At 41.4% G+C, this 101,242-nt stretch overlaps 2 protein-coding genes across 4 annotated transcripts; both read left to right on the top strand.

Moving 5' to 3' along the window:
• The first annotated feature begins 1,031 nt into the window (after window positions 1-1,031).
• Window positions 1,032-81,166, top strand: NR2C1 (nuclear receptor subfamily 2 group C member 1). 3 transcript variants are annotated; one of them, XM_060245196.1, is made up of 17 exons: window positions 1,032-1,230; window positions 23,291-23,347; window positions 24,685-24,726; window positions 39,543-39,618; window positions 40,449-40,556; window positions 41,622-41,852; window positions 48,479-48,560; window positions 52,824-53,003; window positions 57,117-57,282; window positions 57,365-57,455; window positions 66,022-66,206; window positions 68,033-68,198; window positions 70,339-70,460; window positions 73,218-73,357; window positions 75,200-75,337; window positions 77,452-77,557; window positions 78,914-81,166. In XM_060245196.1, exons 4-17 carry the CDS (start codon window positions 39,565-39,567, stop codon window positions 79,086-79,088), a joined length of 1,944 nt encoding a protein of 647 aa, XP_060101179.1. In that variant the 5' UTR covers window positions 1,032-1,230; window positions 23,291-23,347; window positions 24,685-24,726; window positions 39,543-39,564; the 3' UTR covers window positions 79,089-81,166. The 3 variants fall into 3 exon arrangements, with proteins under 3 accessions (XP_060101179.1, XP_060101180.1, XP_060101178.1); XM_060245197.1 differs by lacking the exon at window positions 24,685-24,726 and having other exon boundaries at window positions 57,135-57,282; XM_060245195.1 differs by lacking the exon at window positions 24,685-24,726.
• A 5,333-nt stretch (window positions 81,167-86,499) lies between these two features.
• On the top strand, window positions 86,500-99,043 carry NDUFA12 (NADH:ubiquinone oxidoreductase subunit A12). Its single transcript, XM_060245194.1, has 4 exons — window positions 86,500-86,975; window positions 87,850-87,932; window positions 89,287-89,374; window positions 98,774-99,043. The coding sequence occupies exons 1-4, from the start codon at window positions 86,887-86,889 to the stop codon at window positions 98,952-98,954; spliced, it is 441 nt and encodes a 146-aa protein (XP_060101177.1). The 5' UTR covers window positions 86,500-86,886; the 3' UTR covers window positions 98,955-99,043.
• The last annotated feature ends 2,199 nt before the right edge of the window (window positions 99,044-101,242 follow it).

Here is a 101,242-nt window from a genome sequence, read left to right as displayed (position 1 = left end):
TGTTATCTGCTTGCTTTGCCAGGCGTCATCAATTAAGCTACAGAGCAAAGGTTCTATTTTCTCCATTGGCTGACTAGCACACGAAACAATTTATGTACATAAGCTTGCAATGCCCAGGCATTTCATATTTTTTTCTCTGAGCCCTAGGCTCAAAGCATTTATCATGAGATTTCTGTAATGAATGCCAGTAAATCAAAAGTAGGTAACTTGCAGATACACACCTGAGCAGCATACTTAAGATGACTACAGGACAGACATTGTCTCCAGATTTTGATGCAATAATTCAGAGCAAGAGGTGTCAGTTATCAGAGATAAAAAGAATATTACAAGAGTGCTAATATTTTAAGCATGTTTTAAGTTGGTTTTTTTTAAAAAAAAAATTGTGCTTGTCTGTGTCATTTATAAAGTTTATCTCTCTGCTACCTGGTATTGCATCTTATGACACACATGGCCCAGCCTGACAAGTTCTAAGTTATGTTAGATCCAGTCGTCTTTACAAATTAGTTCGACACCCCTGGTTTAGAGGGTTGTCTGTTCTCTCTAAGCTGCAGTCTTGTGAGCAAAAATTCTACTTTGTAAGCTACTGGCATTAAAGTTGTGAGCTACTGCATAAATTATTCTGCTCTGGGGTCATCCTTCCTGAGCTAAGACAAAAATCTGTGAGCTGGAGGCTAAAAATCTGTGAGCCAGCAGCTCATGCTAACTCAGCTTGGACTGGTTGCATTGTATCCCGCTGGGGTCCTTCCGCTCCCTCAAATTCCATCCTCCTCAGGTTCTATTCCCCGCTTCAGTCTCCAGCAATTCAGTCTGAAAACAGCCTGAGCTTAGTTCAACAGACGAACGCCACCTCTCGCCCCGGCCCTTTTAAACGCCGTTTCGAGCGGGCGTTCTTGGGACCTTCCTCGGCTACGTGCAAAACAAGTTTTCCTCTCCCGCCCCGGAAGGTTGAATGGCTTTGTCGCTTCTGTTCCTCCCCTCCTTTACCCGTCTTGCACGAAGGTGACATTCGCTCCGCCTCCACTATGATGGACTCACTTTGCGCAAGCGCAACCGTGGCGGTAGCGGCGGCGGCGACTGCGGAGGAAAGGGGAGGGGGGAGGCGAACGCCACGCGAGACGGGACAGCACCGAACGTAAGGGGCGGGGGTCACGAACTCTGACCCCCCCCCCAGATCCAGAGCCGCCGCTGACAAACAACCCCCTCCCCTGCAAAAGCTGTTGCGCCTGTCAGGTAGGAGAACTGGAAGGAGGAGGTGATGGGGGGCGGTGGTCGAAGTACTTCTTGCCTGGCTTCGTACGAGGCCTTGCGGGCTACTACAGCCTCGGTTGGTGGTGCCTTCATATCCCACCTCTCATAGGCGTGTTCCGTGTTCTTGTGGAGGACGAGGGGCAACATTCCCCCATGTGGCGGCAGCCACGGCTCCTCCTGCCGCCGCCCCCCTGACCTTTCACCCACAGGAAAGGCTTGTCTCTCCCCTCCCCGGATCCTGGCCGCGCCCCCAGGCCTGCTTCTCTTTGCAGGCCTCGCCCTCGCTGTAGCGTGGATGTGTGATGGCGGGGCAGTGGAAGCCGCGTCGCCCGGCCCTCAGGCCTTATTCGCGTTGCTTTGGGGCGGGCGGAGGCTTCGTAGCCTGGCTCTCGGCAGCCGCAGCAGCCATTTTGTGTGAGCAACTGACAGCGGACTTGTTGGGCCGCGCTCTGCGGTGACGACGCGACCCGGCCCTTGCTTAAATATAGACTTCTGGCAGCTGATGAAGTAGCCTGTGGCTGTTTGGTCATCTCGAGTGGGAGCGCTCAAGATCTGAATATTCCACTGTTAGCCCTGAGGAGAGTTCCCCGAAAATCTAATATTTTACGCGTAGAAGTGGGAAGTCTAATGTCTCCTCCTACTAGCTTTCTTGGAATAACTTCTGGTGAAGGGGTGTTCCGCCATGCGAGCCGTCTACTCTTGAATCAACTTGTATTTTAATTATTTTTTTTACTTGCGAGTATAGTAACCACCTATTATCTCCTGTGATTTGGTGGGATAGATTCTCCCCTGCCTCCCTTCTTCCTATACATTTGTATTTGTATTTAATGTTGACTGAAGTTCATGTTATTTGGATCTGCCTTCTGTGGTATAAAAGAGTGTGCTCTAGTATGTGCTGTCTGGCTACCACCTTCTGTTTGACAGATCAGGGAAAGCTAGTCCTGTCTGGTGATATATTCTGCTAGATAGTGAAAGCAAAGGGTATGCTTTTTATCTGTCTTTAAAGGAATGTGACTTTTTTTTTCTTACGTTCACTGTGTGTATTTTTAGGTTATGCAGTTAATTAACTGACAGATCAAATTTTGTTCACAACTTGCTATTAAATATAGTTCATGGGACTGTGCTTCTTCTCTCAGCTGTAGAATATTCTGGGGGAATATTCTCCATGCTAAGGAGTAACTAATTAAGGACACTCCTTAGAGGCTTGGGTAATGGGTTTGTTATGATTGCTTGGGACCATTGCTTCTTAGGGAATGGAAGCAGGCCATATAGGTTTCTAAATAGACTTCTCCCTTCCCAAATATTTATCTGACATAGTGCTTTGGCTACCTGTGTACTTTATTACTTCCATCTCTGATACAGGCTCTAATAAAAGTTTATCCATATTTGACAGACACATTTCCTTTCTCCCTCTATTCTCACAGATAGAGGAGCTGTACACCCTGCTGTTTTATGACTTTCCTAACCTCCAGATGGAATTTGTCTGGAGAACCAGGTTGCTACTAAGGTTTAAGGTACATGCCTTAAAATAAAATTAGGATTGCCAGCTGCCTGGAGGAAAACTGTTATTGTTTGTAGGTGTAATGAAATGTTATTTATCTCTGCCATGAAAAGTTTCACCTGCCCATTTCCACGCGTTCTCTATTAAAGGGACAAAGTTTCCTTCTCCAACAATGATGGCAACCCTACAGTGAAACAGAAATGAAAGTACTGTATCCTGCAGTGTGTTGCAAGTAGTATAATTCTACAGGTCATGCATACATTGTTCTTCCAATTTCAGGTGTCTTTTATTACTTACAAGCTGCAGAAAGCCTACAAAGAGATTATTCGGATTTTTTACTGTGCTTTCCATATCAGCAGTAACAAGTAGTACAGAGTCCTATTTAACTACTAGAAGAGGAGAGGTTAGGAGAATGAGCAGCTATGGTAGGTCAGGAAATGCCTGGGTTGCAGTATCTGGAAGCTCCCACAGTTCCGCAGGGCCTGTAAAACAGCACTCTTCCACTAGGCCCATAAACCAGAACTTAACATCATTCTGGACTTCCTGCCATGCTGTGGCGATTTGGGGTCCCTTTGGAACATCTAATATTGATGATCCAGTTATACTGCTACCATTGAAATTTAACTGCATCACGAATCATTGTATTAGCATCTATTATATTGTTTTTAACTGATATTTTAAAATTGTTTTTATGTCTTATGTATTATCGATGTTTTATCTTGTTTGATCATTTTTTGTCCCTAACCTATGAGCTGCCCTGAGCCTGCCTTAGGCGGGGAGGGTGGGATATAAATTAAATACATTTTAAAAAATATTAAAAATTAATTAATTAAATGGGGACCATATGCATGGAGGTAGCTAAAATAAATCAGCCAGCCATCATTTTCCTGTGTCTGCAGTGACTTGCTCTACTGTTCATGTCACATGGATGCAAAGTAATCTGAAAGTATTTCTAACAGTAAAGCAAAATGAGTCTAGATTTGGCATGAGAGCCTTAAGGAGAAATCAACTGGCAGGCATCTGTCCTGCTCTGAACTCATAGTTAAGCAGGGCAATCAGTGGACTATGACTCTTTAAGGGCCCAGAAAATAACTCCATAATCTAGACAGGACCTTTTTTCATAGCAAATAAATGGTGTTACTTTGAAACTACACATTGGTAGCTAAATTATTTGTTAAACAATAATTATATAGGAATGTATTCTGGCAAACAAAGCCACTCTTCTGATGAAATAAAAATACTCTGTATGTCATTATAAAATCACCAATCTTTGTAGAAGAGTTTTACAAAGCTTCATTGAGGAGTGGATCATTTGAACATGAAGCACTCTGACCTAGAAGGCCAGAAGCTAGATTGAGCTTCTTTTTCCTCACAAGAGAAGACTGAGGGAAAGTGGGAATTTAGCAGTTCTGCCCTCTCTTCATCACCTGTTACAATTTTACTTTTCTGTCCCTGAAATTGACCTACCGTGTCCTTGCTGTTTTTCTTACTTTGTACATACGAAAAGAACTTTTTTTGTTATTGTTTTTAGTGTATCTCACTAGCCTAAGCTCATACTGAGCTTTAGCTTTCCTAACTTTCTCTCTACAAGAACTGGTTATTCGTTAAATTCATCCTTGGTTATAAGGCCCTTCTTCCATTTCCCAAATTAGCCTTTATTATTTCTCAAGTTCTCAAGAGCAGTTTATGGCACCATCTTGGCTTCTTTGGGCTCCTCCCATTTTCCCTTTTCATATGAATTGCTTGTGATTATGCCTTCAATATTTCAATTTTAACAAATTCCCACCCCTCTTGAACTCCCTTCTCCTTAAGTACTTCTGGCCATGGGATTCTATGCAGCATAACTTTAAGTCTACCAAAATTTGCTTTCTGGAAGCACAACCTATATGCCTCATTACATGCAGCTTTTTCCTTCCCCAAGACTGTAAATTCCAAAATCACATGGTCACTACAACTCAGGGTGCCCACTACTTTCATATCATCAACCAGTTCTTCCCTGTTGGTGAGAATCAGATCCAAGATAGCAGGTCCCCTTGTTCCCTTCTCCACTTTCTGGAAAATCAAGTTATCAGCAAGACAAGTCAGAAATTAATTTGACCTTTTGTTTTTAGTAGAATTAGACTTCCAACAGATATCTGGGTAATTGAAATCTCCCATGATCTGTTCTGTCTCTTTGAGAACTTAGTAATCTATTCTAGGAGTGTGTTGTGGGTCAGCAGCTGATGCCTGGCCAGCTGAGTCTGTTACCACCCCTATCAGAGTGACTCTGATGTGACAGAAGTGGGCCCTCAGGCACCAATTGCTGAAGTTACTAAGGACATTGAGGACCCTGGCCCCATGGGCACTGAAACCACAGAGGAGGGAACCCCGACAGGCAGTGAGCCAGTGACCCAGGATTCAGGGAAGGCTGCCTCATCTCCCCTTTCCCCAGAGTCAGGGGAACGCAGGAGATAATGGGCATGCTTGGAGCACCTCGAGAGGAGACAAAGTGTGCACCTCGCAGCCCAGTGTTTACCAAGTCAGGAGAAGCATGTGGGGCTAATGCTCCCTTGCAAGTTCAACAAGACCTAACTGTGAGCTACCCATAAAACATGGCACTTCTGACAGCCCAAGCATGGGAGCATCTAGTCAGCATTCCAGAGATGCCGCGACCACAACACATGACCCTGATACCTCTTGTGATTTCAAAACATAACATAAGAGAAGCCATTTTTTATCAGGCCAGTGGCTCATCCAGTCCAACACTCTGTGTCACACAGTGGCCAAAAATCCAAGTGCCATCAAGAGGTCCACCAGTAGGGCTAGAAGCCCTTCCACTGTGTCCCCCCCAAGCACAAGAATACAGAGCATCACTGCCCCAGACAGAGAGTTCCAACAATAAACTGTGGCTAACAGCCACTGATGGATCTCTGCTCCATATGCTTATCCATTCCTCTCTCGAAGCTGTCTATGCTTGTAGCCGCCACCTCCTCTGGCAATGAATTCCACATGTTGATCACCCTTTTGGTGAAGAAGTACTTCCTTTTATCCATTCTAACCCGACTGCTCAGGAATTTTATTAAATGCCCACGAGTTCTTGTATTGTGAGAAAGGGAGAAAAGTACTTCTTTCTCTACCTTCTCTATCCCATGCATAATCTTGTAAACCTCTATCATGTCACCCCGCAGTCGATGTTCCTCCAAGCTAAAGAGCCCCAAAAGTTTTTAACCTTTCTCCATAGGGAAAGTGTTCCAACCCTTTAATCATTCTATTTGCCCTTTTCTGCACTTTTTTCAATGCTATAATATCTTTCTTGAGGTGCGGTGACCAGAATTGTACACAGTACTCCAAATGAGGCCACACCATCGATTTATACAGGGCCATTGTGATATTGGCTGATTTGTTTTCAGCTTCCTTCCTTATAATTCCCAACATGACATTGGCCTTTTTTATTGCAATCGTACACTGTCTTGACATTTTCAGTGAGTTATCTACCACGACCCCAAGATTTCTCTTGGTCAGTCTCTGCCAGTTCACACTCCATCAGCTTGTATTTATAGCTAGGATTTTTGGCCCCAATGTGCATTACTTTGCACTTGGCCACATTGAACCGCATCTGCCACGTTGACGCCCACTCACCCAGCCTCAACATCCCTTTGGAGTGCCTCACAATCCTCTCTGGTTTTCATCACCCTGAACAATTTAGTGTCATCTGCAAACTTAGCCACTTCACTGCTTACTCCCAACTCCAAATCATTAATGAACTACTGGCTTTGACCCACAGACCTGCTTGTATCTTGTCCCCTGGATTCTTGGCTGGCCTCCCTTGTGTGACTTTTGACTGACTTTTTGGCTACTTGAACTTGGTTAGTGTCTGTCCCTGGTTTGTCACCCTTAGTTTCTACTGCCTGAGTGCTCTGCTCCGGGACAGAGTACCTCATCCAAGTCCTCTGCCTGGCCTGATTGTCAGTAACAGACCCCCACCATACTATCACTGTTATTTCTTACATCATTTATTTTTACCCAGAAACTCTCAACTAAACTGTCATGTTCAGATTCATGTATTTCCTTACAAGTATATACCTCCTTTCTGTGTAATGCTATGCCTCCTTATTTGTCCCTTTTAAATACGTTGTACCCCTCAATCCTAATATTCCAACTGTGAGTGTCATCCCACCAAGTTTCAGTAATGCCTATTAGGTCACAGTCCCCTTCCAGTATTCGGACTTCCAGTTCCTCTTGCTTGTTTTCCTTACCCTTTGCGTTAGAGTAGAGACATCAGAATCCATGTTTTATGCACTCTGAGGTTTTCGTTTCCTTATGTACTTGCGAGTTAATGTTACCTAGCCTATGTACCGCTCCCTGAAATTTTTTAGCATTCTTATCTCCATTTATTCGCAACATACTAGGCTTTGAACTATTGTCTCAATCCCGCATACAATTTAGTTTAAGCCCTTTGTATTAGGTTAGGAGGCTCTTATCAAACACCTTTTCCCCTACTTTTGTGAGGTGCGAACCATCTCTCGATAGAAGAGCTTCAGCTTGAAAACATAAGCCATGTTCCAAAAATCCAAACCTTTCCTGATGACGCCATTTATTTGCAATATTCTTCTTTCCCATCTTAAGCCATGGGCAGGAAGAACTGACGAAAACACACTCCCACCTCCTTCACCTTCTAACCCAGAGCCCCATAGTCTCGTTTAGTCTCTGAGAGCCAGTTTGGTGTAGTGGTTAAGTGTGCAGACTCTTATCTGGGAGAACCGGGTTTGTTTCTCCACTCCTCCACTTGCAGCTGCTAGAATGGCCTTGGGTCAGCCATAGCTATCTCAGAGTTGTTTTTGAAAGGGTAACTTCTGTAAGAGCCCTCTCAGCCCCACCTACCTCACAGGGTGTCTGTTGTTGGGGGGAGGTAAAGGAGATTGTGACCGCTCTGAGACTCAGAGTATAGGGTGGGATATAAATCCAATATCTTCTTCTTTAATATGTTTCAGGCTGTGCTGGTTAGTATCATTTGTTCCCACATGAATCAGCAAGAAAGAATAATAATCCGTGGGCTTGATGAGTCTTCCTACCCTTTCTGTCACTTCCTGCATGCATGCACCCGTAGACAGCATTCCTCTCGAGACAAGTCCCGTTGACACTCTTTGGACTCTATCCCTCTGAGTAGGGAATCTCCAATTACCAGTGCATGCCTTCTCCTATATTTGGAAGCAGAAGCTCAAGTTCTTTCATGTATGGAGGCCTGAGAAATCTCCTTCAAGCTTTTTGGGGGTTGAGAAAGTTGCCCTTGGTCCAGAATTCAATATCTGTGGGGAGATCTTGGAGCCAATTGCTTAGCAACAGAGTCCTCCTTTTGCTCTCTTAAGAGCACTTTATGGGTTCTATTCAAGAAATCTTTACCTTCCATTATAAACTGGAGCGCAGAAAATGTGCCTCAGTTCCCTGTATCTTCTCCTCCAGTAGGGCTACCAGGGCTTTTTTTCATAGAAAAAGCCCAACAGGATCTCATTTGCATATTAGGCCACACTTCCTGATATCACCATTGTTTCACACAGCGCCTTTTCTACAAAAAGCCAAGCAGGAACTCATTTCCATATTAGGCCAGATTCCCTGCTGCCAAGCCAGCCAGAACTGTATTCCTGTGTGTTCCAACTCTAAAAAAGCCCTAAGGGCTACCAACTTACACTTGCTGCAACTACAATCGTTGTTACTCTCAGGTAAGAATACGAACATGTCCCAGCTCCTTTCCCCAGCATAGCTGATTTGAGATTAAGAACTCTTTAAAGGTGGAGGGAATTTCCTCACCTTCTTTACCGAGGAGATCCCACAACGGGCATGCTGTACCCTTATTCCCATATGTGGTTGCACTGCACAACAACAGTCTTTTTCTGTATACACCAACCTTCTGGCAGGATCTCTTCCATGACAGCCTCCTTAGGGTGATGCCTAATCTTAGTTTCAAGTGCCAGGTTAAATTGGTTTTAGTATTCCCCTGTTTCACTATTCCACAGGTACTAGCTGATTTTATAAAACTTTTACTGCTTTACATTGTTGTAATTCTTGATTTGATTTCCAGTTTGTTTTGAAATGTTTATTATTGTTGTTGACTTTGGTCGCTAATAGGCAGCATTTCAATCTTTTTACAGCTATTCATTTAGCCCACACTATTTATATAATTTGTTAGATGAAATCCTGCCTATAAAGATTCAGTCCCTTCAATATTTCCTGATCAGTGAACAGAAATTCCAAAATGTCAGGAAACATATTTGTGTGTCCTTTTGGCAGATGAAATTTGAACATCTGATATACCTGGGTTATCTGGAACATGGACATGTGAGGGGGCAGCATTTTGATTAGTGGATACCACCAGCCCTACACAGTAGGCTAAAATACTGCAAACTCAGTGAAAATTTAGAACTTGATAGGAAGTATTGTGCATAGAAAAATGTTTGTCATGGAGAATTGCTTCACGTCTGAGATGTTTTTATTTCTAGGTGTATGTAATGCATAAAGACTTTCTTTCCACCCCTGTGCACAGCAGAATCCTTTGCAAGGCTGAGTGCTTGAAGCAGCTGTTTCCCTCCATGAGTATCTTCTCCTATGAGCCACAGATTGCTGGACTGGTGTATTGTTATACCTGATCTAGTGTGGAATAGTGGTTACACTGTCACTCCAGTTTGGGAGACCCATTCTGATGTTAAAGCTTGTTAAGTAAGTGGGACCTCTGTGTCAGTGTAATCTACCTCTTGAGTTGTCATAAGAATAAAATGGGGGAGAGGGGAAATGATGTATTTATTTATATTTCACATTTCTATCTCACCATTCAAGAAACGGGCTCAGGGTGGGATGGATAGATGAAAGGGCGGAAGAGGAAAAGGAAAGAAAGAAAGAATCCTGACTGACTTTTCAACACCCAGCCCAAAATCCTGGACCTAGAAACTCAAAATTCAGGGAGTGCGTTCCTTCCATGACATCAGCACCCACTAAGAAGTAATTTTTAGAAATTGCACTCCTAAGAGGACGAAAAGGGGTAAAATGCGTTTTTACATGGGAGTAAAGCTGTGCTGAGGAGCCCTGTGCTGCAGAGTGGTAAGCTGCAGTACTGTAGTCCAAGCTCTGCTCAGAACCTGAGTTCAATCCTGGTGGAAGCTGGGTTCAGGTAGCCAGCTCAAGGTTTGACTAAGCCTTCCATCCTTCCAAGGTCAGTAAAACAAGTACCCAGCTTGCTGGGGGTAAAGTGTAGATGACTGGGGAGGCAATGGCAAATCACCCCGTAACAAAAAGTCTGCCATGAAAACGTGATGCGATGTCACCCCAGAGTTGGAAACGACTGGTGCTTGCACAGTGGACTACCTTTCTAAAGCTGTGCTGTGTTGCTGACAGGTTGCTGCTAGCTTACACACCACTTGCTTTGATTGATCAGCTGTGGAGCTCTGTGTTCTGATTAAAAAATCAGTTAAAAGAGACTGCAGACAGGACATTGGGTTGCCAACTCCACATTGGGGACCTCAGGCAGATACTATGTCAGATTCCACCCTCTAAACCAGCCACTTCCTCTTGGGGAATCATTGTTGCCACTCTCCAGATGAGGGCTGGAGATGACTCAGAATTACAGCTATTCTACAGAACATTGTTACTGCTGCTGGGAAGGAGATAGGTTGAGAAATTCCTGGAGATTTGAGGAGTGGAGCATGGAGAGGGTGGGGTTTGAGGAGGGGTGGGACCTCAGAAAGATACAGTGCCATAGACTCCACCCTCCAATCCAGCCACTTCATCCTGGGGAATCATTGTTGCCACTCTCCAGGTGAGGGCTGGAGATCACTCAGAATTACAGCTGCTCTCTAGATGGCATAGATCTGCTCCCCTGGAGAAAATGGCTGCTTTGCAGGCTGGACTTTGTGTCATTATACCCTGCTGTTGCTTCCCTCTGGGTTTGGTCCACGCTGTGATTTTAGACCACTCACAGACTTTCAGCCTAACCTACCTCACACAGTTGTTGTGCAGACCAAAAGGGGAAGTCAGCTTGAAACCAGAATAGGCATTTTTTTAAATAACAGTGAGTATGGTGATTGAGTTTATAAATCTTCCAAAAATAAAACACCCTACCTACCTAAAACAAATTTTTTTTAAGGTAACCAGTTGCCTTAGCGAAGCACAGGTTTAAGGCTAGTCACGAATAAAACAATTACATAACTTCTAAAACAACTAGCTAAAAGATAAAACCAGACAGATCAATTTACTAATTAAAAAGTTCAGGTGGCGATTATTTCAAAACCTAGCCCCTGGGTGAGCAAATAGACAGATGATAATAGTCAAAATTAGTCACTACTCCAAATAGGGCTTACAAATGGGCCAGTATACTGTATGTCAGGGACACCATATTGATATACAGTGATGTAAGCTGTTTTGAATCCCAACTGGAGAGAAAGGTGAGGTATAAATTTTGGTCTGAGCAGGAGGAATGTGATCTCAGGGTAGGGGAATTGACAGTGGTTCCTTTGTCATTGACAGATCAGTACCTGCCTTGGTTTACAGACTTACAGGGATACTAAGACTGCAGGGGTAGGAGAGATAGTAAGATTATCTGCCCCTGGAGCCAGATGGATCCAAATGACTTTCTGATAGCCCTAGGAGATTTTCCTGTTATTATGATTGGTGCTTCTGTTGATGTCCTGGTTGACCTCTGAAATGAGGAAATGATCCAGGCAGTTCATATAATCACTCTCAGGCACCCTCTCTCAGGAGTTAGTGCCCAAGTAGCTCTTTGGTGTTTTGAGGGGCTGCAAGTGATGAAAAGACAAAGGAGACAGTTACAGTGATGGTGGAGGGAGACTTTGGCTATGTCTGATAGGATGCAGGTGAAAACTCATTTAAAAGTATACTCAGTAGTAGTGATGGCGGTAAAGAAACAACAATTTCCCACCACTTAGGTATGCACAGTGTAGGCCAGGAGAGCTGTTTTGGGTGGTCAGAGGCCTGTTGAAATTTGGCCTGCAGAAGGAGGTGGCCAACTCAGTGGCCCGCTGTGACTGTTTGCTCAGCACTTTGCAGATAAAATTTACATTGGACTTCATATTGGACTTTACATTAGCATGGCGCAGAGTGTTAAAGCTGCAATACTGCAGTCCCAAGCATTTAACAAAGGCCTCTAAATTTTGTAACATGTTTCAAGAAGCGCTCTAAAGAAGAAGGGAAGCTTCCAGTGCAATTCAGACATTACGTGCTGTCAGCAAGCAGTTCACAACAGGAATGAGCCATCAGTGGGAAACTGGTTGCTTTGCTCTGATTGGATGCATTTAACAGAGGCCTCTAAATTTTGTAACATGTTTCAAGAAGAGCTATAAAGAAGAAGGGAAGATTCAAACAAGATCACACTAGTGCTTCTGATTTAACCCACCTAATGCACTAAAAGTGGACTGGAAAGTCAAGATGGCGGCCGGCATGGAGTGCTGGTGCTGGGCTCCTGCCGACTAAAACCTTATTGCCGCCACACCCCTGCTGTTCTGCTCTGAAAAAGGAGTAAAGTGGGTGCTATTGTGGGCAGCCTGCGGTGACCACCATTACCGTGAGCAAGACAGAGAATAATCAGAAAAGAGACACCTACTACTGCTTCAGTCGGCCCGGCAGCATGGAGACGAGCCTCGGACTGGAGTGAGTGGCTGCCGGGCAGCGGAGAGGCGGCGCTGGCCTGAGCAGGGAGCCGAGCAGGGAGGAGTGGAGCTGTGAGTGGCGGGAAGCTGAGTGAGGAGTGGAGCGCTGAGTGGCGGAGCCGATGGTGCTAGCTGTGACTTGTGGAGTGTCCGCGGTGACCGGGAGGGGCTTCCAATCCCCCTTCCCCCCACTCTTCAGCCGACGAGGAATCACCCTTGATTCTGCAGCTGCCCCAACTTGCTCCCCCAGCTTGTCTGAGCCGTGTCTGGCACGTCCTGGATCCTGTCTGCTGTGGCAGCAATTTTCTCCTGGGACATTTGATACATCTGAATCCCGGCTGCGGCATTGGCCTATATCAGCTTGGATTGGCGTGGTGGTGGACTGGCAGCTGGTGGCCCCAGAAGCGTCGTCTGGCGGCAGCCGTGGCTCCTGGACAGGGACAGTTTGGGCAAGGCTGATTTGGAGCTGTGGTGTGTGCTCCTGTCAAGGGGACCTCAGCGCCTGGGGAGCACGGAAGGGATCTCTCTCCACTTCGTGCTCACTGGGGCTGCTGATTAGTAGAACGGACTTAGCCCAGCTCTGAAGAAGGGTCTATATATAGACTGCACGCAGGCATACACTGTAGCACTTTAACTATAAGCACTTTACTCCTAGTACTATTCAACACTACTGCCTTATTGCTGATAATGAGTTATTTATTATCTATTTTATGGTTAGCTGCTAAATTTAATGGAACCTAATTTATTAGTGGTTGATTGATGTGGGATGAATAAAATTGGGGGATGTATTAATCTAGGGGGAATCAAATTTGGGTATAATTTTTAACATTGAATTAATTAGTTATTAGGAAATTGATTTATTGGCTGATAGAGTTAGGAGTATAATTGGAAGTAAAGAGATTTACTAGCTAACTAGCTAAGAGGTAACTAGCTTAAGGGACAATTATTAGCTAATTGATTAATGGACTAGATTAAGGGTTTTAGAATTAATCGGCCATTTAGGGGAAGTTAAATTGGCAGGGTTGATGAAGTGATTGGGGGAGGGGCTCTTAGTTAGCAACGGCAGTGGTGACAGTGGAAGAACTAGAATAGGATTACTGCAGGTCATCTGATATTGGTTGGAGGTGATTGTGGAGACCAGTGGGGGGATGACCGGCCTGGGGATTTCAGTACTCCTGGGAAGGGGAAGATATGACGGTGGGAACAGACAGAAATGTAACAAAAGGCGGTGGAGACGTGTGGGTGCTCAGCCCCCTTCCAATCTGTGTCCCATCCCAATGGTGACGGGGTGGAGACAGGTTGAACTACCCACCTCCGTCACTGGTGTTATGCAATGCCAGGTCGATAAATAATAAGACCTCAATCCTTCGGGACTTCCTGTATGAACAGGATATGGACCTGGCATGCATGACTGAGACCTGGGTACGCAATGGGGAGATGGTAGCCCTCTCCCAGGTAGCTCTCCTAGGATACTCAGTCTTTCACCAGTTATGGACTAGTGGGCGGGGGGGAGGAGTGGCACTATTCATATGGGAGGCTTACTCCTTCCGGGCGCTACCAATGCCAGAGATCGACAGCATTGAATGTGCGGGTCTGAAGTGGGATGTGGGAGAGGGTTTGGCGATCTGGCTGGTGTACCGATCGCCTAACACACCGGCCAGCGCCTTACCGTCCCTGATGGAGGCCGCAGCAAGCTGGCCGTTGGAACACCCAAGGCGGGGGGGAGGAGTGGGTGATTTCAGCGTCCATGCCGATGACGCGAACTCCAATCGGGCGACGGACCTAGTGACATCCATGGCTATGCTAGGACTCTCTGAATTTGTTGCTACACCCACACATCAGGCCAGATACATGCTGGATCTGATCTTTGCTTTGGGGGTTACAGTGACCCGAATTACTGCAGATGCAGTGCCATGGTCAGACCACTATGTCCTGAAGACCGGTATGGATGTTCCACCCCAACCCTGTTTAGGCAACGAGCGTATTTTAGCTCGCCCAAGGAACCTAATGGACCCAATAAGGTTCCAGAGGGCACTTCGGGATCACTGGCCCCCTGGCGACTCGCTTGATGACATGGTTGAGTTACGGCAAAATCGGCTCACCATGGCCATTGATGAGATCGCTCCTGGGTGCCCTCTCCGCCTTCGTGGAAAGATGGCACCGTGTTATAATGCGGATTTGCGATCAATGAAACGGAGGCTCAGACAACTAGAGAGGCAATGGCGACAAGCTCACGACGAAGCAACGAGAACATCTTATAGAGAGTATATGAGATCCTATGAGATGGCAGTCAAGGCCACAAAGAAAGTTTACTTTGTGGCCAAGATTGCATCTGCGAATTCACGCCTGGCACAATTATTTAGTATTATTCGGACTCTTACAACTCTGCCACAAGGCAGACCAAACCATAGGGAATTGGAAATAGGCTGTGAGGCTTTTGCAACATTTTTCACGGATAAAGTCTCATTGCTCTGCCATGATCTCCCTACCACAATTGAAACAGTAAGTGAACTCGAGGCTCCATGGCTGTTTTCGTTATCGGCTTTACAACACTCAGCTTGGAGGACGTCGACAGAATCCTCACAACTGTATGCCCAACAATATGCGATTTGGGCCCTTGCCCATCCTAGCTGATTAAAGCTTGCCAGATGGAGCATCAATATCCTGTACGGGTTATTGTAAATAGGTCCCTCTCGGATGGGCTGTTTCCAACACTTCTTAAAGAGGCGATAGCCCATCCCCTCTTGAAAAAACCAACATTAGACCCGGGCGAATTGGCACGCTATCGGCCGGTCTCAAACTTACCCTTTTTGGGTAAAATTATCGAGAGGGCGGTAGCGCTACAGTTGCAGAGCTTTTTGGAGGACGCTTCTGTCCTTGACCCACACCAGTCCGGCTTTCGCCCGGGCCATGGGACGGAGACGGTGCTGGTCGCCTTAGTAGATGATCTCCAGCGACAACTGGATCAAGGCGGGTCAGTAGTACTGTTGTTGTTGGATCTGTCAGCAGCATTCGACATGGTCGACCATCAGTTGTTGGTTCACCGCCTCGCTGATGAGGGGATTCAGGGTTTGACTTTACAATGGCTTTCCTCCTTTCTCTGTGATCGTCCCAGAGGCATCTGCTTAATTGTGGGGTGCCTCAGGGGGCGGTGCTTTCCCCGATGTTGTTTAATATCTATATGCACCCCCTTGCCCCGATTGTCAGGAGATTTGTCATCAGTACACAGATGACACCAGATCTATCTGCTGATTGATGGCCTGCCCGCCTCCACCCCAGAAAAATTGGCCCCGGCGTTACAAGCCATGGTGGAGTGGCTCAGGCTGAGTCGTCTGAAGCTGAATCCAATGAAAACAGAAGTCCTTTGTCTAAGTCGCGGTGGCCTGGGAAGGGAAATCCCTCTACCAGCCTTTGATGGGGCTCCACTGATATCGGTGCCTAAAGTCAAGAGCTTGGGGGTGCTACTGGAGCCCACATTGGCTATGGAGGCCCAGATAGCAGCCACAGCGAGATCCGCTTTTTTCCATCTTAGGCGAGCACGACAGTTGGCACCCTTCCTGGAGCACAGAGACTTAGCAACAGTGATTCATGCTACGGTCACCTCGAGACTAGACTACTGTAATGCCCTCTACATGGGACTGCCCATGTCTCGAATCCGGAAGCTGCAGCTGGTGCAGAATGCTGCAGCCAGGCTGCTACTGGGTCTCTCTAATCGGGACCATGTGCAGCCAGGGCTGCAGAGACTGCATTGGCTGCCAACAGTGTTCCAGATTCGCTACAAGGTGCTGGTTATTACCTTTAAAGCCTCTATGGCCAAAGACCTGTCTACCTTAGGGACCGTCTCTCCCCATATATTCCCCAGAGGGTACTTAGATCTGGATCACAAAACCTGTTATAAATCCCCGGGCCGAGGAAGGCGAGATTGAAGGCTACCAGGGAACGAGCCTTCTCCATTGCGGCCCCCCACTGGTGGAACCAGCTCCCAGATGATGTTAGAGCCTTGCGGGATCTAGCCCAATTCTGCAAGGCTTGCAAAACAACATTATTTCGAATGGCCTTCAACCAAAGTATATAGTATATAGTTTAAGATCCTAGTATGGAACTAGCACCAAAACTGTTGTTTTAAAATTGTATTAATAATTTAAATTGCAAATTGTTTAATTTTAACTGATTATTGTAACTGTTTTTATTGTTTTATGGTTTTATTGTTCTATTGTTGATTTTCAATGTTGTTAGCCACTCTGAGCCTGCTTTGGCGGGGAGGGCGGAATATAAATGCGAAATAAATAAATAAATTAAGCTCTGCTCACGACTGTCATGAGCCCTGACGAGGAGGAGCTGGAAGGGTTAACAGACCTGGAAGAGTTGCCAGCCAGTTCCTCAGCTGAAAAACAGCAGCTGGCCCATCAATCACTCTCCAGGTGCCAGTGTCAGCTGTTGATGATCAATCTCCTCCAAGCTCTCCTCCTTCCATCTTAGTTCAAAGCAGGCTCCGGAAAGAACTTTCTGAGTGAAGATATGAGGCACACCAATGCTTCAGATCTCTCAGCCCTGAGTTCTAGCAGAGTCACTGCCACCCAGGGAGCAGGCTGATTGAGACTCCCATATAGCTCCCACCCAGGACCTGATAACTTTGTGGAAGCAACAAGTCTATTCTCTGCCTTGCATCCATGCTCCTTCCTGATCCTGACCTACTTGATTTCCTTGGCACCCTGACCTTTTGGCTTTTGGACATTGACTTCTGATTCCGGTTTGTGATTCTGCATTGGTGACCTGGCTCCTGCTTGACTTCCTGGACTTTGTTTTTGGACTGGCTTTGGACTCCTGCCTGCCTGCATGCTGAGAATGTGACAGATTGCTTCCACCCCATACTCCACAAGATGGATGAGGAGGCAAGCAAAGGCTTTGGGCAGCTAGCAGCCTTTCTCACTCAGGTACAGCACCTCACTCAGATGGTGACTCACCAGCAACAGCAGCAGCAAGCCACTGTCGCTGCCCCACCCAAGTGCTGAACTGCTCGCACTGTCCTCCTCCTGCTTCAGTGAGCTTTCTGGCTTTTGCCCCTCCTCACTCTCTAGAGACAGTTGCAGTTTATTTTCTTTAGGCATTTCATTGGCATGAATCTTAGACCAATTATCATCCTCGCAAAATGAGGCAGACCTACTCAGCTTAATCAAGTCATTACTGTCCACAAATCTCCAGGACTTCATGCCGTTTTGGTACCCTACAAACACAAGTTTTTTGCTTTTGGGACCTCCCTTCCTCCTCTTATCAAGAGGAATGTTGACCCAAGCCTTTGAACCAAATATTCTTAGGTGATCCAGGGATGGCTTTCTCCCATACAGGACCCTGTAGGGTATGTCGTTTATAGCCTCCGTCCACAAACGATTGGAAATATAACAGGACGCTTTCAAGGCTTCACCCCAGTATGCCTGCTTTAGACCACTATCTTCTAACAAAGCATGGCAGATACCCTGGAGTACACCACCTCTCCGTTCCACAATCCCGTTCTCCCACGGAGAGGAAACATTGGCAACTCTATGCTCTATGCCCTCTTGCCTCAAATAGTTGGCAAACTCTTTGTTCAGAAACTCACCTCCCTGGTCAGTCTGAATTGAGGCAATTTTGGCATTTAACTTGTTTTTTCACTCTTCTAGCCCAGTACTTGAAGGTGGCACAGACATCACTTTTGTGCTTAATAGCACACACCCATGCAAACCTGCTGTGGTCATCGACCAGAATCAACCCAAACCTGTTTTTAGAAACACTGGGTGCATACGGCCCCACCAGGTCAGCATGTATTAATTGGAGCGGTCTCTCAGACACACGTTCACTCCGTTTGGTCGATGGAACTGCCCTTGATTTGGCTTCTTTGCAAACATTGCAATCTAGGAAGGTATTGCATTTGTCAACCTTCACTCCCTCTAATATTTCCAGAGTTTTATTTATTGTGTTGTAGCTGGCGTGGCCCAGCTTCTATGCAGCCTGTGAATGCACCTGCTGTGTGGCTGTCTATTCCACACAGTCTGTGCCTTCCCCACATTTTGCATAAGCTCATACACATTAGCTCTCAGAGTGCCTTTAGCCAGCTGTTTACCCTGTTTCAAAATTTCACAGCCCTGCTTATCAAATATTACAGTAAACCCAGCTCTTGCCAGAACGGAGACACTTAACAAGTTAGTTTCCAACTCTGGCACACATAATACATTCTCAAACCTGTGATTAAGTCCAGGAAAATAGACCATGCCTTGGCAAAGCATGCTCGCTTGTCTCCCATCAGCCAAGCTCACAGTTTTCTGCTCAGCTGGCCTGCAGTCTTGCAGCTCTTCTTCTCGGCAGCAAAATATATGGGTAGCCCCAGAATCTACAACCCAGGGCAGACTCTGCAGTCCCGGACCAGTCCTTACCAGAGTCACCTGGGGTGTCTTTGAAGACTGCTGCCGGCTCTTTCTCTGCTGCTGCTGAGGACAAAATCTTTGCAAATGTCCGAGTTGTTTACACAGATAACAGCGCTTCCTCCGCACCTGCAAGGCTTTTTCTTCCTCTTTAGCTTGCCAGCTGGAACCAGCCCCAACAGACCTCGGCTTATCTTCTTGCTTGGGTCGAGTCTGCTCTCTCTTGCTCTCCAGCTGCCTCTGCTCTTCTGCCAGGAGTTTGCCAGTCACATAAGGCAAAATTAGCTTGGCGGCATCCTGCCCTTCAAATGTTATCACCAGCATGTCATATCTCTCGTCCAGAGAGCTCAATAATATGTACACCTTATCTTCCTCAGCCACAGCTTTCCCTCTTGCTTCTAGCTCTTGGAAACAATTAGACATACCGTCGAGGTGGTCCCTCATCGACTCCCCGGCCAGCATATGTTTCCTGTAGAGCCTCCTACACAGGGATATCAGCGAACCGGCTGACTTCTGTACATACACAGCCTTGAGAGCTTCCCAAGCCTCCTTTGCTGTCTGGTGCCCACGGACATGCACCAGCTGGTCGTCTGAAACACTTAGAATGATTGTGGCTAGAGCCTTTTGATCCTGAACGGCCTCTGCCGCCGTGGGATTAGCTGGAGGAGCTGATACACAGTCCCAAAGCCCCTCTTTCTTCAGGAAATGCTCTAACCTCAGCGACCAGGTGTTGTAGTTGGTAGTGGTGAGCTTCTCCACCAGCACGGTAGCTGCTGCTGTAGCCATCCTGCACAGACTCCCTTCAGCCACTGCTGGTCTCGCCTCCTAGGCAGCCTCTGGAGCAAGTCAGCGTCCTTTCTTTACCACCTTTCTCAGGTCTTCTAGGCGCAGCAGAAGCGTGCTGGGCCCATAACCCTGTCGATGCGCTTAGAGACCAAGAGGGTGATTCTTAGTGATGCAAGAATGAAGGCTGTACACAGTAGCTGTAAAACCACTATATACATTTATTTACAACACCACTCACTCTCCTGACTGACAATATGCTCCGCTGCACTCCAACTCCATTAACCCACAATCACCACAGTTACTCTGTACATTTATACATTGGACAGCCAATCAGCAACTTGCTGTGTCATGCTGACTCTGCTGGCTGATGCAAGACTTCTGGCAGCCAGCCACCTGCTGTCATGTAGATCATCTAAGCCTCTAGATCTATTTTCTGTTCTGCAGTACATGCTATAAGCTGTCTCTTTACATATAATAGTGACAGTCTGAACCAGAGCTAGCAGCCCTGCGGGACTTCCTCGCCAAAAACCTGGGACTGGGTTTCATCCAGCCATCCACATCCCCGCTGTCCGCCCCTGTTCTCTTTGTCAAGAGCAGGCTGATTGAGACTCCCATATAGCTCCCACCCAGGACCTGGTAACCTTGTGAAAGCAACAAGTCTTTTCTCTGACTTGCATCCATGCTCCTTCCTGATCCTGACCTGCTTGATTTCCTTGGCACCCTGACCTTTTGACTTTTGGACATTGACTTCTGATTCCAGTTTGTGATTCTGCATTGGTGACTTGGCTCCTGCTTGACTTCCTGGACTTTGACCTTGAACTGACTTTGGACTCCTGCCTGCCTGCACCCTGAGAACGTGACAATGACCTGAGTTTAATCCCCGGTGGAAGCTGGGTTTTCAGGTAGCCGGCTTGAAGACTTCTCAGCCTTCCATCCTTCCGAGGACGGTAAAATGAGTACCCAGCTTGCTAGGGGGAAAGCGTAGATGACTGTGGAAGGCAATGGCAAACTACCCCGAAAAAAAGGCTGCTGTGAAAATGTTGTGAAAGTAACGTCACCCCAGAGTTGGAAACAACTGGTGTTTGCACAGGGGAACTTTCCTTTTTCGTATATTAGCAGTGATAGGGTTAGATGGTTCCATGGTGCTGTCTTTCCAATTGTTGGGATACTTTTTAGTTTATTCAGTCTGAGAATGTGGACAGGATCTTTGGAAGATTGAGGGCTACCACCTGCTTGCATGACCCTTGTCCTTCCTCGTTACTTAAATCTTCTGGTAGGGCTCATTGGGTTCAAGAAGGAGTTAGTGCTTCAATAAAAAAGGGGCTGGTTGCCCTAGCCTTGAAACAGGCTGTGATGTTTCCACTTCTAAAGAAGCCTACCCTTTATCCAGGAGACCTCAGTTATCAGTCACTCAAATGTTCCATTCTTGAGCAGAGTGATTGAACAGGTGGTCACTGGACAACTCCAAGCTTTCCTGGATGAGGCAAATTGTTTGGACCCCTTTCAGTCAAGGTTTAGACTTGGATGCTCTGGTGGATGACTTGTGCCAGGAGATGGGCAGAGGGAATGCAACTATTATGTTTTCTCCTGAACCTCTCAACAGCTTTTGATACAATCGATCATGATATCCTTCTGTGCAGCCTATCTGGACTGGGATTGGGAGGCACATTCTGTAGTGGTTCTGGTCCTACGTGGAGGGTAGGTTTCAGAAGGCGATGCTGGGGGACCACTGTTCAACCCCTTGGACTTTGGCCTATAAGGGTTCTGTGAAGTTCCATCTTGTCCCCTGGGCTCTTTAACATGTACATGAAGCTGTTGGATGAAGTCATTTTGAGATTTGGGCTGGGTTGTCACCAGAATGCAGATGACACTCAAGTCTGTCCTGCAGTTCCAGCTGATCTCAAGCAGGGTGCAGAAATCCTGAGCCAGCAGCTGGAGGCAGTTTTTGAGTGGATGCAGGCTAATAAACTGAAAGTTAATGCTGACAAGGCAGAACTGTGGAAGGCCTGACTTGGTATTTAAGAGGTCACCTGTTTGAGTGGGTTTCAGTCCCCTAAAGGAGCAGGATTTATTAGCCAGCTTCAGCCTTTCCTGGACAGAAAAGATCTGGTCACTGTGGTACATGCCCTAGTTACATGTAGTTTTGATTATCGTGATGTGTTCTACATGGGACTGCCCTTGAATAGTGTTCAGAAACTTCAGTTGGTACAGAATGCTGACTGGAATAGAGACTAGGGGTATGCACAAAAAAAATTGGTATTTTTCAGGTTCAGGTAAACCAGACCTGAAAAATACTGGTATATATTGATATTTCTGAATCCCAATATCTGTTATGATTTAGGAAATAATCTGTATAGCCGAATTTATTATGCCCTATCAGGACCTTCCCCATAGGGTACAATGGATACTCTATTCCTTCCCTTCTTGAGGTGTGCTGCAGTAGCAGCATGGTTCAGCAAGTGAAGGGAAGGTATTTCAGGTATGGGAAGGTAGCCGCATGCCTCAGTGAGTGAAGGGAAGGCATTTAAAGAGACCATATCTTCCCTTCACTTGCTGAGGTGTGCCACAACTGGTTGCAACTCAGAGGGAAGGGAAGATATTTAAATGTTTGAATTGCAGTTGCTCTGCTGTGGTGGCACAACTCTGCAAGAGGTACACATGACCTGGAAGGGGGTGAACTCGCACCACTTTGCCAAGTGAAGCTGAGCCTGAATAAAGGCCAAATATTGTTTTTTATTTGGGCTCAGTTAGATCAGTAGCTGAATCAAATTGGCTGAATAAATGCCCAAAAATACCAATAAGATATTTTCCAGGTATTTATTTGGCTCAGTAAATACTGATTGCACATCCCTAGTAGAAAACATATCACTCCAGTCTCAGCCTATCTGCACTATGTTTGTTTCTGGGCACAATTCAGGCTGCTGGTTTTGACCTTCAAAGCCATATGTGGTTTGGGACCAACATACCTGAACAACCGCCTAATCCCTTTTGAATCCACCTGACCATCATCTTTGGAGGCCCGTCCTTTGGTGTTGCCAACTTCTGAGATCAGGTGGGTGGCAACCAGGAAAAGGATCTTGTCAGTAATGGCACCAAAGCTCTGGAACTCTTTTAGTCCTTTAAATTTGTTTAATGATGTATGTTTGGGTGGGCAATTGATTTTTAATGGTTTCATAATGTAATTTTATCTTTTGTTTTTTAAATTGTTAGCCGTCTTGGCAGCCCTTGTAGGATAAGCAGGCTATAAATGTTGTAAATAAGAAATTGTAAATAAAAATTGTATGGTTAGGCTATGAAATCCATTGACACTGGGTACAATGAAGGTCAAAAGTTCAATATAATGTGAAGGGGTTTGATTCATTCTTGAACTGTATGGTCATATGTCAGAATACAGTGTCTCATATTGGACTTGCTACTGAAGTATACAGGCAGTAGCTGGTTAATGTCTACACTAAACCAAAATTTCAAGAATGTATATCTTTTCAGTATATGTTAGATGTATTTATTGCTTGTACAGATGTGTTCTTTTATTTAAAAGAACAGTATAAATATTTATGAATTAATAATAGTAATTTGTGTAAAGGCAGCCACTAAGCATTAAATATTCTGTAAATCTTTATAATTATATGCTATTAATTTTTCAGGAATGGAAAATTGCAAATTTATATTCATGGTATATTTTTTTACAATAAAATACTTGAAATTAAAATTATCTTTATATTTTATCACAGGCACATTCAGAAAATAATTATGCATGCAAGAAATGGAATGTAACACCAACAATTTGGGTAAGCAGAATGTTTACAAAGATATGAACTTAACCAGATTAGGATTTCTTAAAAATATAAAGTTGCACCCTTAAGCAACTCTTGAATGGCTCCTTGTTTGCCATAGAACAGCTAGTGGTTCCACTTTATTTAAAATTAATAGCTTTGTAGATAGCGGCATTTAGTACTCTGAGTATATGGTACTCCACACCTTCCATGCATTTTGACTGTAGGGCATTTTACTAGCAGTCTGCAAGCTGGGCAAAAGTGACAAGGTCACTTTCCCTTCCCATGTGCCCATCAAATGTTCAGTTTTGTAAGATTTTCTTGTTTTGAATAGTCTCTAAATCTCACTTTATACTAGGCTTTGAAGAAGCAGCATGAGGCTATTTTCTACTTTTCCCCTGCTCATATATCTAGTGAGAAATGAACAAAAATATTTATTTCCTGTGATTTCAGAAAGAAAGAAACCCAGCACAAAGAGACAGACTAACCTTGAGGTGTTTGTTTGCCAAAGGACATGAGGGAAGGTTGAAGGTGATAAATGGCTTGGATCAAGCAATGTATCAGTGGAAGTGCTGACAGACATTGATCTTCCCCACTTTCCCCTCTTCCCTGGGGTTGCAGAGCAGTGGGCTGCAATGATCCGGGGAAGAAGGCAATCGCTTCCTCCTTCTGTCTGTGCAGCTCCAATGAGAGAAGAGGAGGCATTTTGCCCCCTTTTCTTTTGTTCCTGTAGCTTACTAACCCTGTGGCTGTTACTTCATGTGGGTTCCACATTCCCAAGTATCAAGTTTACCAAAGTCAGAAAGGACTGCTGGGGATAAGGAAAAGTGGTAGAAGTCCACAGTCCTTGAACAAGTAGATCTAACCCAGTGATTGCCTAATAAGTTATACCAAAATGTGTGGGCTCTTGGTCTTGACTCTATCTCATGGTCTTCAGAGTTTTGTGGAATATTTCTGTGAGTGTTCAGTTCACCTTATTTCTTTGGAGATACTGTGGTTTCTATACCTCCACATGTTTCTCACTTGTAGAGACATGCACTAGATCTTAAAACATACTAAACCTTTTAGCTGTGCCTAGGTAGCAGTGGGGATTACTGTCTAGGAAAGAATGTCACTAAGACCACAATGCTAAAAACACTTTGCAGAAATAAGTTGAAGTAAAGTAGAACAATCCTAATACTAGCATTGCCTATTAAAATCTGGGTACATAGTATGCATTGTGTATTGGTCTGGTGGGGCCTGGGTAGTCAAAAATACTTTGGTGCTTAGCTCAAGCTTCTGTCCTTTATTGTATCTATCCAGAGTTATGCTGTTTCCTTCCCCCCCTCCCCATGCTGGTAGTTCTTTTTCAGCACAACTGACTTGTTTAGTGTAGAGACAGAGTGATTTACAAGGTAATAACAACCTTCCGGATTGCAACATCATTGCTAAACTTGTCTGCAAAGAACAATAAGTTCTGTGTGAACTTTTAATGGTACATTTAGAGAGTACTAGAGAGTACTCCTAGTTCCTTTTCATTTATTGTGAAATTTTCATTTTCATTCCACTTGTGGGAAGGGCGGGGTATAAATCTTTCATTTTCATTCCACTTGTGGGAAGGGCGGGGTATAAATCTTAAATAAATAAAAATAAATAAATAAATAAATTTACTTGATTTATAGTCCACTTTTCTCTCTGAGACTCAACATGGATTACTAATAAGTTTGCCAGCCCCCATAGAGTTTTGCCACAAAACCAGAGCATCATATGTGACATTTCTGATGTGATGACATCACTTCCAAATGACATCATCATGTTGGGGGCCACACATGCAACTCCCACCCACCTCTGGAATGCCCCCCAATCTCCCCGTTGTGATGGGACCTGGCAACCCAAATAAACATTATATTGGCAATAGGAACAGTATAAAACATAATAAACATTGTAAGGAGAGTAGATTACACAATGCAATGTTAACAGTATAATATGTAATTTAAGAAATCCAAAAACTGGATTACAGAAATTAGAAAACATTGGCTAAAATAAGACATACATTCAATAAACAGTGTCATAAACTACAAATTACTTTTGTAAAAGTGTCCTCCTGAACAGTTCTGTGTTACACATTCTGCAGAATGAAACAAGGTTTGAGTCTTCCTGAACTCACTCAGGCCATTCCACAAAATGAGAACCAAAGTTGAGAATGCTTGGGTAGTAGCAGCTGTTACTGTTACCCTGTTGCAGGGTGATCCCTTCAGCAGACTTCACATGAACACAGCTGCCACACTGGTCATAGCTTGAATGCAGTCTTTTTGATATAAGGGTCCTAGGTTATAAAGGTCTTTGTAAGTAATAGTCAGGACCTTGAATTGAAACTAATTGATAACTAATTGATAACCAATTAAATCACTGTAGAACAGGTGTAATATGCAATACTTTGTCTAGTTCTCAATAATTGAGCTGTGGCATTTGTACCAGGTGGCATTTCCAGGTTGCATTTGAAGCTAGACCAGGGGTCGCCAAACTTTGACCCGGCTTGGAGAAGGCATTTGTCTCTTTAAATCCCTTGTCCAAGCCAGATGGCAACTTGGAAAATGTATTTTAAGTTGCTTTCTTTCCACCTCTCTTTCCCCCATCTATTTTCTTTCTTTCAACCTTTCTCTCTTTTTCTCATTTGTTTCCAATTGAGGGAGCTAAAGAATGCTTGCCAAAATATATCGATTTCATGAATTTTTTTAGGAAACAAGTAGTTCAGTTTATTACCATGAAAGATCAGTTAAAATTGAAATAAGATGTACCAGTGGCACAAAGCTGCTTTTATTCTTGTCTGAAGCACCGTATGTGTAATAATATATAATTGTGCCATATGTGTAATAGTATATGCGCTGTATGTGTAATAATATATAATTGTGCAGTGAAACAGGTGGGGCATGTTTGGTGTCTTGTGAGCCAGTGGGCCAGAGCAGTTCTGTCCGTGTTAATGTCTTGTGGCTCTCAAACATAGAATAGCCTCAAGATTATTGTCACATGGATTCACATGCCCAGATCAGCCTGGTCAAGGAAGAAAGCCATCTTCTGGGCTAAATGAAGATAGTTGGAGAAATTGTTTGCTGCTGAATTAACTCATTTCACCAACAATAATACTGGCTTCAATATGTCCCTTAGACTCTTAACTGAGGGTGATTCTGCATTAGCCTTTGCTCCAGCCTCAGTGCTTTGTTTCCCTTGGGGCAGATGTTGGTTTCCACATCTCTTGACCCGGAGCGGCAGTTTGACCCGCCTCTAAAGCGGTGTCACCCCGCATCTTGGAGATCATCGTTTTGCGAGAAGTTTATTTTTGATGCGGTTTCGGGGCTCGAAATTTATGTGCGGAACTCACGCCAATGCACTGTCAAACTTCTCACATCAGTAGAACACACCCACATAACTCCACGCCCATGATTCCGCCCAGTTATTTCATCATACTTTTTACTCCCTTTGAAAATTATCCAATTTTCCTGAAATAAAGTAATTTTTTTCAACAAATCACGTTTTGTGTAACCGCCCTGAGCCCGCTTCGGCGGGGAGGGCGGGATATAAATAAAAGGTATTATTATTATTATTATTATTATTATTACAACGCGAAAAATATATAAAGATGTAACACAATTTTCTTTTACTGAATACATCCCTTGCTTCCACCCGCCCCCATTCTTTATGGTATTCCACGTGATTTTGATAATGTATAATTTCATTGTGATTACTTTCTTCCCCCCTCCAATTGAAATCACTCCTATTATAATTTTTTTTTCAAATAAGATCATTACAATGCAACTAAATAAATAGCGAAGTTACACTAACTACTTTAAAGATGCGCAATTGCCTCCTTTATCGATCCCCCCTCCCCCGTATGGCCTCAAACGGAAACGGGAATTTGATTATGTTTATGGGTTTATCTTAAATCTTCGTTCGCGAAGCCAAGCCGAGAGAGAGAGATGGGTTTATATTTTTGATAGGTTGGGGAAACTTTCTCCCTTAACCCCTCTGCATAAATCTTCCCCCCCAGACACACCTTCATGCATCTGTTTGTAATTTGTTATAGCTTTTAATGGAAAATTGTGTGCTTAACATTCAGCGTGTGTGGATAAAAATGGTGGATCACCGACTCAAATTTTCCAGGACTTAGATAACCTGCCAATGGCAGGGCGAAAGGAAAACACATGACTTTGCCAGTATTATGCCCCTGGCATTACGTTGTAACACAAAGACGATCGCGTTGTAACGCGAACACGCATACGTGTTTTTTAAAAAAGGGAAACATATGAGGGAGGGGGAAATTGCTATGATTGTGGGGGAAACTCTGGGAGCAGCAGTAATGCGGAATCTGAACACACGGAACAGATTGGGAATTGAATCTTGGAGAAATCCTCTAGTGTGGAATCGGGAAATCACACTCGCATGGAACAACCCTGGAGCGAAAGGGAGGCAAACGGCAAATGCAGAATCAGCCTGAGTCTGAAAAGGTCAGCTGAACCCCATCAAACATGGGAAGTGTAATACCCTCCAAGACCTTAGCCTTCCAACCAGATTCGCCTCTGTTGTGTTAGGATTCAGAATCAGCTTGTTCACGTTTAAACCAAGCCTTGACAAATTTTCTGTGGTTGTAGGAACAACCTCAAAAATTTAGGAGTCAGACCTTCAGGTTTATATTTTAATGACCATACTTTCTCATTGTTGCTGTCACAAAACTTAATTCTAAACAGGGTGGATTTGATTTAAAGCAAATCACAATTTAAATCACAATTTAAATCACTAGTCAGTAAGACTTGATTTAAATAATAGTTTTCTACATAAAGACTCATTTTTGCTGGTATAACCTTAATATTCACAATTTTTAGAATTACAACTGTTCATATTAGTTTTACAGTTATATCAAAATTGATTTTTAATACTATTAGAAACATATTATAGATAGATAATTATGAAATTATTGTGAGGTGAATTATCTCCAGTTTAATAGATTAATCATTCATATGTGGCAGCTTTTCTGCTGTACTTTATTGGAAAGAGAAAAATAATCATTACCTTAATAACAATAATTTAAATCGTTTTATTCAACTAAAACAATAACATAGCATATGTTTGCTTAAACATCCATATTTGTTAACTGATGTAGTTAAACAAAATATATATATTTAAAAAACTTAAACTGTTAGCCCAGCCTACACATGAAAAACTTAAATACTGTCCTCTTTAGCTCACTCGTCATCTTCATCTTCTTTGTTCATAATCTGGAAAAGAAAAACAAGCTTTCCTGCTTTGTCAGGTCCCAAACGATTTCTCAATTTAGAATGAATGAGTCCAAAGGAAGAGCATATTCTTTCTACGCCTGCAGAAGAACCTATTGTTGTTAAAAGTGAAATCATTATTTGAATAGTCTCTAAATCCAAGTGCTTAAGTGACTTCCACCAGTTCTTTGGTGTGACTTTCTTTAAAACATCTTCAGCAAACATATATTTTTTGAATGGTTCCCCCTTAGCTCTGAAGTTTATTAAAGTTGGCATTACAGATGGATGATTACTGGATACCCATGTCATAGGTAACTCCTCTTCCTCAGCACTTAAGTTTTGACCCTGATACCAGATATTGACAATATTTGCCAGAAAATGAGCTGGAGACAGTGCTTGTCCTATTTGTTTTTTTAATGCTAGTAATTTAATTCTGTCAATGTGTAGTTCTGTTTTTAAATGGTCACTCAGTTCCTTCCAAATTTCAACAGCATCAACAATAAAATATCTATTTTTCTATATTTTGTTTAAAGCTTCAGAAATGGGTTTTAGGATGCTCAGCATATGTTCAATATTTTTCTTAAGCCTAATGTTGCGGATTTTGGCCGTGACACTGCCATCTGTTTTATCTCGATTTGTTCACAAATTGACATCAGAATAGGCCAGTTCTTGATATACTGCTCAAAACAGTCCACCACAGAGTTCCGTCTAACATCTTGTGAGAGCATTAGCTTGGTTCCACCCATTCTTTTCAGAGCTGCTGCAGCAAAATGATTGTTACAGAAGTATTTAGCAATATCAACAACATTAGTCTTTATTTCTGGAACACTGAAGTCTTTGGCTTGGAGGTGGAGCAAATGAGCAATGGAACTACGTTATTAGCTTTGTATTCCCTTCCTGCTCTTCTAAATTTCTTCTCATCTTGGATACAGCATTGTCTATAACCAAACTGCATACTAGACATTTGAATTTTTGTTCACATGTTATTATAGCTTTTGCTGCCATGTCTTGTAAGTATTCTGCTGTGTGTGCATTTCCTGACGTATCAATTGTTTGTGCAAGGAAGACTTTCCCTTCTTCTGTTGTTATACAAGCACATACAACTGGATCATTGTGGACATTACTCCACCCATCAAGACTTAGGTTAACAGTTTTACCCTCCAGAGCTGTTGCACATTGCTCCATTTCTCTATCATACACTTTATCCAGCAGTTTCCCTGCAACATCTGCTCTGCTGGGTGGACTGTATCCTGGTCTCAGTGATTGAACCAAATTAATGAAGTGTGGGTTCTCAGTCAGGCAGAAAGAAGAGTTTGATGCATAAACAAACTGGGCAGTTTTTTCGTCAATTAACTTTTTTTTAATCTGCTGGTTTTTATCAAAAGCTTGTCTATGGTGGTTCCAGGAGGGAAGGGTTTTTTTCTTTCTTTTAGGTGATATACTGCGGGTGTCTGATGATGATGTATATGGTGCAACTGAAACACTATCCTCCTGGATAGATAACTCTGAAACTGTAGAACAGGAGGGTGGTGATCTTGAAGGTGGATAGTTTCCAGAATCCTTAGTGTTGATGATGAATTCCCCTAAACAAAACAAAAAATCAATGCTGTTATTTTATTATTTATACAATTTCTGCTTATTGTATTCATTGCCATGCAGCACTGCCCAAAAAGGAATATTTGCTTTTCTTCTTAACTGTATCAAAATGACAGTAACATGCAGTAATAATAAGAAATATAATTTTGCTCAAACATGACAATTCAAGGCACTCTTTAAGAAATATGGTTAAATAAAAATGTTTACCAACCTGAAGATCCTGCCTGTTCAAACATGTTTCTGTTGTCATCTTCATCATAGCACTTCTCATGATGTTTCCTCATTTGGACTACCAGGCCTTGCATTTCTTTGTTACCGTGTTTGCATTTTGCACACATGCATGCCTTACCAACAGGTAGAGGAACTTCATTAAAATATTCCCAAACTGGGGGGGCGGAGCGTTGCTGAACAATGGTGGACGCATTTTAGAGCAGCTCCTCCACTTTATAAACTTATAAGAAGTTGCGATTGATATATGAGGTAAAATTAATTCAATATTTAATGGCTATAAAATTAATGAATTTGACTACTGATGGTATTAAGAATCTATTATAGGTTAATGGAAAAATCTTAAATCTTAAAATTTATTGGTTTATTGATTAGAACATTAATGAATTTGAACACTGTTGGTAATAAGGTCGGCTTTGATGGTTAAAAACTGATACATATATATATTGTTAATATATAAGAATTTATTGGTAGTTGTTGAAATTCCATATATAAGATTTGAAGAATGGTTAATAAGGAAACTAAAGTTAAAGGAAAACTTATACAAACAATTAAGTGCTCCTATGTTATGTTAAGTATTTTATAGTGAAATTTGGTTGAGCACTCAGGAATATTTTCTGACTCAAGACTTTAAGACTGCGTGTCTAAGGAACTTACTTGTGATTAAGGAAAATCCCTTTTTATTTGTTGTAATGTTTATTATGCTAGGTATTAATGCCTTAGCTCTAAATTGTTAAGGAATTTGTTATATGATAATGCATTACTATTAAAACTATTTTCCTTAATCAACCATGGATATAACCTACTTATACATATGGGATAGGATTGAATATGTTGGAAAACCTAGGTAACTGAAAGTTAAAATTCATTTTATTTTTAAGGTAGTATATAAACTGCTTAAACTTCTCAGAGTGGGGAGGAGGGGATGGTTTATTTCGTGTTTTAGTTTTAATTGAAAGATATCTAATTTTCTTGATTTAACAGGAAAACGTCTCTTTTTGGGTAGGAAAAGAGCTTTGTGACTCCAGATAAGTGACCATATGAACAACGCCCCCCAGAGGCTGTTTAGTAAGAGAGTAATCTAATCTTTTCAGACAAGAAGGCACTGCAATAGCTTTCTTTTTTCTCTCTCTTTCCTTTATAAGGGGAGGGGACTCTGAAAAGCTTCCTTAGTTAAGGGAATTGTGTTTAGGGTTCATTGTTGTTGTTTTTAGTTTGTTAAGTGGTGTTGTGTTTTGACACCATCGATATTTTTTAACTACCTTAAAAGATGGCACATTCATATAAGCTTCTTAGCTGGAACTGTAGAGGCCTTAACAACATTGTAAAATGCAAACGGCTTCTCAACACTATGCAGAGAGATAGAGCGGATATAGTATGTCTTCAGGAGACACATCTAAAGAATATGAATGGAAAATTGTTATCTTCAAATTGGTTTACCCAAAGTTATTTGGCGGCAGGGACATCAAAATCCAGGGGTGTTGCAATTTTAATTCAAAATCAGTACCTTTTCATTGCCAAAAAATAAAAGCTGACCCTAGAGGTCATTACATTTTCGTTAGAGGAGAGTTAGACAGCCAGCCACTGACAATGGCATCTTTATATGCCCCAAATGTAAATCAGAAAGACTTTATTAGGACAACGCTGCAATTATTAGCAGATTTTTAGGTGGGGGAGACCATAATTGGTGCAGATCTAAATTATATAATGGACCCCAAATTAAACAGAACACAGAAACCAGGAAAAAAGGTAGCAAAATCTACAGATTTATTAAAAATAATAGATTCATTTAATTTAGTAGACATTTGGCGTTCACTAAACCCTGCAGTAAAACAATACACTTACTATTCTAATGTACACCAAATTCATACAAGAATTGATTATCTCCTAGTAAGTAAAAAGATAGCTAATCAAATACAAGAAGCAGATATAGGGCCACGTATAATATCTGATCATTCATGGGTTACAGGGACACTTTCTACTCAAAATGATGACAACCAGGGATACCATTGGAAATTAAACAAACTATTGCTACAGGATGAATTGATATGTAAGAAAATAACAGCAGCAATACAGGAGTACTTTAAATTTAACTCTATTAAAGATGTATCACAGGAAACGTTGTGGGACGCATTTAAAGCGGTCATAAGAGGGCAGCTAATAGCAATGGCGTCCACCTATAAAAAGGAAAGGCAATTATTATTACTAGAACTCACAAGTAGAATTAAACACCTAGAACTGCAGTATAAAAAAGGTGGGAAAAAACTATTAAGGACATTAGAACAGGAACGTAAAAAATTAGATTTGTTAGAAACCTCCCAAATACAAAAAAATTTAACGACACTTAATAAAAAATACTTTACTAAAACTCCAAAATCGATAAAGTTACTTAAGCAAAGGACCATACAAAGAAAGGTATCGCACCTTATCCATAACATGCGGAACCATCAGGGATCCCTGGTTACTAAATCTAGTGAGATAACCCAAATATTCCATAATTTTTACCAACAACTTTATAAATCAGAGAATCCGGACCGAAATAAAATTAAAGAATATCTCACCTCTATAAACTATAATATAAAAATATCTCCTGAACACATCTCTTACCTAGAACAAGACATAACACAAGTTGAAATATCTGAAACCCTAAAACATATCAAAAACAATAAAGCCCCAGGTAGGGATGGTATCCCCATCGAATTTTATAAGAAATTTGAATCTGTGTTAATAACCCCCTTGGTAAAAACATGTAACTCAGTTATGGTTAAGGGAGTAATGCCTACTACATGGTCAGAAACCAGAATCACAGTAATACCCAAACCTGGAAAAGACAAACAATACCCTGCATCTTATAGACCAATATCAGTTTTAAATAATGATTTTAAAATCTTCTCAGCTTTAATGGCCAACAGACTGAACAAAATCATTGCAAACTATGTACATAGCGACCAGTCGGGGTTTATTCCCACAAGAACTCTTACAGATAACATCCGTAAAACTTTGGATTTAATCTTTTGGGGAAAACAAAAAAAGTGGAATCAATTCTTTTGGCTATTGACGCGGAGAAGGCCTTTGATAGGGTGGAGGTCCCTTATTTACTTACTTTATTACAGCATATGGGCTTTGGTCCAAAATTCTTAACCTCCATTGAATCTTTATATGCCAAGCCAAAAGCACAAATTTATGTAAATAACTATAGATCAAATGACTTTAACTTACATAGGGGTACAAGGCAAGGGTATCCCTTGTCACCCATTTTATTTGCACTTTCCATAGAACCATTGGCCTTTGCTGTACGAAATGAGAAATCAATAAGTGGTATTCCAATAGGAAAAGAAGAATACAAATTAAGCCTGTTCGCAGATGATGCTGTATTTTATTTCACTAATCCCTCCCAGTCGGTTACCTCATTACTTCATCATATCAAAAAATTTAGCGCGGTATCTGGCTTTACTATTAATTATACAAAATCTGAACTGTACCCTATTTATTTATCCTCAACTTCCAAATTAGAATTATTAAATGCTTTTCCTTTCAAATGGGTTCAAAAATCTATTCGACACTTGGGTATCCAAATACCATTGAACCTGCAGGATCTTCACGCAGTTAACTATAAACTACTAGATGACTCTATTAAAACACATTTAGAACAATGGAATAAACTCAATTTAACCTTGTTAGAAAAAATTGACATGATTAAAACCTTTGTTATGCCTAGTTATTTGTTTTTATTTTATAATTTACCGTGCTATATTTCGCCCAAAGAATTCAGAGACAGACAAAACCTCTTCTCCAAATTTTTATGGTCACATAAAAGACCAAGATTTCAGTTTAAATTAATGACTAGACCAACATAACGGGGGAGATTGAGCTTGCCTAACTTAGAGGCTTACTACTTAGCTGCTAACTTAAAAAATATCCTATGGTACGCAGTGAAAGACTGTGACAAAGCCTGGGTAAAAATTGAAGCATCTTATTTAGTAAGGGACCACCTATGGGAGGCTATTTGGAATACACCGAATGATAGACACTTTATTGAAGATGACAATCCTTATTTATCCTTAACTCTAAAAATCTGGGATAAATATAAAAAAACTCTAATACCATCCATCTCACCGATGGCAAGTTTCTTGGGACAAGCATGGTTTAAACCAGGCCGTGAAACTAAGAACTTTAAAGTCTGGAGAGATGCTGGTATATACCAATTTCAAAACATTATTAAAAATAAACAAATGTTAACTAAAACACAATTGGAAACTCAGTACAAAATATTGATCCCATGGTTCCAATACCAACAACTGCATTATATCTTACATAATCCTAGAATTACAGATGTAATTGATAGGCCATTAACAACATTTGAAAATCTGTTGAGAAGGAATCCAACGCAAGCTAAAGCTTTAACATCCACTATTTATAACCTCCTTAATACCAAAGATTGGTCCGAAACCACAAGCCAGCAGAAAGCATGGGAGAAAGATTGTGGCAGACCATTTGGGAATCTCCACTTTATAACACATATTCATTAAATTTGAAACTCCAAAACTATAAACTTTTTTCCAGGTGGTATTTGACACCTAAAAAACTCTTTTTTATCACGTATAAAGCCTACCCCTGAGTGCTGGAAGAAATGTAAGCAGGAAGGGTCATTTTTACATTGTTGGTGGCTATGCCCAGAAGTCAACAAATTCTGGAAAGAAATTAAACCCATAATAGATAACATTATTGAGGGTGCTATTCCTTTTACTCCAGAATCCTTTCTTTTAAATTATTGGCCCAATATAAAACTTTCTCCATTGAAAAAAGAACTGGCAACTCTTCTTTTGATGGCGGCCAAACTTTTGATTGCCCAATATTGGAAACAAGATGTGTCTCCCAACAAACTGCAATGGATGTCCAAAGTATGGGAAGTAGCAGCTTTAGACAAATTAGCCATACAAATAAGGGTATTTGATATACAACAGAAGAACAATAATTTTGTTGAGAAATGGTTCCCCTTTTTTAATTATATAAACTCAGATGAAGACTTTGAAAAGCATATTCCAAAGAAATATATTACTTTCTCATACTATTGAAGAATTTTTTCCCAAATCCTATGTTATATAATGAATGATAATGTATTAGAAATATGGATGACATGTGCAACACTGTGAAAGGATAGAAAACTGTAGTGGTGCTTTGCTTAGATTCAATAGTACTTATGCCATGAAGATAAGCTATATGCTTTATTGTAATTGTTTTGTTGTTTAGAGTGTATTAAGGTTGTTGGTTATAGTTGAAAAATTAATAAAAAATTTAAAGTTTAAAAAAAAATATTCCCAAACTGAGTCTCTTTTACAGCCTGCTGCCATTATAGGTTTTTTCCCTCCAGGGAATGAATAATGTGATAAACCTCGAGCTATACACACAAAAGATCCAAAGTCTTGTGGAGTATTCTGCTCAAAAACTTTCCCTTTCATTTTTACTGCTTGCTCCTCCCTCCTCACAATTAAGTTTCTTTTTGTGCAGATCTATTCCACTCCAAGCAATCTTTTTCTCTTCATTGAACTTTTTGAAACTTAGCACTTAAGGGGTTGATTCTGTGTGTATAGGTTTATAGAACAATGAGATTAAGGTCTTTTTCTCAACTCAACTCATTTTATAACATTTTTGCTATGTAGAAGAGGCATGTGATCTCTGCAGACACACATTACAGTCTGTGTTCTGTGATAATATCTTGTGGACAGAGAAACTGCTCAGTAATCTTACAGAAACCTCTGGAAGAGCATGACATTGTGAATGGATTAACAGAATTTATTACCAAAAAAATTGAACATTGCATGAATATACAGCCTTATGCTTCAGAATTAAAAACTAATCGTTATTTCATGATGGAATAACCTTTGGATGATAATATATTTTCTTCAAAAAGCATTTTACTTTAAAAATCTGATTTAAATTTTAAAAAATTCGATTTAAATTTTAAAAATCTGTTTTTTTTATTTTTTAATCATTGATCCTAATCATTGATTTTTAGCCACCCTTCCGTTTCTTGTCATTTTTGAAGCTATAAGAAGAGCATTGTAGTGTATAAATAAATTTGGGATGATCCTTATTGTCATCACAATAGAAAGCTAACTTCTGTCTCTTACCTAAATAAGCATTGTACTTAGAATCACCAAGAGGCATTTACAATAAAGAACTGACAAAAATGGTACCACAGTGAAATTTCTGGCCACCATGATTCCCTAGTACCTGGGATTTGTTGAGCCCTTGTTTTTAATCACTGAACCGCAGCAGCCAGGTGATGTCTTATTACCTCTACAGCAGTACTGAGTGGTTTGGATGGGGAAATAGAGAGCTGGGTGTCATCAGCATATTAATGTCACCCAACTCCAAAACCATGAATGATTTCTTTCTCCTAAAGACTTTGCATAGAGATAAAATAGCATAGGTAATAAGACTGGACCACAAGACAAGTCTCACACTGATAAAGAAGAGAAAGGGTAAAACAATTGAATATATTAAATTTTGGGATATATTCAAACCTTCATTGTCCAGTTAATTTAATATCCTTGGATAAATAAACCACAGAGAAAATTCAGAGTATAAGATTTTATATATAAACATATGAAATTAGATTTAATGTAGCAGAAATAGGTTAAGGATGCAAAGTGTATCTATTTTAATATGAAAGGCTAGCAAATTTTATTGTAGCATAAGCTTTCGAGGAAAACAGCTCTCTTCATCATATGCAGTTTTTAAAATTTCTAAATTATCATTTTTACTGAAGAACTGAATTACAAATGTGAAACAGATGCAGTTTTAAAACTGTGATTGATGAACAAAAATGGTTAAATTTCAGCCTGGTGGAATCATCTCCCTGAGGCGATTTGGGCTCTACCAGATTTACTTCCGTTTCGTAGGGCCTGTAAGATGGAGCTGTTTCACCAGGCCTTTGGTTGAGGCAGGCAGACGTCCCTTCATTCTACTGCTTATACCATCTATTTCCCTTCCCCACAATGGGCTATAAAATTACGAGCCAGAATATTTGTTTTACCTGAAATATGTGCCTGCCCGCCTATGTATATTTTTTGTAGCTTTGTTTTATTGGTATTTTATTGGTAAGCGGCCCTGTGGCGCAGAGTGGTAAAGCAGCAGTACTGCAGTACTGTGGTCTGAACTCTCTGTTCACGACCTGAGTTTGATTCTGGCAGAAGCTGGATTCAGGTAGCCAGCCCAAAGTTGACTCAGCCTTCCATCCTTCCGAGGTCGGTAAAATGAGTATCCAGCTTGCTGGGGGGAAAGTGTAAAAGACTGGGGAAGGCAATGGCAAACCACCCCTTAAAAAGTCTGCTGTGAAAACATCATGATGCGACGTCACCCCAGAGTCAGAACCGACTGGTGCTTGCACAGGGGACCTTTCCTTTCCTTTATTGGTATATTATTGAGTCATTACTGTATTTTAATTGTTTTATTACGACTGTGATCCGCCCTGAGCCCGTATGGGAAAGGGAAGAATATAAATTGACCAAATAAATAAATTTCAATTTTCAGCAAAATTAAAAATAGTTACATACTTTTGTGTGTATGAAATGCTAATGTTGAGGTTAACTGTAACAGATAATAAATATTTCTGTCATGATTTGTAAGTATTCTTGTCTGTTAAAGCATGAATTGATTACCCTATTCAGAAAGCAGTAGAAGATTATATCTGCTGAATTGGCTATTAAATATGAATTACGCAATGATTGTTATCGTGAGACTCTTCTATGGAAATAATTGCAGTCATAACCTGTCAGAAGAATAATTGCTGGCTATCTTGGAAAAGTGTGTAGAAAGAGTGCTGATTGTGAAGTATAAAGGTTATCCGCAGGAAAATTTATGAGCATTTGTTTCACTTATAATTGATAAGTAAATGTTGCTTATAAACTCATAGTTTTTATTAGATAAAGCTTGGGAAATTTGTCATCATTTGTTTTGGAGGTCATTTAAAACTTGATGGGTTCAAAAGAAAGTGTCAAATATGTAGTTTCTCTGTAGTCATCGTTCAAAGCATACACAAATAGCATTCACAATGGAGCGTTTGCCTTCCTGTGATATTGCCCCACAAACAGCAATGAATGAGTGATGAATAAGCAGGCAAGATCTTATACATGAAATTGTTTTCTATGACACCAAGAAATTTATTTATTTATTTATTTTATATCCTGCCCTCCCCGCTGAAGCAGGCTCAGGACGGCTCACAACATAAAATCCCACAAACAGTTAAATTAATTATTAAAATTGCACATTCGGTAATAAAATAGATTTACAATGATTAAAACAGTTAAAACATTTTGCTCCATTACATGAATTACACAATGCTCCATAGCCTTACATAAGCCTTAATATTGCTCCATAGTCTTACATAATCAGTCAGTCTGTCCATCTGTCTCTCTCTCTCTCCATCATTATAAAGAGGTGGCAGACTATCTCCAGGGGCTGGTGGTAAATCATATTGGCCACTACTGCCCCATAGACACACCTGGGGTTGGCAACCCGTGTGTCATAAGATAGCACCTAGGAGCTGCTATCTTCTGATTAATACACATTGAAAGGGGCTGAGTGTATGTAATCATTGGCTCGTAAAGAAAATACTTTCCCCCTTGCAGCTGTAAAAAGAGCTATACAGTGACTGGATTTCTTACTTTTTGCCTGTAGCAAATTAGGTAACAAACAAAAATATTTTTGATGAATAGCTGGAAAAAGAAGAGAAGGTTCATTGTGTCAGTGGAAATCTTAACTATGTAAAAGAGAATAACACATTAAGATGTTAGGAAGTTATGAATGATCTAAAACATGATTCCACAGTAAGGACGTCATATTTATTTGCTCTTTGTGTATCTGGCTGTAGTGAGATTACTAGGTCTATTGATACTGTGGAAATATTTTCTAAAATAAAAAGGTTTCAGTTAATCCTAAAAATGTTTATAATTATTTGCTCCAGTAGCCATCATGCCACCTTGGCTGTAACATGGTGTGGCTACTTGTGAATGGATTTACTGTAGTTTTTAAGGTTTGTGTTTGAGTGCTTTTGTCAGAGAAACTATTATTATTTTTGCTCTGATTTTCTTTCTGTAGACATATAGAATTTAAAAATATCTACCTTTCTTTAACAGGAAATATTAATAACTGAAGATCATGGCAACCATTGAGGAACTGGCCCATCAGATTATTGAGCAGCAAATGGGAGAGGTAGTTATTTTGGGGACATCTTATAAATAAATAATAAGTGATACAAAAATCTCTAGTAATTCTTTGCCTGTAGTTTTGAATATACAAACTGTGTTTTTCACATACTTAGTTCATTATCATGCAAATCTAAGGTTTTCTACAAGGATACCCAAGAACTCAAATGATAAATATAGAATTGGGTAGAAAGTAAGAAGAAACCAATAAGACACATTGTATGTTCTTTTCAGTATTGGGAAGTAGGAGCATGAGTTGTTACTTGCAAATTCTAAATTTAATGTGTAAGTTGTGTTCTGAAGGTTTGAGAAGCTCTAGTACATAATTTTTTATTTTACGGTGATCAGGTATGAGGAAGATAACAGCTTTCTTCTTCAGGCAGAGTCAAATTTAGTTCTTTCCAAGGAAAGAAGTAACTCCTGTGTCTGGATACTGTGGACACAATGAACAGTTCTTGATTTTTTACAGTCATCTTGTCTATTTCCAAGCAATAACTTGTATTTTTTAGATATCCAGACACAGGAATCACTTGTGAGGAAGGGTGGGATACTGGAAAGTAGTATGTTAGTCTTAATATTGATTTGTTATCAAATCAGTGAATCTGTTCTAGGGGGCATGGAAATTGTGTCATCAGAATTATCTAGAATGAATGTGTAATGCTTATAGTTCCTTCTAAGGAGAAATTATTTGTTAGATGCTGAGCCCTCCCCCTTTAGCCGATTAGTTTATTCTGTAGAACAAAGATACAGCTGAATTTGGTCAGTTCAGTTAAACAGTTAGTATGGTTTGGGTGTTTTTGGTTTTTTAACCATTTTTTAACTTTCCCCCCCTTCTAGATAGCACATTCCCAAGGATCTGTCACACAAACACTAATGGATGGGTCAGCGCAAAGAATTCAGATTGTCCCTTCAGATACAGGTCTCACCTTACCCCAGCGCATACAGGTACATAGGATCCAAAGTATTTTGACAATTTAAGTATTTTGCAGAAAAGAACATCTTGATACTTGTAGGATGTGCGATAATTTTTTAGTCTATTCAACAGCAAATGGAGTAGTTCTTTCTGAGGCACTCCTTTCCATAACGCTTCTACTGCCCAAGAGAAGTGTTGTAATAGCTTGGCTATAGTGCAGATTTCATTTTCCCATGCATTCAATGGATTACTGTAAAAATAATGAGTTTGATAATTTAATTTAAACAATATCAGGCACACTGAATACCATAAAACTATATGTTAAACATTTATTATGAAAGGGTATATACCACTCAAGCTTTCATGCTATGGTTCAGAGCAAGTTATGAAACTTTTATTTTGAGATCTGACTGTGCTACCAAGAAAAGAGAGAGCTCAGCATCCTGGAACCAACACAGTTGTTCCTTTGCCTTCATTTATTCTTGGATGTCAGCATCAATTAGCAGCAGATCTAGCTCTAAGTTATGCCTTGTTAGTACTGCATGGAAATAATAGTTCTCACTTCCTTCTGTGTTCCTAACCCCAGCATGACAGCAAGGCTGTTTCATGTAGTTGTGCCCACTGATATTATGGATGAGTTTGCCAGGTCTCAGACTGTGGGAGCCAAAGTTTCTTTGTATATATACAGTCTTAACCCTCAGATTCTGGCTTGTTACCATGACAATTAATTCCATTTCCTGGAGACCCTTAGAAGGAAGCTAAAACCCAGAAACTTCAAGTGAACTTTGAGACCTGGGAAATCTAACTGTGGATTATTTTGTGCATATTCAGCAAAATCCTGAAGCAGATAAAACCTTACTAAATTATTCTTAATAGAAATAATGTTTCAGGCCTGTTTCTTGCCACAGCTGGAGGAATCCCACCCATATACCTGAAGTTTCTGTAAACACATTGCATGTACTTTTAAAAAAACACTCTATAAATAAATATCAAATTGCTTTTTAAAAGGTGAAATGTGTTGTATATCAAGTTTGTTTCTTAATAGCTGACTGTTTTGTACCCTTAACTTGTAATAACTTGAGATATAATGTTACCAGATTGTCACAGATCAGCAGACTGGGCAGAAGATTCAGATTATTACAGCGCTTGATCAGACAATGACAGGCAAACAGTTCATTTTAACAAATCATGGTGGTTCTACCCCAAGCAAAGTGATCCTTGCCAGGCAAGATGCTACTCCAGGAAAAGTTTTCCTAGCAACTCCAGATGCTGCAGGAGTCAACCAGCTTTTTTTTACGTCTCCAGATATAACTGCACAACACAGTCAGGTATGTTGACTTCTGTTATTAAAACCTTTTAACATGACTTAAGATAATAATAATAATAATAATAATTTTTTATTTCTATCCCGCCCTCCCCACCGGAGCAGGCTCAGGGCGGCTCACAACATAAAACACACATTACATCAGTTATAATTATAAAACACGGTTAAAACAATTACAAAGTATTAAAATTCACATAACAGTATGGCGTTATAAAGATGATGATCCATTGGCAGTAGTGTGATAACCATGTTACGATGGTGGAGGGTGATAACCTGTCTTCAGTTATTAAACGAAAGTATTGAAGAACATGTGTGCTTCATAACTTGAGGAAAGAAGGATGCATTCTTCAGGGAATAATGTTTTAAAATGAAATTTCACAAAATGATTTATTCCACACTTCCTCCTGGAAGTTCTTAGCAGCGTACATGATTCACCTGCCTCCCTCCCGTTTCAGCCACATAGTAATTCTGTAATAAAAGTCCTAAGTACAGGTGACTGTGTTACCAAGGATCTCTTCCCCAGTCATAGTAGTATATCTTAGTCTTTAGTATTGCATTTTAGGGATTCTGTACTTTGTTGGTGAACTGTATGGCCCTCATATAATTATGTTCTTGTATCCTGATGGGCAACACAGAAATCAGATTGATTATGTACTCTGCAGTCAAAGATGGAGAAGCTCCTTACAGTCAGCAAAAACCTGGAGCTGACTGCGGCTCAGATCATGAGCTACTCATTGCAAAATTCAGGCTTAAACTGAAGAAAACTGGGGAAGTCATTAGGCCATTCAGATTTGACCTTGATCACATCCCTTATGAATATACAGTGGAGAAGAAGAATAGGTTTAAGGAACTAGAGTTGATAGACAGAGTGCCTGAAGAACTGTGGACGGAGGTTCGTGAGATTATACAGAAGGCATCAATCAGCACCATCCCAAAGAAAAAGAAATGCAAGAAAGCAAAGTGGCTGTCTGATGAGGCTTTACAAATAGCTGAGGAAATAAGGAAAGCGAAAGGCAAAGGTGAAAAGGAAAAATTCACCCAACTGAATGCAGTTTTTCAGAGAACAGCAAGGAGAGATAAGGAGGCCTTCCTGAAGAAACAATGCAAAGCAATAGAGGAAAATAATAGAATAGGAAGGACAAGAGATCTCTTCAAGAAAATTGGAGAATTCAAGGGAATGTTTTGTGCAAAGATGGCCATAACGAAGGACAAAAACGGTAGGAACCTAACAGAAGCAGAAGAGATCAGAAAGAGGTGGCAAGAATACACAGAAGAATTATACAAGAAGGATCTCAATGACCTTGACAATCATGACAGTGAAATCGCTGATCCTGAGCCAGACATCCTGGAGTGTGAAGTCAAATGGGTATTAGAAAGTATTATTAACAACAAAGCGAGCGGAGATGACAGTATCCCAGTTGAGCTATTCAGCGTCCTAATAGACGATGCTGTTAAAGTGATGCACACATTATGTGAGCAGATTAGGAAAACGCAACAGTGGCCACAGGATTGGAAAAGGTCAGTTTATATTCCAATCCCAATGAAGGGTGATGCCAAGGAATGTTCAAACTATCGCACCATTGCACTCATCTCACATGTCAGCAAGGTCCTACAAGCTAGGCTTCAGCAGTACGTCGATCGGAAACTACCAGAAGTCCAAGTTGGGTTTCGGAGAGATCAAATTGCCAACTGTCATGACTCATGGTGGGTCTTATCAAGTGCTGCCACCACTCTGCGTTAAGGGTTCCCCTTGAGAAAGCACAGAGTACCCTCCCAAGCCCTTCAGGCCTCCTGTAGCTTAGGCCAAATAATAGGTGTGAGGACCAGGAAGAGTGAACAACAACAACAAAAAGGTTTATTTCAGGGCAATATAAATTAACAAGGTGCTATAAAACAGTAAAAGGGTGAAGGGAAAATAAACAAATGCCCTAACGGGTCTGAACTTACTGTCCCTACTGTCTCAGTCAGACCTAGCCTACTCACCCGTCCTCTAAGGGTAAGGGTCTCTTTCTGGCAGCAGCTCCTCCTCAGCTCTGCCTCCTAGGAAAAGAACACCCCCTTCCTGGGCTTGGCCCTTTTATCTTCTCCTCCCAGGCCCCACCCCTCTCTGGCCCTGTTTCCCTCCAAAACCCTAGCCACCCAATCACAGGGATAGAGGGGATCCTGGGAAATGTAGGCTCTTCCCAGTACTCCTAAGCAGGCTTCCCTGGGGCCTGCAGGCCCAGGATCATGACACCAACATTCGCTGGATTATGGAGAAAGCACAGGAGTATCAGAAAAAGTCTATTTCTTCCTCTGAGGCGGAGGCCATCTCTGTGGGTTATTCCCATCCAAACTTCAAGGAGGCAGGAAATACTTTTTTCTACTTCCTGTTGGTGCCTTCGGAATGACCCGCCCTTCAGTTTGTCAAGCTTCGGGGCTTGCTCAGGGAATCTTTGAGGTCCATGACAGAGGCCCTTCAACCCCAGGTATTTTTTGACTTCAGTAGTCCTGACTGATGTCTGCTTACACATCCCCATTAATCCTGCTCACAGAATATTTATCAGATTTGCAGTGAATGGCCAATGTTCTCAGTGCTGGACACTTCCTTTTGGACTTTTCAGGGGTCCCAGGGCATGTACCGAGATTCTGGTAAACCCTGTAGTCCACCTCAGGCACCAGGGGATTTACGTCCATCCATAATTGGATGCCCTTCTCATCAGGTCCAGCAGCCTCTCCAAAAACATTCGGGGCACCTAGTCCACCCTCCGCTCACAGGAACATGGTTTTATTGTAAACCAGTCAAAGAGTTCCCTTTAACTGTCTCAACTGAGAACCATCATTGACACATCCTGCAGTTCCCTTTTCCTCCCACTGGAAAAAAGTGCAAGATCCAGGTTGCTGTAATCCTGGTAATCCAGGACAAGTTCTCATCCCTATTGTTTCTGGACAAACTGATGTATCTGCTGATCTCCTGTTTAGATACAGTCCGGTGGGCCAGACTTCATTCCAGACCACTGCAGCATTCCCTTCATTCCTATCAGTTGTCCATCATGGGAAAGAAGATTTTTCATCTCTGGATTCCTGTATCCATCAGATCCAGTCTTCTCTGGCAGGTGAAGGTCAGCAGTCTTTGACAATGCAAGGAATTTCCCATCAGAGTGGAGTACATCGGGGTGGACAGAACGTTGTTGGACTGGCGTAGGGGAATGGTCCTTCCATCCCAAGATCTTCAACCTCATTCGCCAGCACCTAGGATGTCCTTTCCTAAACCAGTTTGCGTCAAGCACGAAACATCAGCTTCCTTGCTTCTTTCATGGGGTATTACTACATGAAGATGAAGGCGATCGACGTCTTCCTGCCCCAGGACTCCTCTTTGCTTCCCTCTGCTTCTACTCATTCCTAAGACCATTTGCAGGATTCAGGAACAGGCGGCCAAGGTCATACTGGTGGCCTGTCATAGGGCTCGACATCCTTGGCTCTTGGCGATTACAGAGATCTGCCCTCCTCTGTCTATTCCAGTCTCTCCAGACATGCTTAATCAGAGCCTGATCTGGTGCCCCCAGCAAGACTGGCTTCGTTTTCCCACTCTTCCAGTCACTCTTCTGGAGTAACAGATACTATCCAAGAGCCAATCACATTCACAACACTATCTGGACAGCTTTTGTGAGATGGTGCAAACAAAACCAGATTGAACTGTTGGCACCCTTCACTGTTTTTCTATGTTAGTTTTTCTCCAGGATAGTCTGACATTAGGTCTAAAGTCCTCCACTATCCAGTCAGATTGCTGTCCTTACCACAGCGCTTCCTGTTTATGGAGGATACAAGCTGCCCAAACATCATGTCCTGTGTTTTCCTGCAAAATGCTATGTTCTAGGCACCTCCTCCGATATATTGCTATTCTATTTGGAGGTTACAGTATCGTCTGCCCTTGCAAAGTCTCCCTTTGAGCCTTTCAGGGAAGTTGGTCTGTAGGGGTACTGAAGATGACTCTCTTTTTAATTGTTGTAACCTCAGCTCACAGAGTCTCGGAGATTAGTGCCTTATCTGTAAAATCAAACCTTTCATCCTTCACACAGATCAGGTAGTGCTCAGGGCTGATCCAACATGTTTTTGCCTAAAGTTTCTTTGAATTTTCACAGATCACAAGAGATCTATCTTCCCACTTTTTGGCTACAGTCAAAGCATCCCAAGGAATTTGTGTGGCATACCCTGGATGTCCACAGAGTGCTTAATATCTACGTTTCAAGGACAGACTGCATCAGGAAAACAGACAGCTGCTTCAGCAACATATTACCTTCCAGGTCTGGGAGTTGAATGTCCAAGACCTTCCATTAGCTTAATTCTCAAGGCTTGTGCTATGCAGCCTACAAGGCTTCTAGCCTAGAGACACGAGAATTATGGCACATACCTTGTGTAGTTCATCCACCAGTGCAGCCCTACTTAATAGATCATTTCAGAAGAAACTTGTAAAGCTACTGCATGTTTTTCCATTTCCACTTTTGTTTGTCATTACAAGCTGGATTATTTGGAAGAAGAGTTTTGCAGCACACCGCGATAACAGCCAATGATGATGACCCACCCATCTAAGGGACATTGCTCTGGGAGGTCCCACAGAGATGGCCTCCGCCTCAGAGGGAGAATAACCATTGGTACTTACCGTGAAGGGTCCTTCTCCTCTGTGGTCAGGAAGCCATCTCGGCCCTCCCATCATCATCAACATTACTGTTTCTATGTGCTGTTCTCTTCTTTTTTCCTTTCTACCCTGGGTAGAAAGGGTACTGTTATGTGGCCATTAATGCTCTTGTTTAGTACATTTTCTTTAACAGAATTAGAGTATTACTTGAATTATGGTTACTGCTTTCGGAGTCCTAGAACTGAAGGGCGTGTCATTCCGAAATAGAATGACCAATAGGAAATAGAAAAAAGTATTTCCTGCCTCCCTGAAGGATGGATGGGAATAACCCACAGAGATGGCCTCCTGACCTCAGTGGAGGACCTTCACGGTAAGTACCAATGGTCGTTCTGTTTTATTGACTACGCTAAAGCCTTTGATTGTGTGGATCACAACAAACTGTGGCAAGTCCTTAAAGAGATGGGAATACCAGCCTACCTCACATGTCTCCTGAGAAACCTGTATAAGGGTCAAGAAGCAACTGTCAGAACGGGATATGGAACAACTGATTGGTTTAGAATAGGAAAAGGAGTTCAACAAGGATGTATATTGTCACCATGCTTATTTAATTTATATGCGGAGTACATCATGCGGAATGCTGGCCTGGATGAAGCAGAAGCCAGAATTAAGATTGCAGGGAAAAACATCAACAACCTCAGATATGCAGATGACACCACTCTAATGGCAGAAAGTGAGGAGGACCTAAAGAATGTCTTGTTGAGGGTGAAGAGGAGAGCACAAAAGTAGGCTTTGAAACTCAACATGAAAAAAACTAAGATCATGGCATCCAGCCCCATCACACCTTGGCAAAAAGAAGGGGAAGACATGAAAATAGTGACAGACTTCACATTTCTGGGATCCAATATCACTGCAGATGGTGACTGTAGCCATGAAATTAAGAGACGTTTGCTCCTTGGGAGGACAGCTATGGTGAAATGGGCAGTATAATAAAAAGTAGAGACATCACCCTGCCAACAAAGGTCTGTAAAGCTATGGTATTCCCGTAGTAATGTATAATTGTGAGAGATGGACCATAAGGAAGGCCGAGCGCAGAAGAATAGATGCTTTCTAGCTGTGGTGCTGGAGAAGAATCTTGAGAATCTCTTGGACTGCCAGAAGATCAAATCAGTCAGTCCTAAGAGAAATCAACCCAGACTGTTCCCTGGAAGGTCAGATGCTGAAGCTGAAACTCAAATACTTTGGCCACCATTGAGAAGGCAGCACTCTCTGGAGAAGATCCTGATGCTGGGAAAGACAGAAGGCAAAAAAAGAAGGGGATGGTAAAAGATGAGATGGCTGGACAGTGTTACTGATGTAACTAACATGAATCTGAGCAGACTTCAGAGGATGGTGGAAGACAGGAGGGTCTGGCATGACTTTGTCCATGGGGTTGTAAAGAGTCGGACTTGACTGTGCAACTGAACAACAACAAAAATATCCTTACAAAGAAATATGAAATCAGAAAAGAGAACATCAGGACAACACTGTTTTGGAAAACATCCTGGATATTTTAGATGCTAAAATTTTTACTTGAAATATTGCATTTACATAGGAAATAGACATTTCTGCTAAATAGAAATTCATAGAAATAAACTTTCAGTTCAGCATGATTCAGTGAGCTATGGTGACAATAAATATGGAAAGCCAAAGCCATACTAGAGATGTCAGAATAACTGAAACTCGATTTATACATTTTCTTTAAAATTTGTTCTTCTCAATTTATATGTTTCTTGATTGACATTTTCCTGATTTTTTTAAAATTGCCAAAGGTATAATCAAACTATTTCTCGGTTGACATTTTCTGTTTTTTTTAAAATTGCCAAATGTATAATCAAACTTTTTTGGGAGGAAATATGTTTCATGTGTCTGTATTGTATTGCATCAGGCAGTTAGTAGGCATGTATTTAGGAAAAGCAGCTGGTGAAAGTGAGAGCTGGACTACAGTAATACTTTTCTTTCTCCCCTCTCCCCTTCAGATTTTAACGGACAGTTCTTCCACAGAGCAAACCCTAAACAAAGCATTTGATCTCTGTGTGGTTTGTGGAGATAAGGCATCAGGTAAATTACTTTGTACTACTTTGCAAAATTAATTTTGAGTTATTTTTCACTAGTATTGAAAAATAGTGTCACTGAGTACTGAAAATAAATTGGTTTTTAAAATTAGGACAGTGTGCATCTTTCCATTACCCACACAAGTTAATTTCTTTTGAAGGTAAGCAACTTTTTGCTCATGGCCCTCCTTTAAAAAAATTCCTTAAAATGGTGAAAGTGTTTTTAATAAGCAACTTTTTATTTATGTTATCCAATTAAGATTAGTCCAACATTGTAGTTATTACTGCTATGAATACCCAACATCATTTTTTCCCTTTTGATTTGTATTTTATCTCGTTATAAAAATTGTGAACTTGCTCTGTCATTTTGATTTCTCATTTCCAGTAGTATGTTTTTATAACTATCCCCCCCCCCCCATTTTAGTTTCCAAGCTCAGACATCATTTACATCTGTTTTTTCTCTATTGTGTAAAATGGATATAAATGGAAAAATAAGTCAGGCTGAATTTATAAGAAAAAAAGCAGACAGATTTTTAATGTCAGTGGAATAGATGGTTATCTTTCTAGGCTTCTTCAGACTACATAACTTAATGGACACTGCTGACAAGTAGATGCTTACTTAAATGAGCATAAATGGCTGGTGGTTAATAACTATATACCATATTTATGTCTGCATAGGTGAAGGCTGGAAAGAATAACTTTGGCAAGTGGAAGATGAAAGGATCTTTAAAAGTCTGCATCTCAGCCTCTAGAATAGAAAGGATTTCTTTGTTTAGTTATGCATCTTTTTGATGAGTTCCTTGTTTATCTTTGATTTTCTATTTAAAACTCTTGTACTTTATGTTTTCTCCCTTCTTATAAAATCTTCATTTCTGAACTGTAGAAATTTTACCATGTTAAGAAACTTTTTTGTAAAGGAGGGCCATAACAACTGCAGTATAACAAATGAGAAAGCAGCTCATTTGTTTTGAGGGATGGATCTGACATAAATGATACCTCGTTGGGCTGGGCCATGTTGGGCCAGGCCACATGTGTACCTATTAAAAATTAGACAGCATAAACCTTAAAAAATGCTTAAAACATTAGCACTCGTTGGTCTTAAAAGGTACTCCCCAAGGGAGGAGCTTCAGCAAATGGAGAAAATAGAGGGCTTGCTCTAGCTCCTGTGCAACTGAGCAAGCCTTGCAAAGCAAGCTGTTACACAAAAGGAAGAAAGAGAGAGGGAGAAGGAAACAGATGACAGTCAGTTACTCGGGGGCCTGATAAGAGCCCTCTGAAGGCCTAATTCGACCCCTGGGCCAGATGTTTGACACCCCGATCTAAAGCTTCCCTGTGTGCTGTCAGTAATTAGGCCACCATTTGTGTTGCCAGGCTTAGACTCACAATCTGAACATCTGTGTAACATCCCTGGACTGCTGCTATATTTCCAGAGCTCGTGGTGAAGCACTGGTGCCTTACTGGCAGTGTCAGTAAACCCCATTGAATAGATCTGTGTAGATATGCTTAAGATTTCTCTCTAACTGTCTCTCCATCTGTGACCATTTATGTGCTGGCACAGCAAGTCTAAAGATCTATTTAATATTAATAATTAGTATGAAAAAATGTCCATGAAAACTCATGGAACCAAAAGGTTTGCAAATATGTTATCACCTCTCTTGCATTCCATCTACATAACTTAAATCCTGGTAGTTCAACTGAATGAATTTTCTGGTTGTGTTGAGTAAGACTATTTTGTAATTATTTCTTTCTGAAAAAGTCATACTTTTCTAATTCCCTTATGGGAAAGGGCAGGATATAAATCTAAAAATTAAAATAAAATTAATTAATTAATTTGAGATGAACTTCTCCTGGTATGTCCCCTGAAGAGTGCTACATTCTGAAGCTCAGAATTTACTGATGATCACTCACCCAAAAGATGTCATAAGAACACTATAACAACATAAGAACATGAGAAGCCATGTTGGATCAGGCCAATGGCCCATCCAGTCCAACCCTCTGTGTTACACAGTGGTAAAAAAAAAAACAGGTGACATCAGGAGGTCTATCAGTGGGGCCAGGCTATCCTTGACAACTGCCAGGGCCTTCTTGACACTTGTGCCTCCATGGTGGAGTTCTCTGCCTGGTGACATCTTTGCCCTGCAGGGCCTGACACAGTTCCGTGCGGCATGCAAGACAGAGATGTTCCACTAGGCTTATGATTGAGGACAGCAACGGTTACCACCATACCCAACCCATTATCTGACCTACTCCCCATGGAGGGAAGAAATATATAATGCCACCTAGAGTTTCAATTGCAATTTTAATGTTTTTATCTTGATTGAGTGACTTAATTAATTATTATTTATAAGTTTAATTGTGCAAATTTAATTTATGATGTTTTAGAATTGTATTAAAATATTAAATATTGACCTGAGCCCAGTTGAGAGGGAGGGCGGTTTAGAAATTAAATAAATAATCTTAAATGCATACATGTGAACTAAACATAATGGTCTAAGGATGATCCATGAGTGTAATGTGATGTGCTTTTCAAATCAAATTGAGGAACCAGAAATTTGTTGGTAATAATTATAGAGGAAGTCAGGAAATAGAAGTGTATACATTAATGGTCCTGCATTGTGCCTCTATTGTTGTGTTCAGTATTGTTTACTGGCCCCTTGTAAATGTTTCAGTTATTTTAAATTGAGTCATTTTGATCAAGTGCTGCAGTAACTATATGGATATTAATATGAAACTAAGGTCTTAACATTTATGGTATCTGAGATATAAAATGCAAAAGTTGTTGGAAAGCCTTGCAATATATTTCCTGTGAAACGTCTTTAAATGTAAATAAATAAATGCATTGTGCAGGGGGTTGGACTATATGACCCTAGAGGTCCCTTCCAACTCTATGATTCTGATTCTAAGTAACAGAAAGTAAAAGTGTTCTCTCCAGCATAATATGCTATACTCCTATAAGGTAGATACTGAAAGCCCTATCCATCTACTCAAGATAATATATTGTGGGTAAGTGGAATAATGCTAGCTTATCTCCTACACCTCCCCCCCCCTCAGCAGGGCACCTTCAAGCTCCCACTTGCATAAAACCCAAAGCATGTAGACCGTGGGATCTGTTTGTGGTCTACACAGCTTGTAGTTCAGTCCTGCTTGTCTTGGTCTACATACATGTGATATTAACATAGGTACATAGTGGCTGGGGGAGATGGTAGGGGAAGCATGATATCTTCAGTTTGTCTTGTATGGAAGGATGCTGCTAACTCAGAGCTAAATACAATAAGTGCAGTTGTAAGCATAGTTACACCTGTTTAAGCCATTGACTTCAATTGACTCAGAAAGGTATAATCACGAGTATTGAAAGAAATAAGGCTTGGTGTTTGTTTTGTTTGTGATATATACAAAGGTGTGGGAAAGTTTATTATTTATTTTTATTTTGCTTTATTTAAGGCTCACCTTTCTCACTGAGACTCAAGGCAGTTTCTTAATTAAACAGTACTGTATCTGGTTTCCAAACATAACCCTAAAATGCAAATCAAGAAATCTACACAATGGGATCATGTACAGAAAGGGAATAATTTGCCTGCAAACCTAGGGGGATCCTAGTAAGTGTTGCCTGACAACAGGATTAACCCTCGCCACTTTTCACTAAAAAGGTAAAGGTAGTCCCCTGTGCAAGCACCAGTCGTTTTCGACTCTGGGGTGACGTTGCTTTCACGTTTCCACAGCAGACTTTTTACAGGGTTGTTTGCCATTGCCTTTCCCAGTCATCTACACTTTCCCCCCTGCACACTGGGTACTCATTTTACTGACCTCGGAAGGATGGAAGGCTGAGTCAACCTGGAGCCGGCTACCTGAACCAGCTTCCGCTGGGATCGAACTCAGGTCATGAGCAGAGGGCTCCGACTGCAGTACTGCAGCTTTACCACTCTGCGCCATGGGGCTCTAGGCCTAGTGTATTTGTACTTGTAAAGTTACTAGTTAATCTTATTGTCCGAGCATGTGTTCCATTCTCAGCCTGTTTCTTGTTAGCATGGCATCATAACTTTAGGTAGAGAAGATGTCATCATACAATTGTATAGTTTTTATTAAATAATAAGGGCCTTTGTTTTATTTGAAGTATTAAAAGCTATTTGGTTTACGCTATAAATGCTTTGGTTTCAGTAATGATTTTAAGAACTGTGCACTTTATTTTCTTTAGAATGTAGTTGTGCGGTGTGTTTGCTCTAACAAAACACAGCAGCAGTGTTATAATTGTATTTTGTTGTTATGCAATCAGGACGACATTATGGAGCAGTAACATGTGAAGGATGCAAAGGATTCTTTAAAAGAAGCATACGAAAGAATTTAGTGTATTCATGCCGAGGGGCAAAAGACTGTGTGATTAACAAACACCATAGAAACAGATGTCAATACTGTAGGCTACAGAGATGTATTGCTTTTGGAATGAAGCAAGATTGTAAGTATGAGCATCATCCAAAGTTGCTTGGGTGAAGGGGGCAGTTGTTGAAAAACTCAGGAGATTTGTTCTGTTCTGCTTAAATTACTTCTGGAGCAGCCATTCGTACTCAGAAGGGGAGAGCATCCTGACTGATTGGTGATTCCTTCCTTCTGGATGCAGGGCTTATCTACAGCTTTCTGTCTCTTATGGTAATAGTGAAAGGATATACCTACTTAGTCAGTTCATTATTCTACCTTGCGAAGGACAGTGAGGTTCTGGAAGAAGCTCTCATAGCACCAGAACTCTTATTTTCTAAATTAAGAACAAAAAGGAAATCAGAATATAAGGGCCCAATAATTCTGTGTATAATTTAAAGCATAAATATTACCAAATATGCATGTATTTATTACAAATTCAATAAAAACAAATATGGGCCCAAATAATGGCCTCAGTTCAGAATAAAACTACATATTATTCTCAAAGAGACACTATTATCGACCCTGACCAAACACATTTCGGCCAATTGTCCTTCCACAGTGGTCAAACAATATTGTTACAGAATGGTGGCAGACATTACAATTTCTTAAACTTAGACGAAGGTGAGATGATTTTATAATCATTTCCTGTGAGCCAAGACAGAGATGTAAATCATAGGCCTCATTCTAGATAACATAAGAACATAAGAGAAACCATGTTGGATCAGGCCAATGGCCCATCTAGTGCAACACTCTGTGTCACACAGTGGTCAAAAAACCAGGTGCCATCAGGAGGTCCATCAGTGGGGCCAAGACACTAGAAGCCCTCCCACTGTTGCCGCCCCCCCCCTCCAAGCACCAAGAATACAGAGCGTCACTGCCCCAGACAGAGAGTTCCAACAATAAGCTGTGTCTAATAGCCACTGATGGACCTCTGCTCCATATGTTTATCTAATCCTCTCTTGAAGCTGTCTATGCTTGTAGCTGCCACCACCTCCTGTGACAATAAATTCCATGTGTCAATCATCCTTTGGGTGAAGAAGTATTTGCTTTTATCCATTCTAACCCGACTGCTCAGGAATTTCATTGCGTTCCCACGAGTTCTTGTTTTGTGAGAAATGGAGAAAGGTACTTCTTTCTCTACCTTCTCTATCGCATGCATAATCTTGTAAACCTCTATCATGTCACCCCGCAGTCAACGTTTCTCCAAGCTAAAGAGCCCCAAGCGTTTTAACCTTTCTTCATAGGGAAAGTGTTCCAACCCTTTAATCACTCTAGTTGCCGTTTTCTGCACTTTTTTCAGTGCTATATTTTTTTTAATGTGTGGTGACTAGAATTGTACACAGTATTCCAAATGAGGCCGCACCATCGATTTATATAGGAGCATTATGATACTGGCTGATTTGTTTTCAATTCCCTTCCTAATAATTCCCAGCAAGGCGTTGGCCTTTTTTATTGCAGTCACACACTGTCTCAACATTTTCAGTGAGTTATCTACCACAATGCCAGGATCTCTCTCTTGGTCAGTCTCTGCCAGTTCACACCGCATTGACTTGTATTTATTGTTAGGATTTTTGGCCCCAATGTGCATTACCTTCCACTTGGCCACGTTGAACCATATTTGCCATGTTGATGCCCACTCACCCAGCTTCAGGAGATCCCTTTGGAGTGCCTCACAATCCTCTCTGATTCTCACCACCTTGAACAATTCAGTGTCATTTGCAAACTTGGCTAATTCACTGCTTACTCCTACTCCAAATCATTAATGAACAAGTTAACTTGCTGCCGTGGCCGGAAACACTTCCCTAGAATAATGGTTCAGCTGTACCTTCCTCTCATGGTCAAAAGTTTTTTTTTTTAAGATGCAGTTTAGCGCTAAATAGTAATGTAATAGTGAAAGAAGTTATTACAGCTATGCCAGTATGAAAGTAAAATCCAAAAACAAAAAACACAATTGACATAACACTTTTCAGTATGACCAACCAAATGACATATAGAGTTTCTCAGAACTCTTCATCAGGCTGAATGTTTATATGAGTTTGGGAAAAGGATGGAGGTTGCAGCTTATTTTATTTATTTCGTTAGATTTTGTATAAAAGATTTTTAGACTCTAGATTTAATAAGATTTCCTTCTACACTGAAAGGGTTTCCCCATATTTGTTGAATAGCTGTTGTACTATGTTGACATTTGATACAGTATTTATATGATAGAGAAGGAGCTCTTGCTGATTGGTAATAAAATTAGAGAAATCAAAAGTGAAATTTTCTTATAGGACAGTAGTTTTAAGAGAATCCTGGGATATCTCAGATACTTACCAGAGGTTCCTCAGTTAGAAAATCATTTGTGTTAAACAACCTTCCATGAAAGACAGCTTGTTTACCAGTGTTGTTCTCCTGCAATGTACAATCAGGTAGGACAACTGGATATGTTCAAGTGTGAGTATGAGCTCAGTTTATGTGGAATGACAGTGAGTGAATCCCAAATGTATTCTTTATGTGAATTCAGTCTGTATCCTGTAAAACTTTGTACAATCATCCCCAAAACAGGTTCCTTAGAAAGCATGCAGCAGTTCTTTGGCAGATGAGTTTGCATACTACTGAGATTTTCTTAACATAACACTGGCAGTCTCTTAACCATGGCTAAGTGACCAGGACTGGGTTGTGAAACAGAAAATTACAAGTTGCTGAGCCTTGCCCTCTCATGCATTCACATTCATCCTTTTCACTTCAGCTATAATTAAGTATTGCAGTCAGCGAACATTGACTATAGTTAATGCTAGTTAAGGTTCTTTCTCAGGGCTACTAAGTGTAGCTTCCTATTCTGGGAAACAGGCAGCCAGACATTTAAGGCTAACACAACAAAAAATGCAAGCTAATGACCAATTTACTAAGAAGTATATAGAAATCAGTCCAGATGTCCAAAACATGTATATTCAAGTCCCAAAGTACTGTGGTGACAAGCCAATTGATTAAGTACTTATTTCTTTCCAGTCTTCATCAGACCTGGGACCACTAACAAAAGAAAATATTATACAAAAATATCAGAAGGACGTTCAGACACCACCACCCCTCTTCCAGTGAAAAAATATATATCATACTTACATATTGATTCAATTATATAGATTCTTTACACAATTTTCAAAAAAGAGGGATGCAGAGCATCTCCAGCAGCAATTTCAAATCGGCTACAGCTAATTTCAAATCGGCTGCAGCTCAGTATGTGGCTTCTTGCGCACCCTAATGGTGCAACTAACATGTTTAAAAAGGCAAACATCTCATTTACAGCTGCCATTACACAAACCTCTTAAAGGTAAAGTAACATATTTCTAATGCAACATGCTAAAAGACACAAACACCACAAACTATATCACAGCAGATACAAAATATTCCATACAAAGAATGTCAAATCCCATAATTTATACAAAAATACGTTATCACACAGGCAAATTATGCACAGCACTCATAATATTATAAAGACCATTCATAAAAAGCATGTCAAATCATTGAAAAAACAAAAATATTCACAGTCATTATTCTTTTGCATAAAATGGCTGACCATAGGAGCTTCAATCACATGGTTCCTAAGTCTGCTCCTGTGTTCCAGAATACGTTCTTATGCAAAAGAATCATGACTGTAAAGATTTTTGTTTTTTCACCTTATACAAATATGAACAAGCAGATAGAAATGAAGACGTGCACAAGATCCTGCTGCAAAAAGAGGCATACTGAATACACCAGTTGAATTGCATTTCTCCATATGGACTGAATATGACCAATGATTTTAGATGCCTTTTATGAATGGTTATATTATGTTTTGGACATTTGGACTGATTTCTATATACTTCTTAGTAAATTGGTCACTAGCTTGCATTTTTTGTTGTGTTATCCATTATAGTGACCTCTCTCGGATTGTATTCTATAGACATTTAAGGCTAGCAGGAGGAATTCATGCACAGAGAGGAAAACTGAAGATGGTTTAAAGATCACTAGCATCATGTCAGTGCTGGCCAGAAAATTTTTTTGTTAGGTTTACTGTCACTCCTTTTTAAAATAAAATAAAAAATTCCAATAACAATTGAAAATCAAGGTAGTTTTCTAGAAAATAGCATGTAGCTTTGTAGCTAATTGTGTGTGGGTTTTGGATTATTACTGAAAGTTCTACACCCTTTTGTAGCTGTTCAGTGTGAAAGGAAACCTGTTGAAGTATCACGAGAAAAACCTTCAAATTGTGCAGCTTCGACAGAAAAGATTTACATCCGGAAAGATTTGCGCAGCCCATTAACAGCAACTCCAACCTTTGTCACAGACAGTGAAACAGCAAGGTATGCAGTACTACCTGGGATTAGATAGCACTGTAATTTTTCTTGATGGAATAAGCAAAAATGTGCGTTTTTTTTATTTCAGGTCAACAGGAATGTTGGAGTCTGGAATGTTTGTGAACATTCATCAGTCTGGTATAAAGAATGAGCCTGCAGTGTTGATGACTCCAGATAAGGTATAATATTTATTTTATTTTTATTCATTCACATTATTTGTAGTCCATTTGGACTCAAGGCAGATTACAGAGTGAGTCAACAGGATAGGACATTCAGTAAACAATGCAAGGATTAGAGTTGTAGAGCCAAACAGAAATATAAAAACATATTAAATTATGCAAAATTTGCATAGTAGGATCCTAGTTTCAGCAAGCTGAACACAGTAGTATAGACCATAGTCCCTAATAATTTATTCAGTTAACTTTGTGAATCATTTAATGCAGTATAATTCTATTGCTTGTGTAGAACACCCCTCTTGATAATCCAGTTTTACATATTTTGTGGAAAGCCTGGAAAGTGGAAACCTTCCTGGCTTCCTCAGGCAGGCTATTCCACAAGGTGGGCCACAGTGGACAAGGCACTTGTATAGGCAGTTGTTACTTTTGCTTGTTTTCAGATTGGGAACAGCAGATGATCTTGCTCAGATGAGTGAAGCTGTTGTGTGAGTGCATAGGATGAGAGGTGGTCTCTCAGATAGGTGGGTCCAAGGCCATGAAGGGCTTTGCGATGGTCAGTACCTTAAACTTAGCCTGGTTACTGATGGGCAGCCAGTGGAGTGACTGTAGAATGGGAGTAATATACGTGCTCTGTCTAGCTCCTGATAATAGCCAAATCACAGTGCTCTGCACCAGTTGGATTTTCTGAATTGATTTTGAGGGGAGACCAGTGTATAGTGCATTATGTACAGTGGCTATGTGTGGAACACTGCCCTTGGAATAAAGCCAGTGGGGTTTTCTTTTCTATGACTGCAGTTGTAATGAACCACAACTAGGGGAGGCACGTCAACATTCTACTACTACATATTTGATATCTAAGTAAGTGGAAGTGGGGATGCCTGAATTGAAGCCCCCAGAGAACTTCTGGGAGTCATTCCAGATCTGTTTGGCAGCTCTCCCTTTAAGTAAGGGGTGTCAAACATGCATTCCTGGGGGCCAAAGCAGGCCCCCGAGCAACTGGCTTTTGTCTGCTTTCTTCTCCCTCTCACTTGATTCCTTCTGAAACTCAGTCTGCTTTGCAAGACTTGCTCAGTTGTACAGGAACTACAGAGCAAAGCCTTGATTTTCTCCATTGGTTGAGGCTCCTCCCCCTCCTGGTCCCCTAGGGAGGGAGGGAAAGAGCCAGAGCTTCCTTTGCCCAGTTCCCTGGATTCCATGGGAGAAATACAAAGAAAGCACCTTTAAGACCAACAAGTGCTAATGTTTTAAGCATGTTTTAAGTTTTTTTAAATATTTAGTCATGTTTCTCTGTGTCCTTTAAAAAGTTTATATCTCTGCTACCTAATCTTAAATAGGTACACACCTGGCCTGGCCCGGCCCAATAAGATCTCATTTAAGTCCGATCCGGCCCTCATAACAAATGAGTTCGACACCCCTGCTTTAAGTGAAACAGAATGAGGAAAACGAAGGCAAAGTTGGTTGATAAGAGCTCTGGAAATGGCATCAAGGCTGTTTGGTTTAATGAGTTCATATTGGCTTTATCCCTGAAGCTATCATATTTTCCTTGCATTCAGTACAAGCTCCTGTATGCCATGCTTTTGGTATATCTCAGGCAGACTATCTAAATTATTGTCCCAATTTATCCACTCATAACTCTTGGCTTAGAAATAGCCTAGGTACAACTTGTATGTATGGCCTTTTTGAGGGTTGCCCACAGCTGGCACTTCTAACAGTTTCCATTGGGAAGTATGCAGAAGTCTTGTTCCCCAGATATCACCTTTGGTTTACAAATCATGACCCCCATCAACCTTACATTGCTTCATTAGCTTCTTGTTTTTGTTCTGATCTTCTTCGTGGTCTCTGTGCATCACACCGATGGGAGATAGGCGCTTGCGCCGATCACGATCGGTAAACTTCAAAGCTGCGGATTTCCACACCCCCGCCGCAGCGCGCATGCCCAGTCCCCCACTGCGCATGCCCACCAAGGCGGGGAGCGGACATCCCGCCAGTTCTCTTCTGACCGCCGCGCTGATCAGTTGATCTCTACCCGCTACGGTCGGTGAACTTCGTTCTATTGATTAGCTGTAGTTAGTGTAGTTTAGTTTAGTTAGTTTTAGATAGTTAGATAGCTGTTAGGTTTTTCTACTGCGAGGTGGGATTTTCCCCCCTGTTTAGCGGGGTCTTCCCTTCCCTCGCGGCCGCGTTTTCCCCCCTCGCCTTCGTGGCGTATGGAAAGACGGTGGGGGTTTTTTCGCCGGTGTGCAAAGTGCGGCAGTAAAATTGCCCCCCCCCCGACAGACACTCTCTCTGTTTGCTGTGCCTTGGGGAAGGACATAGCCGGATTCCTGTGGACACTGTGCAAAATTTTCTAAACAGACCAGGAAGAACCGGGCCGCGAGGTTGGCTGCGGCGCTCATGGAGCAGGCCCTCTCACCCCGCAAAATGGCCGTCGAACAGGCCGATCCCGAGGAGCAGTCGACATCGAAGGCTGTCGACACCGATCGGGCCTCCACCGACGCCGATCGCCCCCATAAACGTGTGGGCTCGGCTACCGCTATCGAGTCCCTGGTGCCAGTTAAGAGGCACAAGGACGAGAAGGCGACGTCGGGCGACAAGGCTAAAAAGCCTAAAAAACCTGAAAAGGCTGGGCCTCTGCTGTCGGCACCGCTGACTTCCCCCGAATCGCCCCCGGAGCCGGTGGGCGACGCGCCGCCCCTGAAGCTTCTCTCTACACGCAGGGACAGCTCGCTGCTCGCCTCGGCCTCGACACAGCTCGTGATCACCGATTCGGACTCCGAAATCGAATCGGCCCAACGTACGGGCAGAAGCCTGGACCGACGCTCCTCTTCGGGTCGAGAAACCCCCCGGTCCCGAAGCCCGATTCGGCACCGACCTGATCGGGACCGACCCAAGGGACTTTCTCCGCAAGACGGTGGGGCTGATCGCACTCAGCACCTACCACCACAACAAGTGCCTTGGGACCAGCGCCAATGGCAATATCTTTACGGCGCTTATCCTCTGCAGCCTCCCTTTCCCTGGCTCCCTCCAAAGCAGCCAGAATGGGACCAGCGCTCAGCCAGCTCCTATCAGTCCCGAACGTCTGCTCGCCCTCAGAAGCGTTCCTCGGCATCGGCGGCGGCGGGATCGGCTTCCGCAGTGGCACCGGTGACGACGTCCCCCGTGACCGAACGTCGGGCCCGATGCGACCCGACCCCTAGGTCGGCACCGACGCCACAGGTGTCTCCGGTCGAACGTAACCCATCCGAGAAGTCAGAGTCGGCGGAGGCATCCCCCAGATCTTCGGACTCTTCACCTGAAGAGTTGGAGGACCCATCTCCTGGAGAACCTTCTCCTCCCCAGAAGACGTCTGACAAGCTGCCCATCTCCCCATCGGAGGACCTCAAGTCCTATGGGGACCTGGTACGGAGAATGGCCCAGACGCTGTCCCTGTCGACGGAACAACCGCAACCGGTCATAACGGATAGCGTCTTTGACATTGTTCAGAGGGACACTTCCACGGCGGTGGCATTACCACTTACTAACGTGATGCTCCAAACCGTCAAGTCCTCCTGGGACAAGCCCGCCTCTACGCCAGTGTCTTCGCTGCGCTTGGATCATATGTACAGGATCCAGGAGAGCACTGCCGAATTCCTCTACACACACCCTAGACCGAACTCGGTGGTTGTGTCTTCTTCGTCTAGGGCGAAGAAGACACACTCCACGCCACCCGATAAGGAAGGTAGGAAACTGGACTCCATGTGTCGTCGGCTGTACTCTGCAGGCTCTCTCGGGGTGAAGATAGCCAGTTATTCGGCTTGCATGGGGCGGTACCAATACGCCTTATGGGAACAGGTCTCCTCCGTTATGGGTACCCTCCCGGAACAAAGCAGAAGCACCCTTAGACGGCTCCAGAAGGAAGGGATGCTCCTGGCCAAACAGCAGCTCACATCCGCCAGGCATTCAGGGGATGCATGCGCCAAGGCACTGACTACGGCCATTTCCCTTCGACGCCACTCTTGGCTGAGGTCCACGGCGCTCCAACCAGACACTCAGGTCTATGTGGAGGATCTCCCCTTTGAGGGTCCCGGTTTGTTCAGCTCCACAACTGACTCTGTCCTCCAGGAGCTGGACAAAAGCATCAAGACGTCCCGCAACCTTGGTGTTTCGGCCCCCCGTCTGCAGACAAAGCGACAGTGGACAAAGCCGTGGCAGAAGAAGCAGTACGCGAAGTCACCGGAGCGCTCCTGGAAACCTAAGTCTTCCACGTCCTTCCAGCGCCAGCAGTACTCCACCAAGCAGAAGTACTCTCCCCCTGCTACCCAGCCTCGCCAAAAGGGATCCAAGCAGGGCCTTTGACTTCCGTGTCCCGCCTATAGTTGCGGACTCTATTCGCCTCTCCTCCCATTTGCCTGCGTGGTCCCGTGTTACATCGGACCTGTGGGTGTTATCCATCATAAGGAGGGGATACGCGATAGAATTTCTGCGCTACCCACCGACGCCCAAGTTTGTTTATACCCCCCCATCCCAATCCCTCCGGGAGGAGGTGGACTCCTTGCTCCTCAAACGTGCCATAGAAGTAGTTCCCGCGGCTCAGAGGGGCCGTGGGTTCTACTCTCGTTACTTCACCGTTCCCAAGAAGGATGGCGGCCTCCGCCCAATCATGGACCTCTGGGCCTTGAACTGCTTCGTCCGCTGCGACAAGTTCCGCATGGTCTCGCTGCAACACATCCTTCCCCTGCTGTCCCCGGGCGACTACATGGCCACGCTCGATCTGAAGGATGCGTATTTTCACATCTCTATCCTTCCTGCCCACCGGAGGTTTCTGCGGTTCACGATTGGAGAAGCCCATTTCCAATACCGGGCCCTTCCCTTTGGACTTTGCACGGCTCCGAGGGTCTTTACCAAGACCATGGTCATGGTGGCCGCCCACCTGCGGCTGCAGGGGGTGACGGTCTTTCCTTATATCGACGATTGGTTGATAGTGGCAAGCTCGAAGGAGCTTCTCGAAAGGCACATCCACCTGACTCTAGACCTGCTCACGCAGTTGGGACTGCAAGTCAACTGGGCAAAATCTCACCTGCTCCCATCCCGACAGGTGCAGTTCATCGGGGCCATCTTGGACTCCAAGGCGTGCAGGGCATTTCTCCCTCCAAGCAGAGCGGATGTACTTATCCAGACGGTTCGCTACTTTCGCGAGAACCCGGTGGTTCCAGCTCGGCAAGTGCAGAGACTATTGGGCCTCATGGCGGCTACGACCGCGGTCATACGCATGGCAAGGCTTCACATGCGGCCGCTACAACTCTGGTTTCTCAGAGTCTTCCGTTGCAACATCGATTCTCTCTCTCGCAGGTTGACGGTCCCCACGGAGGTCCTCGCATCCCTTGGCTGGTGGGAGGTCTGGAATCACCTGACGGAAGGCGTGCCTTTCCAGCGCCCGGCTCCTTCGGTGACGGTGACGACGGACGCATCCCTCTGGGGGTGGGGGGCGCATGCAGCAGGTCTGTCTGTGGGCGCCCCGTGGCCCAATCACCATCTCCACTGCCATATCAACTTCCTGGAGCTTCTGGCGGTGTATCACGCCCTACAGTCCTTCCAGACCATCCTTCGGGGCAGGGCGGTGCTTGTTATGATGGACAACACCACGGCGATGGCATACATCAACCGACAGGGGGGCACGGTGTCCCGTCGGCTTTGTCTCCTCGCGATGTCGCTCTGGGACCTTTGCGTATCTCTGGGGGTGTCGGTGTCGGCGGCTCACCTTCCCGGGGAGCAAAACGTCAGGGCGGACTTCCTAAGCCGGGGGGGAGCATCCCTCCACGAGTGGGAGCTCAATTGGGAGCACCTAAGCCCAGTCTTCCAGTTGTGGGGGACTCCCGATCTGGACGTCTTTGCAACCAGGGAGAACAGGAAGTGCAGACTGTTTTGCAGCAGGGGGGGCCAGGGCCGGGGGTCCTTGGGAGACGGACTCCTTGTCCCTTGGAGCCACCACTCGGTGTACCTCTTTCCTCCGATCCCGCTCATGACACGAGTGGTGCAGAAGATCCTGTGCGATCGGCCAGTGGGGATCCTTGTCACCCCCTGGTGGCCCAGGCAGCAGTGGTTCCCGGTGATCTCCCGTCTGGCCAACGGGATTTTCCATCACTTCCCACGGGCCCCGGACCTTCTTCTTTGCCATCGGGGCCAGGTTCTACACCACGACGTTCCCCACTTGAAGCTCACTGCCTGGCGCCTCGACGGCACCGGCTGTCCGAACGGGCGCAATTTGTGATGCTGAACTGCAGGAAGGCTTCTACCAGAAAGTCGTATTCCTACAAGTGGGCCAAGTTTGTCAAGTTCGCTCTGGACAGGGGGGTCTCTCCCTGTGAGGCGGGCCTGCCAGTAGTTTTTGACTTTATTTTGTCTTTGCTGGACGGGGGCCTGACGGTGCCTTCTGTACGTGTCTACTTGGCGGCTGTATCGTCTGAACATTCTAGGGTGGACGGCCACTCAGTCTTCGGCCACCCGGACTCCAAGAAGTTCCTAAAAGGGGTTGCTCGATTGTACCCGGCCATTAAGGTTCCCGCTCCTGCGTGGGATCTAGCCCTGGTCCTTAAGGCTTTGACGGGGAAACTGTTTGAGCCCATGGCCACTTGCGCGCCGCATCTCCTGGCCTGGAAGACAGCGTTCCTGGTGGCCATCACTTCGGCCAGGCAGGTCGGCGAGCTAGCCGCGCTACGTAGTGATGCTCCATACTTGCGTTTTACCCCGGAAGGGGTCTCGCTTCGACCTGACGTCACCTTCCTTCCTAAGGTTGTCTCTTCATTCCACCTTAATGCTGAGATCCATCTACCCTCCTACTTCCCGGCCCCGGCCACGGAAGCTGAGCGTAGGCTGCATGCGCTGTTCTTCTACTTGCATCGCACGAAGGCGTCCCGGAAAGACCCTCGTTTGTTCGTGTCCTATGCCTCTGTTTCGCAGGGCAAGAGGATTTCCTCTCAGCGTTTATCCAAATGGATTATTGAGACTATTCGTCTCTGCTACCTTCTCCACAAGACGCCGCTCCCTGGGCCGGTGTGGGCCCATTCTACAAGGGCCGTGGCGGCGTCGGCAGCCTTCATGAAGGGTGTTCCTCTTCAGGATATCTGTAGGGCTGCGACCTGGGCTTCAGCGCACACCTTCGTGTCCCACTACGTGTTGGACCTGAGCCGGTGCCAAGAGGCCTCGGTGGGCCGGGCTGTCCTGCAGTCTCTGTCTTCATGATGGACCGTTGCACCCTCCTCCAGGTGAGACCTTGGCTTGCTACTCTCCCATCGGTGTGATGCACAGAGACCACGAAGAAGATAAACAGGTTTCCTACCTGTAACTGATGATCTTCGAGTGGTCATCTGTGCAGTCACACTACCCGCCCTCCTTCCCCTCCGCTGACGGTCCACATGCTTGGGCTATTTCAGCGGTCAGAAGGAACTGGCGGGATGTCCGCTCCCCGCCTCGGTGGGCATGCGCAGTGGGGGACTGGGCATGCGCGCTGCGGCGGGGGCGCGGAAATCCGCAGCTTTGAAGTTTACCGATCATGATCGGCGCAGGCACCTATCTCCCATCGGTGTGACTGCACAGATGACCACTCGAAGATCATCAGTTACAGGTAGGAAACCTGTTTTTCTCTAAAGGACTGCCTTTCCTTGCTCATATAATTTTCTCTTCTTATCTCTAGCAATTGTCTGTGAAACAAGCTCTTCCTGCGTGGTGACTCCAATCTCTGTATCTTTCTTGCTTCTTGACTGACAGCCTCACTTTTTGGCCTTATGCCTGCAGAGGTTACTTCAGCTGTTGTCACAGAGCTGACCTGACTGTGTGTGTGTTTTTTTTTAATAGCAGCTGATTAAGGAATTTTTTTGCTTTCACTTTTAACCACTTATGATGTCAGCTGGGCAGGTTGGCAGCAGACTTGTATACTGAAACACTGATCTGGCCCAATCACATAGAAAACACAGGTGGGAGGGTAGTCTGATTTCAGCAACAAAAGGGACACAGGGAGATAAATTGAGCTTAGGAAGGAAAACTTTCTCCAGTAGAACACGGCACTTGATCCCGAAAGATTCTACAAACCCTAATGATGTTACCAGCCGTGAAAACCTGAATTCTTTGATAAGATTTAATATACTTTACATACCATCTACCATGGGAACCTAACTAGTGAATATTTTACATACTAGCTTATTTCACCCTTTCCTGCCTGTCATTCTCAACAGACTTGACTGCTACCACTATTTTTCATTTATATAACTCATGTAATTAGATCAGGATAAGTTAAAAGATATGTAGGCAGATAAAGACATTTTATCAGTTATTTGCAGTACTCTGTTAGCTTTTTGTACATTTTTCTATGTAAAAACCATTAAATCAATAAATTTATGAGAATATTATATATAACACTTTCACTAAACAGTATGGGCAAGTAATTAAGACTAATAAAATCTAGTACAAACTTTTGGATGCTTTTGGTACATCTCTTTTACCTGTGGCTATGTTTCTTTATTAATTATGTGCTGTAAGTTCCCCAAAACTACTTTATGTAAAAGAAAGTTGAAACTTTGCATCTCTTTTTTTTTAGATTGAGACATGTCAAGGAGATTTAAGTACGCTGGCAAATGTGGTAACATCATTAGCAAGTCTAAGCAAGTCCAAAGAAATGTCTCCAAGTAGTCCTGACCTATCTGTGATAGAAAGCTTAAGCAACGGAGATGCATCGTTGTCTGAACTGCAACAAGATGAACATGCAAATAGTGATGTTTCAAGGTAAGGAACGATAGAATCGGAAAACTGTAGATGGGCTGAGGACAAACGTGGGAAAACTCTGACTCATTTAACCACTACTACACCCTGACTTTCAAACCATGCTTGTAATTAAAAAAGACCATACAGTGAGTATACTATGCTGTGCAAGAATGTGGAGTCTAACACTGGATCTGATGTCCTTCTATCTCAATTTGGTTTGGGATCAGAGTCTTCCAAACACCAGTTTAAGCTACAATGAAGATTACAAACTCCATGCGCACTCACTTTATTTATTTACTGTGGACAGAACTTAAATCAGTTATCAAGAAATTTTACTAATATTTGAAACTTACCACCCCTCCAAGTCAAAAGGCCTTCTGTCAAAAATATATAAATTCTTAATTTCTCAATGAACGTTCATACTTACCAATATCAGGAACAATGGAATAAAGACTGCAAAAAAAAATCTAGACGAACATCACTGGGAACTTAATTGAAACTCTTATGTGAAGAAATCAAATATTACAAATATCAAATTTCAGTTTCATAAAACGTTACTATGCTGGTATTGGCCTCCATCCAAACTAAACAAAATTGATCCCACCATTGAACCTCTCTGCAAAAAGTCTAGTGGCAAAGAAGCAGATTTTATCCATTGTTGGTGGCAATGCAGATATATTTATGCTTTTTGGTAACAGGTAAATAGACAAATAAGCAAAATTACCCATACAACCTTAGCACTGGAGCCTGATTTTTTTTACTTCATAAATGGCAAGACCAAGGGTTAAGTTCCAGTACATCAGAATTAATTCATATTTTAATAGCCATGGCACAGCTAGTCATAGCTTCACACTGTGTAGATAAACACCCACCCACATTAGAAGCCTGGTATCAAAGGCTGTGGGAAATGTTTACATTATGCAAAATCGCTTTTAATTCCTATGATAAATCTTACGACCTATATGAAAGACATGCAGTGTCTGTTTGGTACCCCTTACTTTTCTTTCTGAAAATGACATCATTCCACAGAATCAATATTATAGAAAGTTAATTTATTTTTGATAGTCCTGTTGCTTATGTATATTATGCAACCAGTTGTTAAACATCAGTTAGTTTTATGTAACACGCAATGAAGGTCAGACTTTGAAGGATTATATTAGATTAGATATAGCAATGTATTTATTTATGTTTTCATTGGTTTTCTGTTTGATTTTTAAATGTAATACTGTTGGATTAAAATTTATTTAATTAAAAAAAAGAAATTTTACTAATATTTGAAACTTATTTCCCAAGTCAAATTTACAAAAGGCATTTATTTTAAAAACCATTTCACAGCACATTTGGTAAAATGTTTGGTAACCACATGCATATAATTAAAATGTTTTCAGTACCATTTTAACTGCAGTTGAATTTTTTCCAGTGCATTTATCAAGAGTATTGGCAAGATGATGATAATATATTTCCTTTTCTAAAGCTGACTGAGGGATGAGGAATTCTGGGCATACATTATTGTTCTTACTTTTATCATGTTATTTTAAAAGAAACTATGACTTATGAAAATTATCAGCATATTGGTGGTGTTTTTGTCCATGGCCTCCAAACGTTGTGTGCTTAAGAAATGGGGGAAGGATGATGTAGGGTCTTGCCTTTATATTCATACCAGTGCTTCAGGATAAGACATTCTTAGGAATTTCAAATTATCCCCATTCTTAATTTGGTTTCTGGCCAGTTTGTGGACCTGGAACTAGCTATTTTGTGCAAAGTAAAAGTAGAACACCAACAATTCACTCTTCTTTGTGTGCCTTCCCAGCTTCAGGGTTTTCATAGTTGTCAGTTTCTTGTTTCAGGGCATTTGATACTCTTGCAAAAGCATTGAATCCTGGAGAAAGTGCATCATGCCAGAGCTCTGCAGAAAGTATGGAAGCCAGTGCACGTCTCGTTGGTGAAGAAGCAAGCATGAGTATTGTTGAAATAGAGGGCCCACTTCTCAGTGATGCTCATGTAGCTTTCAGGGTACTCTAAAATACATCTTCATTGATAATCATTACAACATTTAACTGTATAGATGCCTTTAAAATCTTGACAATTTGCATTTTAAGGGGTAATGATTGTTTATTGATATGGATGTTTGTTATCTCAAACAGCTATCAGCTAATATGTATTCAGACTGCTGCTTGAGTAATAGTGTTTCGTATATATGAGATACCAAAATCCTGCTGTCTGTCAAAACCATTCAGTAGCGCTAGCATAAACTGATTTCAAAACAAGAATTCAATATAATTTTTTTTAAAAATACAGTCTCAGCACATAAGGAATAACAAAGGAATTAATCAATCAATCTTTATTGCATTAGCAACAAAATGCCATAGCAACTAACAACTAGACTTAACAATAGAAAAAACTAAATAAAACATTCAATATAAGCTAAATTATCAATAATAAATGATAATGATTTAAAATTTATCCAATAACATCCCAAGAAAACAAATAACCCAGAGTGGTAAAAAAGAAAGTAGTCAATATATCTCATTACTCATTTTTAAAATCTATAATGGCAGCCACAACTCTTGCCACTTGGAAACGAATATATTTATCTGACAATAGGAATACTAATTACTCTTAGTCTGACCCAGGTTTATAACAATAGTCATTAACAGACACTCTCACATTTTGAAATGCTACTGTTTTGTTGCTTTCGCATGCTCATGCTACTCAGATCAAAGGTTTGTTCAATTTGTTAATTTTACTATTCTGTCATTGGATCTTAAATCTGTACCATTTTGCATTCTGAGCCACTGCCTACCAGCTATTTGTGGCTCTGCTCTCTGTGCCGGATTCCTCGTCTGATGAAGTGTGCTTAGAGCACACTAAAGCTTACGTTCTGAATAAAACTAAGTTGGTCTTAAAGGTGCAATTGACTCCTATTTTGTTCTACTACTTCAGACCAACACAGCTGCCTACTTGGATCTAGGTAGCACAGTGGCTTTGGAGACTGATTTAGTGAACAGCAAAATGAGATGCCACATTATGAATAATTTACTGTAGGATGTTTATGAATTTTCCAAAGCAAATCCTCACATTCGGTGTTATCATTCACCATTCATTACTGTTACGTGGCAGCGACATTGTGTGTATCACAAATCAAACCAGAGATCACATTCCTTAAATCTGTTATTGCTTGTACATTGCTGGGTAGATTGTATACTATTAGAAAAGAATTTGTCTGATGAGACTTCAAGAGACTACATTTTAGATTTGGGTTAGAAGAAGCAAGGTGATCCTAGGAATATAGAAAGTGCTATGAAAGGAAGCTTTGGGTAGAATAAGGACAGGATGTGCAGTGACTGTAGTAAAATGCAAAGGTGTAACAAAGGGAGAAATGTTTGATTTTGTTAGAGATAGCTGGGCACTCAACAGTTCTGGTGGTTGTTGCTGCTAATTATGGGAAGAAGACAACATAATGCATATACTTAAGTAAAGATCTTTTTAAACAGCAGACATTGTTTCTCTGCACCTTCACAACCTCATTTCTCAGAGATCTTTGTAATTCAAAGTAGTAAATCCAAATGAACAGTTTTTCACTATGTTTACGCCGCTCTCATGCTCCTTTTCTCTGCAGGGATTCCATTGGATTTCACAGTCTGCTCCGGGGCTGCAACTAGCTTTGCCTTTTTCACACCACAAACAGAAACCTCTAAAAACCAGTTTCTGTTTCTGCACGAAAAAGCTGAAGCTAGTTGCAGCCCCAGGGCAGATAGTATGAAATCTGACAGAACCTCCCGCAGAGGAGTTTGAGAGTGGCGTACAGCTAGTGGGAAATCGGCCATCCATTTTTAAGCAAGACCTGTTTAGCTTGTTCTTTTGTTTACTTCCGCTGATCAGGCCTTCCCTGATCAGAAGACAATCTTATGATCCAAGCAGTAATCCTTTGATGAAGGAATAGAATTTAAATTACGTTTGCCTGGGTTTTTTAGTTTGCAAGTTATCTATAGAGATGAATATGAAATAGTCATGCAGTTTTTCAGCCTTGTATTTTTTATAACACTAAAACTTTTGTCATTTTATTTGCAGAGTTTAATATTAAATTGCTAACAGGATATAATTTATTTCAGACACAAGGTGATTAATGTCTAAATGTGCTCTTTTGTGACAGCTCACCATGCCCTCGCCTATGCCTGAATACCTGAATGTTCATTATATTTGTGAATCAGCATCTAGATTGCTCTTTTTATCTATGCACTGGGCACGGTCCATTCCTTCCTTTCAGGCTCTAGGGTGAGTATTGAAAAGTTTATTTAATATGATGAATGTTTCAGAAATACATTCCTCTTAGTAATGGAAGTATCCTTTGAAATGCAAAATATTTAGACTGAGCTGTTTCATGTTTGTAAGTTTTAAGTTGCTTCTGTGCAATATACATGCAAGCATTTTACGTACTTTAGAAAATGTGCATGTTTCCAAACCATTGTGTTATGCATTTCTTACTGTTTATAGATTTGTCAATAGTGACAAAAAGACAAAATGTACATCTTGCTGTAGTGTATATCTTGCTGTTTATAGATCTGTCAATAGTGGTATAAAGACAAAATGTGTGGTTTCTTTCAACAAAATAAGACTTCTTTCCTAGTTCAAGTAATTCATGATGGTATTTTTATTGTTACTATACACACACACACACTAGGAATAAGGCCCGTTGTGGGGGAAAATACAGTGGGCTCTAGAAAAAGGCTGTGGGCGAGTGCCTCCCCACTTTCTTCCCCTCCACCCATTCAAGTCGAGGCATTCACTCCCTTCCACCCTTGGTGTCTTCCCACCCCCTGTACAAATACCCCCCCAACCACCTCTTTCCCTTAACTACCCCTGCATCCTTGGCATGCCACTACTCCCCCACCCATGACATTCAGTCACCCATTCCCTTGCTGTCTTCCTACCCACCCCCAACCCTTGGCATTCACTCATCCCCCAACTTTGCTGTCTTCCCCTCTACCCATCCAAGTGAAGGCATTCACTCTCCCCACCTTTGGTGTCTTCCCACACCCTGTCCCAATACCTCTTCCTCTCAACTACCCCCAAACCCTTGGCATGCCACTACTCCCCAACCCATGACATTCAATCACCTGCACCCTTGCTGTCTTACCCATCCCAAACCTTAGTATTCACTCACCCCCCCACCAACCTTGCTGTCTTCTCCACCCATCCAAGTCAAGGCATTCACTCCCCCCACACCCTTTTGATGTCTTCCAATTCCCATCCTAATACCACCCACCCCCAACCACTTCTTCCTCTCAACTACCCCCACTTTCTTGGCATGCCACTATCTCCCCCCATGACATTCAGTCACCTGCACCCTTGCTGTTTTCCCACCCACCCTGCAGTTAAAACAGATGCTGACTCCCCTCCCGCATGCATGTGTGTGTGCTTCCATGTCTGTGGTGGCTCAAAGCCCTGTAAGAGGCCCAGAATGGAGATAAGGAAGAATAATTATGGGGGGGTGGGGCATGAGGACAGTCACACAGATGCTGAAGCTCAGCATTCCTTTTGTTTGCAGTGAGTTTTTGCCTTCTTTTGCTGTCATATTCAACCTTGCAACATTTAGCATCAGCATGAGCTTGTGGTGTGATCTGGGTTTTTTATGTGACTTGGTTGTGTTATGGTATACCATAGAGTATGCGCCTCAAGATGGCTGTTTTCTGTAGGGGAAATGATCTGACTTCAGTTTTCCCTCTCTGCAGCCTCTACTTAGGAAAAGTAGTCTTTCTCCACAGTATAGACTAAAGAAGCTTACATCATTTTCCTCTTCCCCTGGAGCAGTTGTAATTCTTAGTAATCTCTAGCCTTCATCTGGAGATTGGCAGAAACAGACAGTCTTATCTCAGAGACATACACATCTCTGATGCTTCTCTGTGTCCAGTGGCTGCTGGGAGGCCATCTTTGTGAGCTATCGAGGAGAGGGTTATTGCTAGTGGCTGGCCAAAAGCCAGTCGGAAGAGCTTAGTAGAGCAGCAGGGACCTGTGTGAGGGTGTGGAAGGGCACAGGAGACAGATGGGGGCTACATGTGCTGGGCCGTTGATGGGGTGGCAGACGTCTGTTGCCAGCTGTGATTTCCTTTGTGAGGCCACATTACAGCAGCAGCCCTTTCTGAGCCCAGTTGACAGAGATGACACAGAGAAGTGTTGGAGATGTGTCTGTCTCTAAGGTAAGACTGCTTTTGGCAGTTTGTTCAACATTCCCGGGCCTGTAGTAGGTGAGGGCAGGGGAGTCAGCCAATAGGACACCAGAGCCGCTGACTGAGATGTGATAGGCCGATGGTTTATAGAGTGCACTGAATGCACTCCTAAGCCAATGGCCACCGCACAAGAGAATTGTGATCTATGATTATTATTATTATAAGCCAAACTAGGACTCAGATTCATGTTCAGATTCCAAATAAAGTATACCTTATATTTTATTCAATCTGTGAACAGCAACAGCAAAAAAGATTTCAGGAAAGCCATCTCACAGCAATCCTCCATATCTGGTATTTTCAGATTCATTGTCTGGTACAATGAGAGTCCCACTGGTACAATGAGAGTCACAACAGAGAAACTGCAATACAGGAAAACATTTCAGAAGCTGTGCAATTTTCCTACTGGGTATTTTTTTAACCAGGAAATCACACTTTAATCCTCTTTAAAATCCCACAGAAACCTTGAAGAAAAGTGTAGTTTTTTTAATTTTTAAACTCGACGTGCTTTGTTCCATTACGTTTCAAACATTTGCAGAGAAATGTCAGCAGAGTCAAAGCTGTATTTTGGTAATTGTATTAAATAAACATGCTAAATAAACATTCAGATGCCTGCATGTACATGTTTCTTATACTCTTCTTTAACTGGAGAATTTTCAAAATGACATGCATTTAATACTGTATATGTATATGCCAAGAATGTAATTTTTCCTAGTGAAAATGTTCTTACAAGCATCTTTAAACTGTTGAATTCACTATTGTGTATTTGTTTAAGTTTTCATTAATATATTTTGTCCTTTATTCTTAGGCAAGACAACAGCATATCATTAGTGAAAGCCTGCTGGAATGAACTCTTTACTCTGGGTCTTGCACAGTGTTCACAAGTGATGAATGTAGCAACTATATTAGCTGCATTTGTTAATCACCTTCATAATAGCTTACAGCAAGGTAAGATGCATGTTTACAAGCCTCAGAATTTGTATGAACAGGATTAATTTTGCTTAATATTAGCGTTCACTGTTAAAGGCCTGGTTAATATCAATTTGATTAGGTGATCTCTAAATATGCATCTCTCCGATTTTAGACTAATTTCTAAAACACAAATCTCCATTCTGCCATATAGTGCCAGGACAGTGCATGCTTCTGAAGAAATTGTGTGGATATAGTGTAGTTTATAGCTTTTAACATTCTCTGCCTGACCCTGTCTTGCGTAATGTAATTAGGAGCTTCACAAAATCATTTTTTAAATGTGGCTTTTCCTGGTCAGCAGAGACTCATCCATGCTCTGTGGTGTTCTTTCTGCAGTGACTAAAGTCCACACAGGTATCCATATGCATACAGTGCCCTTCAACGGCTTGCTTTGGCTCTTTAAAACCAAAGGAGCTGAGCTGTGCCTCTGCCAGATGTCAGTTACACCAGAGCTACACAGCTCTCACTGTTGTATCTTGCTCAAAGCTAAAGCTCCCCTTCTAGGTTCTTCTCCCACTCTTCTCTACCTTTCCCCCACAGGTTGTTTTCCTCCCCTCCTCTGTCTCTTTTGACATCTCCCTTTTTATTTATGGGCTCCAGCCATGCCCTCTGCTGCTCTCCCTTCTGTGAGTTTTGTTCATGTCTCACCAGCTTCCTTGCCTTGGCCCACCCCAGCTAGTTTGCACAGGGCTAGTCAGAAACCCTTTCTGCTCATTGTGCCCTCAGCAAATGCCCTGGGCTGGGAAACCTACTGCCTTGGCTGCTCTGCTCAGCAGCTGCTTGGTGGTGGTGGGGACATAAGTGGCAAATCCAAACTCCTGGTGGGGCCATCAGGCTGCTACTGCCTCCCCAAGTGGTGCCCTGCATTGTCCTGGAGCACCTGCTCCTTTGTCCCAAAAGCTTGGCCCTTGTCTGGCCTCAACTGTTGCCTCTGTGCTACAGTAACTTAAAAGAGATGAAATTGAAGAACAGTTAAAACAAATGTATGCAATAAATTTTGAGAGCAATATATAGTAGCTTGGGCTCAGAAAATATGTTAAAGGGATTATCCATTTAGGTGTCTTATTTTTTTTCTTATATAACATTCTGGAGTATATACTGAGCTGAATTAATATCTAAAAAAATACTTATTTGTATTCAGCTACCGAAATAACCATGCCCAAATAAAAGCTGATATTTAACTTATATTGGACACTGCAAAATGCATTCAATTTGCTTGCTCCATTGTGCCACCGTGGCAGCATGATGCAGCAAGTCAACTGAAGGCATTTAATGTTAACTGCCTTCATTTCACTTGCCAAATTGCACCACCAAAGGTACAACTCAGTGAGTGAAATTCTCCATTATATCCTATGGGAATTGTGTCCATAAGGTATAATGGAGCTGAATGAATTCAGATTTATTGAATATTATGCAAATACTAATACAATACCAATACTGGTATTTGAGAATATTCAGGCATACCATATTTTTCAGGTTCAATAGATCTGATCGGTATAAAACCAAAACATTTTTTGCACACCCCTAAGAACAAAAGTCTTGTGTATAATAGCAAATTATTAAGTTTGTCAGGATGAATGTACAAATTATTTGTCTTTCCTTTTTATATCTTTTGCTTAAATACCCAAAGAATTTTACACTGTCTGTACAAGAAACATGATAAAAGTGCAGTTAAGTGCAGTTAACTAAGGCCTAAACAATTCAGTCATAGGTTAAATCAGACTTTAAATCAGTCTTTATTGAAGACATTAATCTGTTAAACCCAATTAGGCAACCATTAAGAAAATCCTTATTAGATTTGGATTGTTTTATGTTAACCAGATAAGCTGTCAGCAGAGAGAGGAAAGCTTGTGATGGAACATATCTTCAAACTACAGGAGTTCTGCAATAGTATGGTAAAGCTTTGTCTGGATGGTTATGAATACGCTTACTTGAAAGCAATTGTCCTCTTCAGCCCTGGTATGTAAAAATTTGACACCTACAGTCTTTGACTTTATTCTGATAGTCAGTATCTGAGAATATTAAGTTTGCTGGGAAAGTGCCCTTTATATAAATTCTTGCATGGCTGACATTCTGGGTAAACCTCTTGACTGCATAAAATAAATAGACTTTGTGTCCAGTTTTTAATAAAGCTTGCACTTTCTGAGGATATGGTTTGTATATTACTCATATAAGTGAACCTTGCAGAAGAAGCTTCATAGGAGCAGTCATGCAAGGCCTACCTCATATAGCACTTACAGCAGAATATGGGACCTCAAAACTCTGTGTTGGGTATTTAAGTTTTCATTGGTGCAGAGAAGGCTTTTTCCTAATTCTCAGAAATTACAAGGCTTTAAAAGGAAAACTCCAAATTATCAGATTTTCTGATCTCCAAATCAGTATTGAGATTTTGAGGGACTGAAATTGTTTTGATCTTTGAGTATACAGGAGTCACCCCTACCCGTGAAGGAAAAAAATAGTCACTCAGCTGAGCCTGTTAGAGCAGGGGTCCCGGGCCACTGGTCCATGGACCGGTACCGGTCTGTGACCTGCTAGAAACTGGGCCATGGAGTGAGGCAGAGCTGCCCTGGACTAAACAGGGAGCATGGCCTTGCTCCAAGGCTGCTTCCCCTTGCAGGGTCCCGGACCAGTAGAAGGGGCAGCGCTGCTGTGACCTTAGCCTACCCATCATTTATAGAATCTTTAAATGGGTCTTTAAATGGGAGGGGGAAGCAGAAATAGCCACAGTCTTCCCCCCATTTGAAGACCCCCATGGGGGGCAGGGATGTGGTGTGGGCAAGGGGGGGCCTGGGGTGGCAAAAACCCCTGTGCTTCCCCCCCCACCGGTCTGTGGAAAAATTGTCTTCCACAAAACCGGTCCCTGGTGCCAAAAAGGTTGGGGGCCACTGTATTAGAACACTGCTGCTGCTGCATCCAGTCACCTTTTTTTTGAGGGGGGTGGTGGTATTTAGTGATGGTAAAAGAGGAGACAGTTGGAAGGGTAGCATGGCAGAGTGGTTTAGTTTTACCTGTGGGAGAAGACGGAGTATCTGGTTGTGAGGTCTGTCTCTGGTAATAAGCAGAACTTGTACCATTTGGTCTGACTCTGGGGAAGGGGCAGGCTGGTGTGAAGAGTATTATTTCTTTTCAGAAGGCTCTGACCTAGTGCCTAGTCAGGGAAAGGCTATTTGTACCTATCCTATAAGCAGTAAAGAGAATTCAAACCTCACTCTGAAGCCATAACTGCCTTAAATTTATGTGCCTCGGCCAGGTTTCTCCTTTGTCCACCTGGAGAGGGAGGGGGGAGGCAGGAAGCACTGAGGTAACTGGGGGAAAAGCAAGCAACCGTGTGACTTCAGCAGCAGCCCTGGAAAAGCAAGCAGGAGAAAGAAGTTGCTCAGGGGCCAGATTTGAGCCCGTCATGGGCCGCATTTTTGACACCCCTCTTAGAGAGTTTTGGTTTGTTGCCAACTTTTTATGTGTCCTATAATCAGAGCATATCCATGAGAGAACTGCACTGGCTGCCTATGGTGTACCGAGTCCATTTCAAAGAGCTGGTATTGACCCTTAAAGCCCTATATGACTAAGGACCTGTCTATCTATGGGACCGCCTTTCCCCATGTGTTCCCCAGAGAGCACTGTGTTTGAGAGATCAAAATCTGCTATCCGTTCCTGGACCAAGAGAGGCCAGATTAAGCTCTACACAGGCTAGGGCCTTCTCAGTGGCATCATCAATGCTGTGGAATGCTCTCCCAGAGACCATAAGAGCCCCATGGGATCTCTCCCAATTCCGCATGGCCTGTAAAACTGAACTCTGTCAACAGGCCTATAAAAACTAATGTGGGAGAATGCTGCCTCTTCTATGTTGCTGAGCTATACTAGCAAAAGGACCACTAACAGACAATCAGAAGAACTGTGACATCACAAATAATCTGATCCGCCTATATTGAAATTCTTGCATAGCACCAAATACTTTTTAAAATTGTTATTAAGTTGTATTGTTTTAAAATAGTAACTGTTAGCCTCCCTGAGTCCACTTGTGGAGTTGACGGCATATAAATTTAAGATAAATAAAAACAATATATTTGTTTTAGACCATCCAGGCTTAGAAAATGTGGTACAGATTGAAAAATTCCAAGAAAAAGCATATAAGGAGTTTCAAGATTATGTAACAATAGTATATCCAGATGATACTTACAGGTATGTAACATCTATATAAATGTCTTGATTTTTAAAATGTGTTGTTTTTCTCAGAGTTTTGTAACTTCTGAAAACTCAGCAAGCATTTATTTATAGTGCAGAGAAGATTTTCCTTAGTGTTTAGTGTAAAATCTCTGAAGAAGGATGATGTCCCTTTTGTACACTTGGTGCCACATTCCAAGTCTTGCCTACTACTTACAATGGATAATTCTAAAATAGCAGAATCATTCTTACTTCATGTAGTCAGTTACAGTCAATAAGACTGTACATAGAAATGAAAAATATATATAAACCATTGCTCTGATGTAAGAATTTCAAGCAGTGAGTGCCTGGCACCCACTGGCATGAGAGCATGAATGGTACTTTGCACATACTGATGGGCTTGGGGCCTGTTAAAATGTTTCTTATTGGTCAAGCCAATAAGAAGTGCTCTTACTGCACAGAAAAGATAGGTTAGTTGCAGGCCATTCTGCTCTTATGTGAATACCATATCTCCCTGTTTCTGTGATAGAATATCCCAGTTCTCTCAGTGAGAGAGGGAGAGTGTTTAAAATCACATAGTACAGTTTAAATCAGATGTTTCTTTGATTCTGAGGGGGCATTAATGATTTTTACTTGGTCAAGTTTTCTCTGTTCCAAGTAACCATTTTAACAGGCACCAAACCCTGCTAATGTGAGCTTGCTTTAACTTTCTGGCACATACAAAAGGGCAGTTGTTTTACTGTAGTAGAAAGGGGATAGATTTCCTCTATTATGCTGTGCTTGTAAACTTCTCAGTATGTTTGACTGATTGCTGTTGGAGACAGTGCTGAACCTGTAGAAGTTTCTTTAGCAAATAATTCTTGTTTTTATGCTCTTGTGGCATCTGGCCCATTTAAGTTGCAAATGCTGGTGCAAATATATGCTAGCCCAATGTAACAGTAACAAGGAATATAGTTTCTAGAAAGCTGGGCAGAGTTGCTTGTCTCTTGCCCTTGACCAGCTGCTGAAGCCTATCCACAGGATTTGTATATCAATCAATTTGGACTGAATTTCACAGCATATAAATGATATTTCATGTACAACATCAGAAAATGTTTACTTGATTGGTTAACCAAACGTATCCTCAGTTTACAATAACAACAAGTCTATTACAGAGCCTGGCACTAGCTGGGATGGGGCAATTCATTAAATTGAATGAATGAATGCACAGAAATGCCTATTAACATTACAAAGCCAAAGATGTGAATAATATTTTAACACTTAGTAATTTATCGCTGAGAAACTTTTTTTACTAATTAAACACCAATGAATAATCAAAGAGATTTATTTTGCATGTAAAATTGTGCCACCCTTTTGTTCAAATCTATCTTCCAGACTGTCTCGGTTACTTCTCAGATTGCCTGCCCTGAGATTGATGAGTGCTGCTATCACAGAAGAACTATTTTTCGCAGGACTCATTGGAAATGTTCAAATAGACAGCATCATACCATATATTCTAAGAATGGAGACTGCAGATTACAATTCCCAAATAATTGGTCATGCTGTATAAATGTTGAACCACGGATTCTATACCATGGCAATCATGGTGATGTAAATGTACACTTATCTCCAAGAGATAACAAGAAGCTTTCCTGTGCAGTTAAAAGAAGAAAAATAAAAGAAGGTGCAAGTTTCTCTCTTCCTGTACGTTTTGAAAAACAGCAGAATAATTTGAGGTGATACAGGATGACTTGCTTTTTATCTGGTTTTCAAGAACTTGTAGATTACTTAGAAGCAAATGAGGATCAAGAGTCGTTCATCCTATTTTTGTAGCTTAGCTATATCTGAAACACTGACAGTGAGAACTCCAGACAAATGTACAAAAATCTTTGGTAGGTGAGCAACTTCACCAAGACATTTCAGCTTGATGTTTTAGAGAAAAATAAACTTTCCTTCCAATGTTGTGTTTTTGCTATCTTGTTTCTCCAAATTCACTTTTGACAGTTTTGATGTAAGTCTGAAATCCTGAACAATCCAACCTATTTTCTCATGTGATAGCATAAGATTTTTTGGCTATCTTTCAGCTACTTTGAGCAGAACTTAAATTTTTGTTCAACAAACTCAAACTGGGCATTTTTTTAAACAACTGGAGAGAAATCATAGGAGGTCTATGAAATTGGCTTGACATTGTTTGCCCTCAAAGTAATTCCTATATTATTTGGGTTAATCTTGGAAACCAGTAGCTGTTATGTTCAATTATCTGCTGATCTTATAATTTAGAAAGGATTGCAGATCGTTTAGTGGCATCAAGTTTTTATTGTGTGCTGTTACCTAAGTTCTGTTATATACTTTATATGGTTTATCAGTGCCAACTCTGTTCATTTTAGTCAGCTGCCCCTGCACCCAATTAAGAATCAAATTGACCACTGCTGGAGGTTCCCTTTAACCCAAGTGTTTGAGCCATTACACACCAATATGCAACTGTTACTGGATCTCCTCTATCAGTATTGACCCATCTACAAGATGTAGATAAGTTCTCAACCAATGCAGTTCTTATAAGAAGGGGGAATGGTCATAATTTTTCAGGCGTGCTATTTAAAATAATAACCAATGAATAAATCAATTATGGAATTTATGTGAATTCTGTATTCTTAAACAGCAATGATCACAGAATCCTCATTACAAATTTTGTTTGTTGCTGAACACCTTCAATCTTTGAATTTTTTCCCAAAGCTCTTTTGATTACTAAAAGTTTTTAAAAATTATATAATAGTTAACCAACCACCAACATGAAATATAAATTTACTGTTATCAAGGATTTTTACATCTAGTTTTCTGTAACTTTCCTTGTTTTGAATTTTGTTGATACTAATGCAACTGCCTCTGATTGATACTTATTACCAACCTGTGAAAAGGGCTTTTTGTAATTTGAAAGACAGGAGTATTTGCATCAGGTTTTTCTGAACAGATTGATTAGAAAGTAGTAGTCTTACATATTTTATTGCATCCCCTAACAATAATGAAGTGAAGCATTGCATTTCCCCCCCAAATGTGTATGGCTCTGCAACTACATGCACGCATAGTGTTGTATTATATTTTTGATTACATATTACCAGGTATTTCTTGTAGTTACAATCTGAGTTGTTTTAAATAATTCTAAAATGTCTTCTGCATTGTACATTTCTCTAATGGGCTCAATATATTTGTTATTCCGGCCCGACCTGGATAGGCCAGGGAAGCCCAATCTCATCAGATCTCGGAAGCTGGCAATAGAGCCACCTCTCTGAGCATCCAAGCCCCAGTAGGGGGCGCCATGACTTCCGGGCACACACACACTCAAACACACACACACACACACACACACACACACACAACACAGAAAACAAAACTATATATGTGTTATTTCTATTTTCACAGTCGTGTCCCTGGAAATAAATTGCTTCTTCATTCCATTCCACTTTTTGTATAAATTTTATTTGTGGCTTAGTTGTAGCATAAGCATCGGGAATGTCCCAATGACTGTCTTGCCATTGTATAAAAATTACTGTAAATGTCTTGAAATCAAAAGAAGTGTAAATTCTATTTTGGCTGTATTTTTAAAAATAAATTGTAACTTTTTATTATAGAATGCAGTTATATTAATCCATTTTTAAAAATTCATGTGATCATATACATACAAGAACTTGGAACTGCTTATAATTCAGATTTTAATATAGAATGAATTATAATATTTTAGATCAGATGCATTCACTTTGCTACTTCAGCTTTCTAACTATATATTATTAACCATTTAATTTTGTCATTTTATGCCTGCATGCAATTACATATATATTCATATTTCAAAAAATAAATTAAACTTGCTATCCTGCTCTAAAAAGTAAAAGATAAAATGGCTACATTTAATGTAGCAGAATACATTACATTTTTTCTGTACCAACATATATTATACATGAAATTGTAACAAATCCTAATACACCTTATGATAAAAAATGTCAATTTAACAAGATTTTCTAGTCTCAAAGGCTCAGCAAAAGGGAATCTTTGTATTTTGTGGTAGAGTTTTAGAAGTTGTTTGTTGAAATTATTTATCTTCCAAATATTTGTTTTGCTGCACAGGGTATTTTAAGATTTTTTTTTAGATTTAGGCATCCATACCTCCAAAAACTATATAGTACCTTTTTATGAAAAACAACCAAATTAACATGGCACACTAGGCAAGCTTTGGGGTTTCCAAGAACTCATTATCATGCTGAAGGTTCAAAAATGGGGAAGGTAAAAAAAAAGATGTAAGCCACTATCCTAAGGCCCTTTTATCTGCCTCTGAAGTAGAACAATTAGCAGATTTCAGTAGGGTAGCACTGTGCAACAGCCCTGAAGATGGCAATAGATGAGCAGCTTCATCTAGCTGCTTTGTTTTTTAATTACATTTTAAACCAATCACACTAGTTATCTGCCTTGGATTCCTGGATATTCAGATTAATTGGACTATCTGCATCTTTATACTGAACACCAGCTGAACCACTTTAGCTACATTGGTAATTTACACACCTGTTTATATGTATGTCAGTGTGCCAAGAACCTCCTCCCAGAGAAGCAGATTATAGCGATTAATGACAGAGTTTAAATATGAAGTAGAGAAGGAATTCAGAATCATACTCCTCCCAAAAATCAGCCAAACAACTATGCATTGGTGACCTGCTGATGAAAAAACTAGTAAGTGAAATCTCCACCTTCTGTTTTCAACAGCTGGAATTGGAAATGGAGCCACTTATCTAGTTATCCCAGACTATCTCTCTGCAGCAGTTGCTCAACCTTTTAGGAAGAATGGCATAGTAGACTCACACTCAAACCTCTCCACTTCCACATTTGGAAAACATTGTTTCCAAGAGCAGGGAGCATGGTCAGGATCGATGAGGAGCCCTGTTGCAATTTAAAGACGGCCATTTTGTTTTGGATTCTAGGAAGTAGTAGCCATTCATATATTAAAAAAAAAGCTGGTAGTTAATATCTCTGACTAAAAAAAAAAGTAGTCCCCTGGGCATGCACCAGTCATTTCTGACTCGGGTGACGTCGCATCACATCATTTTTTTTATGGGGTGGTTTGCCATTGCCTTCCCCAGTCATCTACACTTTATCCCCAGCAAGCTGGGTACTCATTTTAACAACCTCAGAAGGATGGAAGGCTGAGTCAACCTTGAGCCAGCTACCTGAACCCAGCTTCTGCCAGGATCGAACTCAGGTTGTGAGCCGAGAGCTCGGACTGCAGTACTGCAGCTTTACCACTCTGTGCCATGGGTCTACTTACCTCTTTGACTACAGCTAGTAAAATCAGATTTACACTGCCATGCTAAGCAGATCTACTCAATAAGTCTTAATTCCAGGCAAAGTGTTCTTAGGATTGTGCTGTTAAGATCAGAAATAATAATATATGACAATTTCCTATTTATGGGAGATAAGTGTTCTAATACTCAATTTTGTTTTGGCAATCAAAAACAATATGTGACAGGAATTACAGGCTGGACTATTTGGAGATTTCCCCTTTCCCCAATCCAAATCTTCCCCTCCGGGATGTTATGTGGTATTATGGACTTGAGCTATCCAGTTCCCTTCTCCTTGTTTCTTCTTCTAAGAACAAGTTTAGCATTCTGTTGTTTCCTGGAATATGTTTATTTCTTACCAAACCGCTTGGAAAGCTCACTAGGTAAATAGATGGTCAACCTATATATTTTGCTTTCCCACAGCAATATTATTTCTGTGAATATGGAGATCCACTTCGCATGGCTTATAGCTTTTTTTAATTTACAAAGTTCTCCTTTCTCTTTAAATTTTAATATGCCAATTTTCTTCTTTGAAAATGCAGTTTTAGAGCAGTGCATTCTCATTTTTTAATGTTTCCATCTAACAGATATTCCATTAATGCTCTAATGTGACCAAGGAGGAAAATCCAATGCCATTCCTGCACAACAGGAAGCCCATGGCCTGCTGAGTGCCATGCTTTACAATTTTTGCCTTTGTGGAAATACTCCAAATATGAACGGTTTGCACCCTTCTCAGTTTCCTTGTAGAGAAACACAAAACCTTCTCAAATTCTTCAAAAACAGAAGCATGTGTGGAAGACCACTACGTCTCCCAGACTTACTCCTTGGTCTTCTTTTCCCTAGCTTCTGAGAGCTGGCTCCATTTTCTTCCTATTTTGTTGCAGCTAGCTACCCAGGCTGCCTGCATATTTGTCTCTGCAACTGCTGCTTACTAAATTGCTGGGGACATTTTTGTCTGGTGCAGCTGCCAAACTTGGAGGGATTAATAATCTGGAAATAGCAAAACAATGTGGAGGTAACAGACCTGCAGAGATAGGAAGATGAAGTAACTAAGGTGAGGCTGTGAACTGTTCTGAGAGCCTTGTGCATTATGCTAAAAATGCTAACTTATAGAGTGATCACAGTGTTAATAAATTCTAAAAGAAAGGGGAATAAGGTGACAAACACGGGGAAGCAGAAGAAGATGGGACAACCGAGTGTTTTGTACTTATACTCCAAACGAGTTCTCTAATAGTATCTTCTTAAGCATAGAGCACTTCTGTACCGACTATGCTACTGATGCACAAAACCCACAAACTGAGTGGCAGTGTGGACAATATAGGAATTAATTATTTTGCTGCTGTTTCATAGCATCAATGTGAATGCAAAAGGTACCTCCAGAAGTTGTTTCCAAATCAAGGTAAAAGTGCTGGTTCTCACTTTTAAAGCGCTGTGGTCTGGGAACTTCATGCCTACAGAACTACCTCTCCCTATATGTCACCCCAAGAACACTTTGTTCTTCCTCACAGTCTACTGATGGTGCCCAGCACAAAGGTGGCTTGACTGTCCTCAACAAGGCAAGAGCTTTTTCCTATAGTGGCTTCTTGCATGGTGGAAACTGCCAGATGACCTCCAGGCCATAAAGGATCTTTCTAGATTCTGTAGGGCCTCCAAGAGGAAGTTGTTCCACAAGGCTTTCTGTTAAAGACAGCTGAGGCCAGTTTCCCACTATTAGTACTTCCACTTCTTTTTTTTACCACAGTCTGGGTTTTTAATCTGATGCCTAAACTAGGGTGCTATTTTATAGATGGTAATTTAACTATTTTGTAAGTATGTTTTATTATTTCTTATAGACTGTTTAATTGATGTGAGCTGCCCTGTGGCCCAGGTGAAGAAAGGAGTATGAGACTAAAAATAAATTAACACATAATATTTACAGTTAGGTAATCTTGGTTTATACAGATGGCAGCTATTTGATTCGGAATGGCCAGTTCAGTTACAGCAATCCTGTACAAAGTTTCATACTTGGATTTTGATTTTTATGTGCATTTCATAATATTCATTTTACTTTCAACAAATGTACAGCTGTATATGTGATTGAACTCCTCCGTTTATCCACCTACAGCCCCCCTGTGTGATTTGTAAAGTGCACACGTGTTTCCTCTTTCTTAAAAGCAAGATATTGAAGGAGGATAGGGAACTGGCTGAGAAGCTGAATGCATTTTTTGCCTCCGTCTTCACTGTGGAAGATGAGATGTGTTTGCCTACTCCAAAACTGCTAATTTTGGAAGGGGTGTTGAAGGACTTGAGTCAGATTGAGGTGACGAGAGGAGGTCCTGCAACTGATGGACAAATTAAAAACTAATAAGTCACCAGGCCCAGATAGGCTTCCCAAATCCCCCAGCCCCGATCGCAGCAGCCAGAGCTCTTCCATTTTCCCAGGCTGCTTCCTGTCCCCAGTCAGCTGGCCGGTGGGGGGGGAGCCCTGCCCCGCCCCCAAAGGACCATGTGCCTTTGCACCTCCGGAGACTTGATTGAAAGGCTTCAACTTGGGATGGTGTGTCTGTGTTGCTGTGAAGAAGCTGGCAGCAACTCGTGAGTAGAGAGGCCAATCCCCTGCATCAGATTTCCCAGAAACGGGGGGGGGGGGGGGGAGGGAAACGTCTTCATTATTCCCTATGTGGAGATCGATTCTCACAGGGTATAATGGGGAATTGATCTGGAGGTCTCGGGGGCTCTGGGGGAGCTGTTTTTTGAGGTAGAGGCACCAAATTTTCAATATAGTATCTAGTGCCTCTCCCCAAAGTACCCCCCAAGTTTCAAAACGATTGGACCAGGGGGTCCAATTCTATGAGCCCCAAAAGAAGGTGCCCCTATCCTTCATTATTTCCTATGGAAGGAAGACATTTAAGAAGGTGTGCTGTCCCTTTAAATGTGATGGCCAGAACTCTCTTGGAGTTCAATTATGCTTGTCACACCCCTGTTCCTGGCTCCACCCCCAAAGTCCCGAGATATTTCTTGAATTGGACTTGGCAACCCTAGGCCCAGATGGCATTCATCCAAGAGTTCTGAAAGAACTCAAAGGTGAACTTGTGGATCTGACAAAAATATGTAATCTTTCATTGAAAATGGGGGGGGGGGGGCACAGTGAAAGGGCTTCTAGTGTCCTGGCCCCACTGGTGGACCTCTTGATGGCACTTGGGTTTTTTTGGCCGCTGTGTGACACAGTGTTGGACTGGATGGGCCAATGGCCTGATCCAACATTACTTCTCTTATGTTCTTATACACACATGTATACCTAGGATATTAGTGCTATCACCGTAACATGAACACGGCTTTATCCAAACCCATTAATCTTAACAGATTTAAACTAGTGTAACCGCATAACATTGCACTGAATATCGCAATCGGCTTATTTGGTCTTTTACATTCTTTCATTAAGTAAAAGGCTGCCGTATGCCTCTACTCACATTAAAATTCAGCAGCTAATCACTTAAGGTGGTAGCTGATGCAGTGAGCATAAAACCTGTCTGACATCCACTTACAGAGGTTTCGGGGATACATTTAATTATTATCAGACAAAATAAAAACACGTCCGCACGATATATCGGTATTTCGCTGGACTAACAATAAAAAGCAGACTCAACGTTTTCTCTGCCATTCGCTCAAATCCTTAAATTTCCTAGTCATTCTCTTGTTTTAAAAAAAACCGTAAACCACTCTGGCATTCCAATATACTGTACATAAATTTATTTATCTAGGATTCAGAGGACCAAGTGACTAATACCAGCCGTCTCCGTACTTGTTACATTATGATTTCCTAAGTCAGAGACACAGAGATAATTTCCCTTTGCAAAGCACCTAAATTAGTTTCCAGAGAGAGACCTGAAGCGCGAGAGAAATTACCCTTTCCTTCTCAAGAATCGCAAATTGCTTCTGTTGCTGCGCCGCTCCATTGTGCGTTAATCCGCCCAGGAGCATGTGGGCCAATGAAGGTGGGACCTAGAGCTGCAGCTGCGCAGTCGCTGTTTGCCAGCGGAAACTCGTTCACCTTTTACTCTGTCAGAGAAAATGGCGGAGTATGTTCAGGTAGCGAAGAGGGCGCTGCAGCAGCTTTGGGGTCATGGTGGCCTTCGTGGGGCTCTGTGGCAATTTCTCAGGTAAATGCACTCGCCTCCGCGCTATTCTGTCTTGGGAGCTTGGCTGCCGGGAGTGTGGACAACAAAATTACTCTTCTGCGTTCGGTATGTGAGACTGGCGGCTCCGGGGGGCTTGTGGTGCTTCCAGCATTTGTCAGTCGAGCGAAGGTTTTTAGCCTGGTGATAGATACCCGTCCCCTTCGAAGAAGTATGGGGTAGATTGATTCCGTTGCCCCTTCTAATTCGAGGCGGGAAGGCAAGTGCTTGCTGCCCTTTCAATCCACTTTCCAACTGGATTTTATTGTGTGAACTGGCAAAACCCAGTTGGTAAGTGCACTGAAAGTGCATTATTAGTGTGCATGATCATGGCCTCTGTCAAGTTTATAACTAATAGAAGACAGGGAGAAAGTACTCTGCTTTTCAGCCACTTTTGGCTAGAAATTTGCTTGTTTGACGTTAAACTGTTCTAAGGTTTAATTTTGTATCCACTGATGTTACTACAAGAACTTTTTGCAAAAAAAATTCATCATTATGGATTATATATATAAAAAAAACGTTAGGCTGTTTTCCTTAGGATACATAATGGAAAGTAAGTACCGTGAGAATAAGTATATTTAAGATTGGGTTGTCAGTGTTGAAAGTGTTTAATAGCCAAATGTTGAATGTGTATAACTAGTCATTTCTATAACTGTTATGAGGTCTATTTTCAGTTTAAATATCTAAGTTTTCTCTTATACTTTTTAAAAAATTGCTTGCTTGTTTATTGATTGGGCTAAATTGCTCTAACCTCAGATGTCTGATAGTCTTTTGAGTTTGGGAACTGGAACCACATACTTTTTCTATGGTATGCGGCCTGATAAGACAGTTGAAATTGTTTTTCTGTTGGGATTTGCAGGGTCAATGATCTGAAAACTGGTACATTAGTAGGCACTGACAAATATGGAAACAAATATTATGAAGACAACAGGTATTTCTTTGGTGAGTGAATGCACCCATGTGATTAAACTATTCTAGCAAATAAGTTACTTCATCTTTGTCAAAAGAAAAACAGCTTTTTAATTATTTATGTTAAGATTAAGCTTCCAGAAAGAAACAAGGATCTGAGAGTGATGAGGATCCTATGAAGTGATGTTGTACCAGGTTACTTGGGATTTCGCTCTTACACATAGTAGTTGACTGCCATTTTTTTCAAATATAGGAATATGAAAAAAGAACTGACTTTAGGATTTTAAGTTGGATAGTAGGAGGGATGATTTCCACCTTCTTTTTACTGTAGCAGTTGTAGCTAGTGAATTTATTTGACAAGATATTCTAGTAAAGTAGATAACATTTTCCCTGTCACTTAATCTTTGGGTTATTTACTCTGTATCTATTGATCATAGCTGATTAATCTTTAGCACCTTGTTGGACATTTAAAAGGAGAATTTAAATTCCTGGGCATGTGCAATTAAACATACACAATGCATTATACATTCTTAGAATCCTAGAGGTGATTGTGTCTGTTAGCTGTCTTTAATATATTTGACTGATAAATACTGTTAGGGATAATAATGTACAATGATCTTGAAATCGGTTATATGCCAGTAAAAATATTGATTATAATTCAAAGACAATCCAGAGAAAAACATTACCTAGGTGCTTAAAATATGCATTTGGTGTTCTTACTAATATTAAAATTGGGGCTTAGAACAGTAATGTGAGTTTTCTGAGAAAATTTGAATTGGAAAATGTTCCTATTTAAATAACGTTAGCAAAGAGAGACAAATGCACAATATGTACAAATGCTGGGATTTGTCCATGCTTCATATTATACACTTAGTGCATCTGACACAATTGATTTGCTATACAACAGCTCCAACAATTATAGATAGACTATATTTACATATGTAGGGTGGAAAGTTTTCTGGAACAGTATTCATTTTGGAAAATCTTCTGTTCCACATCACTTGCTCAGAAATAGCATTTGCTAATAGCTGATAATAGTTTGAAAACAGACAACAGTGTTCTTTCATCTGCATATGCATTGCCTCTGTGTAGAAATACTATATCAGACTATATGTAATTTGTTTCACTGCCTCTCTTACCCTGCTTTTTTGTCTTGTATCAGTCTTTGTCAAAAGTTGAAAATTTGCTGAAATCAGCGTTTTGAAAGCTGAATAAATAATGTAAATAAATATATTCTGAGCTCTGAATGTTGACTTTATGCAAACCTTGGTGATATGGGTTGTAGAATTCCCTATTAGTAATTATTGTAAGTTGTGTTAGTTTATTAAAATGCATTTTGTAGAGTTAAATACAATGTAATAATTTTGCATTTACCCTTATGTTTAAGGTCGTCACAGATGGGTTGTGTATACTGAGGAAATGAATGGCAAAAATACATTCTGGGAAGTAGATGGAAGCATGGTGCCGCCAGAGTGGTAAATTAACTTGTTCTGTGGCAATGTGATGTTATGCTCAGAGTTTCCCCTTGTAATTAGATGCTGCTGTGAGAGGAGATAAAACTGATGGCAGCTCTTGCTATTAACAAATGTTTGCTTATTTTATTTAAAAACATTTTTGTGCTGCTTTTCTGCTCAAATAGAATCTCGAAGGCAGCAAGCATTAAAACATTTTGACATCAAAAACATTTAAAGCTGAGTATATATAAATCAATAGAAGCATCTAAACAAGACATAAAACAAACACCAAAAAGCAGGAAAATGACCAGTAACAGTTATTATGTTCGGGTAGATAGCCACATTGGTCTGAAGCAGTAAAACAAAGTTTTGAGTCCAGTAGAACCATGAAGACCAACAGAGTTTAATTCTGGGTGGGTATAAGCTTTTGTGTGCATGCAGATACATTGAAGCCTTACATATAGGTAGAGAGAGGGTAGGGAGGGCAGAGGTGTTGAACTCATTTATTATGAGGATGGGATCTGACATAAATGAGACCTTGTGGGCCAGGCAATGTGTGTCATAAAATGTAATGCCAGATAGTGGAGATATAAACTTTATAAAGGACACAGACAAACACAAGATTTAAAAAAAAACCCTTAAAACTTGCTTAAAACATTAGCACTCTTGCAGTATTTTGTTTAATAGTTCCTCATAACTAACACCACTTGCTCTGAATTATTACATCAAGATCTGGAGACAATGTCTGTGGTGTAGTGATTGTTCAGGTGTTGTTCTGGTGTGTATCTGTTAAGTTGCAAACCTACTTTTGATTTATTGACATTCATAACAGAAATCTCATGGTCAATACTTTGAGCCTAAGTCCCAGAGGAAAACATGAAAAGGCTTGGCATTGCAAGCTTTTGTACATAGGTTTCTTGTTGTGCTGATCAAGAACATGTGAAGGCGCCATGACACAGACTGAGAGCTATGTGTTTGTCTACAAAACTATAGTCTGTCTTGGAGAAATAACTACAACTTCGATGAGGCAATGTAAGAGTAGAGAGACAGCAATGTATAATGGTCAGTATCAGCCTACAATCTGGGAAGTCTAAATTCAAAATCCCCAGTCAGCAAAGGAAATGTGCTGGGTGAACTTGGTCTGGATACGCATTCTCAGCTGAATCCACCTCACTGACTTGTTGTCATTTTTCATTTAAATAGTTTACATTGCTTTCCTATTGAAAAAGACTGGATCATCAGGAGTGAAAAAACAGGAGGGGAACCCAGCTGCATCTAAGAGAGCCTTGGCATAATAGCTCAACAGAGAGAGAACGTTAAATAAAATATTGCAAGTATAAGTAACTGGGTGATAAATACAGTTGAGATTGGATTAAATCAGTTAAAACCTGTGAATGGCAGTAAATTAGTATACAAATACAAGAGTGAATAAACAGATGTGATAACTAACTTAGTCTGCTGGCAATTCCAGGAGCAATAAAGTTGAATTCTGGGTATAAGCGAGAAGCGAGAGACTTAGAAGGTGTAAATACACACTTCCTTGGATACAACGAAACAGATTTCCTCAAGTGTTACATATAGGTGTGGGGAGATATTTGCCAGAAAGGACTAATTAGAGTCAAGATGCATAAGTACAGCTAAGATTGGAATAATGCAATTGGTAAGGTCTGTGAATAGCAGCAAATTAGCATACAAATAATAAAAGAGTTAACAGATAAGAGAACTAAGTTTGAGTTCAGTGGCACCTTTAAGATCAACAAAATTTAATTTTAAGTATAAATGAGAACTGAATGGCTTAGCCACTACATGCATAGTGAAATAAAAACTTGGTATCTCTGTTAGACCTGGGGGTTCCATTGTCCTGAGTGTTGTATTAACTTGAAATTCAGCAATCTCCCAGTGTGTTTCTGAAATTGCTTTGTAGCAAAACAACTACTTTGATGTCCCCTACCTAGTGCCCTGGGTTGAAATGTTCTCCTACAGGTTTCTCAGTTTTGTGTTTCTTGATGTCATATTTGTGTTCATTTATCCATTAGCATAGGATTTTATCTGTTTGCCCTATGTGGAGAACTGAAAGGCATTGTTGGCATTTAATGGCATGTACAGTGTTAGAAGATGAGCAAGTGAATAAGCCAGAGATGGTGTGGTTGATGCTGTTAGGTCCAGTAATTATTTTGTCTGGATGTATGTGGCAGCAAAGTTGGCTTCTGGATTAATTGCAAGCTCTCATAACAACGTCCATATTCAAATTAGATAGGACTGCATTTTGAAGTGTATGGCAAACTACTCTTGTGTAGACTTCACAGTGCTTGTATATTACACAGCCTGAACTTGCGCTTTAACTTTCTGTTAATCTTTGCACACCCTGCAGCAGTCTTCTGCTATGACACACAATAATTTCTCCAATAACTGAATAATCTAGCTAATGAGTTGGGTCCAAAAATACATTTCAGTGGGTGCAAGAACTTCCAGTTGTGGGGTGTGAATTTGCATCTCTCCATTTCTGCAGCAGCACAAAATGGAAATTAATTGACTTTGCTCACATTTGGGGGGTGGGGGGGTGGGGGGGTTGTGTGTGAAGAAATGCATTTTTTTTCCTGAGAGGTTTGAAATGAACAAAACCTATACATTGTGTTTTACAAATTCTTTTTTCTTCTGGGCAGAGGACAGTTAGGAAGGGGGAAGTCCATACAATTGCTTTCCAGACTTACCTCAGCCCACCTTCATACACATACTAATAGATCTAGAGAGTAGGATAGTCAGGCTTCCTCCTCCCCCCCCCCTTCATGCAGGGAACAGAGATTTGGAGGAATTAAATGCTCGAAGGAATCCAGGAAGAAAATGTATAGAATTTTCTGAAAGAGCTTCTCTGACCTGGCCTGACCTGGTCAGTGGGTGGAGAAACAGATATGATAAAAACTCCCTGCAGAAAGGAGGGAGGCTCTTTTCTTTAGGTGTTGCGTCCATGAGAACAGACAAACCTCTTCACTGAGAAGGCAGCGATTTTGACCATGTGGTCATCTGGAGAGGTGAAGAAGGCTTCAAGATAATGGAGCTCTGTAGAGAGCTAGAATTCCTAAACTAAAGAGCTTGTCCAATATGTTAACATCTGATAGGGCATGTTTAGAGAGAAGGACAGAGGATTTGCATTTTACCCATTTCTTGTGAACCCCTCGTTGAAACTGGTGCTGTGTTAAAAGTATACATGTGAACATTTTCTTTTAAAGAAATTCTATCTTTTGAAGCTTAGCTGTGGTTCTCTGTACCAAAGACACCACCATCTTGAACACGCTATTTTAAAAGGAGTGCCAGGGGAAGGCAGGCAGTTGGCAAGTGGCTCCAGAGACACACAAAGCAAGTAACCTGTCCCTGTGATGACCAGGTTCTGGGCAGTGAGAGACAAAGAGGCTAGACCTCAGAACTGAGTAGGGAAGCTGGGAGCCCTGACTCTTCCATGGGGCAATTTCTTACAAAGGTCAGGTGGTGGCAGAAGGCTACCAGAGAGTGAAAAAAAAGTCTCTCCAGGTGTTGAGAAAAACCTTATAAAGCAGGGCAGAACAGGGCCTGCAGGCCAGTTCTGCCACAGTTGCCATTACCCTGAGCTACAAATGCCAACATGTAACATCATTAGGCTGTGTAATCCCATCATGTGGGTGGCCCTGTTTGCATTTCTATAATAATAATAATAAGTTTATTTTTATATCCCGCCCTCCCCCGCCCTATATTTCTGCTCCCTCCCTGCCTCTAAAATGCGCTTGCACTATTCCTACTGCATGAAACTTCATTATTTCTAATGGTGATAGACGAGCAGGAGTTTTAGTTCCTTCTCCAATGTATGGGTCCTACTGACTCCCAGTGCAAGATCCTGTTGTGTGACGCTAAAGACTTTTATGTTAAAGGTGGTTTTTGCTTTTTTTTTAGAAGACACCATGCTTCTATTAGTAATCTGGTGTTGCCATAATTTACATATAATTTAAGATTTGCTGTCATAAGTGGTATAAATACTTCTGTCTATGTGGTATACAGATGTCAACACTAAGAAGGGAGTGTGGGTTTGAGCAAATGGATCAGATCCTCCCTCCTGCCTTGTTTGAAAGTCTGACGTCTTCTTTTTTCTTCCTCTGCCATCTCACTTAACCATGGCAGTTAATGTGTCAGACTTGCTAATGCTGAATAAGATGGGTGCTTGTTTTCTGTTGTGCTTTAATCAAGAGGCAAAAAGCTAATTCCAGAATTGGCACTCCCCTTGGTTATGATTTCAAGTAAAGAAACAAATTATACTGTTCCACTTCACCAAAAAAAAAAAACCCAAAAAATATTTCTGATCTTGCAGTCACTATAAAACTTAAAAAATATATTTTAAACTGAAATTTATCAATATTAAGAGCAAAGGGACTGGAAGAAATCCCAAAAGAATATTACATGATTAAGCATACATTGAAAACAGAAATTAAAAATCATAAAAGCAGGGCCAGGCCTTGTTGCCTAGTTGCATTACAGTGGTGGTGGTTCCCTGCCTCTTTCTGTGGCCTTTGGAGGCTGTGCATGCTGGGAGGCTGGCTGTGTGAGCCATTGATGGGGTGGCAGAGGTTTGTTGCCAGCAATGCTTTTCATGAGACCAGTTGACAGAGAGGACACAGAAGAGCTGGAAATGTGTTTGTCTCTGAGGTAAGACTGTTTTGGTGGTTTGTCCAACATTTCTGGGTCTGCAGTAGACAGGGTAGTCAGCCAGTGGGAGGCCAGAGACGCTGAGTGAGCCATGATGGACCAATTAGTAGTCAGGTGCATGGAATACACCCATTAGCCAATGGGAGAGCTCCATTTGGCCAACACCATAGAGGAATAATGTATAATTGAAGAGAATTTTTTTCTTCCTCTCTCAAAATACTAGTACTCAAGGGCATCCAATGAAGCTAGGTAGTAGGTTTAGGAGGGACAAAAGGAAATACTACTTCTTCATCCAAAGGGTGATTAACACATGAAATTCACTACCACAGGAGGTGCTGGCGGTGGCTACAAGCATAGACAGCTTCAAGAAGGGATTGGATAAGCATATGAGGCAGAGGTCCATCAGTGGCTATTACCCACAGCATTGGAAAATGTGCAGAAAAGGGCAACTAGAATGATTAAAGGGTTGGAACACTTTCCCTATGAAGAAAGGTTAAAATGCTTGGGGCTCTAACTTGGAGAAAATGTTGACTGAGGGGTGACATGATTGAGGTTTACAAGATTATGCATGGGATAGAGAAGGTAGAGAAAGAAGGATGTTTGGGGGGGGGCAACAGTGGGAGGGCTTCTAGTGTCCTGACCCTACTGGTGGGCCTCCTGATGGCACTTGGGTTTTATTGGCCACTGTGTGGCACAGAGTGTTAAGAACATAAGAGAAGCCATGTTAGATCAGGCCAATGGCCCATCCAGTCCAACACTCTGTGTCACACAGTGGCCCAAAAAAATTATATATATATATATATGTATATATACACACACACACACACACATATACACACTGTGGCTAATAGCCGCTGATGGACCTCTGCTCCATATTTTTATCTAACCCCCTCTTGAAGGTGGCTATGCTTGTGACTGCCACCACCTCCTGTGGCAGTGAATTCCACATGTTAATCATCCTTTGGGTGAAGAAGTACTTCCTTTTATCCATTTTAACCTGTCTACTCAGCAATTTCATCGAATGCCCACGAGTTCTTGTGTTGTGAGAAAGGGAGAAAAGTATTTTTTTCTCTACTTCCTCCATCCCATGCATTATCTTGTAAACCTCTATCATGTCACCCCGCAGTCAACGTTTCTCCAAGCTAAAGACCCAAGCGTTTTAACCTTTCTTCATAGGGAAAGTGTTCCAGCCGTTTAATCATTCTAGTTGCCCTTTTCTGGATTTTCTCCACGCTATAATATCTTTTTTGAGGTGCGGCGACCAGAACTGCACACAGTACTCCAAATGAGACCGCACCATCGATTTATACAGGGGCATTATGATACTGGCTGATTTGTTTTCAATTCCCTTGTTAATAATTACCAGCATGACGTTGGACTGGATGGGCCACTGGCCTGATCCAGCATGGCTTCTCTTATGTTCTTATGTACTTTTCTTCCTTTCTCACAATACAAGAACTCGTGGGCATTCAATGAAATTGCTGAGCATTCGGGTTAGAACGGATAAAAGGAACTGCTTCTTCACACAAAGGGTGATTAACACATGGAATTCACTGCCACAGGAGGTGGTGGCAGCTACAAGCATAGCCAGCTTCAAAAGGCGATTGGATGAACATATGGAGCAGAGGTCCATCAGTGGCTATTAGCTATAGCATATTGTTGGAACTCTCTGTCTGGGGCAGTGATGCTCTGTATTCTTGGTGCTTGAGGGGGGGCAACAGTGGGAGGGCTTCTAGTGTCCTGGCCCCATTGATGGACCTCCTGATGGTACCTGGTTTTTTGACCACTGTGTGACACAGAGTGTTGGACTGGATGGGCCATTGGCCTGATCCAAGATGGCTTCTCTTATGTACTTTACATAGAGTGATTAAAATGTGTAATTCGCTGCCAGAGGATATAGTGATGACCACAGGAACAAACAGCTTTAAAGGGGGATTTGATAGATTCCCAGAGGATAAGTCTATTATTGGTTACTAGTCTATCAGTAAGTGTATTAGTGGCCACATTCATAGGTTCTAAACCTCCGAATCCCAGAGCCAGCAGGCAACATCAGGGGAAGACCTTGTCTTCTATGCCCTGTTGTTGGCCATCCAGAGGAACTGATTGGCCACATTAAGACAGGATGCTGGACTAGATGGACCATTGGTCTGATCCATCAATGATCTTGTGTTCTTATGTAGCCCCATTTTCTCAGGATCAGGGACTGTTGTGGGGGGGGGAGGCAGAATGCAGGAGAGAACATAAGAACATAAGAGAAGCCATGTTGGATCAGGCCAATGGCCCATCCAGTCCAACACACTGTGTCACACAGTGGCCAAAAAAATTATATATATATATATACACACACACACACACACACTGTGGCTAATAGCCACTGATGGACCTCTGCTCTTTATTTTTATCTAACTCCCTCTTGAAGCTGGCTATGCTTGTAGCCGCCACCACCTCCTGTGGCAGTGAATTCCACATGTTAATCACCCTTTGGGTGAAGAAGTACTTCCTTTTATCCGTTTTAACTCGACTGCTCAGCAATTTCATTGAATACCCACGAGTTCTTGTATTGTGAGAAAGGGAGAAAAGTATTTCTTTCTCTGCTTTCTCCATCCCATGCATAATCTTGTAAACCTCTATCATGTCACCCCGCAGTCGACGTTTCTCCAAGCTAAAGAGCCCCAAGCGTTTTAACCTTTCTTCATTGGGAAAGTATTCCAACCCTTTAATCATTATAGTTGCCCTTTTCTGGACTTTTTCCAATGCTATAATATCCTTTTTGAGGTGCGGTGACCAGAATTGTACACAGTATTCCAAATGAGACCGCACCATCAATTTATACAGGGGCATTATGATACTGGCTGATTTGTTTTCAATTCAATTTCAGTCTGCTGTTACATTATAGGATCCAGTCAATGGCTTGCTTTGTCTTAATCCTGTAATAATTTGGAGTCTATATTGCGCACTGGTACATATTATCACAAAGCAACCAAATTATATCATGAGAAAGGGGTTAGAAGATACATCTGTAAAATAAATATTAGAAAACTGCTGAAAGACTGAAAACAAGTAGCTGAATCTTCCAGTAAAAGATTGTATAGCAGAGATGTAACTTTCTTAAACTGAAATTCTGCTGGAAATGCAGTCCACTGGGTCTTCTGCCAAATCCTAAAATGTGGAATCATAAAAGAAATGCTATGTATAGTGAAAAACAAAATAACCTGATTTTTAACAAGAGCTTAATTTGCCCAGTGATTTTTAAATCTACATATTGAATGGACCCAAGTGTGACTGGAAATATGATTTCTATTGGTAACTGGAATGGTGCACACAGTTTGGTGTAGGGGTGCTACTGAAGAATAAAAGTCTGAGGAGCTGCTAGTATACACAGTTAATCATGCAGTTCCTTGAATTGTGGTTATACATTTCAGTCTACAAATTGCTTTCTGTGGAACAGTCTCCGTGAAGTCACTAGGACTGTTATGAAATAACTTGTAAATGACATTTGACTTTTAAAAATTGATGAAAAGTACATCCATCGAGGAGGGCAGGATATAAATCAAATAAATAAATAAAATTGTGTGAGTAGAAGTGAACTGTCAAGATGGAAAATTGTGTTCCCAATCTGAAATGAAAGGGTTGATTTCCCTTAGGACTGACTGGTTTGATCTTCTTGCAGTCTAAGGGACTCTCTTCTCCAGCACCACAGTTCAAAAGCATCTTTTCTTCTGTACTTCCTCTATTTCCACCCCAATTAAAATATATTTAAACTTTTTACAGACATGTATGTGAAAACAAAAAATCTAATTTAGGTTTTATTAAGGATTTAAATGAGGGAGACCATGGCTACCCCACTGCATTCACCATTATCTGACTGTGGAAGAACTTTTTCATGTACTGAATAATCTAATTTCTTCACTATCTCAGATTGTGGGGAAGGTGAGAGACTTCTAGCAGTATCACCTTGCAGAAGGTGGCAGTGTACATATTAAGAGTGTATACAGGATTCTTTGTAAATAATTCTTTGTAAATAATGCAAAATGTGCACAAGCCATCTTCCCATAACTCTAGAAACATTTGAGACAATTTTTGCTGTTTTGTTAAATACCATTGTATTTTTCTTTGGCAAGTGAAAATTAGAAAGCTATTGGGAAAGGGTTTTTTGCAAGTAATACTGTATAATAAGATATGTAGTCCAATAAACAAGTGTTAATTCTTTTAAACTTAATAGCACCAATATCCAGTTTGGTTAGGTGTGGGGGAGGAGAAGGAAGCATTTCATTTCCTCATTTAATCCAAAACAAGTGATGACCTTGATAAGAGTAGACAATAGTGACAAATACTGATCCATCAATTGCAAACATTGCCCAGGGATTCAGCTTTAAGAGTCCTTCCTGTATTGCCCTTTCGTACACAGAGTGCTGAAGAGGAATATTTCCATCTTCATTGGCTTGGACAGTATTCTTGTAATATCAACTTTTGGTGTGGCAGCTATTTGCTTTTCATTAAATAGAATATCATTTTAAGGTGCATATTATATCTCTTCTTTGCATACTTGGGACTGAAGAGAAGGCTCTGTAGAGCCAACTGTTAAACTGTTCAAAATGTAATTATTATTAATTTGTATGGTGTAACTTTTTAAATGTTGCTAGCTTTTGAACTCGTGTGTATGTGGATTAATATTGCTTAATTGTGTGGTTTGATTGTAAGAATTGTTAGGGAAATGTCAGTATTAGTGGTAATTTGTGTTTCTTTTTTAAGGCATCGTTGGCTTCACTGCATGACAGATGACCCCCCAACTACACATCCACCTGTGGCTCGTAAATTCATTTGGGATAGCCATAAATTCAATTTAAGTGGCACTCCTGGACAGTATGTGCCATATTCTACCACTCGTAAGAAGATACAGGAGTGGATTCCACCTTCTGCACCTAGCAAATGAATGAAAAAGAACTTGCTAATTTGTCAAATTTTAGGTATATAGTGTGAATTGAATCTTACTTGTATTTAAATAAAAGTCTGTAACTAGAATTTTGTTGATAAAATAAGTATTTAATAATAAATGACCAACAGATGGCAGGTGGTCATCATCTGATAGTAAACATTTCTGAAATATCTTTATGTAGAAGTTTCTCAGCAACTTGTAATGTTCCAATATTACTATTTCCAAACATATGGCAGTGTGGGAAGAATGCTCCTATGTCATATTATTGTTCTTGTGAGTGTACAGATTTTTTGGAATAACAATACAGTCTTGTTTCAAGAAAGCGGTACTCATGCTTCTGATCATGCCTTTTTGACATGATCTTTTGAGAGTATGAATGTTTTGTATTACAGGAAACATCTAGTAGAGCTGATAATCACTGCAATTTAACAGTTAATCTACAAAAGGGAAAACATGGAATGGTCAGCTTTTCTTGGGTATTCAGTGAAACTAGTAAGATCTCAGCAGCACATGCTAATATAAAACTAATAAGACCTCAGCACAGGCTAAATGTCATACCATCAATAGGAAGCGTAGTTTTGCATTAAAATTAATCAGTATAGTATCTGGATTAACTTATTACTGCTATGAGTTCAGTGCACAGGGTCCATTATGCTGCCTTTTTGTGAAATGAATATTTTTCTCTTGAAACATTTTAAGTATCTAAATATATTTGTGATAAAATGGATGAGGTGAGAGCCATGTTGTAAGCTGCTTTGGGTGCCTATTGGAGAGAAAAACAGGTTTTAAAGATCTAAATAAGTATTGCATTACAACTGTCTGTTGGCCTGATCACCAGTATATGTTTAGTTGTAATCCCCATTTGTTTCAGTGGAATTTCCTTGAGCTGCTGTAAAAACATGCATCTATTCAAATACTTTTTTCCTTTTTTCCTTTCCTACATGCAGTGTGGGGTCATGACACCTGCCCCCATACCGAACTACATGTACGTAAGTTGTTGCTAGAAGACTGAATACCCAAGCCAGACCTTAACCTATGACTGATTTCTATATCTCATGCTTTTTGGTGAGGCTAGTAGCTGTTTAATACATGTGTTCAATACCAAATCTGGCATCTCTCATACTCAACCAAGAAGTTTTCCCTTGGATTTCATTTCCACGTAGCCTGAAGGAGAGAGAGAAGGCATAGTGGTGCACAGTTTGTATCCAAATTCAAATTTTCCTAAGCACTGGCAATTGGAGAAGACATCTGCAACTAGTACTGAGTAAAGATTAACCAGGAGTAAGTGCTTTAACATTAATTCTCAATAAAATAGTTTATCACCTTTGGCATTTTGGAAGTAGATGGGCATGTCAAGTCTGTGTACGCAATGGACTAAATATAAAGAGTTGTTTTCCATTGAATACTGCAAGTTCATATTCAATGTGTTGCTGGTCTATCTTTTTTGAACTTCTATAAGCACTTCTAGAATTTTCCAGGCACCTTACCCACCCTTGTCCAGCTGGTTGATTAGAATGAGGGTTGGGGCCTTTGGAGTTGTGGCCTTATAAAATCAACTGCTCTCTGAGACCTGAACTTGTAGACCAAGTACAGACAATACCATCAACATTTTACTTTTTTTAAAGTGCAAGTCATGTGGTTCTTACTGTTTTGAAGGCACAGGAGGAGAGAGGTCTTCACAGTGATTCATAGCTTGCCACACACTCCTTCAAAAGGGGCAGTTGAAAGGACACACCTTCAAAAGGGTGAGTAAACAGTGGAGGACTTGGGGGTTTGGCAAAAAAATGTTAAATCCAGAAGTGGGTCCTTGGGTTGCTAAACTTATGAGGACCACTGGTCTCAAAATCACCTGTAATGCATCGTACCTTGACTCAAACTGGCAAGGCAGCCACTATACCATATTTCTCTCTTGTTTTGCTCAGAACATGCCTGTTCTTTTCCAAGCCTGCTTCGGCAGGGAGGGCGGGATATAAATAAAATATATTATTATTATAAGTAGTGATGGGATTCTGCAGTACAGACTGTTCCTCACTGAAGTGTCTTGTTTTTAATTTAAGATTTTATTTGTTTTGCAATTGCATCCTTGTATGATAAAGGAGCAGGTTCCAGCTCTCAAAATGAGAGAATGTCAGTTTACTGGATGAGAGAAAAGAAGTATACCTGGATGCATAAACTGATCTATCTCAAAGCTTGTAATGTTAAGTACAGTCATGCTATTCTGACTCTCCTTCAGGGCAAACTGATACATGGCAAACAGTTAAATGTGCACAGGGCTGGAAAAAATC

Source organism: Heteronotia binoei, chromosome 8, assembly GCF_032191835.1.
Source record: "Heteronotia binoei isolate CCM8104 ecotype False Entrance Well chromosome 8, APGP_CSIRO_Hbin_v1, whole genome shotgun sequence".
NCBI lineage: Eukaryota > Metazoa > Chordata > Lepidosauria > Squamata > Gekkonidae > Heteronotia > Heteronotia binoei.
The sequence above is the reverse complement of the archived record's forward strand: the minus strand, read 5'-3'. Positions and strand labels throughout refer to the sequence as shown.

What these genes read in the sequence shown, in the direction of transcription:
- NDUFA12 (XM_060245194.1), top strand. Translation starts at nt 86,887, where the DNA reads ATGGCGGAGTATGTTCAGGTAGCGAAGAGGGCGCTGCAGCAGCTTTGG. An exon ending in GCTCTGTGGCAATTTCTCAG is followed by an intron (nt 86,976 to 87,849) that starts GTAAATGCACTC and finishes TGGGATTTGCAG; the next exon opens with GGTCAATGATCTGAAAACTG. An exon ending in AGCATGGTGCCGCCAGAGTG is followed by an intron (nt 89,375 to 98,773) that starts GTAAATTAACTT and finishes TTCTTTTTTAAG; the next exon opens with GCATCGTTGGCTTCACTGCA.
- NR2C1 (XM_060245195.1), top strand. Translation starts at nt 39,565, where the DNA reads ATGGCAACCATTGAGGAACTGGCCCATCAGATTATTGAGCAGCAAATG. An exon ending in GCAAATAGTGATGTTTCAAG is followed by an intron (nt 66,207 to 68,032) that starts GTAAGGAACGAT and finishes TTCTTGTTTCAG; the next exon opens with GGCATTTGATACTCTTGCAA. An exon ending in TATCCAGATGATACTTACAG is followed by an intron (nt 77,558 to 78,913) that starts GTATGTAACATC and finishes TCTATCTTCCAG; the next exon opens with ACTGTCTCGGTTACTTCTCA.